The 124,876-nt window shown below is 38.8% G+C and overlaps 3 protein-coding genes and 1 pseudogene across 3 annotated transcripts; 2 read left to right on the plus strand and 2 right to left on the minus strand.

Moving 5' to 3' along the window:
* The first annotated feature begins 259 nt into the window (after window positions 1-259).
* On the plus strand, window positions 260-75,920 carry LOC117329493 (annotated as a pseudogene).
* Window positions 75,921-85,384: 9,464 nt separating this feature from the next.
* LOC117329494 (ER membrane protein complex subunit 7-like) lies at window positions 85,385-111,636 on the minus strand. Its single transcript, XM_033887455.1, has 4 exons — window positions 111,272-111,636; window positions 94,328-94,586; window positions 93,691-93,777; window positions 85,385-86,574 (listed from the first exon to the last, which is right to left on the minus strand). The coding sequence occupies exons 1-4, from the start codon at window positions 111,487-111,489 to the stop codon at window positions 86,251-86,253; spliced, it is 888 nt and encodes a 295-aa protein (XP_033743346.1). The 5' UTR covers window positions 111,490-111,636; the 3' UTR covers window positions 85,385-86,250.
* A 289-nt stretch (window positions 111,637-111,925) lies between these two features.
* LOC117330134 (glucosyltransferase-S-like) lies at window positions 111,926-113,566 on the plus strand. Its single transcript, XM_033888352.1, has 2 exons — window positions 111,926-112,020; window positions 112,483-113,566. The coding sequence occupies exons 1-2, from the start codon at window positions 111,926-111,928 to the stop codon at window positions 113,564-113,566; spliced, it is 1,179 nt and encodes a 392-aa protein (XP_033744243.1).
* A 5,814-nt stretch (window positions 113,567-119,380) lies between these two features.
* Window positions 119,381-123,444, minus strand: LOC117329495 (ER membrane protein complex subunit 7-like). The gene is made up of 4 exons (XM_033887456.1): window positions 123,217-123,444; window positions 120,479-120,737; window positions 120,209-120,289; window positions 119,381-119,713 (listed from the first exon to the last, which is right to left on the minus strand). Exons 1-4 carry the CDS (start codon window positions 123,432-123,434, stop codon window positions 119,579-119,581), a joined length of 693 nt encoding a protein of 230 aa, XP_033743347.1. The 5' UTR covers window positions 123,435-123,444; the 3' UTR covers window positions 119,381-119,578.
* Window positions 123,445-124,876: the final 1,432 nt, after the last annotated feature.

Consider the following 124,876-nt stretch of genomic DNA (forward strand, 5'->3'; position numbering starts at 1 on the left):
AAGTGTATCGATGTTCAAATTGTTATTTACACGTGTACATATGTATCCATGGTAATATTGTTTTAGTTATATTATTTACACGTGTACATATGTATCCATGGTAATATTGTTTTCAAATGATTACACAACGCAATATTAAGATAACCGACATATATATTATATGTAGTATACATATATAATTGTACAGTTGATATTAACGTACCGTTATTATCCTTGTCACAGCGACATATACGTACAGCGGAGTTGAATACAGCCAACACTTAATACCATTCGGAAGGTTCCTAACACTGTGGAGAGGAAGAAACGGGACTCAGTGTGGCTGGATACGGTGGCTGGATCACACGTGCGCGCTGTTTGTGTGACAGTGTCTGGCCTTCTCTGGTATAACATATGGTGTTTACCTCAGTTTGAACGGAAATACTGCCCATGTGTCAGTGAATTGTTTGAATTCTGGAAAACAGGTAGGTGCAACATTTAAAAACTCTTTTTTTCCCCGTTCTTTGAGAAGCGAATGTTTTAATGCCTTTAAAGATCTTTCCAATGTTTACTCTTTCAGCACAATTCATTTTAGTTGTTTTCTCAATCATTGATACTGTAGTTTTTAAAACTATTATACTTTTATCATTATGCATTCACGCTTTCCACCTGGTCCGACCATTATATTCTAAGTACCGTATATATTGTGAAGTTTTCTGCCATTGTCAGTAAATGACATTGAGCATCGACAATATTGTGAAAAAAAATATTAATCAAAAATCGTCTGCAATAAAGATGTTGCCCACATTCCAGCATGTGCGCTCACTATTTTTCATTTTGATGTATGAGAACAGGAAAAGATTATTTGCGGTTTATCGAAATTTAGTGTGGAATCCTCCTAAGGGTTTAATTAAAATCTCCAACTCCGTCATTAACAACAACTCCGACGACGGAATATTATGTAACACGTGGCCAAATGTCACTGTCTAGCTTCATGAGGACTACCCTCCATATCTGTATTTATAATGCCTGTGAACTTATCACGGGAAATGCCTCGCGCTATTTAATCATAATAATAATGTCACCTTCTTTAGCTCTAATGTTAGTTTGACATCTGAATTCCAGATCACGGAATCTTGCAGCGTAATGTTATGTCTGGATTCGGTTTCCTGTTTTACTTTCACCTACTGTGTACTTACTTTATAATTAGTTTCGTATTTAAAAAGTTACTAAGAATACAATGCATTGATTACGGTCAGTTTCGTACTCTAACCTTTAATAAGAATACAGTGCAATGATTACGATTATTTTCGTATTTTAAAGTTTACTAAAAAAATAAAATGCAGTACTTACGGTCAGTTTTGTACTCTAACCTTTAATAAGAATACAGTGCAATGGTTACGATTATTTTCGTATTTTAAAGTTTACTAAAAAAATAAAATGCAGTACTTACGGTCAGTTTCGTATTCTAACCTTTAATAAGAATACAGTGCAGAAATTACGATTAGTTTCGTATTTTAAAGTTTACTAAGGATAAAATGCAGTACTAACGGTCAGTTTCGTGTTTTTACGATTACTAAGAATACAACGAGGTACTAACGCTCAGTTTCGTAATTTTAAGTTTACTAAGAATACTAAGCAGTGCTTACGACCAGTTTCGTGTTTAACTTTACCAAGAATATTACAGTACTTACCATTAGTTTCATAGCTGAACCTTTACTAAGAATACAATGTTTTAACCTTTACATAGAATACAATGTTTTAACCTTTACTTAGAATACAATGCAGTACTCACGATAAGTGTCGTATTTGAACCTTTACTAAGCATATTACAGTACTTACCATTAGTTTCGTATTACAACGTTTACCATAGAATACATGTACTATGTAGACTTACGGTCAGTTTCTTTTTTTTACGTTTAATATAGATTAGAATGCACTGCTAACGGTCAGTTTCGTTGTCCAAATTATATATTTTTAGGTAGTTCAGATAAGTATTGTTTCGTATTTAACGGTTCATTTTTCTACCGTCAAATGCTGTGCCATCAACCGGTTTCGTGTTCTAACGGTTACCAAGAGTACAATGATGTCCTTTCCGTCAGCTTTCTATCATAACGTTTACATACTGCAAGAGAAATGATTGACATTATAAAATATTTACATAAATCGTTCGTAAGGCAATTTCATGAAATGAATACAATTTGTTAAATGAGAAGAGATTTTAATTCTGAGATTATGAGTTTTGTCAGTAGTAAAGGACCAGTATTCCATGTTTGTCATCTCTGACTTAGAAGGTCCACTTTAGTTGTAATGTAGACAGATGCGTCTTGCCCAGCTGTTAAATGTGTGTCTAAGATGCAGTAAGGTAATAGTAGTGCCTTATACATGCAAACATTATCGTATACTAAAATTGGTAAATTTAACGCAAAACACAATCCTCATAGGCTTGCAGAGACTTTGCACCAGACCATAAACACTCTACAAAAACTTGCTGGTATAACACTTTGTTTGGTATACAGTGGACCCGCGATAATCCGGACGCCGATAGTCCGGAAAACTCGCAGTCCGGACGGAATAGCACGGGAACGGATTTCCGTAACGTTATTTGTACTCACCAGTCCGGAAATTCGGTTTCCGATTCCGGAAGCCCATTTTGGGAACGGAAAGTACTTTTCATTAGTAAATTTCCCCCGATAATCCGGACGATTTTTTCACCACGAGGAGAGAAAAATGTCGGGCAAGTCACCCGTGTCGACAGCTGTACAGACTATCGCTTGACATCGTGCGTAGTCATAGCGACCGCTGCCAGGTCATAGCCCCGGGTGTTTACCTGTGTTACAATGTAGCTCTGTTTTTATAACGGTACATTGCTTTTCTTTACGATCGACCTAAATGCTTCAGTATTAAAGGGTTTTATAGTGTAGACTGGTCTTGCTTTTATCAACTTGACGTACAATATCTATTATAGTTATTTTACATAGTGCTATTTCGTAGTTAGCAATAATTAATTCACTAACATACAGTATGTGATACGATACTTAATCAATCACAAATGCATGTAATAAATTTATTATCGGTAATTAACATCACTAACAATTGTATTGGGTAAACAAGGGTATCGGCTTGTAACACCGTTACGTGTAATGACGACTCATTGAAAGATGCATGCTATTAATTACACACATGGTACATTTACCGGGTCTTTCATTTCAGGTTCATAATTTACGTAAAAAAACGTACATTGTACATAGTGGGTCTTTCATTTCAGGTATTTAACGTATGTAATTTCTACTCGTTTGTGAACCTCTGGGACGTAACCCATGTGTGTTGTTTGTAGGTCACATATGTCCGCTATAAATAAAACAACTTTCACTTCACATGTTCTTTTAAAAACATTGTTTATTTTTTAGTTTCTACAAAATAAAAGAAAACAAGAATCATATCAAGAATATAAGTATATTTGTTTTTTAAAAAGACTGACAATTAGACGTGTTTATGAAACGTCATTAAAACGTCCCGTATTGTATAGAGTCAAGGGAGATAACTCTTACACAACAATTTTTTTTGACCTGGTAGACGAAATTCGGTAGTCCGGAAAACTCGTAATCCGGACGGTTTGGGCTGGGAACGAAGGTGTTCGGATTATCGAGGGTCCACTGTACCGGAATGACTGTTATAACATTATATCTGGTCTTGTATACCACTATTCTTTACAGTATGAAAACATCAATTCACGTGCTAATTGTTTACAAAATACATCGGTTAAATATTAATACGCCAGAAAAATAGTCCCCGTTGCATTTCCGTAAATTGTGTTTTCTTTGTCATTTACTCACATAAATCAAATCCCATTTAACACGAAATATTTTATTTCATGTTATTTGACGTCCTTTTGTTTCTAATGAAAAATAAATAAATAAATAAAATAAAACGACTTGAAATTGCGGAAAGACACGGTAAACGATGGCATGGTGCATTGGCGAGATCACCGGCTGTTCCATAAATTTTGCGTCTTTACGTATAAAGCTATCAAAAGTTAAACATTTGAAAATGACTCTGTTCTTTATATTTCTATTCGAAATAACCCTAATGTAAACATATGAAATAATGGATTTTTTTTCATTTCATTGCGGTTATGAATAACAGTAACTATCTACAGATCCCATGGTGCACGTAAGCTACAGATAACAAGGGCGATTTACATATCCCGTGGTACGCGTTAGCACAACGGGATATGTAAATGGCTACTGTTATTCATAGCCGCAATGATAATAAAAATCCATCCACTCCCTATACGTCTGGTATACCACTATGTCTGGTATACCACTATATCTCGTATACCACTATATCTGGTATACCATTATGTATGGTATACCACTCTGTCTGGTATACCACTATGTCTGGTATACCACTATGTCTGGTATAACACTATGTCTTGTATAACACTATGTCTGGTATAACACTATGTCTGGTATACCACTATGTCTGGTATACCACCGTGTCTGGTATACCACCGTGTCTGGTATACCACTGTGTCTGGTATACCACTATGTCTGGTATACCACTATATCTGGTATACTTCTATGTCTGGTACAACACTATGTCTGGTATAACACTATTTCTGGTATACCACTATGTCTGGTATACCACTATGTCTGGTATAACACTATGTCTTGTATACCACTATGTCTGGTATACCACTATGTCTGGTATACCACTATGTCTGGTATATCACTCTATCTGGTATACCACTATATCTGGTATAACACTATGTCTGGTATACCACTTTGTCTGGTATACCACTATATCTGGTATACCACTATATCTGGTACAACACTATGTCTGGTATACCATTATGTATGGTATACCACTATATCTGGTATACCACTGTGTCTGGTATACCACTATATCTGGTATACCACTGTGTCTGGTATACCACTATATCTGGTATACCACCGTGTCTGGTATACCACTATATCTGGTATACCACTATATCTGGTATACCACTCTGTCTGGTATACCACTATGTCTGGTATACCACTCTGTCTGGTATAACACTATGTCTGGTATACCACTATGTCTGGTATAACACTATATCTGTATAACACTATGTCTGTTAAACAACTATGTCTGGTATACCACTATGTCTGGTATACCACTATATCTGGTATACCACTATATCTGGTACAACACTATGTCTGGTACAACACTATGTCTGGTACAACACTATGTCTGGTATAACACTCTGTCTGGTATACCACTATGTATGGTATAACACTATATCTGGTATACCACTATGTCTGGTAAACCACTATATCTGGTACAACACTATGTCTGGTATAACACTATGTCTGGTATACCACTATATCTGGTATACCACTGTGTCTGGTATACCACTATATCTGGTATAACACTATGTCTGGTATACCACTATGTCTGGTATACCACTATATCTGGTACAACACTATGTCTGGTATAACACTATGTCTGGTATACCACTATATCTGGTATACCACTGTGTCTGGTATACCACTATATCTGGTATAACACTATGTCTGGTATACCACTATGTCTGGTATACCACTCTCTCTGATATAACACTATATCTGGTATACCACTCTGTCTGGTATACCACTATGTCTGTTAAACCACTATGTCTGGTATAACACTATGTCTGTTAAACCACTATGTCTGGTATAACACTATATCTGGTATATCACTATGTCTGGTATACCACTCTGTCTGGTATACTACTATATCTGGTATAACACTATGTCTGGTATACCACTCTGTCTGGTATACTACTATGTCTGGTATACCACTATGTCTGGTATAACACTATTTTCTGGTATAACACTATATATGGTATACCACTATGTCTGGTATACCACTCTGTCTGGTATACCACTATATCTAGTATACCACTATGTCTGGTATACCACTCTGTCTGGTATACCACTATATCTGGTATAACACTATGTCTGGTATACCACTATGTCTGGTATACCACTATGTCTGGTATAACACTATATCTGGTATACCACTCTGTCTGGTATACTACTATTTTCTGGTATAACACTATATATGGTATACCACTATGTCTGGTATACCACTATGTCTGGTATACCACTATATATGGTATACCACTATATCTGGTATACCACTCTGTCTGGTATACCACTATTTTCTGGTATAACACTATATATGGTATACCACTATGTCTGGTATACCACTATGTCTGGTATACCACTATGTCTGGTATACCACTATGTCTGGTATACCACTCTGTCTGGTATACCACTATATCTGGTATAACACTATGTCTGGTATACCACTATGTCTGGTATACCACTATGTCTGGTATAACACTATATCTGGTATACCACTCTGTCTGGTATACTACTATGTCTGGTATAACACTATGTCTGGTATACCACTATGTCTGGTATACTTCTATGACTGGTATAACACTATGTCTGGTATACCACTATGTCTGGTATACTTCTATGACTGGTATAACACTATATCTGGTATACCACTATGTCTGGTAAACCACTATATCTGGTATACCACTATGTCTGGTATACCACTCTGTCTGATATAACACTATGTCTGGTATACCACTGTGTCTGATATACCACTCTGTCTGGTATACCACTGTGTCTGGTATAACACTTTGTCTGGTATACCACTCTGTCTGGTATACCACTGTGTCTGGTATAACACTCTGTCTAGTATACCACTGTGTCTGTAATACCAATATGTCTGGTATACCAAAAATGTCTGGTATAACACTCTGTCTAGTATACCACTCTGTCTGATATACCACTCTGTCTAGTATACCACTCTGTCTAGTATACCACTCTGTCTAGTATACCACTCTGTCTAGTATAACACTCTGTCTGATATACCACTCTATCTAGTATACCACTCTGTCTGGTATAACACTATGTCTGGTATAACACTATGTCTGATATACCACTCTGTCTAGTATAACACTATGTCTGGTATAACACTCTGTCTGATATACCACTCTGTCTAGTATACCACTTTGTCTGTCTGGTTTAGATACTTACATTGATGATTACCCTCCTAGTTGACGGTTTATTTCTATTGCCGTATTTTCGTATCAGATTTGATACTACATTCAGTTCTTTGTCATCGTGACTTTGTGTATTAACGTTGCAGTATATTTTGACCTTGGTTTTGTTTTGACGTTAAACGATACAAAACCAAACCCCGGTTTGACTAGACATCTCTATAACTATATAGGTCTCTGGTTTAGCATTTTAGTATATTTTGTTCCGGAGAAAAAGACGTTGTCGTGTATTTTGAATACTTTTATAGTTTGCCCTTGTGTGTTGGTGATGTGATACATTTTCTTTATGTTAGTGGTATGGTATATTTCGTCTCCGTGAAAAGAAACTGTGTTTTATTTCACCTTGTGTATTGACGTCATTATGCAATGCGGCAGTAAATGTATTGATATTGTGGTACATTTTCTCTGTGTGCAAGGAAGCTGTATGGGCGCTTTTTGTATAATTTGGCATTGCGATGACACTGTGACAAAGTGTTCGTATAATTTTGCTTTGTGATGACGCTATGACATGGATTTTGTATGATTTGACCTTGTGATGACGCTTTGACATTGTTTATATATGTTTTTGCCTTGCGATGAAGGTATGACATTTGTTGTATAATTTGACTTTCGCTATGACGTAATGCTTGTATAATTAACTATTTCGATAACGCTTTGACATCTTTTTTTTTTAATACTTTGGCCTTGCGATAACGCTATGACATAGTATTTTTGCATGATATGGCCTTTCGATGACGCTATGACACAGTTTTTTTTGTATGATTTGACCTTGCATAATTTGGCGAGCGATTGTGCTTTGAAATAGTGTTTATATGTTTTGGCCTTGCGATGACGCGTTGGCATTTGCTGTATAATTGGGCTTAATGATGACGTTTTGACATAGTGTTGGTAAAATTAAGAATTGCGATGACGCTATAACATCGTTTTTGTATTATTTGGCCTTGTGGTAACGCTATAACATAATGTTTGTATTATTTGGCTTTGCGATGACGCTTTGACATAGGTTGTATATTTTGGCCTTGCGGTGACGCTTTGACATATGTTGTATAATTTGACCTTACGGTGACACTTTGACATTGTTTGTGTGTAATTTGGCCTTGCGATGACGCTATGATATCGTATCTGTAAATTAAGTCTGACAATGACGCTATGACATAACGTTTGTACAATTTAGTATTACGATGACTCTATGGCATTCTTATTTTATAATTTGGCGCAATCACATAGTTTTTGTATGATTTGGCAGTGCGATTGCGCTTTGAATTTTTTTTATATAATTTGGGCTTGCGATGACACTTTTGCATTTGTTGTATATGTATAATTGGGCTTTCTGATGACGCTATGACGTAGTGTTTGTATAATTAAGAATTGTCGTATTGCTTTTGTATAATGTATCCTTGCGATGACGCCATGATATAATATTTGTATTATTTTTGACGCTATGACATAGTGTTTGTATTTTTTGACATTGCGATGACACTATAACAAAGTGTTTGTAAAATTTGGGTTTGCGATGACGCTTTGATATATTTTTTGTGTTATTTGGCCTTGCGATGTCGCTTTTCCATACGATGACGCTTTGACAGTTTTCGTATGATTCTGCTTTGCGATGACGTTATGACATTGTGTTTGTATATTTTAGCCTTGCGATGACCCTATGACATTGTATTTATATAATTTAGTATTGCGATGACACTATAAAATAGAGGTTGTTGTTGGTTTTTTTTTTTATAATTTGGCCTTGTGGTGACCCTATATAGCATAGCGCAACGTCATGTCGTAAATTATGACGTCATTAATCATGAATAGATTCCCCTGTCTCACTCCCAAGGGGATGAAAGATTCTATTTATAAAGTCTGGATTAGATAAATGAGAGATAGATGAAAAGCTGGCTTGAAGCTGATAGTCACGTTAAAAAGATTCCAAATGATATTTCAAAAATGTATATACGAATTTTCAGTTTTTCAAAATTGCTTCTGCAAACCGCTATAATGACAGTACATATATGTTTCGGTTCTCCCTTTTTCAATCTCAGTTGGAAGTTTTTTTTTCTAATTTGAACAATTCAGTTTTAAGATATGTAAGTGATATGTCTTATGCCGTGATTGATTAAATCATTCCGATATCCAAATGTTCCTGTAAATTAAATTACAAGCATTCACCCTTTTACTAATGGAGTTTGGTTAAGCTAACCCAAGGCGTATACAGGAATGAAATACAATAGTACCAAGCCATGGCGCCGAAGTGGGGATAGGTATCACAATGTTAATCAAACATCGTTTGTGGAAACCCTATTACCATCATCTGCCCTCGGAGTACCCGTAATTACAGACAAGAAGATTATCTGCCTCGTATACACATCCAGTGGAAGAATTCACTTTATCCATTTATTTATTCCATAAAAGGTATTTATCTTCGGATATAATCAGTTAAGTTTATATATTTTAGAAGATAACGAGTTTCATTTCACAAGTTCATAAATCAATTGTCAATTACGAAATGAGATTATCAGAACGAAAATGGGCAGATACAAATGCCTACAAGGACATAAGAGGTGAAATAAACTAGAACCCTGTCATAAAACGTAGGAGTATGTGAGACGTAAGGACACAATGTACCACTTATTGAAGATTCTTTATGTAGAATGAAGATACTCTGGTTGGAAACCTCTGTTTACTATTACTAATTTGTTGATGAATTATTCAACTTTGAACAAACATAAATATCTTGAGATTGTGTTTGATCATGATCTAGCAATGTAAGACATTGTTATGGTTAATCTGCTTCGGAATGTAGGGTTGATTCTGTAGGTTTATACTTAATATGAACACAGTTGACAACAGCGCCCCCTACCACATCACTCATAAAGTCAGCGAGAAGTACTCTGTCTGGGATGCAATCACTCAAAAAGGCAACAATCGATACAAAACATCGTTATTTGTTTGTATTTAACTACAAATCATCGCTTATAATGTAAGGCATTACCGATCATAAAGAAATACGTCTGGCCAGACTATAACGAGGCTATACCTTCTTGACCTCACTCACTCGCTCGCTCGCTCGCCCACCCGCCCGCTCACCCGCTCGCTCGCTCGCTCGCTCACTCACTCACTCACTCACTCACTCACTCACTCACTCACTCACTCACTCACTCACTCACTCACTCACTCACGCACTCACGACTCACGCAACCACCACTCACCACCACCAACAACCCACCCACCACAACACCACCACGCACGCACACACGCACGCACGCACGCACCACCCCACCACGCACCACCACCACCCACCCACCAACACCACCCACCACGCACGCACGCAATCACGCACTCACTCACTCACACTCGATCGCACGCACGCACTCACGCACGCAGCACGCACTCACGCACGCACGCACCACGCACTCACTCACGCACGCCGCACCACGCACGCACCACGCACGCACGCACGCTACTCACTCACTGCACTCACTCACTCACTCACTCACTCACTCACCAACTCACTCACTCACTGCACTCAACTCACTCACTCACTCACTCACTCACTCACTCACTCACTCACTCACCACTCACTCACTCACTCACTCACTCACTCACTCACTCACTCACGCACTCACTCACTCACTCACTCACTCACTCACTCACTCACTCACTCACTCACTCACTCACTCACTCACTCACTCACTCACTCACTCACTCACTCACTCACTCACTCACTCACTCACTCACTCACTCACTCACTCACTCACTCAATGTTTCAATGTTAACTGACAATTCAATATGTCCGTTTAAACTGACTATTCAATGTCTCCGTTTACATTAACATACACTGTACAATGCCTCTGTGTCAACTGACTATTCAATGTCTCCGTTTACATTAACATACAATGCCTCTGTGTCAACTGACTATTCAATGTCTCTATTTAAACTGACTATTCAATGTTTCCGTTTACATTAACATACAATGTCTCTATTTAAACTGACTATTCAGTGTAGGTCTCTGAATGAATGATAAATATCAGATAGGAAAGAGTAATGCAGAAATACAACCAGGATTATTACGTGGCCTGTGGCATCAGTTCAAAATACAAATCGAACTGAACATCTGAAAATGGACGTTGCGTCACTATTTTTAATAATTTTCTTCATGCTAAAATGATTTATGATGCAGTAAAACAAACAGACGATGGTAATAAATCTATGCGATTTGAGATCAATACGCTCGCCTGCTGGTCTTATATTCAAACTCAGCAGCTTTAATCCATAACCCCGCCAGCAGAAGCCAATGGAGCGGCAGAAACTCGTTTACAATCTGAGTTTAAACTGGAAAAGAATATGCAGCAACCACTGAAAAAGTAATGTCAGTACCCATAAAAAGTAATGTCAGTACCCATAAAAAGAAATTTCCGACAGTGAGTTATCGCATTTCATCATACACAGCATTCAAATATCCACTGTGAGGGGAAATCCTCTATGTTGAAATTTCATTTGTAATTATGAAGACTATTATTGAAGGAGATATAATCTAGGTGAGGGAGAGATTGGTGGCCACAGTCCTTATACTTCCACCTGCGTCAGGAAGCATCATTCGGGCCCGGTGTCGTTCTCGGGAGCTATTGATGGTAACGCACTATACATACAGAGACATGTCGAGTCTTTACGTCTCACTACGTTGATAACTTGTAGGTAAATGTTTCTCTCCTCATTCAGGGACTTGTCTCCCGTTTTACTTGTTCAGTATATCTCTGTCAACCCCTAGGGTGTGATTTCTCTGTCACTCCTGGGGTGTGATATATCTGTCACCCCCTAGGGTGTGATCTCTCTGTCAACCCCTGATTTCTCTGTCAACTCCTTGGGGTGTGATCTCTCTGTCAACCCCTGATTTCTCTGTCAACCCCTAGGTTGTGATTTATCTGTCACACCCTAGAGTGTGATTTCTATGTCAACCCCTAGGGTGTGATCTCTCTGTCAACCCCTGATTTCTCTGTCAACTCCTTGGGGTGTGATTTCTCTGTCACTCCTGGGGTGTGATATCTCTGTCATCCCCTAGGGTGTGATTTCTCTGTCAACCCCTAGGGTGTGATTTCTCTGTCACTCCTGATATCTCTGTCATCCCCTAGGTTGTGATTTCTCTGTCAACCCCTAGGGTGTGATTTCTCTGTCACCCCTAGGGTGTGATTTCTCTGTCACCCCTAGGGTGTGATTTCTATGTCACTCTCTAGGATGTGATTTCTCTGTCACCCCTAGGGTGGGACTTCTTTGTCAATTCACCGAGTGTGATATCTCTGCTATCCTTTGGGATGCAATTTCTCTGCCTATCCCTAGGGTATGACAGATAGCACGTGCTGGCAACAATACAATGCTGTCATAGGAACAATTAAGTGACGTCAATCCAACAATAATAATTAAGGATTGAATAATGTTATGTTGAGGTGTATGGGGGTATAAACCTCAATAGGTCTTGAGACAAATTTATTATGAACTGCTTCGCAGTTCATAAAATTCGCAGTTCATAAAATTTGTCTCAAGACCTATTGAGGTTTATACCCCCATACACCTCAACATAACTTTATTCAATCCTTATATTTATATATTTTTTATATTTTGTACATTATTTTGTCTTTGACAAATAGGGACTTGTGCAAGTCTACCACGGAACTTACCGAAATGTACATCATCACTCTTCGTCTACATATGGTTAATACTTTCAGGATTTCTTTCGTGAACAAACTTAATAGCGAATTAAAACAGATATCAGTTTTAAAAGAATTTATTTCATATAAATATGATCACTTTTGAAAAGGAATTAAAAAAATATAGTCCAAGCTCGACAAATGTATTCCTACGCCGGACTTGATATAGTTCATTGAAAAATGACTAGAGTTAACTGTGGTAGGTTCATTGAGTCTGAATTGAGTGGAAATATAAATATTAACGTCATGACGGCAATACAATGAGGTCACGTCAACCTGATACGGTATTACAGTATGTTCTCTATAAAATAGCATAGTATGACGACAGTAAAAATAATTGTCTTCCGCCTTGGGGACGCGACAAAAATCTCCATCCCTCGGAGAGAAAGTCTTGATTGTCCACCGTCTTGGGGACGTGACAAAAATCTCTATCCCTCGAGGTGATAGTCTTGATTGTCCACCGTCTTGGGGACGTGACAAAAATCTCCATCCCTCGGGGAGAAAGTCTTGATTGTCCACCGTCTTGAGGACGTGACAAAAATCTCCATCCCTCGGGGGTGATAATCTTCATTACCCAACCCTGGGGTAAGACAACCTAAAATATCAACCCGACACTGGCGGTTTCTCTGTCACACATTCAAGGTAGGGAAAGATTATGCTTATGCTTATCAAAGACAATACTCCAAAACATGCTCTATTTCTTATCGACATCAAGATGTACATATATATAATACAATGTCATCAGTAAATGATCAGATGGTCAGATGCTGGTTTCGTAATACGAGATTGTAATGTGGACACGACATCGGTAAAGATATATCAACAAACAACATCAATAAGAATTACATATTCACCACGACAATCCAGAAACGAATTTACCGCATGTTCACAATGTGGCTTAAATCCTGACTACATAACCAGAGACATCAAAGACTAGCAGAAAACCCCGGATGCAAATTCAAGGGTAACAACTTTATATAACCAAGGACAAACAACACATCTTTATAGCAGCTGAATATCATGACTGCAAAACAAAGGGCAACAACTCTATATACTAGTAGTCAAATTTAACTGGGCTAATATTTCGCGATTGTTCCAGTCGGATCTAGTTCGCAATATCACGCAACCACACCTTGTAAATATTCTGCAATTATCATTGCAGTGCATTTGTTTGTTTATATTAATATTCGCTGTTTTTAATTTTCGCGCTGTATTGAATGACCGCGAACAAAGCAAGTTAGATTCACATGTAACAGTAAATCAACGGAAAATTACGGATGCACAACCAAGGGACAGCAACTCTATAAAATATCAACAGAAAAACCTTGCTGTATAATCAAGGCCAACAACTTCTATATATAGAAACAGGAAATAATGACATCATTACTTTCGACGACAACATCTATATATAGAACCGGAAAACCTCGCTTACTGTATAGCTAATGGCAGCAGCCTCTATATAAAGAAAAAAACAGCATCTTGGTTGCATGACAGATGACAACGACGTCTGTTTATAATATAGAAACAGTAAATCACGGCTCCATGTTACAAGTATCAAGGTCAACAACGTCTACATAATACCCTAAAACCCTGACTACAATTGGAATCACAGGCAAATTGTCATTGATCTCAGCGTAGATTTTTATGTAATAAATATCGATACAATTAGTGCGCTGATTGGTCAAACAAACACCGGCGTCTTACTTAACGGAATGGCGTCTTAACAATGCGCCTTCGTTATAACTGTAACAAGGATGGAAAGGTCCATCAATCAATTACACTTCAGTCGATGATCGCGTGATTATTAATCCTAATCGTAATGGACAGTTTATATAAGCTGTGTATACCACCAGTTACAGTACACAACACACGTTTATGCTGTAGGCGTCAATGCTGCTTAACTCGACAATTGATTTTCAATTCAGAGGTGGACATTATCACATTGACCGAGTTCTATGGAACTGGTTTGAGGCCAGAACTTACGGTAGTATTTAATATGTAAATGAGACTAAATGTTGAATCCTCTGTTTTGAATATATGATATGATGTAGGACTCCGTTTCTGTAACTATGATGGGGCACGCAGTGATAGATGATCAAACAAAAACTGAACCTACTGAGTTCTCTGTCGCCATCACAAATAGACGAACAACACAATGCACCACAATGGCGCCAGACAGTGACATTTGATCAGTCACAGAAGACGGACTGGAAACACATGTTGTTCTTTTAGCACAGGCGTGTGAATTGAATGACTTGTCTAATAGGGGAATAAAAAGGCCTCAAACGGCACCTCATCGCGTAGCCAGAAATACCCGCAGCTTATACCACTGCGCTACTAACACGTTCTCAAATGAACGTTTCAATGGCACAGTGATAGTGGGCCCATTATCATATTGACAAGTCGTCTATTAGATGATACGAATACCTGGATCGCAATGTATGCATACATGGATGCGAACTGCACACATATCAACCGATCGAGCTAAAGAGAAGATCTCTCTAGCCGAGCGGTATATTGCGGCTAGTATTTACCAGGGTTACATACTCCCCCTCCAGGAAAGAACTCGTCCTCGAGTTTCCAGGGGTAACAGTGATGCTTTCGCAAGCAGCGATGAGTATCATTCCCGAGTCCCTACATGGGCGCCAATGTAACAGAGCGCATGATTAATTAAATCAAATCACTGCCTCCGCTAGGGATCGAACCCGGGACCTCTGGCTTACTAGTCTTACGCTCAACCGATCGAGCTAAAGAGAAGATCTCTCTAGCCGAGCGGTATATTGCGGCTAGTATTTACCAGGGTTACAATATACAGTATATTCAACATAATATTACTACGACAGGAAAGTAAAATCTTTACCGTAGGATCAACATCATATACAATGTATGTGTGTGTATATGCGCGTCTGTCCGGGATTCTAATCAAAGACATTTGTGTCTTTGTTTTTTATTAACAAAATCATCATGTAGTGGTTGTTGCCTTTGCTACATGCTGCATGGGGACGTGCTTTTCTGTTTCTATAAAGACATAGTTGTCCCCGTGAGTTCGAGGTCCGGTCAGGGCAGGAGTCATAACATTGTCGTCCTTCTTCGTTTATATTACTATGTTATATGTAATTAACACAATAATTTAATTTTGTATGAAACACGCATTTTCATTGGATGAAATAATTTTGTTATACCTCCATAACAAAAATTTTGACGTTGCGAAATGTAACATCATTTTTGATTGGCTGATGACGTTGCGTAATAATTTATCACAGAAAAGAGTTCGCCAAAGAAAGTGAAATATATTGGTGTGTATAAGACGAAATTAAATTATAAGAATTAACATTAATTATTTTTTTCTGTTATACAGTCATAACATAAAAAACTGGAGTGTACTCTCTTCATAAACCGTTTCGCGGTTTATTTAGAGTACACTCCAGTTTTTTCTGTTATGACTGTATAACAGAAAAAATAATTGATGTTAATCCTTAAATGTATCAAAAATGTGCTACGAATGATGCGAACAATTGCGTTACTATGACGTCATTTTGGCGCTATGTTGATCATCGTCATGGCAAGGCTTTGTACTCTGTGTCAGATTGGTTGCAATTCAACCACAGAACGGAAGATGATTTAAAAATGCTATTTTTTCAAAGGAAATTGATGAAAATGAAGAACCCATTTATTTAAGAAAGGCAGTGTTTAACCTAAGTAAATGTATGTATACTACACGCTTGTAAGCTTGTATTTTTGTCAATATAAATGCAATCTGGGTGACAGATAAATACAATGGCGCCCTTTGAGCTGACGGTATGATGTATTTGTCGGTGTGAGCTGACGGTATGATGTATTTGTCGGTGTGAGCTGGCGGTATGATGTATTTGTCGGTGTGAGCTGACGGTATGATCTATTTGTCGGTGTGAGCTGACGGTATGATGTATTTGTCTGTGTGAACTGACGGTATGGTGTATTTGTCGATGTGAGATGTCGGTATGATGTATTTGTCTGTGTGATCTGATGGTATGATGTATTTGTCTGTGTGAACTGACGGTATGATGTATTTGTCGATGTGAGATGTCGGTATGATGTATTTGTCTGTGTGAACTGACGGTATGATGTATTTGTCTGTGTGAACTGACGGTATGATGTATTTGTCGGTGTGAGCTGACGGTATGATGTATTTGTCGGTGTGAGCTGACGGTATGATGTATTTGTCGGTGTGAGCTGACGGTATGATGTATTTGTCGGTGTGAACTGACGGTATGATGTATTTGTCTGTGTGAACTTCCCTTAAGGCACACTCGTCCTTGTGTTCTGACAACATAATATATTTTTTCTTTGTATGTTTTATACATGTATGTCAATTTACTTAAAATATGATGTATTTGTCGGTGTGAGCTGACGGTATGATGTATTTGTCTGTGTGAACTGACGGTATGATGTATTTGTCGGTGTGAGCTGACGGTATGATGTATTTGTCGGTGTTAACTGACGGTATGATGTATTTGTCGGTGTGAACTGACGGTATGATGTATTTGTCGGTGTGAGCTGACGGTATGATGTATTTGTCTGTATGAACTGACGGTATGATGTATTTGTCGATGTGAGCTGACGGTATGATGTATTTGTCGGTGTGAGCTGTCGGTATGATGTATTTGTCGATGTGAGCTGACGGTATGATGTTTTTGTCTGTGTGAACTGATGGTATGATGTATTTGTCGGTGTGAGTTGACGGTATGATGTATTTGTCTGTGTGAACTGATGGTATGATGTATTTGTCGGTGTGAGCTGACGGCATGATGTATTTGTCGGTGTGAGCTGACGGCATGATGTATTTGTCGGTGTGAACTTCCCTTAAGGCACACTCGTCCTTGTGTTCTGACAACATAATATATTTCTTCTTCTTTGGCTGATGGTTTGGTTTGTTTCATACATGTATTTAAGTATACGTATTATATAGTGTATTTCGCCATTAAGTGTTGAAGGCACTGTATATAGCGCATTCCATATTGTATTGAATCGAATTAACGATATTTCGTACATTGTGATATATTTTCCTGATATTCTGATATATTTCATCCTTAAATAACTAGGGTATTGACGTAGAGAGCGTATTTTGTCCTTGTAAGTTTGCTGTTGATGCATGGGATTTTATTATATAGCAAACTCACAAGGGACAGTGATCGGAAACTGCTAGTGATGGTTATGCTCTAAATACAATGTATGTTATCATAGCGGACTTTAAGTAAAGTGGTAGAATATAGTACTAAACCGTACAATAACTAAAACTCCGCTCCATTCAGAATGTCATTGCCAAAAAAAAGTTCTTACTGAAAGCGTAAGCAGTCAAACTGGTTATCGCAGTTTTTAAATGCAAAACACGGCTGCGCGTGCTGATGGCCTGTCATGGCGGATGGTATGATACCAGAAGATTTGTTATTGTGAGGTTCCTTTGCTGTTTATGACAAATGATTGACGCAGGGATGTTCATTTGGCGATTTTAAAACTTTGATATAAATTATTGGTATTAAATTACTTTCCTTTTCCAATTGCCGATCACCAGTATTGCCTGCCTCGTGGGAGTTATTGCTGGGTGATTGGTGAGAGGGCTTGCGAATGACGTAAGCTTAGGCACACATAAAATATCAAATCGATTTAAAAAGTTAATAGTGGTGCATGAACAAAGACGTAATTCTATCTCAAAATAAAATAAAAAAGACACAAAACATGAACAAAAGAAAATATTTCCCTTGTAAAAGGACCAGGAGAACACAGCTATTCAAGACGGTAATGCGATTTCTTCTTAGATGACAAACGTCATATTTACCTATGTCAAATCCAAGTAATATCGGTTCGTTCGAGATTTCATACAGCGCAAGAAAAACGATATTTCCGTATAAGATCATGTCGACCATTACTATAATGTAAGTTAAATCAGTAGTCGTCATAAGGAAACGTGATGTTAGAAATAAGTTCTTGACTACTGAAGCACCTGGGGCATGATGATATGGAAGGTTTGGGAGGAAGAAGGGATGTTACAATCAATAAATGGAAATAAATTCACAATATGAAAATTGAAGTCATTTAATAAGGTAGTAATTAATAGCTGTCCTTGGTGGTAACATTGGAAGTAGAATCTGCTGTACAATACTAAATTATCGACATACATATCAGCAATTAAATTAATGAATTTCTTCCTCTTTTTTGTTTGTTTGTTAAAAACTTTATAAAGGTATGCGTTATTCACACAATACGTCTATCCAAGCCAACAAGAGTGATTAATAGTTGATATAACTTGCTCCACAATTGTTTTAGGATAAAGTTTACAGGGCATATATTCATAAGAAACTTACCATTTATATATATAGAGATAGATAGATTGATATGAGCCCACATCATTATAAAGCGATTTCCACTGTATTGAAACACAGGGACTTGAGAATTTGTTACAGTCTATGTATATTTGAACCTCCCCGAGTGTGAATAGCACACTTTGAGACCTGTTTGGGAGCCATATTTTTGATAGCCCCCCAAAACGTCTCAGAATACGCTATACACACTAGGGGAGGTCCAAATACATGTAGACGGTAACTAATTACCAGGTCCCTGTGAATTGAACGTCATGGAATAAAACGTATCGGATAATACCCCAAGTCATAACTTGGCGAAATTAACAAGAAAATGGCAGTGATTGTGATTTGAAAGAATGATTTATATTTTAATAATATCTGTATTTCACTTAAGCAATGACCATTGGTTTTAATGTTGTTATAGCCGATATGGCAGCAAGATGTATGGTGGGCAAATGGCATGGGAACCCGTTAGGGTTTCCATGCTACATTTACCCACCATACATCTTGCTGCCATATCGATTATAACAACATTAAAACCACTGTTCAATACTTATATTTACATTGTCTTACCATTTTCGTCAACTTTGAAAAAAACTAAACCAACACAAAAAAAATCCCGCCTTTTGTAATGTCACATGACTCACTGGGTGTTATAGCCTGAGGCACTGGGTGTTATAGGCGTATGGTGGCAACTGCCTCTTAGCATATTGTGTCAATGGGGAAATGTGGAGCAAATGTAAATATACTAAAATGATAAAATAGTAATCGTATGATAGCTACATGTACACGCTAAACACGATACCTGTACGATGATAATTAATATATTATAAGTTATATTTATAATTATGATAATGATTGTTGCATTGCCAGTGACACATGACTCAATAAAGGTATAATCACTTTATTACATCCTTTGACAGCTTGTTAAACTGTACGCAAACCATGTGCATATCGAAATCAACATTAATGCGAAATTGAATTCTGTTAACGGCTCACGTTTTCATTCAAATAATACGGTTGGGATTTTATAATCAAATCACTGTATTTAATTTTATGGTTCTTCATTCACAACTGAATCAACGAAACTGCGAAAATTAAAAAGATAAATGGTTAACTTCATTTGATGTTGGAACGGAAAAGTCGTGTTATCAATAGCAAATGTGATCAAGAAAATTCTAAGACGGTGAAGAGCGCTTCAGATCGAGAGTAAATAAAATTTGCTTGCATACAAGCTGACATGCATTTCCAGGGGATTCCGCACCCAGAGATACATTGTGAACCAGATAACTTGATTATATGTGAAAATGTAAAGTCGCGTGTTACAATGCGTCGTCTTGTAGAAGATAGTTGTGTTCGCGGAAATCATGTACAAGTGGTGACAAGCGGCCATTAAAACGGTAGATCCTGATAAATGTCAATTATGGAGACAATGGTCTAGTTCAGCTGCCGTCCTGTTGACTGTTACATCGATAACTACGTCTCTATAACCGGTGTTATTATGTACAAGTGTTGTTTATTCCTGGTGTCTGTAACAGACAGCGCCATGTAATACTTCAAGTTTGGTTTTCTTTAATTATCATTTGTTAATCGATATTGGTTTTCGAAGAGCTGCACAAAAGACACGCGCGATATTAGAACATTTGAATACAAATTGAGAGCGAGATAGAGTAGAGTCAAAAGATGATTTTAATTTTATAATCCAGCTTCCTCGTCCTTCTAGGACTCAGCAGTAATGCTGAAGGCTTAAATCGTTGATACTTCCGAAGCGACAGAGAAAACTCAAAAGAAACCCGAAAGAAATGTCAAAAATCATGATGAGGAGGTTTTATATTTTCAGTAATTTATCCCAAAAGAACGCCAAACACGTCTACAGCAAACCTCGGGGACTGACGGTAGTTATTTCAATTTCCACTTTTTAGATTGTTACATCCTTGTTTCCCTGTTTCTGTGTCCAGTCGAATCAATATTCAAGGGCTTGTCCAACTAAACTAACAACAGGGTTTTCGGGAGAAGAAGGATGACGAAGACCATTGGAAAGCTGTATGGTCGGCATCATGATTCTCTTGTGCGATATGAAGCCAGACTGTTCAAAGCTTGTTGATATGCTTGGTGGCTCTGTTGTCACCGCCCTGTTTCCCATTAAGAGAGCATCGTATAACCTTAACCTGACTTAACCAAGAGACGCTTAACCTTCTGGAACAGTATGGTTTAAAAAAAATTTTTTTGCCTACATTCTATCAATTTCTAACAACTTTGGGAATTGTGATTGAAACAAGAAAGGTGACGCAATCTCTCAATTTGGAGGACAATTTGAGATCAGTACGAGTATTGTAGATAATACCAATACAATAGATCGATAGTTCTCGTGTATCTGACGGCTAGAAAGGCACAGTTCCCATAACTACAATGATATTTCATCGTAATAGCTGTTGTCTACTAGTAACCCTGTCGTATCATTACTCAATTTACGTGATATCTATTGTATATTGTAAGAACATCTTTTTGAGGAATGAAAACAATCCCTGCGTATATGTCCCTGAATTAGCTGGGACCTATCTAATTGGTGTTAGGGGAGAAAGTCCAGACGTATACATCTTGTTCAGACGAGCAATTCCAACACAGGATAAGGTTAGGCGAGTTAGGTAAACACCAGAGGAAACACAACAAGTGAATTAAGTATACTTTGGGGCCGATAAACCTTTGCCAAATTCATCAATACATGTGTATGTCTAGATTGTTGATATTTTCATAATGCAGTATTTTAATCGCACTAAGAAAAAATAAGAAATACAGAAACAAGATTTCAATATTTTAATCGTAATACAACATGTATATAAACAATCAGTATCTTCTACCTTCTCAGACGCATGCTCTCCTGAAACGCCTGGTCGTATGACCTAGTGCTATTTCAAGGACCGCCATGTATTTTTTAAATTGTGTCCTCGTTTGATCGATTTTGAGTTTTGTGGTTTTGTCCAGATGTCGGTATTATCTTCTTTTATATTCTGTTCTTCAGAATTGATCAAATAAATAATTATGATGATTGATAAATTAAGTACAAAAATGTTCATTATGTTCTTTACCACATGAAAGAAAAAAAACATTTATGCTTTTAACATCATTGTGAAACAAAAGAAGCGTAATTATACCCATGCAATGAACTAACGGATAAAATAGAATCAGTTCGTTTGTCTGTCTGTCTGTCTGTCTGCCTGTCTGTCTGTCTGTCTGTCTGTCTGCCTGTCTGATCTGTCTGTAGAAATAATTTGTCCGCACAATTCACTCTAAATACTTGTATACCAACATCACTATTTGTTGTATGTTAACCAGGTCGCTATACACAGGTTTTGTGTAATGGTCCATAGGTAATCAGTCCTTAAATCAATTTTGGTCAAGCGGTGTAACTTATCTATGCCTATATTTAGACACATCAGGTATTTCCAGAGCCGTAACAAAGGAATCATAATGAAAGCTTAACCAAATTTAAGATAATATCTTATTAAACCGAAAGCTGCAATATAAGGATTTTGAAGGAAACAAATGCAATGTCACTATTTTCCAAAACAATGGATGGCATTTGGTAGCCATCGGTAAACAAAATAATCCAGTTTTGTCCGAACATCGCCTATTGACCTTGGTGACCAATTTCGATGACTGTAAGGACTGTTACAGACCATATGCAGATTTGCATGTAGGGTTTGATGTTGTTGAAATTCTGGTTGTCGTGGTTACTATGCACATTTTTTAAAATACAAAGGTCTATACATTAGCTCTTACGTCAGTTTTCTCCGGGCTTGATCTATGTGTGAATTTTAATAGAGGCTATAATTTTAAACGTTTCTAGAACTGTTACTATGTAAATATAATAAAGGAATCAGACGGGTAACATCCCTGCAGGTAGGGCGTAAGATCGTACGAGGCGACAAAATTTGGGATCTTATCTTTTCTCTTCTTTCTTAACAACGTACTTCTTCCTAATGTCTCCCTTGACACTGCCTCACTTTTGGTCTGAAGTTGAGCGTTCGCCCCTGTGAGGAAGGCTTTGGGTTCTGCCCCATGGCCGAGACATACAAGAGTCTTTAAAATTGGTAGTTGCTGCTCCTGCTTAGCGCTCAGCATACACGGAGTGGGATGACTGGTTCGCCCGTTGTCAGTATAATGTGACCGGGTGGAGTGTCCTGCTGGGTGTCTTCGGCAGTATGCTTCAGTGAGGTAGCACTAATCGGCAAAAGTTCCGGCCTATCACAAGGAGACTTAACACGAACATACCGCAGCCTCCCAAAACATCTTGGCTAGAATGCAAACACCTTTTGGCAACAATGTTTGCCTGTCAGAGTAGTCAAGGCCCATAGCTCATGCAGGCCATAGATCTATTGGGTTCAAAGGTCAAATGGTGTAACGTTAGCGAAGAAGAATCGGTGCTGCACATTCGCCTTGCTCAGTAGCTGATATGGTATGCGACAATTGTATATATGAATCTGTGAACGTGATGTACCTCGTCAGTGTCTTATACAAGTCTGTATTGCAAATGACGGGTAGGGGTGGTTTTACCCAGTCGTCATCTTACAGTTCTAGTTTCCATTAAGGAGTTGAGTGAATATATCAAAGATGTTTACGACCTGTATTCTTTATCGTCAGGAACATGTGTATGTCATTATCAAATACGGACTGGAGCGGCAATATCCACGAGGGCTTTGTAATATGTTTATGGACTCTTCAATATCTGTTTCAACGGACAATTTGTTTCACGTTTTCCATAATAAAAAAGACACATGAAGTATATAAAGTGTCAATAAATGGTGTTACTTCTGTAGATATATATTTAAACATTAAGGACAGACAAGGGGTTCCATTCGTGTCTATGTGTCTGACTTGTGTGAGAACGATATAAGTAGATCCTGTTGGCCTGATACTGCCATCCCAAGTGTACTCTAGGTTTTTACACGATTACATTTCTATCTGTCTGAGAAATCCGTCGAGTAATAATGCCAACATCGTCGCCAAATTGTCAGATCTTCTAACATAATTTGTCAAGACTGAAATCGAATAAGATATCTGTAGATGTAGGCTTGGGAGTTTGATATCAAATTTGATCCCGTCCTGTCAGTTGCTAATAATATCAAGTAAGTATGACTGACGTAAGGCGCCTTAATCAAGTATAGTTCCCCAGGTTTTTACAACTGATGGATATGTATATACAAGTGTATGACGTTATTGACCATTTTGAAGCTTTATTAAATGTTATTAAAATATATTGGAACTTCCGGTTTGGCATCGAAAGACGGTAGACGTGTGCATGGGTAGCTCCAGAAAAAAAGTGCAAAAATGTGGTAAAATGACACTGACAATTTGAAATATATACTTGTGGTGCATTGTGGTGTTTATGCTGACAACATTCAGTAAATATGGGCATTGAAGTGTCAATTTGGAGATTGAGAATAGGTTGCTTTGGCGGCGGTAAAATCAAACGGGGGCAATCCAACATGGCTACCGCGGTAAACATGATGCATGTTACAGTGAACGTTCTTGAAAAGGGCCCATCTCCGAGACTTGCATTAATTCTAGCAACACTCCTAGTGGTAAATGGTTGCATCGAAATAAACCCCGGCCCAATAACTGGGAATAAGGGTGAAATGAGACAGACAAGGTTACAATCTTACACCGCCGAGAAAACAGACAAGGGAGATAATGCAAACGAAGAGACCGACATTATTAGAACTCTCCTAGAATTGAAAACACAAATGGCCGAATTCATGGTGGATGTACGGTCGAGTCTCAGCGAGATACACCAGAAAGTAGATCGCGTGGAGAGGAAACTTGACGATAGAATCAATGAACTAGAGGCAGATACGACAGAAATAAAGGCAGACGTAAGGAAGATAACACTCAAAACTACTGACATAGAACGTGAAATCAAGAAAAAGAACATCATGATTCATGGGTTAGCGGACAGTAGAAATGAAACACACGAGGAAACCGAAACGAAAGTGAAAGTACTGTTTCAAAACGAACTTAACATTTCGGAGGAGGAAACATCAAATATTATATTTGATGATATACAAAGAATTGGCCGGCCCCAGAAAAATAACCGACCGATAAAGGTAACTTTTATGACATTCAAAGACAAAGTGCAGATAATGGCAAAAGCAAAATCAAATCTCCCCCGGGGAGGACAAGTTAGAATAACAGAAGACTTTCCAATACAAGTAAAAGATGCTCGTAAGAAACTCAGCCCCTTCTTCATGGAGGCAAGAGAAAAAGGTTCCAAGGTCTCCATGAGATATGATAAGTTGCTGATCGATGGTAAACTATACCAATATGACTATGACTCTGACAAGATTGTGCTAGTGCAACAAGAAAGGACCAAATGACGTTTTGGTCAAGGCCCACAGACAAACAATAACATTCAGTGTAATAAAGATGCAGATCATGATAGAAAAGTGCAAGGAACATTGACGTGTATTACTTGGAATATAGAGGGACTTCTATACAAACTGAAGCATTTCCCAAAGGAACTATATGATACTATAAATGAAATAGATATTGTGGGTTTCATAGAATCATTTCAAAAGCATACAAATGAATTTAAGAGCATGTTTAAAGATTATACACTATTTGAAAGTATAAGGAAAGTGAATGTTAACAAGTCATCTGGTGGAGTCCTTGTGTGTGTCAGATCAACCTTTAGTCAGTATGTAACACAAATATTGATTGACAAATATGAAGAAATGGTCTGGCTAAAGTTTGATCTGAGACATACTACAGGAGCCTTATATGATATTGTACTGGGTTATGTATATATACCCCCAGAAGGGTCTGTGTTTTATCATGATAAGAACACAAATAGTGGTATTGAAATACTTGAGAAAGCTGTTAATGAAATCAGAAGTAAATATGAACATTGTGAAATTATAATTATGGGTGACCTTAATGCTAGGTCAGGTGTACTTAGAGATTTCATAATTGATGATGATACTTCATTTATACCCGGTCTTGATCAGGTTTATACTGGTAATAGTAACATAGGAAAAAGAAACAATGTTGATAAAACCATTAATAACTTTGGTTATAATCTTGTGGAAATGTGTGTAGTTCATGACTTACTTATAGCAAATGGAAGAGTCCCAAGTGATAGTAAAGGTGAACTTACATATTTGTCTGGAAGCGGGGGTAGTCAGATAGACTATGTGCTTGTGGGTGGGTCTCTATTCAAGAGACTTACTAGTTTAAATATTCTATCGTGTGATATTTCCAAACATTTTCCAGTAAGATGTACATTACAATTATATGAACAGTCTATGAATGATGCCCCAACCTCAAGCACAAGTAGTAGTTCTGAACCCTGGAGTAAGATCAAATGGAAGCCAGATAAAGCGCACAAATTTGGTATGATAGTAAATAGTAATGAATTTAGAAATGAACTTGATAACATGTTGTATGATGATAATATTAGTGTTGATGAATTGTCAGAGAAACTTACTAGGTTATTGTGTGAGGTGGGCAACAAAGCAAGTATGAAGTGCAAAGGCATAGGAAATAGGGTATCTCCGAACGCAAAGTGGTTTGACGAGGAGTGTGACAACTTAAAACAACGTAAATGTATTCTATTAAATGACTTCCGTAGTACCAATAACATGGATATACTTCACCAATATCTTGATGTTAGGAAGTTATACAGATCAACTTGTCGTCAAAAAAGTCAGGACCATAAAAAAGAGCTAGCAGAGGCTCTCACAACATCAGCCGTTAATAAAAATGCTTGTGACTTCTGGAGCAAAGTTAAAGGTATACTCAAACGAGGAACCAGTATTAAGAACACCATAACATCAGATGAATGGAAAAACTATTTCGAGAAACTTTTAAATCCAGTATTGGAGGAAAGTGATGATAGTTTCAGTGAACATGTGAAATCAGCTCTAAGAGAACATAGTGAAAAATGTGAAGCATGTGAACAATCTAATGATGACTCTATACTTAATGCATACATAACAGTTGATGAAGTGAGAAATGCGATACATGATCTTAAAAGTAACAAATCGCCAGGTGAAGATACAATTCCTAGTGAATTCTTTAAACATACGGTCAACGTCGGAATGCCGAGTGTACTACAAAAACTGTTCAATCTAATTTTACAGAATGGAAAGTTTCCAGAAAACTGGACAACCAGTATCATTGTGCCGTTATATAAAAAGGGTGACATTAACGACACAGGAAATTACAGAGGTATTTCACTATTAGCTGTGATGAGCAAGATCTTCACAAAAATTTTGTGTACACGAGTAAGGGCATGGTCAGATCTAAACAATACGCTGTCGGAAGAACAGGCAGGATTCCGAAAAGGTTATTCAACAATAGACAATATATTTAGCTTGCAAGCAGTTATACAGAAATACCTGTCAAAAAAGGGAAATGTGTTTTATTGCGCTTTTGTAGACTTTTCTAAGGCGTTTGACTGTATTAATCATGAAAAGCTATTTTATTGCCTAATACAACAAAATCTTCATGGCCGAATAATAACTGTTCTACAGGACATGTACTCTTCTGTAAAAGCTAAAGTGAGACTAAATGATAATCTATCTTCAAGCTTTGAATGTAACTCTGGTGTAAAACAAGGATGTATACTCAGTCCGCTATTATTTGCCAGCTACGTCAATGAGCTATCAGAAATGTTAAATGAAGACAGTGAACTTCAGTCAGGAATTTATATAACAGAAATCATTCGGAGACTCACACATTTATTGTTTGCTGATGACCTGGTTCTGCTCAGTGACACGGTAGTAGGTTTACAAAAGAAGCTGAATACTCTTGCTCAATATTGTTACAAGTGGAATATGAAAGTCAATCTTGGGAAAACAAATGTAGTAGTGTTTAAGAACGGAGGACATTTATCTTCTACAGAATGTTGGACATACAATGGTGAACAAATAGTAACTGTGAACTACTATAAATATCTAGGAATTATTTTCTCCTGTCGCCTGAAATGGAGTGCAGCATGTAAAACACTAACACAACAAGCTACAAAGGCATTAAACATGATAAAGAACTGTCTGACAAGGATTGGTAAAAGAGATACAACCATTGCTTTTAAACTGTTTGATAGTATGATATCACCTATATTATGTTATGGTGCTGAGATATGGGGTACAAATTACCAGAAAGATATAGAAGCAGTCCAGACCAAGTTTTGTAAGTGGTTACTATGTACAGGAAGTAATACCAACAACTCCATAGCTCTAGGCGAATGCGGTCGTCATGAACTGAGTGTCAATTATTTTTGCAAACCCATTAAGTATCTTCTGCGCCTATTCAGAATGGAATACAGCCGTCTTCCAAAACAATGCTTCATTATGCTGCGCCATCTTGATGAGCATGACAAAGTAACCTGGTGTACACAAGTAAAAAACCTACTATTCTACAATGGTTTCGGTATAGTATGGGAACATCAAGGAGTTGGTGATGAAAAAAGGTTTATAGATGCATTTAAACAACGTTTACGAGATATTAATCTTCAGAAGTGGTCAGAATACTTAAGGGAATCTCCAAAATGTGAACTATACTCCCGTATAAAACCTGCTTTACAAACGGAGAAGTGCATAAATACCTTATCATTCACTCTTAGATTCGCATTATTAAACCTGAGATGCTCTACACATAACTTGGAGATAGAAACGGGTAGGAAAAATAATACTCCTCGGAATGAAAGAACTTGTAAGATATGTAATATGAAGGAGGTAGGGGATGAATTGCACTTTATGCTGAAATGTCCCATACTGAAAGACATTAGAGTTAACTTTTTGCCGTCGTGGTGTTATACAAGTCCAACAATGTCAAACCTCGTCAAAATACTGCGTTCGGAGAATGCCACTATGATAAAGAATATTGCTATCTATATCAAAAAAGCAAACGATGTAAGAATAGAGATGCTAAATAGCTAAGTGAACATTTTATTTAAATACAATATGTACTACATGTGTGATACTACTATTCAAATTACAAGTTATACATATGTATTATGTTATACATTATTATTATATAACTAATATGATATATGATATGAATGTTAATATACTTGAATACACAAGTGATACATAACATGTAAAATTATACTGCGCCCTGATGCTGGGTGTTTACTTATCTATATGTCTATCTATGACGATGCCAATTAACTAATTAATGTTGTAATGGTACTATGGGCTGGAGGCCTTTTTTGTACAATAAATATTATTATTATTATTATTATCATTATTATTATTATTAAAATATATTTCCAGCTTCTTTTTCTAGATTGACACTTTTTCAATTCTTTCAAAACAGCTGTAGAGCTTTTTGTTCATCATTCCACGTATGCTGAATCCCATCTTAAGCTATGTTTTGTTTACTTCTGTGGCACTTGTTTACGGGTAACCAGCTCCTAGTGTAGAAAAGTAGAAAACCCGACCTTTGCCATGGTCACTGATCAATAAATCTTAACTATTGTCCAATCTTTATCTTAGTACGTTGTAGTACCCGTTTCCGGTTTTAATACAATGACAGAGAGAGAGATTGGGGAGGGACTATTGTTGTGTGAATGCGTTCCTGAGGGACTCATGAACGCATTCACACACCAATAATCCCTCAGGAACGCATTCACACACCAATAGTCCATCAGGAACGCATTCACACACCAATAGTCCCTCAGGAACGCATTCACACACCAATAGTCCATCAGGAACGCATTTACACACCAATAGTCCCTCAGGAACGCATTCACACACCAATGGTCCCTTAGGAACGCATTCACATACCAATGGTCCCTCAGGGACGCATTCACACACCAATAGTCCCTCAGGAACGCATTCACACACCAATGGTCCCTCAGGAACGCATTCACACACCATTGGTCCCTCAGGAACACATTCACACACCAATAGTCCCTCAGGAACGCATTCACATACCAATGGTCCCTCAGGGACGCATTCACATACCAATAGTCCCTCAGGAACGCATTCACATACCAATGGTCCCTCAGGAACGCATTCACATACCAATGGTCCCTCAGGAACGCATTCACATACAAATGGTCCCTCAGGAACGCATTTACATACCAATGGTCCCTCAGGGACGCATTCACATACCAATAGTCCCTCAGGAACGCATTCACATACCAATGGTCCCTCAGGGACGTATTCACACACCAATAGTCACTCAGGAACGCATTCACACACCAATGGTCCCTCAGGAACGCATTCACATATCAATGGTCCCTCAGGGACGCATTCACATACCAATGGTCCCTCAGGGACGCATTCACACACCAATGGTCCCTCAGGAACGCATTCACACACCAATGGTCCCTCAGGAACACATTCACACACCAATGGTCCCTCAGGGACGCATTCACATACCAATAGTCCCTCAGGAACGCATTCACACACCAATAGTCCCTCAGGGACGCATTCACACACCAATGGTCCCTCAGGGACGCATTCACACACCAATGGTCCCTCAGGGACGCATTCACACACCAATGGTCCCTCAGGGACGCATTCACACACCAATGGTCCCTCAGGAACGCATTCACATACCAATGGTCCCTTAGGGACGCATTCACATACCAATGGACCCTCAGGGACGCATTCACACACCAATAGTCCCTCCTATTAGGATATAAAGCAGTGAAGTGTGTCTGACTGACAACATTCCACATGTACTAGGATTCGTGACAGTATCCCTATGACTCACTGCTTACATCTGATGTTTTATTATCTCTATTTTCAGGAGAAATCTATTTCACACTTTACGTCTTTTCAAAGATATGAAACATTTCATGTCCGCGTCATTTGATACTATTTCCAAAGCATATGGAACTTTTTCAAACCTATGGTACTCTTCTTGTTCTAGTCATTCGATACAATTCCAAACACCTGATGCTATTATTGTTGTGAAACATGAACTTAATGGTTCCTTGATTAAATCTATCAACTCGGGCATCGTCAATGAATCCTGTCAACGCCTCCTGATTGGTTTGATAATATCACATTATTATTCATGATGTTTTCTGTTGTTATAAAGAAACTATCTTTTGTTTTATCAATTGTTATGAATAGATTATTTTTTGTTTTATCTGTTGTTATAAAGAAACTATCTTTTGTTTTATCTGTTGTCATAAAGAAAGTATATGTTGTTAAAAAAAGGTATCTGTTGTTTTATCTGTACTGCTGTTTTGTATTTTTCACAAGTATGCTGATTTTGCCTTTACTGTGCCTGTTTTCAAAGATGATTCATTGTTTCGACCAGTATATGAAGTGGATCTCTTGTTTTTTTAATTTCGTTTTACATATCATCATCTTTGTTTCCTCCCGCTTGAAGCTCCAATGCAATAAGTTCGCGTCATTACCGCACTCCTGGAACTTTGATATTGTGTATGCATTCTTCTGCTTCTGAATATGCACTATAATGTTCCCTAAATTAATATTTTCCGAAAAGGAACCAAATTGTATACATGTATAAATAACGGTTACGTCAGGGTTTTGACGTTGGTGTCGTTAATTAAGGCTATATTGTATATAAATAACGGTTACGTCAGGGTTTTGACGTTGGTGTCTTTGATCAAGGCTATATTGTATATAAATAACGGTTACGTCAGGGTTATGACGTTGGTGTCTTTGATCAAGGCTATATTGTATATAAATAACGGTCACGTCAGGGTTATGACGTTGGTTTCGTTAATTAAGGCTATATTGTATATAAATAACGGTTACGTCAGGGTTTTGACGTTGGTGTCGTTAATTAAGGCTATATTGTATATAAATAACGGTTACGTCAGGGTTTTGACGTTGGTGTCTTTGATCAAGGCTATATTGTATATAAATAACGGTCACGTCAGGGTTATGATGTTGGTGTCTTTGATCAAGGCTATATTGTATGTAAATAACGGTTACGTCAGGGTTTTGACGTTGGTGTCGTTAATTAGGGCTATATTGTATATAAATAACGGTTACGTCAGGGTTTTGACGTTGGTGTCTTTGATCAAGGCTATATTGTATATAAATAACGGTCACGTCAGGGTTTTGACGTTGGTGTCTTTGATCAAGGCTATATTGTATATAAATCACGGTTACGTCAAACGGTTACGTCAAACGGTCACGTCAGGGTTTTGACGTTGGTGTCTTTGATCAAGGCTATATTGTATATAAAAAACGGTCACATCAGGGTTTTGACGCTGGTGTCTTTGATCAAGGCTATATTGTACATAAATAATGGTTACGTCAGGGTTATGACGTTGGTGTCTTTGATCAAGGCTATATTGTATATAAATAACGGTCACGTCAGGGTTTTGACGTTGGTGTCTTTGATCAAGGCTATATTGTATAAATAATGGTTACGTCAGGGTTATGACGTTGGTGTCTTTGGTCAAGGCTATATTGTATATAAATAACGGTCACGTCAGGGTTTTGACGTTGGTGTCTTTGATCAAGGCTATATTGTATATAAATAACGGTCACGTCAGGGTTTTGACGTTGGTGTCTTTGATCAAGGCTATATTGTATATAAATAATGGTTACGTCAGGGTTATGACGTTGGTGTCTTTGATCAAGGCTATATTGTATATAAATAACGGTTACGTCAAACGGTTACGTCAAACGGTCACGTCAGGGTTTTGACGTTGGTGTGTTTGATCAAGGCTATATTGTATATAAATAACGGTCACGTCAGGGTTTTGACGTTGGTGTCTTTGATCAAGGCTATATTGTACATAAATAATGGTTACGTCAGGGTTATGACGTTGGTGTCTTTGATCAAGGCTATATTGTATATAAATAACGGTCACGTCAGGGTTTTGACGTTGGTGTCTTTGATCAAGGCTATATTGAATATAAATAACGGTTACGTTAGGGTTATGACGTTGGTGTCTTTGATCAAGGCTATATTGTATATAAATAACGGTTACGTCAGGGTTATGACGTTGGTGTCTTTGATCAAGGCTATATTGTATATAAATAACGGTCACGTCAGGGTTATGACGTTGGTGTCGTTAATTAAGGCTATATTGTATATAAATAACGGTCACGTCAGGGTTTTGACGTTTGTGTCTTTGATCAAGGCTATATTGTATATAAATAACGGTCACGTCAGGGTTTTGACGTTGGTGTCTTTGATCAAGGCTATATTGTATATAATAACGGTTACGTCAGGGTTATGACGTTGGTGTCTTTGATCAAGGCTATATTGTATATAAATAACGGTTACGTCAGGGTTTTGACGTTGGTGTCTTTGATCAAGGCGATATTGTATATAAATAACGGTCACGTCAGGGTTTTGACGTTGGTGTTGTTGATCAAGGCTATATTGTATATAAATAACGTTCACGTCAGGGTTTTGACGTTGGTGTCGTTGATCAAGGCTATATTGTATATAAATAACGGTTACGTCATGGTTTTGACGTTGGTGTCTTTGATCAAGGCTATATTGTATATAAATAACGGTTACGTCAGGGTTATGGCGTTGGTGTTGTTGATCAAGGCGATATTGTATATAAATAACGGTCACGTCAGGGTTTTGACGTTGGTGTCATTGATCAAGGCTATATTGTATATAAATAACGGTCACGTCAGGGTTTTGACGTTGGTGTTGTTGATCAAGGCTATATTGTATATAAATAACGGTCACGTCAGGGTTATTGCGTTGGTGTTGTTGATCAAGGCTATATTGTATATAAATAACGGCCAAGTTAGGGTTATGGCGTTGGTGTTGTTGATCAAGGCTATATTGTATATAAATAACGGTTACGTCAGGGTTTTGACGTTGGTGTCTTTGATCAAGGCTATATTGTATATAAATAACGGTCACGTCAGGGTTATGGCGTTGGTGTTGTTGATCAAGGCTATATTGTATATAAATAACGGCCAAGTTAGGGTTTTGACGTTTGTGTTGTTGATCAAGGCTATATTGTATATAAATAACGGTCACGTCAGGGTTTTGACGTTGGTGTCTTTGATCAAGCCTATATTGTATATAAATAACGGTCACGTCAGGGTTTTGACGTTGGTGTCGTTGATCAAGACGATATTGTATATAAATAACGGTCACGTCAGGGTTATGACGTTGGTGTCTTTGATCAAGGCTATATTGTATATAAATAACGGTCACGTCAGGGTTTTGACGTTGGTGTCTTTGATCAAGGCTATATTGTATATAAATAACGGTCACGTCAGGGTTATGACGTTGGTGTCTTTGATCAAGGCTATATTGTATATAAATAACGGTCACGTCAGGGTTTTGACGTTGGTGTCTTTGATCAAGGCTATATTGTATATAAATAACGGTCACGTCAGGGTTATGACGTTGGTGTCTTTGATCAAGGCTATATTGTATATAAATAACGGTCACGTCAGGGTTTTGACGTTGGTGTCTTTGATCAAGGCTATATTGTATATAAATAACGGTTACGTCAGGGTTTTGACGTTGGTGTCGTTGATCAAGACGATATTGTATATAAATAACGGTTACGTCAGGGTTATGACGTTGGGGGCGTTAATTAAGGCTATACTTCATCACACCTTAACGTTCAAGGTCTCATTTTAAACGATTAGAACATGGCAACTTTCATACATCTTTTGCTAACAGGCAGGTATAATGATCAACTGTGACAATGGAACATGATATATGTTTTCACATAACTATTTACTGTAATTGTTTTGCGTAGGAGAGCCGCTTTTGTTCACTCCTTTGATAAATTTCAGACAGAAAATCAATATAGTCCATGCCTAGCGTATGAATATAGTTATATTGCATATATACATGTTGTATTGCTGATATTGCATATTCTCAATACGTTTGACCAAATGCCGCATGTTTCTGTGAGTGAGGCATTCTGTAAGACATTATTCTCTTAATGAAAGGAAACCACGCAGTTTTGCTCCAAACCAGACTAACCAAGGAATTCTATGACAGAGTGTTTTAAAAATATATTTTGACCAAATATCGCAAGTTTTCTCAAGAGATGCATTTCGTAAGACATTTTTCCTCTCTGCAAAGGCAAAAAACCAACAACACAAAAACAAAATCGAAAAAAACAAACAAAAAAAATCCCAAAAAAAACCCACTTTCTTGCCCAAAACCTGACCAGCCAATAAATGTTTTTTGGTATTTATCAGTGAGTATACGAAATAGCATATGCCTTCTCTGTTAAGTACGTCAAAGCAGGTCGTCTAGCCCGTACCCTTGGGATTCACTTCCATTTTCAATATTCACTTTGATTTAGACAATTGTGAAAGGGGCGTCTGACATGGAATCATTGAAAGTGGCATGCTATAATTATCCCGCGTATAGCCCATGCAATAAACCAGATTTATTAGAGGGAATGATATGGATCCCAGCATACATCGTCGTGTCAATGGCCGACCCTGTCTCAGATAGTTGATTATGCAGTGGCAATTCCCATCAATTTTCGGACTGTACATTTATATGCAGACAATCAGTATAGCGACAGACAAGGCATTCAGTATAACTAATGTCTATTGTCAGATAGACGGTTAGAGAGGAATACCGGACAACAGACAGACAAAGCGATAGACAGACAAAGCGACAGACAGACAGACAGACAGACAAACGGGATTACGTCATATATTGTAATTACTTGTGGAATATAGCCAATCAGACTGAAGAGACAGGATGACGTCATATATTTTTGTTTACCTGTAGAGTATATCCAATCAGACTGAAGAGACTGGTTGACGTCATATATTATAATCTCTTGTGGAGTATAACCAATCAGAATGAAGGGTTGGGATAACGTCATATATCATAATTATTGGTGGAGGTAACAGGCTTTGATAATGCTTTACTTTGATGACGTCGATGGTCTTGGCCACTAGATAGGTATTTCATGACACCAACGCATTATAGATATAACAGTGTATGTGAATCTTTAACATAAAATGTCAATAATCTAGCTTACTCAAGTAATTGATTCCCGCGACAACTCCACGGGGAACTGTTTTCATTACATTTCTCAGCTATTCTGGTGTAAGCTGTCCCATTATGCTCTCTTTCAGCATAGAATAATTATTTAGAGACTTTGCTATTCTGAGCGTTAGGTATGTGACGCACTATCGCTGCCTATATATTCCTAGCTTATCTGTAACGGACGATATATTGGAGTTTCATCCCCTTTCGTCATCTTACCACATTTCCATCTCCCTAGGGATTATAACGCTATTCCGTGTATATGGTTTTGATGAATGGGTATGGCGAGGACATCGTAAACAAGGTCGTTATTGATTGAAGTAGAATGTACACCATCGTATAAAGAAATAGGTACTTTTGGGTCAACCTTCCGGGTCAACCTTCCGGGTCAACCTTCCGGTAGATTTCGGACTGCCACCCTGGTGTTGACTTTTGTAGCGACATACGAATTTAACCTTATTGGGTGACTACTGATTACGATGACGTACTTTAATCAACAGGTTCTAAATTGCTACAAGATTGAAAGGGAAATTAACTATCTGATATGATTCCAAATCAGGATTGGCAACTTCATTTATGACGGTATGTCGTTATGACGGTATTTCGATATCAACTTGCAATGGAACATTAGTTCAGGCTTAACTGTAGAAACAACTTATATACCAATAAATTTACATTTGCTCCACATTTCCCCATTGACACAATGCTAAGAGGCAGTTGCCACCATACGCCTATAACACCCAGTGCCTCAGGCTATAACATCCAGTGGGTCATGTGACATTTAAAAAGGCGGGATTTTTTTTGTGGTTCAGTTTTTTTCAAAGTTGGCGAAAATGGTAAAATAATTTAACGGGTTCCCACGTCATTTGCCCACCAAACATCTTGTTGCCATATCGAAAATAACAACATTAAAACCGCTGTTCATTGCTTAAATGTTTTAAGTGAAGTGTCCTAGTCCTTGGTAGCAGAGCATGCAAATTGATGTATACTATATATATACTGGGACACGAAATTTGAAACAAATTTAAATCGGGCGGGATTCTGTGGATGCAGATAAAAGGAGACAATTAGATATTAGCGAATCTGATAGCTATACTCCTTCGGGAAGGCGGTGAGCCGCGATAGATTTACAAATGGTACGCGACTGTATATAGACTGTTACAATCTTCTGATCTACCTACAGTGAATATATCGTCTGTACGTCTCCCGTCCTAAATACAGTGAATATATCGTCTGTACGTCTCCCGTCCTAAATCATTGGATATACTGTTTGTACATCTCCTGTCCTAAATACAGTGAATACATCGTCTGTACGTCTCAAGTCCTAAATACAGTGAATACATCGTCTGTACGTCTCCCATCCTAAATACAGTAAATATATCGTCTGTACGTTTCACTTCCTAAATCATTGGATATATTGTTTCTACGTCTCCCGTCCTAAATAAAGTGAATACATCGTCTGTACGTCTCCCGTCCTAAATACAGTGAATATATCGTCTGTACGTCTCCCGTCCTAAATACAGTGTATATATCGTCTGTAGGTCTCCCGTCCTAAATACAGTAAATATATCGTCTGTACGTTTCCCTTCCTAAATCATTGGATATACTGTTTGTACATTTCCTGTCCTAAATACAGTGAATATATCGTCTGTACGTTCCCGGTCCTAAATCATTGTATATATATTGTATGTACATCTCTAGTCCTAAATACAGTGAATACATCGTCTGTACGTCTCCCGTCCTAAATACAGTGTATATATCGTCTGTAGGTATCCCGTCCTAAATACAGTAAATATATCGTCTGTACGTCTCCCGTCCTAAATCATTGGATATATTGATTGTACATCTCCTGTCCTAAATACAGTGAATATATCGTCTGTACATCTCCCGTCCTAAATACAGTGAATACATCGTCTGTACGTCTCCCGTCCTACATAAAGTGAATATATCGTCTGTACGTCTCCCATCCTAAATACAGTAAATTTATCGTCTGTACGTTTCCCTTCCTAAATCATTGGATATATTGTTTGTACATCTCCTGTCCTAAATACAGTGAAAATATCGTCTGTACGTTCCCGGTCCTAAATCATTGAATATATCGTATGTACGTCTCTAGTCCTAAATACAGTGAATACATCGTCTGTACATATCCGGTCCTAAATACAGTGAATATATCGTCTGTACGTCTCCCGTCCTAAATACAGTGTATATATCGTCTGTAGGTCTCCGATCCTAAATACAGTAAATATATCGTCTGTACGTCTCCCGTCCTAAATCAGTGAATATATCGTCTGTACGTCTCCCGTCCTAAATAAAGTGAATATATCGTCTGTACGTCTCCCGTCCTAAATAAAGTGAATACATCGTCTGTACGTCTCCCGTCCTAAATACAGTGAATATATCGTCTGTACGTCTCCCGTCCTAAATACAGTGTATATATCGTCTGTACGTCTCCCGTCCTAAATACAGTAAATATATCGTCTGTACGTTTCCCTTCCTAAATCATTGGATATACTGTTTGTACATCTCCTGTCCTAAATACAGTGAATATATCGTCTGTACGTCTCCCGTCCTAAATACAGTGTATATATCGTCTGTACGTCTCCCGTCCTAAATACAGTGAGTATATCGTCTGTACGTTCCCGGTCCTAAATCATGAAAATATCGTATGTACGTCTCTAGTCCTAAATACAGTAAATATATCGTCTGTACGTCTCACGTCCTAAATACAGTGAATGCATCGTCTGTACGTCTCCCGTCCTAAATACAGTGAATATATTGTCTGTACATCTCCCGTCCTAAATCATGGTGATATATTGTTTGTACGTCTCCCGTCCTAAATCATGGTGATATATTGTTTGTACGTCTCCCGTCCTAAATCACGGTGATATATCGTCTGTACGTCTTCCGTCCTAAATACAGTGAATATATAGTCTGTACGTCTCCCGTCCTAAATACAGTGTATATATTGTCTGTACGTTCTCGGTCCTAAATCATTGGATACATTGTTTCTACGTCTCCCGTCCTAAATAAAGTGAATATATCGTCTGTACGTCTCCCGTCCTAAATAAAGTGAATATATCGTCTGTACGTCTCCCGTCCTAAATATAGGGAATACATCGTCTGTACGTCTCCCGTCCTAAATACAGTGAATATATCGTCTGTACGTCTCCCGTCCTAAATACAGTGTATATATCGTCTGTACGTCTCCCGTCCTAAATACAGTGAGTATATCGTCTGTACGTTCCCGGTCCTAAATCATGAAAATATCGTATGTACGTCTCTAGTCCTAAATACAGTGTATATATCGTCTGTACGTCTCACGTCCTAAATACAGTGAATACATCGTCTGTACGTCTCCCGTCCTAAATACAGTGAATATATTGTCTGTACATCTCCCGTCCTAAATCATGGTGATATATTGTCTGTACGTCTCCCGTCCTAAATCATGGTGATATATTGTTTGTACGTCTCCCGTCCTAAATCATGGTGATATATCGTCTGTACGTCTTCCGTCCTAAATCATGGTGATATATTGTTTGTACGTCTCCCGTCCTAAATCATGGTGATATATTGTTTGTACGTCTCCCGTCCAAAATCATGGTGATATATCGTCTGTACGTCTCCTGTCCTAAATCATGGTGATATATTGTTTGCACGTCTCTCGTCCTAAATCATGGTGATATATTGTTTGTACGTATCCCGTCCTAAATCATGGTGATATATTGTCCGTACGTCTCCTGTTCTAAATCCAAGAAATATATTTTCTCTTACTCTGGACAGGGATATCCGCAGTTTTAACGGGGTGAGATTTTCTTATTTCATCCTAGGGAAAAGACAAGCTTACACGTGCTCTTTGAACGTGCTCTTGTTCTCAGGGTGACGTCACTATGACCTGACCCGGACCTTCTTTTACGGGATCGCACACATGCATCTGTTCGTCTGCTTGTTTACCTCCGTGCGCCGTCCGTAAACTTTTCACATTTCAAACTTCTTCTCAAGTTCCACCAGTGGGATTGAGCTGAAACTTGCCAGAAATGATCCTGAGATGGTCCTGACCAAGTGTTGTTATTTTTCGGGTTGGTCCGAAATCCAAGATGGCCGCCATAGTTCCAAAACACGAGGCTTGCCTCCCCTCGGGTTGAAATCCCCCTATCTCGCCCCAAAAGGGGTGAAATATTCTATGAGTCCGTACTCCTGCTCTACATACAAGAAATAAATTGTCCGTACGTCTCCCGTTTACAAACAAGGAATATAATGCCCGTACGTCTCCTGTTGAATTTCTTTCGATATAAAAATGGTATATATTAACGTTGAATATTTTGTATACATCCACACGTATATAGAAAATTCATTTTAACTCGGGCTTTCCACGTAGACATTCTGTCATACGTGTTATAGATATGTACAAGGTTTAAGGAACAGTCATTAAACATCCTCCTCTAAATATAGAATGATCTATACGTGTCTGGGTTACCTAATACACCCCCTAGAAAACGAGGAAACGGACTATCTTTATAGTTTCTCGTGGAAGGCGTCCTGTTCCGAATATCCCTTTACTGTTCTGTTACTCCCGCCTCCTGGAGGTGTCTTCTTTCATTACACATTTTCCTTTAATTATTTTCCTCGGCTTTATTTTATGACAACGTCTGATTAGCAACATATTGGTTGCATCGACTCAGTAAAGTGCAAAGTCTTAATTATACTCATAAACTTGAGAGAGAAATGTTTCAATTTACTTTCATCACAGACTGGTATACAAGTTTAAACACCCAGCCAATCTTCGCCGACACAAAGCCTATCTTCACCGATACCCAGTCTATCTTCACCGATACCCAGACTATCTTCACCGACTCCCAACCTATCTTCACCGACTCCCAACCTATCTTCACCGACACCCAGCCTATCTTCACCAACACCATGCCTATCTTCACCGACACCATGTCTCTCTTCACCGACACCCAGCCTATCTTCACCGACACCCAGCCTATCTTCATCGACACCCAGCCTATCTTCACCGACACCCAGCCTATCTTCACCGACACCCAGCCTATCTTCACCGACACCATGTCTCTCTTCACCGACACCCAGCCTATCTTCACCGACACCCAGCCTATCTTCATCGACACCCAGCCTATCTTCACCGACACCATGTCTATCTTCACCGACACCAAACCTATCTACACCGACACCATGTCTATCTTCACCGACACCAAACCTATCTTCACCGACATCATGTCTATCTTCACCGACACCATGTCTATCTTCACCGACACCAAACCTATCTACACCGACACCATGTCTATCTTCACCGACACCAAACCTATCTTCACCGACACCATGTCTATCTTCACCGACATCATGTCTATCTTCACCGACACCATGTCTATCTTCACCGACACCAAACCTATCTACACCGACACCATGTCTATCTTCACCGACACCAAACCTATCTACACCGACACCCAGCCTATCTTCGCCGACACCGTGTCTATCTTCACCGACACCCAGCCTATCTTCACCGACACCAAGCCTATCTTCACCGACACCCAGCCTATCTTCACCGACACCAAGCCTATCTTCACCGACACCAAACCTATCTTCACCGACACCAAGCCTATCTTCACCGACACCCAGTCTATCTTCACCGACACCAAGCCTATCTTCACCGACACCCAGCCTATCTTCACCGACACCCAGCCTATCTTCACCGACACCCAGCCTATCTTCACCGACACCCAGCCTATCTTCACCGACACCAAGCCTATCTTCGCCGACACCATGTCTCTCTTCACCGACACCCAGCCTATCTTCACCGACACCCAGCCTATCTTCACCGACACCAGCCTATCTTCACCGACACCCAGCCTATCTTCACCGACACCAAGCCTATCTTCACCGACACCATGTCTCTCTTCACCGACACCCAGCCTATCTTCACCGACACCATGTCTCTCTTCACCGACACCCAGCCTATCTTCACCGACACCATGTCTCTCTTCACCGACACCCAGCCTATCTTCACCGACACCCAGCCTATCTTCACCGACACCCAGCCTATCTTCAACGACACCCAGCCTATCTTCACCGACACCCAGCCTATCTTCACCGACACCAAGCCTATCTTCGCCGATACCATGTCTCTCTTCACCGACACCCAGCCTATCTTCACCGACACCCAGCCTATCTTCGCCGACACCATGTCTCTCTTCACCGACACCCAGCCTATCTTCACCGACACCCAGCCTATCTTCACCGACACCAGTCTATCTTCACCGACACCCAGCCTATCTTCACCGACACCCAGCCTATCTTCACCGACACCCAGCCTATCTTCACCGACACCCAGCCTATCTTCACCAACACCCAGCCTATCTTCACCGACACCTAGCCTATCTTCACCAACACCAAACCTATCTTCACCGACACCAAGCCTATCTTCACCGACACCCAGTCTATCTTCACCGACACCCAGCCTATCTTCACCGACACCATGTCTCTCTTCACCGACACCATGTCTATCTTCACCGACACCAAGCCTATCTTCACCGACACCAAGCCTATCTTCACCGACACCCAGCCAATCTTCACCGACACCCAGCCTATCTTCACCGACACCCAGCCTATCTTCACCGACACCCAGCCTATCTTCACCGACACCAAGCCTAACTTCACCGACACCATGTCTCTCTTCACCGACACCCAGCCTATCTTCACCGACACCATGTCTCTCTTCACCGACACCCAGCCTATCTTCACCAACAACCAGCCTATCTTCACCAACACCCAGCCTATCTTCACCGACACCCAGCCTATCTTCACCAACACCCAGCCTATCTTCACCGACACCATGTCTCTCTTCACCGACACCCAGTCTATCTTCGTCGACACCCAGCCTATCTTCGTCGACACAATGTCTCTCTTCACCGACACCCAGCCAATCTTCGCCGACACCCAGCCTATCTTCACCGACACCAAACCTATCTTCACCGACACCAAACCTATCTTCACCGACACCAAACCTATCTTCACCGACACCCAGTCTATCTTCGCCGACACAAAGCATATCTTCACCGACACCCAGCCTATCTTCACCGACACCAAGCCTATCTTCACCGACACCCAGCCTATCTTCACCGACACCCAGTCTATCTTCACCGACACCAAACCTATCTTCACCGACACCAAGCCTATCTTCACCGACACCCAGCCTATCATGGTCGACACCATGTCTATCTTCACCGACACCCAGCCTATCTTCGCGACACCATGTCTCTCTTCGCCGACACCAAGCCTATCTTCACCGACACCCAGCCTATCATGGTCGACACCATGTCTATCTTCACCGACACCAAATCTACCTTCACCGACACCATGTCTCTCTTCACCGACACCCAGTCTATCTTCGCTGTCAGTGTAAATATATTACGACGTTGACTCCGAACCTCCCGGACCTGGTAAAAATGGCCCATTGTTTGGTAATTGGCGGTTCAGAACTGTGGCAGCAGTTATAAGCTAGACAGTCTGAAGGATGTCAAATGTTCACAAGGAAAGCATCGTGTTTAACAGGCGCTGTCAGTGACTTTTTATCCAGACTGAATCCGATTAACTGTCTAAAGTCGTGGTCGCGATGATCAGTCTGCGATCCTTTCTGAAGACAGATGTTGGAATTATTTTGTCGTGTATCTAGCATATGTTCTGTTATATATCACTTGTAAACTCCATTCTCTATGTATAACTGGCATGGCGTAATCCATTTTGTAAGACGGCTATATTTTATCAAATCGGAGCTCCTCGGAGGAGCTTCAGACATAACCTCGGGTGTGATAGGCGTAGGGATATGTCAGAACACCATGCGTTTTGTTGGCCGGAAAACCATTCACTCTTGAACGGCGCGGAGGGAAAAACGCTGCCAGTGTAGTTTATGTGTTATAATGAATTTAAAAACAAAAACATTTCCAACATTAAGATTTATATATGAGAGGAATTATTCCCTATCCGTATTACCACTGGCTGGAGAAATATTTATGCTGTTTGGAAAAGTAATTCCCTCGTTATAAAATGGAAGCTTCGTCGCGTTCGAGGTCATGTGGCAGGGGTCATATTCGCGGAATTCTTCTTCTGTGCTTCTCGTACAATTCACATTGCTAGCTTTAGGGTATCACTGGTTATACGATGGCTGACGTAGATATCAGTGAAGTTATGACTATGAAAAGTTCGATAAGGATTAAAGAGAAGTTGTTTGTACCATAATAGAGCTGTTATGGTGGTATATTATAAAAGAATTGCAGAAACTGTTTTAAATCAAATAAAACTGAAAGAAGTTTCATGTAATGAAAACGTACGATGATTCTCAATTTACACTCTTATCAGCTTCCCTGTTGTACTCTACAAGGAACCAAAAACTAATGGTGTATCATATATATTTACAGAATGTATATCGTAAAAAATAAGCAGCGCGATCAATGAAACACAGCCACGTGAACATATTCTAAAATAAAAGTCGTCAATACAAGTTTTAAAAAAGATCCAAGTGACTTAAAGTAAAAATGCCAAGAAATGAATAAAAAGATAATTAAAAGTACATGCACATTTAAGTAAATCTGGTTTGAGTCCTGAAGAGATCCTCTATCATGCTTTAAGCATCCTTAACGTGTCAGAGAGTTATTAATAATTTAAAGATACAATATCAGCAATCTTATCCACGATTTTCTATCTTTCCAACAATTTTTAAACTGGTAAAAATGCCAAACAAGTGGCGGAAACAGAACTTAAGACGTGGCAGATGTGTTTTAAATGATGTTTCTGTCCCTTTTAGTTAAACAGAATCATCAAATTCTTCAAAGAACATTAAAATGTGCAGATGTCTTCAGATATTGAAATTATGCGTGTCAAATTTTAAAAACGAATTAGAGTTAGCATCAAGAGGTTTTAAAGAGTTTTGTTAAGGTTTCATAGTAAAAGATCGGTTGGTTTCTCTCCAAAGTCAACAACCTTTGATTTATCAGGAGTCCTCCTCGTGTTTTTCTGTAAACCAGAGCACGGAGCTCGAGCAGTCTTAACGACCAGATTTAAACCATGAGAATACTGTGTGATACTAGTAGATGTTTTTAGCTACTTCAATACGATCGCTATCTCTGTTGAATTAATTGAAAACCACGTCATATATACAAATTCCTCTTTATATAAGATACAAAGATGGTATGTAGGATATTATATATATATACTCAGATACATTCATAGTTTTCTTACCCAAGACCACTTTGTGTGATTGTTGTTGATTGCTGAGGTCGAAATTGTGGAAATCTGCGTGAGAATGTCTTTACCATGTGACGTTTATCTTGTTTAGGTAACCATACGCTATAATATACTTAGATACATAAAGTTTTTTTTTTCCTCACTTTCTTTATTTTTCCAAGTTCACATATATAAACACATTGCTACAAGAAACAAAGCATGGCTATTTGATTAATTCTTACTTCTGCTTACATATATACTTTTACTGTCTAGTACAAAATATATTTTCAATCTTACTTAATATTATTAGTTATTAACTAGATCCAGTGCTGTGCTGATAGAAATCCATCTTTCTCTTATTCGGTTTGCCTTTGTTCGGGGATAAAATATCACACTTTGTTTTTCAATTTGTTTATAGTACATAAAAATTGACCGGATCCCTTCAATAGATGGGATAATACTTTTACATCTGCAGGAATAAATATACTTTTTCACAAGTAAAATACAAAAATTAATAACATCAAATTGAGAGTCATTCTTGCAACCTAACAGGACTGAAGTACAATTCATATCAAACAATATATTTAAATTAGTTATAAATCTATTTTTTATGAATTCCCATAGAACACGAACATAAGGGCATTCCCAGAAAAGGTGTTCAATTGTTTCTCTATTAGCCATACAAAAAGTACATAGTTCACTTTCAACAATTTTCATTTTCATTAATCTAGAATTTGTATAAATAATTCTATGAAGCAACCTAAATTGAAAAGTCCTTATGTTTGTATCATCTGACAACAAAAAAACTGACTTAAATATCAGTTTCCAATCTTCCAAATTAAATACAGTTCCTAACTTTCTATTCCATTTTTCTATGACTTTGTTTGGAAATTCCTGCTGTTCACCGATAAGAAGATTACAAAAATGTTTAGCCACTTTTTCGTTAGACTTAAGCGAAGTAATTAAATTGCCTTCAATATTATTTAGTTTTCTACCATTATTGATAATATTTTGTTTCCAGTTCCTTGGAATAGCAGAGAGTAGCCCTTGAAAGGTTATGACATTAGTATTTATATTATACTTCCGCTGGAATTCTTCAAAAGATAGAAATTCACCAGTCTCATTTACTAAGTCATTAATGAAAAACACATTGTTCTTTATCCATTTATAGTATATAACATGTTTATTATTTACAAGAATTTTATTGTTTAACCACAATGGTTGAGATAATTGGTCATTCGGGGTTGTGGGAGGTACACGTGTCAAGGAAGCCCATATCTGAATTACATTTTGCCAAAATGTGTTAAATTTACATGAAATTTTCAGTAATCCATCACTATTCAGGTCCCAAAGTTTATCTCCTCCCATCTTTTCCACCTTACTTAATAGTAATACTTTCCAACTGGAATAGTTTTCTGGATTCAATAATTTCTTTATCCATGTTATTTTTTGAGCTTGACAATAAGATTTTACATGCGGCATTCCTAGTCCCCCATTTTCATAAGTATTTATCATTGTATTTCTTTTGATTTTATCTTTTTTTCCCGACCATAAAAAATTGAAAAAAACTTTTTGTAGATTTTGGAGAAATGTTTCTGATGGATCTGGGAGTGTAGAAAATAAATGCGTAAATATTGGTAGTACTAGAGTTTTTATAACTGTAATTTTTTTCCAAATAACTCAAGTTTCTAAAAGACCAGTCATTTAAGAGTTTTTTAACAGATACAAGTTTTTCTTCAAAATTATGCTTAGTGATGTCTTCCTTAGTCAGATCAAAAGAAATGCCAAGTAGTTTAAATTTTCCACTATGGTTCCAATGAAGACCTCTCTCTTGTAAATATTCCTCACCACAACCCCGTTTAACCCCAATCCATAATAAGTGGGTTTTGTCCAGGTTTGTTCGTAAACCAGAACAGTCTGTAAAAAGATCAAGTGTGCTTAGTGCGTTATCTAATGAAGTTTCATCATCATCAAGGCATATTGTTGAATCGTCTGCATATTGACTCAACATATATTCAGAGTTAGATACATAAAGTTGGAATATAAACATATATATATATTGATAAGATAAAATGATTTAATTTCCTCTTACTTCCCATTTGGCAATTGATATATTTTATAAATCATAAACAAGCTCCCGTCATAGTTCATATATCTGGGAACTTTGTCGAATGTTTGTACGAGCAGCAGTTATTTTTGAAAAACACAGATAAAGACTCACAATACAGCGACCTTTGGTTAACACGTGGGAGTCACATTTGATTCTGATAATGGATGTGAGTGGAAATGATACATAATTGTATAGGATCCCAGGTTTTGTTTAACTGTAGGATGTCCCCCGACGAATTTTCTATTTATCTGTATTTTATGTGAACTAAATCTTCCACCAGCAAATCTATTGATCATTCTATTATGGGAGCAACTCGAAAGGTGAACTTATTAAATCAACAAAAGCCATGAGCAACTCTATCACCTAATATATACAATATTTTACGTTCTACACAAAACCTTGTCACACTCGGGGTTTGGGTTCCTGTGGAGAGCCGACATAATTTATTTCAAAGTCTCGGTAACGATCACCTTTAAAGTCCTACAGTTGATGACACGCTAAACTCTGTTACATAGATTTATGAAATTTGTCAATAAATCTATTATATCCTTGAAATAATAGGTTGTTTTGTCCTTCAATCTCAATTTGTCTTGAAAACTACGACATTTACTGCTATAATTCCACGAATCCTGACAAATATAAGGACCGTCGCCCATTTAAGCTTTCTTAAGCTGAACCGTGTTCTACCGCCTCCCATAATGTATTAGTCTTAATATCGCGGCGAGTTCCGGGCAGAGATATGATAAATGTCGACAGAAAAATATATATAGCAACTAATGATATATTTACACGGCATATGAGGTTTCCAGGGTACAGCGGCTGTTAGGTCAAAGGTCACCAGACAAGATATTTATGAACATACCTATATTGGGATCGACTTGACGTTTACTGTAACACGATTAGGAGTATGATAAAGTACTTTGGAAATGTTGTTTTGACACGTTATATTTTCTGTATAATACGTTATTACAGGTTACGTGCAACGACATATCTATTATCTTAATGTAATTCTGGCTTATTATACTTTCTATATTTATCAATAATGGACCTTTAGCGAGGTTAATATGCTGTAATACCAACCTGGAGGAGTCAAGTATCACCCTAATCAAAGGCCCTTTACTTTTATATTAGATATGAAACTTGTTTGCACAAGTGTGGATTATATTTGATAACAAATTTCCTTGGGGCTTTGTAACGTCACAATAAGTATGACGTCATTCACGCAATTTTGATTCGGTGTTTCTAAAAATAGAAACATTAAGTTATCTCTCAAAATATTGACCTCCACGTGACCATATTTAAGCCAATGAGAACTGAGGAGAATTGGACTATATCTAGTATAAATCATTATTTCAGTTAAAGCTCAGCGACACGTCTATTATGTGAACTGTTATAAATATGGTATGGCAACTGAAAATGATATGCTGATAGTGTGTATATACCTCGTGATAACAAAACACCTCATAGAACAATATGTGCAATCATTAATCCACGTGATGAAAACTTTCTTGAGTTCCGAAAATGATGAAGATGGTTTCAATTAAGTTTCTACTATCAGTATTTAAGTATTTGAAATAGTAAGACCTTGCGGCTGAATTTTTACTGTTAACTAAATAATGACATTAGTCATGAATATCAAAAGACAGTGCGACATTTAGTGTGAGCCTGTCGTCAAACGAGCGTTGGAATACATTTTCTTCCATGCCATTAAGCGATCAGCGAATGAGACTTAATATACCACATGTTAATCGTTTCGTGTAAAAACAGGGATATTTTAGGTGAGTATCTCAGACTTTTATCTGATGTGGTATATCGCTGCTTTTGTTATTATAAAATTTTAAATGATGATATCAGCACATGAAAAATATATAAGTATAGATAATGATAAATTTATTTAAAACATGTATAGATAATGATAAAGGAATCGAAAACAGGTATAGATAATGATAAAGGAATTGAAAACAGGTCTAGATAATGATAAAGGAATTGAAAACAGGTCTAGATAATGATAAAGGAATTGAAAACAGGTAAAGCTAATGATAAATTATTGAAAACAGGTAAAGCTAATGATAAATGTATTGAAAACAGGTAAAGCTAATGATAAATGTATTGAAAACAGGTCTAGATAATGATAAAGGAATCGAAAACAGGTAAGTACAATGTAAAACAAGAAATTTTATTATGAAAAACAAATAGAAAGATAAATAAATTGAAAATAGATGATTATCTTTAAAAATAATATAATCGAACCGAAAGTCAACAGATTTCTCCCATGGGTTGGTAAGGTTTTAATTACTGTTGAACGAAGTCACAATATCCGTACGCGTTTACAACACTAGCTTAAAAAATCGTGTATACCATTTAACACACTAATTAATAGGGAATTCATAAGCATATAAATATGTGAACTAAAATCAAAGAACATAAAAAGGGAAACTATTCATTTCAGAAAAAAACGCCATGTAGCTAATTTAGCCAACAATTGTCAAGATAAGAGATTTAGCATTTCTTTCGTCAAGATAAGAGATTTAGCATTTCTTTCGTCAGGATAAGAGATTTAGCATTTCTTTCGTCAAGATAAGAGATTTAGCATTCGTTTCGTCAAGATAAGAGATCTAGCATTTATTTCGTCAAGATAAGAGATTTAGCTTTTTTTTCCCGTCAAGATAAGAGATTTAACATTTATTTCGTCAAGATAAGAGATCTAGCATTTATTTCGTCATGATAAGAGATTTAGCATTTATTTCGTCAAGATAAGAGATCTAACATTTCTTTCAAGATAAGAGATCTAGCATTTATTTCGTCATGATAAGAGATTTAGCATTTATTTCGTCAAGATAAGAGATCTAGCATTTATTTCGTCATGATAAGAGATTTAGCATTTATTTCGTCAAGATAAGAGATCTAGCATTTATTTAACAAGCATTGGGAATAGTAATTGTCGTGAATCCCTAGTTTTAATCAGAGAGACGTCTATCCTGTAGTAAATAACCACACCATCACCCGATTAGTCTGGTTAGGTAACCTGGGAGTTCACATTAAACTGGAATTTACAAGTGGTTCTACAGGACAGCACACACAAAGCTTTATGGCAGTAGAAAACGTAATCTCCTCCAGGCTACATCACGGAATTCCTAACCTGTTTCAATTATTTATGAATACTTAAAATCGTGTCCATTAAATGAAAACAATTCCTCCCGATATGTTATCTAGTTTGGTGTAGTTTTATTTTAAATGCATGCTTTTCTTACCTACTTAATGTCGGTCTAACTTTGGTAGTATCTCTGATATTGCTTATATTGGAGTGTTTCATGTTGTTATAGATTAACTCTTTTCCAGACACAACTGTGGTATTTCAGTTCGGCGAGATGTGGACAAATTATACTGACATTATCACATGCTGCCCTGGTACTAACTATGGCTGATTTCGTGTTGAGTTCAATACACCAGACATCTGCACTATTGATGTAATAGCCGTGTCTTTGAAATGCCTCGGGTGTACCAGAGAGTGCATTAAAGCATAACAAACTTAGATATGTATATACATGCATTATAAGGACTTTACCGCTATCTTACACGTCCTGGCGCGACTCGCCGTTCTCATTGTATTGTGTTAGTACATACAGCTTACACGTAGCACAACACCGCATCTTTAACTATTGTCAGGCGTAACGTGTGTAGAGAAGAAAAGTGCTAAATATTATCTATAATTTGCAATCTAAAAAAATATCCTAAAATGGTACTCGCTTTAGGTTTTCAGTTTTGGAATCAACCTATAGTTGTGCTGAAAACTCTTTGTTATTATTGATAGTCATTGAAGGTTAAAGCATGTCTTGGACTTTAAAGCACACGCAGCTCTATTGCGCAGCTCTATTGCGCAGCCCTATCAAGCAATCAGTGTACTGCTTTAGGTTATTCACGTCTTAATCTCAACTCCATCGAGAGAGGGCGTGATTATAATCTATAAAAAGGATTTGCGGAACCGGAAACAGCAATATAACAATAATGAAATTTGAAGGAACACTCTTTAAGCAATGAACTTGGATCTCAAAGGAATAGAGCTAGAATGCTTCTGGGAACAAGTGACCTTATCTGTGATTTTGAATTTGCATTTCCTAGATGTTTTGCAGTCAGAGATTGAAACCGGGAATTTCCATGACGACAAGTGTCCATTTCACTGTTCTACTGGATTGCAGCTGAAAATATGGTCGACTATTGAGAGTTCTATACAGGAACAGTTTAATATCAATAGTCCTTATGTTGTACACCGGAGTATAACAAAACGGGACAGCAATATATTTTCACTGGGTGTGATTCATTATTAAAAGTGATTTCCTTGAGAAGGTTGAAATGTCATTGTGAATATCAGAATTTGATTTCGACTAATAGCATGGAATTTGATGCTTTCACGCTTCGCAACAAAATGTTGATAGATAATTTAGACAACAAGTACTTTGGTTTTTGAAGTTACTTTGGAGTATGGTTGAAAGATGTTTAAAATCTAATTTCAGATTGACCGGAAATGTCTGATTCAAGTGAAGCGAGTAAGGACGTGATTAGAGCGAAATGGTACCACGTAAACCGGACTCTACTTCCGGTAAAGATGTTCTACTTCTTTACACTTGCAGGTAAGTTATAACCGGAAGTACCCTTTGTCAAGTACTGTCCTTGTCCTGGATTATTGAATGGACATATGCTCGAATAGTTAAAATGACTCAGAAAGGAAGACATTTATCGTTAGAATACTGTCGTTTAACTTTCCAAAGCAACATAAGTAATCTATAAATAGCCACGTTTAAAAAAAACGTCTAAAAGTTGAACAGCTGACAGGAAAGAAAGGGAATGGTGTATATTATTTATACTTTTTGACCAACGCGTACACCAGCATAAACGAAAGATAAATATATTTTGAGCCTGATCGATTAAACACGCGGAAAGTCTCACCCCAGTTTAACCATAGTTTGACATATAAACTATAAACATATAATTTCATATTACATATAATAAGCTTCGTGTTAATAACACAAATATCTTTCAAGCTGAAAAATTGAAATGTTAACGCACTCTGTTAACGTCAGGTTTTTTCTTCAACTAACATCGGATCAGTTCTGCGTTCGGTTCTATTTTAGCCACATTGATTGTAAGATGCTGCAAAACTGTACTTTATTGCATGCAGGTTTTTTTTTAAATTCTGGACAGCACAGACGAATTCCTTTTCCCGTAAGAGGCTAAGTTACTCTAAGTTAGTGTTTGCGTTTCCATAAGTGGAAACCTTACACGATAGGAATGAAATTTGTGCTTTGAATCAACAACGTTGGCTTGTTTTCGACAAGGAACCTTTGGATGCGAACGATATAGACAGTTTCCAGAAACTGAATGGTCGAACAGGATATTTTTGTCGCAGTCAATATTCCCAATAAATTTTCTATACGATCTGTTTTAATAAATGATTCACTTAAAGCGTTATGTTGGTGTTCCAGTCTTCGTTATCAATACTCGAGGGTCTGTGACTCTTTTTATATGAAAAAAAATGCTTTCAATCTTTGCTTTAATTGCTCCTATCATTAAACAGTAACCTCGCAATGCATTAGTAAAATCTCAATATTGAGCAGTAAGTCAGTATGTCAGTAAAATCTTACTATTGAGCAGTAAGTCAGTACGTCAGTAAAATCTCAATATTGAGCAGTAAGTCAGTACGTCAGTAAAATCTTACTGTTGAGCAGTAAGTCAGTAAGTCAGTAAAATCTTACTGTTGAGCAGTAAGTCAGTACGTCAGTAAAATCTTACTATTGAGCAGTAAGTCAGTACGTCAGTAAAATCTTACTATTGAGCAGTAAGTCAGTACGTCAGTAAAATCTTACTATTGAGCAGTAAGTCCGTTTGTCAGTAAAATCTTTCTATTGAGCAGTAAGTCAGTACGTCAGTAAAATCTTACTATTGAGCAGTAAGTCAGTACGTCAGTAAAATCTTACAATTGAGCAGTAAGTCCGTTTGTCAGTAAAATCTTTCTATTGAGCAGTAAGTCAGTACGTCAGTAAAATCTTACAATTGAGCAGTAAGTCCGTTTGTCAGTAAAATCTTTCTATTGAGCAGTAAGTCAGTACGTCAGTAAAATCTTACTATTGAGCAGTAAGTCAGTATGTCAGTAAAATCTTACTATTGAGCAGTAAGTCTGTACGTCAGTAAAATCTTACTATTGAGCAGTAAGTCTGTACGTCAGTAAAATCTTACTATTGAGCAGTAAGTCAGTAAAATCTTACTTTTGAGCAGTAAGTCAGTAAGTCAGTAAATCTAACTATTGAGCAGTAAGTCAGTACGTTAGTAAAATCTTTATATTGAGCAGTAAGTCAGTACGTCAGTAAAATCTTACTTTTGAGCAGTAAGTCACCACGTCAGTAAAATCTTACTATTGAGTAGTAAGTCACCACGTCAGTAAAATCTTACTATTGTGCAGTAAGTCAGTACGTCAGTTAAATCTTACTATTGAGCAGTAAGTCAGTACGTCAGTAAAATCTTACTATTGAGCAGTAAGTCACCACGTCAGTTAACTAACCACTCAGTGCTTCTATAACTACCGTTGTGTCCCGATATCATGAATCAAACAAACCCTGTTACGTCATCGGCTCAATAATCCCTGTAATCATAACATAAAGGTCACGTGGTTCAGCCGTACACGTTTAGATCACAGTCACTGCACTATATCAACATCATCTGCTACATGAGCGCTCGTGAATGATGTGTTTCCGCCGTTTGACGTGTAATCGTAAAATCACGTTTATGTCGGGTCTGAAATGTAAAAGGCTGCCATGAGAGTCCTTCATCACAATGGCTGCACGTGTATAATTATCCATCAGGACTCCGTTGAAATATTACGACTGATGATACGGCTACCTATATTATATAATGATGTATAGTTGCAGTGTGACTGCTGCTTGATCGATTAACTAGAAAGTCTTTATGACGTACTAAGTGTATGCCAATCTAATATTTTGTACATTAAATCGATTTTATTTGTGATGAGTAATATGTTGTGTTAGTAATAGTATATGGCTTTTGTACAATCCTGATGATTCAATGTGGCTGACGATTGAGTTTAATATGTGCCATTTAGAGTTGAGGGGAGAGGGGGTTGTACTATTGAAATAGTACCAGGAAGATAGGACCAAGGTCCGTATTCATGAAACCATCGTCATACCCAACCATGAAATCAGTGCTCAACAAAACTTCCTGTAAACTGGCTTTAATCAGGAAATAGCATTTAAAAGGAAAAAAACCTAAACATCCAAAATAATATCTCATTTACAGTCTTTCTAAAACTCCGTTGGATCATTTGAAAAAAAACCCAATTGATATATCAGATACATCGCCAAAATATGATTTTGAGTACGATTACAGTTTCATGAATATACGGGCCCTGGTGTTCCATTAGGCATATCAACAAGTATCGAAGGCGTCGAACTTCGTATTGAATACTATTGATATTTTCCTATAGGAAGATAGTAATACCGACCATGAAATTCACTTTGTCTTGATCAAACTGCATCTCTCGAATACAGGATCACAATTTTCGGCACATTTGCTTGAATAAAAAGTTGGCTTATGACGCTGTGCGGCGTCCGTCGTACGTCCGACCGGCGTCCCTTTTATGCCCGTATTCAAGGTCACATGGGTCAACTCTATTAAAACACCTAAGCGGCTTTTGAAAAACTAAAAGAGCCAGAATCAAAATATTTCAGTGGTATGTTTCTGGTATAAAGCCAGAGGAGGTTGTTGAAAAGATACAATCTTGTCTCATAGTCAAGGTCACAGAGGACAGAGTTGTTAAAACACTCCATTGCCTTCCTCTTATAGACCGTAAGGCCTAGAATCACGATATTTCTGCGGATGGTGTATGCTATAAATCCTCACAGAGCATCTGGCAAGACATGATCGACATTGGCGAGTGTTCAAGGTAAAATACTCAAACTACTATTTTGATTGGCTGAAAGATCGAGAGTCTACGAACAACTGTTTCGATTGGCTAATAGGCAGTGAGTCTACAAAGAATGGTTTCGATTGGCTGAAAGACCGAGAGTCTACAAACAAATGTTTCGATTGGTTAAAAGGCCAAGAGTCTACAAACAGCTGTTTTGATTGGCTAAAAGGCAGAGAGTCTGCAAAGCAGTGAATGCCAAGCGAGATATGCAGGTTCATTGGACCTCTTACACTGCAAGCAACCGACATCTACATGGAATCATATTTCACAGTGACACGTTTTCACCGGAGGTTGTTGAAGCAGGAAGGCTACATGAACTACTATAAAGAAATAGAAATCACCACATATTTCGTACACCTTAGCTGTACGCTGTCCCTTTTGTTAACGTTGGTTATTATTGAGGTAGGCGGTTGATGTTGATATTCCTCGGCGTTCTTTACGTATTGGGGTGCTTAAAGTCACCACAAGCCACTATCGCCCTGCTGACCTCATTTTGATTGCGCAGTCGCTGCAGAATTGGTAGTTTCCTGAAAAGATCTCGTTTTGCTCACTTTCTGATGTAGTCTTCGATGGAATCCATACGTTTCCTGAAATTATATTTGATGGAAAGAGTCTTTCGATACACGAAAAGCTCTGGAGGCTAACAATTTCATATAATGAGTAAATTGCCAGTGTCCAGGTGTCCGACTAGATGGACCCTCATTTGAATAACTAGAACTTGTTTGTAGGCCATCTCAAATCAGCTGTCCGCGATGCTTTCTAGATATTGAATAGCTTGAGATGATGATAGCTAAGAAATAACAGTGCTATATAGACGTGTTGTGTAGGATACCACTGATGTTGATATATTGGACTTTCATAAAATGCTGAGTTGCCGCAGAAATAATTTTATGAAGTCTACAAGCTAGTTTTCGAAGGTTATTACCAGGAACTATTTTTGCCGAACTCTCTTGTAATGTACGTAGAGTCTTTATTACAGACGAAGGAGGCGATAACATACTTTGTTTGGCCGTTGCGTCTGTATACTTAAGCAGTGTCGATATGTCTGATACAATGTTCCCGTCGTTGGCTACAGTACGACATACAAAGTTATTGGTATTATGAGGATATTTCCCTTCAGATTATGAACTGTGTAAACAATAAAAAAAACTTGTTTACTGTCAAAAACATTCCATACTGCTGATCTTTATTCAATTTGTCATCTCTTTTGGTTGTTCACGATGTAAACAACACTTAACCCAAGTAGAAACAATCAGCGATTGTCTCGGTTAATGTCTATTCGAATGTCTATACAGTCGCATATTATAATATTTAATATTTTTTTCGTTGTTCTTCATTCATTAGTGTTGTTGTAAATGTTGGTGATGTTATAATCGCAGACTCATTCGTTGGTTGGCCAGCCTTTTATTATAGTTTACATACAATCATAGTTTCATTCAACACAGTAGTGAAAGGACTTACCCTGGGCTGCCGCCCAGGACATTGTCTTGGAGTGGCCCGTTGACCGCCTCCCGACTACTGCCCCCGAACCTTACTATCTGGTTCTTAAATACAAAAGATACACATGTCCAGTAGTCCACGTGGCATGGTGATATAAACATTTACATAATAAAGTTAGATAATACATACTAACGCCAGGTAATTAATCTTAAGCCCTGGTCAACTGGTAAATGTTTGGCTGTCTGACTATACACATGTATAATTGACAATATTTTTGTCTAAAACATGTTTCGGTACATTATACACCGCATCAAACGTCCACAAAAGATGAATATTGAATTTATCTTTGTGACCCACTTCATTACAATTTTATATTGTCACTAATCTGATTATAATATGATATTGTCACTAACCTGTTTATAATATGATATAGTCACTAACCTGGTTATAATATGATATTGTCACTAACTTAGTTATAATATGATATTGTCACTAACCTGGTTATAATATGACACAGTCACTAACCTAGTTATAATATGATATTGTCACTAACCTGGTTATAATGTGATATTGTCACTAACCTGGTTATGATATGGTATTGTCAGTTATGATTTGAGAATGATACATTATGTGAATTTGACCCACATCTGAATGACGGCTTTCATCCTGCTTCAGAAGACCCATTCAGAACACCTAGCCTTACTGTCCTTATAATGTATATGGGTGTCATTGTAGTTGGGTTCCCTTATTGTCCACAACTTGCCCCCATTTTGACATTTAATCCGCGTCGATATAATATTGATAATACTTAATGATTCTATAATACCATTAATAGCACTTTGGTGATTTTATATTGATATGCTTTGCTTGAATTATACAGTTATTTTATTACATTAGATTGTGTTTGTGAATATGAACATGTACTAATATCTATATCTGATTTATTACAGGTATGGGTTGTCTTTACCCATTTGTAACTCTCTACATGAAGCACATTGGACTGACCTCGCGAGAAGTTGGTATAATATATGGGACGATGCCATTTATTGGTTACATAGTCCGACCAATCATTGGTAATCTTGCTGACAGAATTCAAAAGGCATAAAGTCATCTTAATCACGTGCTGTTTACTCAATGGTGTGTTCCATCTTCTACTTCTACTTGTACCGGAAAAGGGCATTTATAAACATTCTGTAAAAATGAAAACTATCATTCACTGTAATCAGTTTAATTCATACATCCATGATTGCATTCCGAAACATTTTGAAAATGGCGTCCATTGTCCAACGTTGTTCACGAATTATGTTCAGATTGATTTCAAGAAATACCGGTCAGCAAAATTGACGTCCATTAGTAATAAAAAGGATACGGGGAATTTTTGGCCTTCATTTTCATGGATGGAAAGTCACGGCCTCAAGTGTTCCTTAGATTGTAAAATCAGAAGTGGTAATTCGAAACCGGAAGTTGGTTTTTGTGGATCTCCTGGAAACAAGCAACAGCCACAACGATGTAAGGATTATATCCTGAATTTAGGCCATAACGAAAATCTAGGAATATCCTTATCTCAGATTTACCTATCGTTAAGAAAAGACACTTCCGGTGAAGTTATTATAGAAAAGGATACAAACTGCGCGAACTTCCTCCTGAGCAATATGACGTATAACAGTGACAGTTACTTCAACATGAACTGTCCTGTTGACATGGAACTATCGTGTAACGTCACGTGTACGGACGTGACCAATCAGCCATGCTTACATATGGAGAAAATTGACACAGGAGAAATGACGCTGACTTTCTGGCTTTTTCTCCTTCTTTATCTCCTTGGTAACGTATCTGAGGCGCCTATACTAGGCCTCGGGGACGCTATAACTCAAAATATTCTTGGAGGTGAAAAACGTAACTTATGGGGAAAACAGAAGCTATGGGGTACTCTAGGATTTGCTGTTTTTGCTGTAACGTCTGCCATTTTAGTTGACCTTTTGAGCACGGACACGAGTACCAACTATAATTTCTCGTTTTATATTTTCGTATTTTTGCTGACAGTGGCAGCGGCAGTATCATGTCTTCTCCCGATAGACAGGAATATTGTGTGTGGAAATTTCTCCCGGAATTTAAGTGTATTCCTGGATCATCCAAACATAGTTATGTTTCTCCTTGCACTGACTTGTCTCGGGTTTATGCTCGGCGCGTGCGAAACATTTCTTTTCTGGTATTTACAGGATCACCTTGGAAACACACTGCTTATTGTTCCCGGGAGCGACACTTCTCATCAGCTGTATGGTTGAAACCGTGTTTTTATTCGCATCTGGTCCTATCATCCTCAAGTTTGGACACTTGAACTGTATCTATCTCGGATTTGTGTCGTTCGGAATACGATTTATATGTTACTCTTTCCTTACCAACCCCTGGCAGATTCTGGCTGTGGAAGTACTTTATGGACTCAACATGGGCCTCGTTCTGGCTGCAGCCACCTCTTACAGTAGTATACTGGCACCCCCCGGGACAGCTCCTACCCTTCAGGCAGTCATTCGAGGCTGTCATTTTGGATGTGGTAATTATTTAACATTCCATTTCAAATTATATGCAGATGATTTGCAATACCTGTATTTAATGCATGTTAAACATTGAGATGCAAAGTAAGCATAGCATGAGCCTTGGTAACTTGGATATATAGGTCAATACTCAAACCTACGCGAATAGATATTTTTCATCTGTGTCTATCTGTCTGTTCGTCTGTCTGTCTGTTTGTTTGTTTGTCTGCCTTTTCTGTGTGTCACATACTCATTGTCATCATTCTATCAACTTACCATTTAAAAGTCGCCAAGTCCGCTCTGGCGTTATTACACCCGGAACAGCATTCCGACGGTCCCTCATTTTCATAATGAATTGGATAAAAACTCCGCAGGTTCATTTACCTTAAATCCATCTGGGACACGATTTGGTTTATGATTCTGACGTTTCGACAAATGTGTATTGAAAGACGTCCTTCCAGAAGTTCTAGCAGATAACAGTAGGCTTAGAAATATGTCAAACTTCCGGGTACTTCATCTCAGGAAGAAACCATTATAATGTATAAATCGAATTTAGATTAAGTATCATGATATCAAGAAAATAAGGTCTTATAAGAAGACTGCATAGATAGGCTGAGAATCCGGGTCGTTCTGTCTACGGCTCCGTGATCCTGGTGTTATTGTAGCTCTTTTAATGTACAGGACAAGTATTATAGCAAACCTTATGCCTTAAACCTTAAGACTTGTGCTGTCTAAAATGACATGTCATCTTTATCAAGACAAACCTACACATTTCCCGTCATTGTTATACCGGTATGTTTTCCCTTATTTAATCAATGCATTCCATAACATTTTGTCATCAGACTCGTTAGAGCAGCAGAATGACACCGGAAGTCTCTCCGGATGTTCTGGTCAAGTCTCATCTGTTTTCATTGGCATCTCCCCATCTGTAGATATTTGTGTATCTCTTGTTCCAAGGATAAAAAAGAATACACAATTTAGCTGATGAAACAAGAACACATCTGACGGAATTTACAAGAAGCGATATATACGGGATAAACCAATCTATAGCAACGTCAAACTATGTGGAAGTGTCCGTCCTGTAATTTGTGCATGCGCAGTTGCCACACCCTGACTTTCACTCTTTTTTTTTCTTTTTTTTTTAATTTTTAAAACTTTTGTTGTTGTTGTTGTTGTTTTTATTCTGCCTTGGATTAATCACACTGCATGGCGATCAAATTTATTCATTTTTTTTTCTTTTTCTTTCTTTCATTTTTATACATTGTAACTAATAAGGAAATTTGACAATTTCAAAGAAAGCTATATGGAAGGAAGTCACATGACGTACCTACGGACGGACGAACGGACGCACGGACCGGACTACGGACGGACGGACTGACACACGGACACATCACGTTTCCTCCCATGAGTCATTGATAAGGATAAAGTTCATTTTTTGCACACGCTATACGAGGCAATGACGTAAATGCTGGCTGTCACGGCAACTGATCAGACAAGTCCTATGGGGATCACGGCTTTGACAGCACATGGGGGTCATGTACATGAAATAGCATGTGTGTCCTCAGAATAGCCGATAATTTTCACCCTTGATAATTGTACAACTCGCGCTGTAATTGAAGTAAACAGACTTACATCAATCTTAAAGGTCACAGAATAAACCTTTGTGTTCAGCGGGAACGGAATATATCTAAACCCACGTTTTCCCTCCGAGTTGTTTAAGATGTAGTGTTATGTAAGATGTAAACTAAGCGAAACAAGTTATACATGTACCAACTTATATAAATCACCCTTGTTTACCCGGGCTTGATCGTGCGTTTAGAATGACTTATATATGGTGGTGATCTGTATCAGTCTACATGTAGTTAGGATTGGGTGTGTAGTCTTGGTTCCATCTGTATAATTAGGATTACGACTACATGTAGTTAGGATTGGGTGTGTAGTCTTGGTTCCATCTGTATAATTAGGATAACGACTACATGTATTTAGGATTGGGTGTGTAGTCTTGGTTCCATCTGTATATTTAGGATTACGACTACATGTAGTTAGGATTGGGTGTAGTCTTGGTTCCATCTGTATAATTAGGATTACGACTACATGTAGTTAGGATTGGGTGTAGTCTTGGTTCCATCTGTATAATTAGGATAACGACTACATGTATTTAGGATTGGGTGTGTAGTCTTGGTTCCATCTGTATAATTAGGATAACGACTACATGTATTTAGGATTTGGTGTGTAGTCTTGGTTCCATCTGTATAATTAGGATTACGACTACATGTAGTTAGGATTGGGTGTAGTCTTGGTTCCATCTGTATAATTAGGATTACGTCTACATGTAGTTAGGATTGGGTGTAGTCTTGGTTCCATCTGTATAATTAGGATTACGACTACATGTAGTTAGGATTGGGTGTAGTCTTGGTTCCATCTGTATAATTAGGATTACGACTACATGTAGTTAGGATTGGGTGTAGTCTTGGTTCCATCTGTATAATTAGGATTACGACTACATGTAGTTAGGATTGGGTGTGTAGTCTTGGTTCCATCTGTATAATTAGGATTACGACTGCATGTAGTTAGGATTGGGTGTAGTCTTGGTTCCATCTGTATAATTAGGATTACGACTACATGTAGTTAGGATTGGGTGTAGTATTGGTTCCATCTAATTAGGATTACGTCTACATGTAGTTAGGATTGGGTGTAGTCTTGGTTCCATCTGTATAATTAGGATTACGTCTACATGTAGTTAGGATTGGGTGTAGTCTTGGTTCCATCTAATTAGGATTACGTCTACATGTAGTTAGGATTGGGTGTAGTCTTGGTTCCATCTGTATAATTAGGATTACGACTACATGTAGTTAGGATTGGGTGTAGTCTTGGTTCCATCTGTATAATTAGGATTACGACTACATGTAGTTAGGATTGGGTGTAGTCTTGGTTCCATCTGTATAATTAGTATTACGACTACATGTAGTTAGGATTGGGTGTGTAGTCTTGGTTCCATCTGTATAATTAGGATTACGACTACATGTAGTTAGGATTGGGTGTAGTCTTGGTTCCATCTGTATAATTAGGATTACGACTACATGTAGTTAGGATTGGGTGTAGTCTTGGTTCCATCTAATTAGGATTACGTCTACATGTAGTTAGGATTGGGTGTAGTCTTGGTTCCATCTGTATAATTAGGATTACGTCTACATGTAGTTAGGATTGGGTGTAGTCTTGGTTCCATCTAATTAGGATTACGTCTACATGTAGTTAGGATTGGGTGTAGTCTTGGTTCCATCTAATTAGGATTACGACTACATGTAGTTAGGATTGGGTGTAATCTAGATTCCCTTTGTGTAATTATTCGGGATTACAACCCATTCATCCAATCCATTCCTCGTGAGTATAGGAAATATCGAGTAAAATATCCACTTCGTGGGATGTTTGCCACAATCGAAACATGTCTAAATCAGTTAGATAGATTTAAATTCATTTAATGATACTTCTATTTGCGGCCGATAAAGAAATATTGATTTCGTTTAAACATATTTATTTCATTTAACGTACGACTCGCTTCCCTGATACTAATACAGTATAGTGTGTAGCGAACGCCTGTCGATGTGGAGCACCAAGTCTGTAGGCCGGTAAATATGGCCATGCTTATTCCCAGCTCTCATCAGGTTTGTCCCATTGCACGTTTGTTAACACATACCCTTCAGCTAACATCAATGTCTTGTCCTGTAGATATGTAAATCACGAGGTCGGAAGATTTACAGAGGAAGGCCTCAGTGTACCATAGTAATAACATATACAATATCATCAGTAACATTTGGATACAGATATTTCTATCTCGAACATTTAAAGGAGAATGGTCCTGTTTTTATGTAATTTCCATATAGAACAGTTTTCTGTAAAATACATAATGTCGATATGTTGGATATTGACTCCATAGACTCATGGTATATATTACTGTCGGCTTTATCAACCAATCAAATCAGACCGCAATCTCATTTTGTTCTTCGTGCCTCAAATGGGTATGAGTCATACTGCTGCTTTTAAACATTTACTACAGTTTTGTACAAGATAAGCAGTTTCTGATTTTTATCCCACGATGCATTTTTTGTCAAATTGTATTTGAAAGCCGTTTCCCCCGATATATTAGATATATAGCTCGAGATACCATTCCAAGCCATGCCAATGTCGTTATGTTTGATCTTCAACTCCAGCAGCCATTGTAGGTCGTGTTGGTTCTATTGGTGGACTTGCATCTCGTGTAGCCATTGTGAATCGTGCTGTTTCTGTTGGCAAACTAACATCTCTTGTAGCTATTGAGATTATGATTCATTATGTTGGATCTACCATTGAAAATGGTAGTCATTCTGTCGGATATATAACTCGTCCAGTCATTCAAAATCGTAGTTATTCAACTGAACCTCGCCAATGTTCTGTTATACCCAAAATCGTAACAGTTATAAGTCGTGGTTGATCCATTAGACCTCACGCGAGGGTTCTGTTTGACCCACAGGTTGTGCGTCATTAAAAGTGATAGTTGCTCTATTGGACATCGCGAGGGTTTGTTGGCAAGTCGTGGTTGTTCCGTTGGACCTTCGAGACAGTTCTGTTGGACCCACGGCTCGGAAAGTTGTTGAAAATATGGTACAGGGCAGTTATAACGCCATACACCTAGGTATTCTTAGGCAAAACTCTGTTTATTTTTATATCAATGTCCCGGAATAGTTCCAAGGTTAGAATTGTATCGATTTGACCGATTTTAACGGCGGGACAACATGCCTCTAAATAGTTTACTACAATTTGAATGCCAGCTGAAGGCTCTATGTAGTATCGATCAGAGACAGTATACTGTATATCAAACTGCATGAGATAGATATTCTTGTTATACACATTTATAGAAATAATTTGGAAATTATATTCAATATAATCATATTGTTATATCGAGAATACAGTGTAACTCAGTGCTCTCTTTTGAATGTACGCGGAAGTCCGATTATATCTATATTTCCCCTAAAACCTAAGGCAGGATAGCTAATATACGATCGATTTGGAAGATGTTGACTTTTGAAACTGCCGAGGAAAATTACCTGTTTTTTTTCTATACTGTGCATATTTTCCTTCATCTTTTAACTGGAAAACATTGTCACCATGTAAATATGATCCGCACTCACCAAGGACGAATCAACTATGTACTAATTACTATAATACACTTTGTTTTACCCACAATTCCTCGTTTAACCTCACTGCGCATGTGTTTTTGAAGGGACGAAATGAAAGTAAATAAATACTTTTTGAAATTAAAAGAAGTTGAAATTTAAAATAAAAAGTTGACAAGCTATTTAAATTTGATCAATTTTTGCATTACCACCAGTAGTAAAAATGGGGAATATTAATATGGACCGTTCAAGTCGATCTCTTTTCCCCCGGCTATAAAAACATCATCACTCGATCACGAATACTACCACGTCGTTTTGTTACTTCAGCACCTACCCCAAAATGGCCATTGTAACCCTTTAGGGCGATTTTATATATTTTATATGACTTGAATTTGGTTTTCCATTCTTTATAATAACATGGATACGCTTTTATAGAATGGCTATTTGGGCACATATAAACGGAGGCATCAGTTGGTGGACGTTTACTCCTTAGATGGAATGGGTATTGCCTAGGTGACATCATACGCTGGGCCCGAGATCAATAATAGCATTTCCTGTTTTGGTGGAACTTTCCCAACAAACAAACCGTCTATGGTCGTGGAAGGTGCTGCGCTGCAGTTAAATGGCGGTAGAATGGCCCCGAGACTCTCGTCAGTTTGTCTGTTACGAGCACTGTTCTACAAAATGACCATTACTGATGCGGGCACGTAAAGTACATCTTAAAACAAAAGGTCGAATACGTCTTCTGTTTCGGCATTTTGGTTTGAATTTTGGAACTAAATGTTCGATTAGATTTGCGGCTTTCGCGTACCTGTTTACGCGTGCCATTTTAAACAATGTACTGATTTATAATGTTCTAACAGCGACGTCTACGCTCAAGTTGTTTTTCCTCAGGTGAATTTAAATGCCGATGGTTTGATTTGATCTAAACATAATTTATTTACAAATATACTAATTGGATCAGACACTATTTGAAAGACTTATAATCCGATGACCGTACAACAATAATGCCAATCTAATTAAAATCAGACTTGTAATTTCCACTCCTCTACGATACACTTCAATACTTGTATTGCAGTGTATCGTAGAGTATCGTAGAGGAGTAGAAATTACAAGTCTAATTTTAATTAGATTGACAATAATGCATAAGATGTGTCAGCTCGACTACTTACTAGATAGTCTGGACCAGCTTAGTGTTAGACTTTTTTTTTCAGCAAAGTACTTAAGATATCATTGATAAATCTTGTATTTAATATTTGAGCATAAGTCGTTAACTTGAACTTGATGTGTTAAAACATGTAAATAAGATATAGGTATACAGTAAGTACACTACAAAAAAGGCCCTTACCTTTAAAATAAGATAATCTTATTTTACAGGTAAAGACCTGGGTAGTTAACCGACTGTATACCTATATTTTATTTTACAGGTAAAGGCCTTGGTAGTGTACTGACTGTATACCTATATCTTATTTTACAGGTAAATACCTGGATAGTGTAGTGACTGTATACCTATATCTTATTGTAACGGTAAAGACATGGGTGGGTACTGACTGTATACCTCTATCTTATTGTACAGGTAAATACCTGGGAAGTGTACTGACTGTATACCTATATCTTATTTTACAGGTAAAGGCCTGGGTAGTGTACTGACCGGTCTATTGTACCCGCCTCACGTGCTGGGGATGGTGTGGACTTTCCGACTTTACGGTGTGATCTCATTCTCTTGTCTCTTCCTCTATCTTACATTTAACAAAGTGTGGCTGGAGAGGAAGAAGCGGCTCCAGAAAGGCAAGCATAGCATGCATACCATCGAGGAGGATCTCGGTACGGTATCCTACAGCTAGTCCATAGTCATACTGTCAGCATATGTCAGATACTTGGGATGGAGGGGTTATATAAGGTGGGAAGGATACACGTGGACACTGATGGGGGCTAAAGTGGGGAGGATACACGGGACACTGGTGTAGGGGCTAAGGTGGGAAGGATACACGTGGATACTGGTGGAGGGGCTAAGGTGGGGAGGATACACGTGGACACTGATGGGGGGCTAAAGTGGGAAGGATACACGGGGACACTGGTGTAGGGGCTTAGGTGGGGAGGATACACGTGGACACTGATGGGGGGCTAAATTGGGGAGGATACACGTGGATACTGGTGTAGGGGCTTAGGTGGGGAGGATACACGTGGACACTGATGGGGGGCTAAATTGGGGAGGATACACGTGGATACTGGTGTAGGGGCTAAAGTGGGGAGGATACACGGGGACACCGGTGTAGGGGCTAAGGTGGGAAGGATACGCGGGGACAGTGGTGTAGGGGCTAACTAAAGTGGGGAGGATACACGGGGACACTGGTGTAGGGGCTAACTAAGGCGGGAATGATACACGTAGATACTGGTGGAGGGGCTAACTAAGGTGGGAAAGATACACGTGGATACTGGGGGAGGGGCTAACTAAGGTGGGAAGGATACACGGTACACTGGTGTAGGGGCTAACTAAGGTGGCAAAGATACACGTGGATACTGGGGGAGGGGCTAACTAAGGTGGGAAATATACATGGTACACTGGTGGAGGGGTTAACTAAGGTGGGAAGGATACACAGGGACACTGGTGTAGGGGCTAACTAAGGTGGGAAGGATACACGGGACACTGGTGGAGGGGTTAACTAAGGTGGGAAGGATACAAGGGACACTGGTGGAAGGGCTAACTAAAGTTGGGAGGATACACGTGGATACTGATGGAGGGGCTAACTAAGGTGGGAATGATACACGGTACACTGGTGGAGGGGCTAACTAAGGTGGGAAGGATACAAGGGACACTGGTGGAGGGGCTAACTAAGGTGGGAAGGATACAAGAGACACTGGTGGAGGGGCTAACTAAGGTGGGAAGGATACACGGTACACTGGTGTAGGGGCTAACTAAGGTTGGAAGGATACACGGGACACTGGTGGAGGGGTTAACTAAGGTAGGAAGGATACACGTGGATACTGGTGGAGGGGCTAACTAAGGTGGGAAGGATACACGTGGATACTGGTGGAGGGGCTAACTAAGGTGGGAAGGATACACGTGGATACTGGTGGAGGGGCTAACTAAGGTGGGAAGGATACAAGAGACACTGGTGGAGGGGCTAACTAAGGCTGGAAGGATAAACGGGGACACTGGTGGAGGGGTTAACTAAGGTAGGAAGGATACACGGTACACTGGTGGAGGGGTTAACTAAGGTTGGAAGGATACACGGGGACACTGGTGGAGGGGCTAACTAAGGGGGAGGAGGATACTCGGGACACTGGGGGAGGGGCTAACTAAGGGGGAGGAGGATACTCGGGACACTGGGGGAGGGGCTAACTAAGGGGGAGGAGGATACTCGGGACACTGGTGGAGGGGCTAACTAAGGGGGAGGAGGATACTCGGGACACTGGTGGAGGGGCTAACTAAGGGGGAGGAGGATACTCGGGACACTGGGGGAGGGGCTAACTAAGGTGTGAAGGATACACTGGGACACTGGTGGAGGGGCTGAGGTGGGAAGGATACACGGGGACACTGGTGGAGGGGCTAACTAAGGTGTGAAAGATACACGGGACACTGGTGGAGGGGTTAACTAAGGTGTGAAAGATACACGGGACACTGGTGGAGGGGTTAACTAAGGTGGGAAGGATACACGGGGACACTGGTGGAGGGGCTAACTAAGGTGTGAAAGATACACGGGACACTGGTGGAGGGGTTAACTAAGGTGTGAAAGATACACTGGGACACTGGTGGAGGGGCTGAGGTGGGAGGATACACGGAGATACTGGTGGAGGGGCTAACTAAGGCGGGAAGGATACACGGGACACTGGTGGAGGGGCTAACTAAGGTGGGAAGGATACACGACACTGGTGGAGGGGGCTTAACTAAGGTGGGGAGGATACACGGGACACTGGTGTAGGGGCTAACTAAGGTGGGAAAGGATACACGGGACACTGGTGGAGGGGCTAACTAAGGTGGGAATGATACACGGGACACTGGTGTAGGGGCTAAAGTGGGGGGATACACGGGGACACTGGTGGAGGGGGCTAACTAAGGTGGGAAGGATACACGGGGACACTGGTGGAGGGGCTACTAAGGTGGGAAGGATACACGGGACACTGGTGGAGGGGCTAACTAAGGTGGGAAGGATACACGGGACACTGGTGGAGGGGGCTTACTTAGGTGGGAGGATACACGGGACACTGGTGGAGGGGTTAACTAAGGTGGGAAGGATACACGGGGACACTGGTGGAGGGGCTAACTAAGGTGGGAAGGATACACGGGGACACTGGTGGAGGGGCTAACTAAGGTGGGAAGGATACACGGGACACTGGTGGAGGGGCTAACTAAGGTGGGAAGGATACACGGGACACTGGTGGAGGGGTTAACTAAGGTGGGAATGATACACGGGACACTGGTGGAGGGGCTAAGGTGGGGGGGATACACAGGGACACTGGTGGAGGGGCTAACTAAGGTGGGAAGGATACACGGGACACTGGGGGAGGGGCTAACTAAGGTGGGAAGGATACACGGGACACTGGTGGAGGGGCTAACTAAGGTGGGAAGGATACACGGGACACTGGTGGAGGGGCTAACTAAGGTGGGAAGGATACACGGGACACTGGTGGAGGGGTTAACTAAGGTGGGAAGGATACACGGGACACTGGTGGAGGGGCTAACTAAGGTGGGAAGGATACACGGGGACACTGGTGGAGGGGCTAACTAAGGTGGGAAGGATACACGGGACACTGGTGGAGGGGCTAACTAAGGTGTGAAAGATACACGGGACACTGGTGGAGGGGTTAACTAAGGTGGGAATGATACACGGGACACTGGTGTAGGGGCTAAAGTGGGGGGGATACACAGGGACACTGGTGGAGGGGCTAACTAAGGTGGGAAGGATACACGGGACACTGGTGGAGGGGTTAACTAAGGTGGGAAGGATACATGGGACACTGGTGGAGGGGTTAACTAAGGTGGGAAGGATACACGGGACACTGGTGGAGGGGCTAACTAAGGTGGGAAGGATACACGGGACACTGGTGGAGGGGTTAACTAAGGTGGGAAGGATACACGGGACACTGGTGGAGGGGCTAACTAAGGTGGGGAGGATACACGGGACACTGGTGGAGGGGTTAACTAAGGTGGGAAGGACCGGGACACTGGTGGAGGGGTTAACTAAGGTGGGAAGGATACACGGGACACTGGTGGAGGGGTTAACTAAGGTGGGAAGGATACACGGGACACTGGTGGAGGGGTTAACTAAGGTGGGAAGGATACACGGGACACTGGTGGAGGGGGCTTACTAAGGTGGGAAGGATACACGGGACACTGGTGGAGGGGTTAACTAAGGTGGGGAGGATACACGGGACACTGGTGGAGGGGCTAATTAAGGTGGGAAGGATACACGGGACACTGGTGGAGGGGCTAACTAAGGTGGGAAGGATACACGGGACACTGGTGGAGGGGTTAACTAAGGTGGGAAGGATACACGGGACACTGGTGGAGGGGCTAACTAAGGTGGGGAGGATACACGGGACACTGGTGGAGGGGTTAACTAAGGTGGGAAGGATACACGGGACACTGTTGGAGGGGCTAACTAAGATGGGAAGGATACATGGGACACTGGTGGAGGGGTTAACTAAGGTGGGAAGGATACACGGAGATACTGGAGGAGGGGCTGAGGTGGGAAGGATACACGGGGACACTGGTGGAGGGGCTAACTAAGGTGGGAAGGATACACGGGGACACTGGTGGAGGGGCTAACTAAGGTGGGAAGGATACACGTACACTGGTGTAGGGGCTAACTAAGGTGGGGAGGATACACGGGACACTGGTGGAGGGGCTAACTAAGGTGGGAAGGATACACGGGACACTGGTGTAGGGGCTAACTAAGGTGGGAAGGATACACGGGACACTGGTGGAGGGGCTAACTAAGGTTGGAAGGATACATGGGACACTGGTGGAGGGGTTATCTAAGGTGGGGAGGATACACGGGGACACTGGTGGAGGGGTTAACTAAGGTGGGAAGGATACACGGGACACTGGTGTAGGGGCTAACTAAGGTGGGAAGGATACACGGGACACTGGTGTCGGGGCTAACTAAGGTGGGAAGGATACACGGGGACACTGGTGGAGGGCTTACTAAGGTGGGAAGGATACACGGGACAGTGGTGTAGGGGTTAACTAAGGTGGGAAGGATACACGGGACACTGGTGGAGGGGTTAACTAAGGTGGGAAGGATACACGGGGACACTGGTGGAGGGGCTAACTAAGGTGTGAAAGATACACGGGACACTGGTGGAGGGGCTAACTAAGGCGGGAAGGATACACGGGACACTGGTGGAGGGGCTAACTAAGGTGGGAAGGATACACGGGACACTGGTGGAGGGGCTAACTAAGGTGTGAAAGATACACGGGACACTGGTGGAGGGGTTAACTAAGGTGGGAAGGATACGCGGGGACACTGATGGAGGGGTTAACTAAGGTGGGAAGGATACACGGAACACTGATGGAGGGGCTAACTAAGGCGGGAAGGATACACGGGACACTGGTGGAGGGGCTAACTAAGGTGGGAAGGATACACGGGACACTGGTGGAGGGGCTAACTAAGGTGTGAAAGATACACGGGACACTGGTGGAGGGGTTAACTAAGGTGGGAATGATACACGGGACACTGGTGTAGGGGCTAAAGTGGGGGGGATACACAGGGACACTGGTGGAGGGGCTAACTAAGGTGGGAAGGATACACGGGACACTGGGGGAGGGGCTAACTAAGGTGGGAAGGATACACGGGACACTGGTGGAGGGGTTAACTAAGGTGGGAAGGATACACGGGACACTGGTGGAGGGGCTAACTAAGGTGGGGAGGATACACGGGACACTGGTGGAGGGGTTAACTAAGGTGGGAAGGATACACGGGACACTGTTGGAGGGGCTAACTAAGATGGGAAGGATACACGGGACACTGATGGAGGGGCTAACTAAGGTGGGAAGGATACATGGGACACTGGTGGAGGGGTTAACTAAGGTGGGAAGGATACACGGAGATACTGGAGGAGGGGCTGAGGTGGGAAGGATACACGGGGACACTGGTGGAGGGGCTAACTAAGGTGGGAAGGATACACGGGGACACTGGTGGAGGGGCTAACTAAGGTGGGAAGGATACACGTACACTGGTGTAGGGGCTAACTAAGGTGGGGAGGATACACGGGACACTGGTGGAGGGGCTAACTAAGGTGGGAAGGATACACGGTACACTGGTGTAGGGGCTAACTAAGGTGGGAAGGATACACGGGACACTGGTGTAGAGGCTAACTAAGGTGGGAAGGATACACGGGACACTGGTGGAGGGGCTAACTAAGGTTGGAAGGATACATGGGACACTGGTGGAGGGGTTATCTAAGGTGGGGAGGATACACGGGGACACTGGTGGAGGGGTTAACTAAGGTGGGAAGGATACACGGGACACTGGTGTAGGGGCTAACTAAGGTGGGAAGGATACACGGGACACTGGTGTCGGGGCTAACTAAGGTGGGAAGGATACACGGGGACACTGGTGGAGGGCTTACTAAGGTGGGAAGGATACACGGGACAGTGGTGTAGGGGTTAACTAAGGTGGGAAGGATACACGGGACACTGGTGGAGGGGTTAACTAAGGTGGGAAGGATACACGGGGACACTGGTGGAGGGGCTAACTAAGGTGTGAAAGATACACGGGACACTGGTGGAGGGGCTAACTAAGGCGGGAAGGATACACGGGACACTGGTGGAGGGGCTAACTAAGGTGGGAAGGATACACGGGACACTGGTGGAGGGGCTAACTAAGGTGTGAAAGATACACGGGACACTGGTGGAGGGGTTAACTAAGGTGGGAAGGATACGCGGGGACACTGATGGAGGGGTTAACTAAGGTGGGAAGGATACACGGAACACTGATGGAGGGGCTAACTAAGGCGGGAAGGATACACGGGACACTGGTGGAGGGGCTAACTAAGGTGGGAAGGATACACGGGACACTGGTGGAGGGGCTAACTAAGGTGTGAAAGATACACGGGACACTGGTGGAGGGGTTAACTAAGGTGGGAATGATACACGGGACACTGGTGTAGGGGCTAAAGTGGGGGGATACACAGGGACACTGGTGGAGGGGCTAACTAAGGTGGGAAGGATACACGGGACACTGGGGGAGGGGCTAACTAAGGTGGGAAGGATACACGGGACACTGGTGGAGGGGCTAACTAAGGTGGGAAGGATACACGGGACACTGGTGGAGGGGCTAACTAAGGTGGGAAGGATACACGGGACACTGGTGGAGGGGTTAACTAAGGTGGGAAGGATATACGGGACACTGGTGGAGGGGCTAACTAAGGTGGGAAGGATACACGGGGACACTGGTGGAGGGGCTAACTAAGGTGGGAAGGATACACGGGACACTGGTGGAGGGGCTAACTAAGGTGTGAAAGATACACGGGACACTGGTGGAGGGGTTAACTAAGGTGGGAATGATACACGGGACACTGGTGTAGGGGCTAAAGTGGGGGGATACACAGGGACACTGGTGGAGGGGCTAACTAAGGTGGGAAGGATACACGGGACACTGGTGGAGGGGTTAACTAAGGTGGGAAGGATACATGGGACACTGGTGGAGGGGCTAACTAAGGTGGGAAGGATACACGGGACACTGGTGGAGGGGTTAACTAAGGTGGGAAGGATACACGGGACACTGGTGGAGGGGCTAACTAAGGTGGGGAGGATACACGGGACACTGGTGGAGGGGTTAACTAAGGTGGGAAGGATACACGGGACACTGGTGGAGGGGTTAACTAAGGTGGGAAGGATACACGGGACACTGGTGGAGGGGTTAACTAAGGTGGGAAGGATACACGGGACACTGGTGGAGGGGTTAACTAAGGTGGGAAGGATACACGGGACACTGGTGGAGGGGTTAACTAAGGTGGGGAGGATACACGGGATACTGGTGGAGGGGCTAATTAAGGTGGGAAGGATACACGGGACACTGGTGGAGGGGCTAACTAAGGTGGGAAGGATACACGGGACACTGGTGGAGGGGTTAACTAAGGTGGGAAGGATACACGGGACACTGGTGGAGGGGCTAACTAAGGTGGGGAGGATACACGGGACACTGGTGGAGGGGTTAACTAAGGTGGGAAGGATACACGGGACACTGTTGGAGGGGCTAACTAAGATGGGAAGGATACACGGGACACTGATGGAGGGGCTAACTAAGGTGGGAAGGATACATGGGACACTGGTGGAGGGGTTAACTAAGGTGGGAAGGATACACGGAGATACTGGAGGAGGGGCTGAGGTGGGAAGGATACACGGGGACACTGGTGGAGGGGCTAACTAAGGTGGGAAGGATACACGGGGACACTGGTGGAGGGGCTAACTAAGGTGGGAAGGATACACGTACACTGGTGTAGGGGCTAACTAAGGTGGGGAGGATACACGGGACACTGGTGGAGGGGCTAACTAAGGTGGGAAGGATACACGGTACACTGGTGTAGGGGCTAACTAAGGTGGGAAGGATACACGGGACACTGGTGTAGGGGCTAACTAAGGTGGGAAGGATACACGGGACACTGGTGGAGGGGCTAACTAAGGTTGGAAGGATACATGGGACACTGGTGGAGGGGTTATCTAAGGTGGGGAGGATACACGGGGACACTGGTGGAGGGGTTAACTAAGGTGGGAAGGATACACGGGACACTGGTGTAGGGGCTAACTAAGGTGGGAAGGATACACGGGACACTGGTGTCGGGGCTAACTAAGGTGGGAAGGATACACGGGGACACTGGTGGAGGGCTTACTAAGGTGGGAAGGATACACGGGACAGTGGTGTAGGGGTTAACTAAGGTGGGAAGGATACACGGGACACTGGTGGAGGGGTTAACTAAGGTGGGAAGGATACACGGGGACACTGGTGGAGGGCTTACTAAGGTGGGAAGGATACACGGGACAGTGGTGTAGGGGTTAACTAAGGTGGGAAGGATACACGGGACACTGGTGGAGGGGTTATCTAAGGTAGAAGGTCAACTCAGTGTAACATTAACCTACCCCTACCTACAACGTTACACATTAGTGTTACCGCCCTACTCTCTACATACAAGGCTGTCCTGGTTAGGGGGCCATTATATTGACAAACGTTTTGTCTTTACACAGTGGTGTAGTATAGTATTACATCCTCCATCACCACCACCGCTGACGTCACAGCCAAATTCCTTTCATGAATGATATAATTACAAAGGAATGGATTCTTGAACCATTCGATGAATCTGTTGTTCTCTGAGTTTCTGAGGAGCGTAATCGAAATTCTGAGACATTTGATAACTCGTCCCAGCTAGTGATTTCTCTGACGTAATTTGTGTGCCATTTCCAGATTCTGTAATATCTATATGTATGTCTAGAATCTGCAATAGCTCGCCAACCCATGTTATTATATAACTGATAACCTATTGATTTATTTAGTCTGTAGTTGATAACCTTATACATCATTTCCCTATCTAGGTCATGTGTACGGCGCATACTTTACGAGTTACATAAATATATTACAATATCTAACAATTCTGTTTTCTCTTTTTCAGATGAAAATGTTACGTCACCTACAAATGTTAATAAGAGTTTATTAGAAAATTCTGTGAATAGCCAATCAGAGGAAGGAATTAAAAGTTTAATGTTAACCTCTGTCACGAACCAATCAGAAGAAAGCAGACGAGCACGTGATTTCGCTTGGCAATCTGATGACGAAAATTTTGCAAATATCACACTGGAGAACGATCATTCTCAGAGATCATAGCACACCACAGCAATCTTTACTGTGAAATATTTCAGAATTATTGTGCACATTACGTAAATGTCCTCAGCATTTGTATATACACCGTCTACACGTAGTTTCTTACAATTTTCTTTTTGATGAAATTTTGTCATGAATCGTTAACTGAGTAGGAAATCTCACGTTTACTTTGATATCATCACTGTTTTATACGAGATCAATATTTTCAATGCATGAATACAAGTCACATGGTCTTTATATGTGTTTGTTTATTTTTGACATTAAGGATCACAAGACTTGGTCGTGTGTTAATTGATTAGCGGTATGGGATTCATATAATCTTTCCCTATCTTGGGGATGTGACAAATAAATCTCCACCCGAGGGAGAATTCACGAATACCCTACTCGAGGCTTGCCGAGGGTTAGACATTCATGAATTCCCCAAGGGTTGAGATTTCTTTGTAACATTCCCTAGATAGGGAATGATTTATTTTTCTCCGAAACTTGCATAGCCGATTGGTGATCGAGGTGTGTGAACCTCCACATATAAAGAAGTATCCGGCACAGCTTGTATCAGAACAAAAACATAGTTAGCACCATAAAGTCTTGTTGTAAATTATAATTGTTTCGTCATAATTCTATGTGGTTTAACGAGATCATCATGCCCTGTAAAATAACCCAACAAGATTGGTTAAGTGGGCGGAACAGTATGCGGACTCCTTGCCGGAGGACTTATTTACGTTATAGTGCAGAGCTGCATGCGGAAGAATTGGAAAACTTCCAGCTTTGCATTGATTGAGAGTTGTAAATTTCAATGACAAATCAACTAATGGGAAAGATACAAACACAATATTTTTTTCTCGATATTTCACGAGTACGACGTATATATGTCCGGGGATTCATTGTCTTGATATTCTCTGGGGCGTACAGTTTGGAGGCTGCTTTCGGCCATGTCGCACTGTAGCATTGGCGCCCCAACCCAGCGAAGAGCAACAATGCGCCATGCGAAGCGAGACAATGCGAAGAGAGACAATGCGAAGAGAGACAATGCGAAGAGCAACAATGCGCCATGCAAAATAGCAACAACGTGCTATGCGAATGGTGACAATGCACCATGCGACAAAATTACTCGACAGTGCGACATAAAAATCCTGTCGCCCTGTCGCACTGGCGAGGTACTTTTGTCGCATGACACACTGTTGCTCTTCGCATGAGGCACTCTTTTTCTTTGCTTGGCGGGGGCGCCAATACGACAGTGCGAAATGGCCGAAATCCGCCATCATGGTACTGATCAACTCATTTTTGCGACATATTGTGTAATGAAATTACATCGGCCAAACCCGATGGGATACCAGGACAATCAGTATCCCGTGTTGACACGACATAATAGGAAAGTTTAATACAATAAGACAATCTAAGAATATTAACAGACAAATAAAACAGTCTCTATCAAGACAACCGGAGTACGGAGTTTTTGAAGCTAATGAATCTCCACAACACGAGAAAAATCTACCTAAACAATGATGTAGTAATGGTATGTTGGTGTGTCTTCTTGCAGAATGCAAAAGATACACAAACACGATTAGTGTGGCAGTCCTGAAAGAAATATGATGGATCGCCTCGTTTCCACTTCTCCCAGGGGACAGTCACGTGGTACTCGGTGTGATTGGTTGAGTGTCATTTTAACTTTCTCAATAAATAATATTTCCTTAGCTTTAATTGATGTAGTAAAGTAATGAATGGATCTCGTATAATTACACGACTGCCACAGATTAGTCACACCACGTATCAACACTGCATCCCTCCGAGACGATTATATCGACACACTGTGACACCAGTGACAATTAGATTGACGTCACAATTTGTCATCAGTGGCTGTTTACAGGAATTTGATGGAAAGTGGAATAAAATGACGGCTATTTTCATATTGTGCCATTGTTCGTAACAAAAAGTAAAGCATTTGTCTCCAATTACTCAAAAGGAAAAAACATTAAAATGTTGCTTTCCGCTCACAAAGGAGGCTGCAAATTAAATCATAGAGTGAACGTAACAGAAACAAGAAATCATACCGTTAACAAATCAGGATACAAATTAACCAATACCCGGATAACAAATCAGGATACAAATTAACCCATACACGGATAACAAATAAGGATACAAATTAACCCATGCCCGGATAACAAATCAGGATACAAATTAACCCATACGCGGATTACAAATCACGATACAAATTAACCCATACCCGGATAACAAATCACGATACAAATTAACCCATACCCTGATAACAAATCACGATACAAATTAACCAATACCGCTAACAAATCAGGATACAAATTATCCCCTACCCGGATAACAAATCAGGATACAAACTAACCCATACCCGGATAACAAATCACGATACAAATTAACCCATACCCGGATAACAAATCACGATACAAATTAACTCATACCTGGATAACAAATCACGATACAAATTAACCAATACCCGGATAACAAATCACGATACAAATTAACCAATACCCGGATAACAAATCAGGATACAAATTAACCCATACCCGGATAACAAATCACGATACAAATTAACCAATACCGCTAACAAATCAGGATACAAATTAACCCATACCCGGCCAACAAATCACGATACAAATTAACTCATACCCGGATAACAAATCACGATACAAATTAACCAATACCCGGCTAACAAATCACGATACAAATTAACCCATAAACGGCCAACAAATCAGGATACAAATTAACCCATACCCGGATAACAAATCACGATACAAATTAACCCATACACGGCCAACAAATCACGATACAAATTAACCAATACCCGGATAACAAATCACGATACAAATTAACTCATACCCGGATAACAAATCAGGATACAAATTAACTCATACCCGGATAACAAATCACGATACAAATTAACCTATACCGCTAACAAATCAGGATACAAATTAACCCATACCCGGATAACAAATCACGATACAAATTAACCAATACTGCTAACAAATCAGGATACAAATTAACCCATACCCGGATAACAAATCACGATACAAATTAACCAATACCCGGCTAACAAATCACGATACAAATTCACCCATACCCGGATAACAAATCACGATACAAATTAACCCATACCCGGATAACAAATCAGGATACAAATTAACTCATACCCGGATAACAAATCAGGATACAAATTAACTCATACCCGGATAACAAATCAGGATATAAATTAACCCATACCCGGATAACAAATCAGGATATAAATTAACTCATACCCGGATAACAAATCAGGATATAAATTAACCCATACCCGGATAACAAATCACGATACAAATTAACCAATACTGCTAACAAATCAGGATACAAATTAACCCATACCCGGATAACAAATCACGATACAAATTAACCAATACCCGGCTAACAAATCACGATACAAATTCACCCATACCCGGATAACAAATCACGATACAAATTAACCCATACCCGGATAACAAATCAGGATACAAATTAACTCATACCCGGATAACAAATCAGGATATAAATTAACCCATACCCGGATAACAAATCAGGATACAAATCAACCAATACCCGGATAACAAACCAGGATACAAATTAACTCATACCCGGATAACAAATCAGGATATAAATTAACCCATACCCGGATAACAAATCAGGATACAAATCAACCAATACCCGGATAACAAACCAGGATACAAATTAACCAATACCCGGATAACAAATAAGGATACAAATTAACTCATACCCGGATAACAAATCAGGATATAAATTAACCCATACCCGGATAACAAATCAGGATACAAATCAACCAATACCCGGATAACAAACCAGGATACAAATTAACCAATACCCGGCTAACAAATCAGGATACAAATTAACTCATACCCGGATAACAAATAACGATACAAATTAACCAATACCCGGATAACAAATCAGGATATAAATTAACCCATACCCGACTAACAAATCACGATACAAATTAACCAATACCCGGTTAACAAATCAGGATACAAATTAACTCATACCCGGTTAACAAATCAGGATACAAATTAACCAATACACGGCTAACAAATCACGATACAAATTAACCCATACCCGGTTAACAAATCAGGATATAAATTAACCCATACCCGGATAACAAATCAGGATACAAATCAACCAATACCCGGATAACAAACCAGGATACAAATTAACCAAAACCCGGATAACAAATCACGATACAAATTAACCAATACCCGGATAACAAATCAGGATACAAATCAACCAATACCCGGATAACAAATCAGGATACAAATTAACCAAAACCCGGATAACAAATCACGATACAAATTAACCAATACCCGGATAACAAATCAGGATACAAATTAATCAATACACGGCTAACAAATCAGGATACAAATTAACCCATACCCGGATAACAAATCACGATACAAATTAACCAATACCCGGAAAACAAATCACGATACAAATTAACCAATACCCGGATAACAAATCAGGATACAAATTAACCAATACCCGGATAACAAATCAGGATACAAATTAACCCATACCCGGATAATAAATCAGGATACAAATTAACTCATACCTGGATAATAAATCAGGATACAAATTAACCAATACCCGGCTAACAAATCAGGATACAAATTAACCAATACCCGGCTAACAAATCAGGATACAAATTAACTCATACCCGGATAACAAATCAGGATACAAATTAACCCCTACCCGGATAAGAAATCAGGATACAAATTAACCAATACCCGGATAACAAATCACGATACAAATTAACCCATACCCGGATAACAAATCACGATACAAATTAACCCATACCTTGATAACAAATCACGATACAAATTAACCCATAACCTGATAACAAATCAGGATACAAACTAACTCAAACCTGGATAACAAATCACGATACAAATTAACCCATACCTGGATAACAAATCACGATACAAATTAACTCATACCCGGATAACAAATCAGGATACAAATTAACCAATACCCGGCTAACAAATCACGATACAAATTAACTCATACCCGGATAACAAATCAGGATACAAATTAACCCATACCCGGATAACAAATCACGATACAAATTAACTCATACCCGGATAACAAATCACGATACAAATTAACCAATACCCGGCTAACAAATCACGATACAAATTACCTCATACCCGGATAACAAATCAGGATACAAATTAACCCATACCCGGATAAGAAATCAGGATACAAATTAACCAATACCCGGCTACCAAATCACGATACAAATTAACTCATACCCGGATTACAAATCAGGATACAAATTAACCCATACCTTGATAACAAATCACAATACAAATTAACCAATACCCGACTAACAAATCAGGATACAAATTAACCAATACCGGAATAACAAATCACGATACAAATTAACCCATACTCGGATAACAAATCACGATACAAATTAACCCATACCCGGATAACAAATCAGGATATAAATTAACCCATACCCGGCTAACAAATCACGATACAAATTAACCCATACCGCTAACCAATCACGATACAAATTAACCAATACCCGGCTAAAAAAATCAGGATACAAATTAACCCATACCGCTAAAAAAATTAGGATATAAATTAACCCAAACCCGGATAACAAATCAGGATACAAATTAAACACCGCCATACAAATTTAAGTCACGATGACACCTACCATGCAAATATAGATCACGATGATACCCGACGTACAAATCTGGGTCAAATCTTAGTTATGTCACATCCTCTAAGGGTATCAACTAGCGTCGAACGTGTCCGACTTCATATCGCACAAGTAAATAGATCACTTATCAATGGTTGATGTTGTCTACCATAAAACTGCCCCGTCGTCTTCATCAACCCGCTGTAGTCGACACCATTCCGTCACTAGTCGACAACTGTCATGAAAAACCATAGACAATGGGAACAAGCCCTTGAGTATCGAATATACTGGAACATGTAAACACTGCAGGTGGGGGAAGCAGGAAAGTTACTGTCTAGAAATGGCTAGTTATTACAGTAAATATCATACACAACATACAACTTAATAAGTCAAACATTGGGATATTACTGAAGTTGGTAGTATATATTATACATAGCCTTAGACTATCAAGCATATATTTTCAATAAGTACGTGTATATCAGAACTATGAAAAGTTTATATGAAATGCATAATTGCGTATGCTGCAACATCTACAATTTAAATTTTACATCAAAATACTACATGTAAATAAGTTTGATGAATACGGAATAGTTATTACAGTAGATATTATACACAATATATCGTTAGAATTACTAAAAACGATTAGTATCTTTTTTTCAGTTGGGTTCACATGAAATTGCCACAAATCCCCAAATCACCGTCCATATTATAATCATGGACCGTGGGCTGGGAAGTTTTGTCAAAGCTATGTGGTATATCTCCTCTTATTAAATCTACAGTAGTGACACAATGGACACTCTGTTCTTATAAACCGTTCGTGACGTATGAACGAGTGACCGACAAATCAGACGAGAGTCTACCTCCAGCTCTCTATGTATTTATCAGCGTCCGTCCCATCATCACGGAAGAATGAAGAATTATCCGGAATTAATCTATCACCTACTAGTGTAATCACTCCACTGTGGAATGATCCGTGATTATAGGATCATTTATCATGGGATCCGACTACTTCCACTCTGTATTTCTCCTCCCGGAATTCCATGTCTGTCCGGGTATTTTCGGAGTCAGTCCAGATAATGCATACGTATTTAATAGTGTATAAACGGAATTTTATCTTTAGGATGAACTAAGATATTATCGGAACGGCTTTGAAGCCTCATGACTGTTTATAATCTCTAATTGTCAAAATTATTCATTACAGCTGATTAAACCTGTTTATGTTGGTATATGTAGATGATTAAACCTCTTTATGTTGGTATATGTAGATGACTAAACCTCTTTATGTTGGTATATGTAGATGATTAAACCTCTTTATGTTGGTATATGTAGATGATTAAACCTCTTTATGTTGGTATATGTAGATGATTAAACCTCTTTATGTTGGCATATGTAGATGATTAAACCTCTTTATGTTGGTATATGTAGATGACTAAACCTCTTTATGTTGGTATATGTAGATGATTAAACCTCTTTATGTTGGTATATGTAGATGATTAAACCTCTTTATGTTGGTATATGTAGATGATTAAACCTCTTTATGTTGGCATATGTAGATGATTAAACCTCTTTATGTTGGTATATGTAGATGATTAAACCTCTTTATGTTGGTATATGTAGATGACTAAACCTCTTTATGTTGGTATATGTAGATGATTAAACCTCTTTATGTTGGTATATGTAGATGAAACTGTCTTGTTCTCGGAGGAAGTTACCGACCTCCAACATACGCCAGATTGCTTATAGACTTATATTGAAAAAAAAAATTTAAACGTAAATACAGATAAAACAAAAATTGTTTTTAGTAAAAGGAAAATATTCTGCCTTTTGAAAGTTGGAATTTCAATGGTAAATAAATTGAAATTGTTGAAAAGTTTTGTTACCTTTGTTTTTAACTTTAACGGTAGATTCACTATAACACTAGATACATGAGCTTCTCAAGGACGAAAAACATATTATCACTTTAAAAGAAAAATGAAAGATTTTAACCTTCATACTGAAATAAAATTGTCACTATTCAAAACATATGTTGCATTTATATTGAATTACGGATGGTCCGGGGACAAGATGTATCACCACAAATTGAAAAAAAAAATATCTCTCTTTTCTCAATGACTTACTGAATGTTAAGAAAACGGTATTTAAACTCTTCGATTTAGAGGAATTACGCAGTGCGTTTGATTTTATCTTCAAAATAAAAATGTATTTTTTGTACAAACATATTGTTGATACCTTCTGTATACAGTACTATCTAACTAAGCCAATTGATTATAAATTCAAAAAAGTTATTGAGTCAATTTTGTATGTTATGCGATAGTCTTACTCTTGAATTTGAGTGTTAAAATAACGTTCCTTGAAGTCAAAGACCATGCACAGTTTGCGACAAAAATAACGTCAAGAACGAAGCACATTCTTTGTCCTGCATATTCTGAATTAAGAAAAACATACATAAAAAAATATTATTGTCGTCCAAGTGTATAAAGATTAACAGAATTGTTTTCCAGCCCATGTGTTAAAACTTTGAATAGATAGGGTAAATAACTGTTACATGCCAGTAATAAAAGAAAAACTCTCATTGTTAGTAATTAATTGATGATGTTTTGGAATGATAGTTAAAACTATACTTCTATATAGTGTTCTTGTATATTTAGACAATTAGTAATTTGTACTCAGTTTAAACTGTTTCAGTTTCGGCAGTGTTTGAATTATAATGTCACCATTTAATGACGTCACCAGTAATAAATACCATATCTTTGTACCTGTATCTCAATACATCATTGAACGGAATTGTCCTCCGCCGTCTAGTACATGAATCATGAACTATTAATATTTATGTATATGTGTTACCTCTATGCATGTATTGCATTTGGAAGAATACAAATTTGAAAACTTGAGATACACCATACCCGCCATATGGCTTCTGGGCGATTTCGTAATTACCACCTAATTAAGGATGTGCCTTATTAAATTCCCATTTTGGATGCCCCAGTGACTATTGCTATAAAGTGACTTGGCTTATATTTGGGTTAACAATATATTTCATTTCGACGATCTTCTATTATAAAGACCAACAAGTTGAATCATTCGTCCTAACGAATATATTTCCTTATGAATATACATGTATACTACATACGGGGTCATGTATGTATATATGGTGCCGGGGTTCTTTCTCACGTATCCGTCTGATACTGTCAAGGGAGTAACGATCACGGTTGTCTATTTCAAAATGTTATCATCATAATGCATGTCTTGAAAGTCTTTGTCGCGGCTCGTCAGAAAGTAAAACAAGATCACTAGGTCTGTCCTTGTCGGACGTTGTTCTGAAAATTTTGAGTATTTCATGATTAGTGAACAATACACCTAAGACACTGGGTGACACTGGAAGTCAAGCATTGCCTGGACATCCAAACACAATATTATTTACGAACTGTTAATATATAGATCAGTTCCAAAGACATCTCTTCGATATGTCTGTAACACAGTACATGTACATGATAAAGAGACTATCAACTAACTGTCCCCGTGTGTGTTTCCCTTGAGATTCCTATATGCTCTGCTGGTGTACTTTAAGTCCGCGAGGTTTACCACTATCCTGCATGCCACTTTAAAATGCTGATGAATAGTGACACCTGTTCAGTATAAACAAGAGTTTTCTTTAGTTATACAAATAGGAATGATGAATAGTTGGAATGCCTCAATGATACATTGTTCTCACTACTTATATCAGATTATTCATATCCTCGTTTAGGTCAGATTTGAAGTCTCCCCACCTACATATTTTAGGGTCGGCGATCGTAAGATTGATATATATTTTGCATTCAAGGCTCAGACACCAGTATGATATATTTAGGGGAACTTTGTAAATAATGCAGCATACCTGTGGTAATCCTTGTGACAATGTTTCATATATAAACGGGATATCCTTATCCAAATTTCAACATTTAATATGTTGATTTCAACTTAGAAACGATCTTGTTTGGAAATCTGCATCTTACCGTAAACCTTGATTCAAATGTATTTAGATATGTGCAAACGTTTGATTAAATCCGCCAAAAGATTTTGATGATAACCTTTTCTATCATTGCAGAAATATGCATTTTTTATTGTGTCATTAATGTCTGCTATATGTAAACGTACATTGGGAGAAGGCGTGGATAGGTTGTAATTAATTCTGCCTAATTCTCTGTTAGAAGTTAAACAATAATCATGTTTAAAAGTCAAATCTAGTTGCACATCCGATGTCCACAGTCCTAAAAGGCGATGTTCAAAGGGAGGCAACTCTCATATATTCACTAAACTGCCATGAAAAGCATGTCACAAAGCAGGACACGTGTAGCATATGGTCATTTACATGTCAGTAAAAAACAAATTCTTGGTTTCTCTTTAATTATTTTATAACATACAATGTTTAAAGATAGTTTCATCTACATCATTTTCAATGATAACAAAATACAACATGATGATAAAAATATTACAGATTATATAATTAATAATATCATTTCTAGCATCAACAGAAGTTTGTGTACACGTGACATCTGTGATTTTTGACAAACTGTCGCTCGTACAAACACCAACAGAACATTCAAACCATCTGCATGTATATCACAATTAAAATAATCAATGTTCATTTTTATGTTTAAATAATATATGACAATATTCAACAGAAATCTAAGAGGTTCGAGGTTATTTTTAAATTGTCGATTTTTCTTCGAAATACCGAACCATTTTCAAAACAGTGCAATTGCGACAGAAAATTCATTCAAACCTTTAACCATCGGACCACAAAAGATAGTACATATGTTACGTTGTGTAACCTCTATATATACGATATAAATATATAAACATAACAGCACAAATGACAATTAAAGGAAGACATTTTTTAGACTCGTGCTCTGACCGGGATTCGAACTCACGATCTACAACATCTAATCACCAAGTCAGAAAACCTCCACATTCAGGTGGCGTAATGGTATAAGCTGCCAGTATTCCTGTTCCGTAGATCGTGAGTTCTAGGCCCGGAAATTCTACTACTGTGACATTGACCATTTGTTTTGCAAAATTTAATGCCCCTTTCGATGTACGATATTTTCAAAAAAAAAAAAAAAAAAGTTTCTTTTTGTTCCCTTCTTGTCCCTTTTTGTCCCCCCCGCCCCTTTTTTTTTGTTCTCTTTATGTCCCAATTTTGCCCCCTTTTTGCTCCCTTTCGTGTGTCATCTCCCTGTTTTTTTGGTGTTGCATTGACTCACTTTCTCTTTAGTCGATGTCTCATTTTTCTTTCACGCGTTTTCTCTGTTATACTTTTAGGCGGTGGTCGATTTTCGGAATGTTTGGGTGTCTTTTCCTCGTAGAAATATTCTGCAAGCCACTCAGCAAGGTCAAAGTTGAAAATTGATTTTCCCTGCATCTCATTTTTCTTTTTCTTTCTCTCTCTGTGTTCCTCGGCTGCATCCCCTTCCACAGACCCCTCCCCTGCCTGCTCCTCCCTCGCCTGCTCCTCCTCCTCCAGTCCCATACCTATAACATCCCCACGTCCGCCAGTCATAGTACTTAATTGTCGTCTGAATTGCTGAAAATAAAAATACTGCGATTAAAAATTTAAAATGAGGTATCGCCAACAGTATATACACTTCTCACAAAAAATAGCAGAAAATGGCACCCACGGTATATGCTATAACTCCTACGTAACCACTCCCGGGCCCGTGTTGACGGAGGAGGGGGCGGGGACACTCCGCCATCCGAGTAATGTATCAACTCTCAACTGTGAATAATGGCTGTAACCTAAATCAAGACTTTAAACCCGTACTTACCTCAAACGAAGCAAATAGTAACAACCTCCAAGGCAAATATCGAAGGCGGAAAGTTACACGCCACGGAATGGCTGAGAACTATAGATCGAATGTTTACTGTGAGTAATTGATAAGTTAGTTACTTTAAATCTAAAAGATAAAAAGAGAATTTCAATGTTTCGGAGGTTGTTAGTAGGGCGAAGCAGCGATATGACTTCTGATATGGTATGGAAATAAAGGTTGTCCTTTATCTAAAATGATCGTAATTTACTCTTTGTAACCATTTTAACGAGCACACATTTCCGAAATAAATGAAATTGTCTTCATTGAGTTCAAAGGTTTCGCCTAATAAGGGTATTCCGTTTGACGAGAAATTATGGCGATCGTAGATTTAACTAGATTGAATTTTTTTTTTACTTGAGTGCCACACGTACATGTAATTTAAAGAGGCTTACCCGCAGACGGACCGGTAAACGGCACATCTCCGATCACTAAATAAACTTCAGTACACGTTTCTATGTGACAAAATTAGAGGCTTTCCGACTTTATTTCTTGAAAACAATTACAGAATATGTATTTAAAAGACGTTTTAAAACTCAACCTGAGAGGGAAATGTATGGAATATAACGGCAAATCTTCTTTGTAAATCGCCGCTGCCTTTGAAGTTATCACTGTGCGGCACTGTGCACGTGGTTGTTTCTTTGATGTGTCAATCAAATTAGACTTATTGCGGGTTGCGATTAAATAAATAATATTTAAAAATGAGGTTTTAATATCACTTTTCAGCGTTTTATAAGGAAAATAAAATGAAAAACTCAACAATTCCAACAATCTGTCATGTGTAAAAAATCTTTTTCTATTAGCCAATTTTTCTGATCTCTCTGCGGGCAAGCCTCTTTAAAGAATATTTGGCATACGAGACTATAAAAGATGATAATAGATAAAAAAAAAATACGTGATGAATGTTTAACCGATCCCTAAGGTACAGTATAGGGGTCACCTGCCTGACCTTATGGGTACAGTATAGGGTTACTTGCCTGACCATGTGGGTACAGTATAGGTTACCTGTCTGACCATGTGGATACAGTATAGGGTTACCTGTCTGACCATGTGGGTCTGCCTGACCATGTAGGTACAGTATAGGGTTACCTGTTTGACCATGTGGGTACAGTATAGGATTACCTGTTTGACCATGTGGGTACAGTATAGGGTTACCTGTCTGACCATGTGGGTACAGAATAGGGTTACCTGCCTGACCATGTAGGTACAGTATAAGGTTACCTGTCTGACCATGTGGGTACAGTATAGGGTAACCTGCCTGACCATGTGGGTACAGTATAGGGTTACCTGTCTGACCATGTGGGTACAGTATAGGGTTACCTGTCTGACCATGTGGGTACAGTATAGGGTTACCTGCCTGACCATGTGGGTACAGTATAGGGTTACCTATCTGACCATGTGGGTACAGTATAGGGTTACCTGCCTGACCATGTGGGTACAGTATAGGGTTACCTGTCTGACCATGTGGGTACAGTATAGGGTTACCTGCCTGACCATGTGGGTACAGTATAGGGTTACCTGCCTGACCATGTGGGTACAGTATAGAGTTACCTGCCTGACCATGTTGGTACAGTTTAGGGTTACCTGTCTGACCATGTGGGTACAGTATAGGGTTACCTGTCTGACAATGTGGGTACAGTATAGGGGTCACCTGTCTGACCATGTGGGTACAGTATAGGGTAACCTGCCTGGCCATGTGGGTACAGTATAGGGTTACCAGCCTGACCATATGGGTACAGTATAGGGTTACCTATCTGACCATGTGGGTACAGTGTAGGGTTACCTGTCTGACCATGTGGGTACAGTATAGGGTAACCTGTCTGACCATGTGGGTACAGTATAGGGTTACCTGCCTGACCATGTGGGTACAGTATAGGGTTACCAGCCTGACCATATGGGTACAGTATAGGGTTACCAGCCTGACCATGTGGGTACAGTGTAGGGTTACCTGTCTGACCATGTGGGTACAGTATAGGGTAACCTGTCTGACCATGTCGGTACAGTATAGGGTTACCTGTCTGACCATGTTGGTACAGTATAGGGTTACCTGTCTGACCATGTGGGTACAGTATAGGGTTACCTGTCTGACCATGTGGGTACAGTGTAGGGTTACCTGTCTGACCATGTGGGTACAGTATAGGGTTACCTGTCTGACTATGTGGGTACAGTGTAGGGTTACCTGTCTGACAATGTGGGTACATTATAGGGTTACCTGCCTGACCATGTGGGTACAGTATAGGGTTACCTGCCTGACCATGTGGGTACAGTATAGGGTAACCTGCCTGACCATGTGGGTACAGTATAGGGTTACCTGCCTGACCATGTGGGTACAGTATAGAGTTACCTGTCTGACCATGTCGGTACAGTATAGGGTTGCCTGTCTGACCATGTGGGTACAGTATAGGGTTACCAGCCTGACCATGTGGGTACAGTATAGGGTTGCCTGTCTGACCATGTGGGTACAGTATAGGGTTACCTGCCTGACCCTGTGGGTACAGTATAGGGTTACCTGTCTGACCATGTGGGTACAGTATAGGGTTACCTGTCTGACCATGTGGGTACAGTATAGGGTTACCTGTCTGACCATGTGGGTACAGTGTAGGGTTACCTGCCTGACCATGTGGGTACAGTATAGGGTTACCTGTCTGACCATGTGGGTACAGTATAGGGTTACCTGTCTGACCATGTGGGTACAGTATAGGGTTACCTGTCTGACCATGTGGGTACAGTATAGGGTTACCTGTCTGACCATGTGGGTACAGTATACGGTTACCTGCTTGACTATGTGGGTACAGTATAGGGTTACCTGTCTGACCATGTTGGTACAGTATAGAGTTACCTGCCTGACCATGTAGGTATAGTATAGGGTTACCTGCTTGACTATGTGGGTACAGTATAGGGTTACCAGCTTGACCATGTGGGTACAGTATAGGGTTACCTGTCTGACCATGTGGGTACAGTGTAGGGTTACCTGTTTGACCATGTGAGTATCCGTTTACCTCCCGGCGTAAAATCTCTTGCGCGCTTCTTCCATCCAGGCCAAAAAGATGATAAATATATACTGAAGGGAAAAAGAAACGCGATTAGAAATTGCCCGATTTATGAGAAATAAAAAGATGTTATAGAATGTAATAAAGGGATAATTAAAAGATAGGGAACCCTCTGTCGTATGTACACGTTTAGTATTCTCGTCAAAGTGCTTACACGATGTTGATTAGCCCGAGATTTCTCTGGCTCTGACACCATGACTGACACCATGACTGGTGTCAGACATGGTGTCAGGGCCTGAAGAAACTCGGGCTAGATGCTGATGGGCCCAGAAAGCTATTCACTTTGAGAGGGCTACTCTTGGATCAACTCGAAATTGGACGATGATACTAAACGTACATATGACGGACAGAGTGGTTCCTTACCCTCAATTACACCTTTAATACATGCTATAACATCTTTTTTATTTCCCGTAGTAAACCGGTCAATTTCTAATTACATTTCTTTTTTCCTTCAGTGAAAGTTGATATAACCAGTTCTCCACTTGATGTAAGGGAAGGCAGGTTTAGAGAAAAACGATAATGGCTCATCCTCCCCTCCCCACCTCACAATCGTCAAAATCTTAATAAATTGACTTAATAACTAGTAATGTCAGATACATTGTAAAATACATGTATTTACTAATAAAATCATAAAAGAGGATATATTCAAGCTAAGTTTTGACATTTCGCTAGTGCTACTATAGAAACGAGAAGAAAATCATTGAGATTTCATTTCTGATACCAACCGTACAGTCAAATCGTATAGGACAACAAGTGGAAATGGCTGGTTTAAGTCCGTTCGACCCTTTTAAAAAATATAAAGTCCTTAGTCACTGCCTCTAACCCATAGTTTTGACGACAGACACAGGGCCTTGTGAGCCCTTTATCATTACCTCTAGACCGTAGTTTTGACGACAGACACAGGATCTTATGAACTCTTTGTCATTGCCTCTAGACCGTAGTTTTGACGACAGACACAGGGTCTTATGAGCCCTTTGTCATTGCCTCTAGACCGTAGTTGTGACGACAGACACAGGATCTTATGAGCCCTTTGTCATTGCCTCTAGACTGTATTTGTGACGACAGACACAGGGTCTTGTGCGCCCTTTGTCACTACCTCTAACCCATAGTTTTGACGACAGACAATGGGTCTTGTGAGCCCTTTGTCATTGCCTCTAGACCGTAGTTGTGACGACAAACACAGGATCTTATGAGCCCTTTGTCATTGCCTCTAGACCGTTGTTGTGACGACAGACATAGGATCTTGTGAGTCCTTTGTCATTGCCTCAAGACCGTAGTTGTGACGACAGACAGAGAATCTTATGAACCATTTGTAATTGCCTCTAGACCGTAGTTGTGACGACAGACATAAGATCTGATGAGCCCTTTGTCCCTGCCTCTTGACCGAAGTTTTGCAACAGACACAAGATCTTATGAGTCTTTTGTCATTACCTCTAACCCGTAGTTTTGACGACAGCCACAGGATCTGATGAGCCCTTTGTCATTGCCTCTAGACCGAAGTTTTGACGACAGACACAGGATCTTAGAGCCCTTTGTCATTGCCTCTAGACCGTAGTTGTGACGACAGACAAAGGGAATTGTGAGCCCTTTGTCATTGCCTCTAGACCGTAGTTGTGACGACAGACACAGGGTCTTCTGAGCCCTTTGTCACTGCATCTAGACCGTAGTTGTGACGATAGACACAGGGTCTTGTGAGCCCTTTGTCATTGCCTCTAGACCGTAGTTGTGACGACAGACAAAGGGAATTGTGAGCCCTTTGTCATTGCCTCTAGACCGTAGTTGTGACGACAGACACGGGGTCTTGTGAGCCCTTTGTCACTGCATCTAGACCGTAGTTGTGACGACAGACACAAGATCTTATGATCCCTTTGTCATTTCCTCTAGACCGTAGTTTTGACGACAGACACAGGTTCTTATGAACTCTTTGTCATTGCCTCTAGACCGTAGTTTTGACGACAGACACAGGGTCTTATGAGCCCTTTGTCATTGCCTCTAGACCATAGTTTTGACGACAGACAGAGGATCTTATGAGCCCTTTGTCATTGCCTCTAGACCGTAGTTGTGACGACAGACACAGGATCTTATGAGCCCTTTGTCATTGCCTCTAGACTGTATTTGTGACGACAGACACAGGGTCTTGTGCGCCCTTTGTCACTACCTCTAACCCATAGTTTTGACGACAGACAATGGGTCTTGTGAGCCCTTTGTCATTGCCTCTAGACCGTAGTTGTGACGACAAACACAGGATCTTATGAGCCCTTTGTCATTGCCTCTAGACCGTTGTTGTGACGACAGACATAGGATCTTGTGAGTCCTTTGTCATTGCCTCAAGACCGTAGTTGTGACGACAGACAGAGAATCTTATGAGTCCTTTGTCATTGCCTCAAGACCGTAGTTTTGACGACAGACATAAGATCTGATGAGCCCTTTGTCACTGCCTCTTGACCGAAGTTTTGACGACAGACACAAGATCTTATGAGTCTTTTGTCATTGCCTCTAGACCGTAGTTGTGACGACAGACACAGGATCTTATGAGCCCTTTGTCATTACCTCTAACCCGTAGTTTTGACGACAGACACAGGATCTTATGAGCCCTTTGTCATTGCCTCTAGACCGTAGTTGTGACGACAGACAGAGGATCTTGAAAGCCCTTTGTCATTGCCTCTAGACCGAAGTTTTGACGACAGACACAGGATCTTAGAGCCCTTTGTCATTGCCTCTAGACCGTAGTTGTGACGACAGACAAAGGGAATTGTGAGCCCTTTGTCATTGCCTCAAGACCGTAGTTGTGACGACAGACACAGGGTCTTGTGAGCCCTTTGTCACTGCATCTAGACCGTAGTTGTGACGACAGACACAGGGTCTTGTGAGCCCTTTGTCATTGCCTCTAGACCGTAGTTGTGACGACAGACAAAGGGAATTGTGAGCCCTTTGTCATTGCCTCTAGACCGTAGTTGTGACGACAGACACGGGGTCTTGTGAGCCCTTTGTCACTGCATCTAGACCGTAGTTGTGACGACAGACACAAGATCTTATGATCCCTTTGTCATTTCCTCTAGACCGTAGTTGTGACGACAGACACAGGGTCTTGTGAGCCTTTGTCATTGCCTCTAGACCGAAGTTTTGACGACAGACACAGGATCTTATGAGCCCTTTGTCATTGCCTCTAGACCGTAGTTGTGACGACAGACATAGGATCTTGAAAGCCCTTTGTCATTGCCTCCAGACTGTAGTTGTGACGACAGACATAGGATCTTATGAGCCCTTTGTCACTGCCTCTAGACCGAAGTTTTGACGACAGACACAGGATCTTATGAGCCCTTTGTCATTGCCTCTAGACCGTAGTTGTGACGACAGACACAGGGTCTAGTGAGCCCTTTGTCATTGCCTCTAGACCGTAGTTGTGACGACAGACACAGGATCTTATGAACCATTTGTCATTACCTCTAACCCGTAGTTTTGACGACAGACATAGGATCTTGAAAGCCCTTTGTCATTGCCTCTAGACCGAAGTTTTGACGACAGACAAAGGATCTTAGAGCCCTTTGTCACTGCCTCTAGACCGTAGTTGTGACGACAGACACAGGGTCTTGTGAGCCCTTTGTCACTGCCTCTAGACCGTAGTTGTGACGACAGACACAGGGTCTTGTGAGCCCTTTGTCACTGCCTCTAGACCGTAGTTGTGACGACAGACACAGGGTCTTGTGAACCCTTTGTCACTGCCTCTAGACAGTAGTTGTGACAAGATACACGGGGACTTGTGAATTCAGATTGCACGGTACTTACGTTTTGAACTTTAGGATTCCTTAACGACTGGTTCAACAAATTTGGGAACATAAACAAAGCCACCAACGGCAGTAATACGGTCACCACCTGGAACAATGACATCAGCGTTTTACAAACAATGTTTATATAATTAAACATTAAAATGATAAGAGACATTTACTTATTCTCCTTGTTCAATGTGATTCTGTTACTGCGGGAATTTTGACGGATAAATCAGCATCCCAAACGTCAGGGATGGGTGTTAGACCTTGAAGACCAAGTCTACATTTATTAGCAAGTGTTCACGTTGTATTTCCATTATGAATACAAATTTCATGATCAATTTATTGCAATGAAAATAAAAATATTTCGTGAAGAAATCAACCTATCTATGGTGGCTGATTACGGCCATCTCGTGTTGTCGTGTGGTCGTTTTGTCGCGTTCAGAAACTGCGACAAACCGAGATTTAGTAGATAACATGTCGTCTTGTTGCGTTTTCAAACTGCGACAAGGCGGCATAGCGACATAGCGTCAAGTCGACAACACGACAACACGAGATGGCCGTTATCAGCCACCATACCTTACACATTTCGCTATGGCGTTAAATAAGGACTCGGTAACCAAAACATGGCACTGACTCTCAGCCAGGCAACATACCATTGGGTTATGAATTATGTCTTCCAGTTTTAACGAACTCCTCTCCTCGAAGAAGCGTGACTTTTTAATCTCCCTGAACTGTAAGGGATACTTGATCTGACGGATCTGGTTGGGTTGGATAAGGTCCAGCTTGCTTGCTCGCTTTCTACCATCACGGAAGATGTGAACACGGGCCGGGGAAAACTCGTACAGGGGATGCGTAACCTCAACGACGTAGACTCCGTTTGGAAGTCCATGGATTGTGAACTGTCCGTCCGTTCTGCAACAGGACATATACAAAAAATGATGCTGTGCTTTATTTTCAGCTTGACCCTTGTAGTCACGTGTTTTACTTTAAATCGTACAAATAGTTAAAAACTTGCGAGAGGATACTTTACATGGTTTGCTTATTCAGCTACTGCTGAAATATCAAATGTAATCATTTTTTTTTTTTACCAGTAAGAAAAAAGCTGTAATGAACAAAATAGTTTTGTAATATTTGATCATTATACACAACTGTATACCTAACTCAGTATATATACCGTACTGTATACCTAACTCAGTATATATACCGTACTGTATACCTAACTCAGTATATATATCGTACTGTATACCTAACTCAGTATATATATCGTACTGTATACCTAACTCAGTATATATACCGTACTGTATACCTAACTCAGTATATATATACCGTACTGTATACCTAACTCAGTATATATACCGTACTGTATACCTAACTCAGTATATATACCGTACTGTATACCTAACTTATATATATACCGTACTGTATACCTAACTCAGTATATATACCGTACTGTATACCTAACTAGTATATATACCGTACTGTATACCTAACTCAGTATATATACCGTACTGTATACCTAACTAGTATATATACCGTACTGTATACCTAACTCAGTATATATACCGTACTGTATACCTAACTCAGTATATATACCGTACTGTATACCTAACTCAGTATATATATACCGTACTGTATACCTAACTCAGTATATATACCGTACTATATACCTAACTCAGTATATATATACCGTACTGTATACCTAACTCAGTATATATACGTACTGTATACCTAACTCAGTATATATACGGTACTGTATACCTAACTCAGTATATATATCGTACTGTATACCTAACTAGTATATATACCGTACTGTATACCTAACTCAGTATATATACCGTACTGTATACCTAACTAGTATATATACCGTACTGTATACCTAACTAGTATATATACCGTACTGTATACCTAACTAGTATATATACCGTACTGTATACCTAACTCAGTATATATACCGTACTGTATACCTAACTCAGTATATATACCGTACTGTATACCTAACTAGTATATATACCGTACTGTATACCTAACTCAGTATATATACGTACTGTATACCTAAGTCAGTATATATATACCGTACTGTATACCTAACTCAGTATATATACCGTACTGTATACCTAACTCAGTATATATACCGTACTGTATACCTAACTCAGTATATATACGGTACTGTATACCTAACTCAGTATATATACCGTACTGTATACCTAACTCAGTATATATACCGTACTGTATACCTAACTCAGTATATATACCGTACTGTATACCTAACTCAGTATATATACCGTACTGTATACCTAACTCAGTATATATACCGTACTGTATACCTAACTCAGTATATATACCGTACTGTATACCTAACTCAGTATATATACGGTACTGTATACCTAACTCAGTATATATACCGTACTGTATACCTAACTCAGTATATATACCGTACTGTATACCTAACTCAGTATATATACCGTACTGTATACCTAACTCAGTATATATACCGTACTGTATACCTAACTCAGTATATATACCGTACTGTATACCTAACTCAGTATATATACCGTACTGTATACCTAACTCAGTATATATACCGTACTGTATACCTAACTCAGTATATATACCGTACTGTATACCTAACTCAGTATATATACCGTACTGTATACCTAACTCAGTATATATACCGTACTGTATACCTAACTCAGTATATATACCGTACTGTATACCTAACTAGTATATATACCGTACTGTATACCTAACTCAGTATATATACCGTACTGTATACCTAACTCAGTATATATACCGTACTGTATACCTAACTCAGTATATATACCGTACTGTATACCTAACTAGTATATATACCGTACTGTATACCTAACTCAGTATATATACCGTACTGTATACCTAACTCAGTATATATACCGTACTGTATACCTAACTCAGTATATATACCGTACTGTATACCTAACTCAGTATATATACCGTACTGTATACCTAACTCAGTATATATACCGTACTGTATACCTAACTAGTATATATACCGTACTGTATACCTAACTAGTATATATACCGTACTGTATACCTAACTCAGTATATATACCGTACTGTATACCTAACTAGTATATATACCGTACTGTATACCTAACTAGTATATATACCGTACTGTATACCTAACTCAGTATATATACCGTACTGTATACCTAACTAGTATATATACCGTACTGTATACCTAACTAGTATATATACCGTACTGTATACCTAACTCAGTATATATACCGTACTGTATACCTAACTAGTATATATACCGTACTGTATACCTAACTAGTATATATACCGTACTGTATACCTAACTAGTATATATACCGTACTGTATACCTAACTCAGTATATATACCGTACTGTATACCTAACTAGTATATATACCGTACTGTATACCTAACTCAGTATATATACCGTACTGTATACCTAACTCAGTATATATACCGTACTGTATACCTAACTAGTATATATACCGTACTGTATACCTAACTCAGTATATATACCGTACTGTATACCTAACTAGTATATATACGGTACTGTATACCTAACTCAGTATATATACCGTACTGTATACCTAACTCAGTATATATACCGTACTGTATACCTAACTAGTATATATACCGTACTGTATACCTAACTAGTATATATACCGTACTGTATACCTAACTCAGTATATATACCGTACTGTATACCTAACTAGTATATATACCGTACTGTATACCTAACTCAGTATATATACCGTACTGTATACCTAACTAGTATATATACCGTACTGTATACCTAACTCAGTATATATACCGTACTGTATACCTAACTCAGTATATATACGGTACTGTATACCTAACTCAGTATATATACCGTACTGTATACCTAACTCAGTATATATACCGTACTGTATACCTAACTCAGTATATATACCGTACTGTATACCTAACTAGTATATATACCGTACTGTATACCTAACTCAGTATATATACCGTACTGTATACCTAACTAGTATATATACCGTACTGTATACCTAACTCAGTATATATACCGTACTGTATACCTAACTAGTATATATACCGTACTGTATACCTAACTCAGTATATATACCGTACTGTATACCTAACTAGTATATATACCGTACTGTATACCTAACTCAGTATATATACCGTACTGTATACCTAACTAGTATATATACCGTACTGTATACCTAACTCAGTATATATACCGTACTGTATACCTAACTCAGTATATATACCGTACTGTATACCTAACTAGTATATATACCGTACTGTATACCTAACTCAGTATATACCGTACTGTATACCTAACTAGTATATATACCGTACTGTATACCTATATCAGTATATATACCGTACTGTATACCTAACTAGTATATATACCGTACTGTATACCTAACTCAGTATATATACCGTACTGTATACCTAACTCAGTATATATACCGTACTGTATACCTAACTCAGTATATATACCGTACTGTATACCTAACTAGTATATATACGGTACTGTATACCTAACTCAGTATATATACCGTACTGTATACCTAACTCAGTATATATACCGTACTGTATACCTAACTAGTATATATACCGTACTGTATACCTAACTCAGTATATATACCGTACTGTATACCTAACTCAGTATATATACCGTACTGTATACCTAACTAGTATATATACCGTACGGTATACCTATATCAGTATATATACCGTACTGTATACCTAACTAGTATATATACCGTACTGTATAGTATATATACCGTACTGTATACCTAACTCAGTATATATACCGTACTGTATACCTAACTCAGTATATATACCGTACTGTATACCTAACTCAGTATATATACCGTACTGTATACCTAACTAGTATATATACCGTACTGTATACCTAACTCAGTATATATACCGTACTGTATACCTAACTCAGTATATATACCGTACTGTATACCTAACTCAGTATATATACCGTACTGTATACCTAACTCAGTATATATACCGTACTGTATACCTAACTCAGTATATATACCGTACTGTATACCTAACTCAGTATATATACCGTACTGTATACCTAACTAGTATATATACGGTACTGTATACCTAACTCAGTATATATACCGTACTGTATACCTAACTCAGTATATATACCGTACTGTATACCTAACTCAGTATATATACCGTACTGTATACCTAACTCAGTATATATACGGTACTGTATACCTAACTCAGTATATATACCGTACTGTATACCTAACTCAGTATATATACCGTACTGTATACCTAACTCAGTATATATACCGTACTGTATACCTAACTAGTATATATACGGTACTGTATACCTAACTCAGTATATATATACGGTACTGTATACCTAACTAGTACATATACGGTACTGTATACCTAACTAGTATATATACCGTACTGTATACCTAACTCAGTATATATACCGTACTGTATACCTAACTCAGTATATATACCGTACTGTATACCTAACTCAGTATATATACCGTACTGTATACCTAACTAGTATATATACCGTACTGTATACCTAACTCAGTATATATACCGTACTGTATACCTAACTCAGTATATATACCGTACTGTATACCTAACTCAGTATATATACCGTACTGTATACCTAACTCAGTATATATACCGTACTGTATACCTAACTCAGTATATATACCGTACTGTATACCTAACTCAGTATATATACCGTACTGTATACCTAACTCAGTATATATACCGTACTGTATACCTAACTAGTATATATACCGTACTGTATACCTAACTAGTATATATACCGTACTGTATACCTAACTCAGTATATATACCGTACTGTATACCTAACTTAGTATATATACCGTACTGTATACCTAACTAGTATATATACCGTACTGTATACCTAACTAGTATATATACGTTACTGTATACCTAACTAGTATATATACCGTACTGTATACCTAACTCAGTATATATACCGTACTGTATACCTAACTCAGTATATACCGTACTGTATACCTAACTCAGTATATATACCGTACTGTATACCTAACTCAGTATATATACCGTACTGTATACCTAACTCAGTATATATACCGTACTGTATACCTAACTCAGTATATATACCGTACTGTATACCTAACTCAGTATATATACCGTACTGTATACCTAACTCAGTATATATACCGTACTGTATACCTAACTCAGTATATATACCGTACTGTATACCTAACTAGTATATATACGGTACTGTATACCTAACTAGTATATATACCGTACTCAGTATATACGTACTGTATACCTAACTCAGTATATATACCGTACTGTATACCTAACTCAGTATATATACCGTACTGTATACCTAACTCAGTATATATACCGTACTGTATACCTAACTAGTATATATACCGTACTGTATACCTAACTAGTATATATACCGTACTGTATACCTAACTCAGTATATATACCGTACTGTATACCTAACTCAGTATATATACCGTACTGTATACCTAACTCAGTATATATACCGTACTGTATACCTAACTCAGTATATATACCGTACTGTATACCTAACTCAGTATATATACCGTACTGTATACCTAACTAGTATATATACCGTACTGTATACCTAACTCAGTATATATACCGTACTGTATACCTAACTCAGTATATATACCGTACTGTATACCTAACTCAGTATATATACCGTACTGTATACCTAACTAGTATATATACCGTACTGTATACCTAACTAGTATATATACCGTACTGTATACCTAACTAGTATATATATACCGTACTGTATACCTAACTCAGTATATATACCGTACTGTATACCTAACTCAGTATATATACCGTACTGTATACCTAACTAGTATATATACCGTACTGTATACCTAACTAGTATATATACCGTACTGTATACCTAACTCAGTATATATACCGTACTGTATACCTAACTCAGTATATATACCGTACTGTATACCTAACTCAGTATATATACCGTACTGTATACCTAACTCAGTATATATACCGTACTGTATACCTAACTCAGTATATATACCGTACTGTATACCTAACTCAGTATATATACCGTACTGTATACCTAACTAGTATATATACCGTACTGTATACCTAACTCAGTATATATACCGTACTGTATACCTAACTCAGTATATATACCGTACTGTATACCTAACTCAGTATATATACCGTACTGTATACCTAACTCAGTATATATACCGTACTGTATACCTAACTAGTATATATACCGTACTGTATACCTAACTCAGTATATATACCGTACTGTATACCTAACTCAGTATATATACCGTACTGTATACCTAACTAGTATATATACCGTACTGTATACCTAACTCAGTATATATACCGTACTGTATACCTAACTAGTATATATACCGTACTGTATACCTAACTAGTATATATACCGTACTGTATACCTAACTCAGTATATATACCGTACTGTATACCTAACTAGTATATATACCGTACTGTATACCTAACTCAGTATATATACCGTACTGTATACCTAACTAGTATATATACCGTACTGTATACCTAACTCAGTATATATACCGTACTGTATACCTAACTCAGTATATATACCGTACTGTATACCTAACTCAGTATATATACCGTACTGTATACCTAACTCAGTATATATACCGTACTGTATACCTAACTCAGTATATATACCGTACTGTATACCTAACTAGTATATATACCGTACTGTATACCTAACTCAGTATATATACCGTACTGTATACCTAACTCAGTATATATACCGTACTGTATACCTAACTAGTATATACCGTACTGTATACCTAACTAGTATATATACCGTACTGTATACCTAACTCAGTATATATACCGTACTGTATACCTAACTCAGTATATATACCGTACTGTATACCTAACTCAGTATATATACCGTACTGTATACCTAACTAGTATATATACCGTACTGTATACCTAACTAGTATATATACCGTACTGTATACCTAACTCAGTATATATACCGTACTGTATACCTAACTCAGTATATATACCGTACTGTATACCTAACTCAGTATATATACCGTACTGTATACCTAACTCAGTATATATACCGTACTGTATACCTAACTAGTATATATACCGTACTGTATACCTAACTCAGTATATATACCGTACTGTATACCTAACTCAGTATATATACCGTACTGTATACCTAACTCAGTATATATACCGTACTGTATACCTAACTCAGTATATATACCGTACTGTATACCTAACTCAGTATATATACCGTACTGTATACCTAACTCAGTATATATACCGTACTGTATACCTAACTAGTATATATACCGTACTGTATACCTAACTAGTATATATATACGATACTGTATACCTAACTCAGTATATATACCGTACTGTATACCTAACTCAGTATATATACCGTACTGTATACCTAACTCAGTATATATACCGTACTGTATACCTAACTAGTATATATACCGTACTGTATACCTAACTCAGTATATATACCGTACTGTATACCTAACTCAGTATATATACCGTACTGTATACCTAACTAGTATATATACCGTACTGTATACCTAACTAGTATATATACCGTACTGTATACCTAACTCAGTATATATACCGTACTGTATACCTAACTCAGTATATATACCGTACTGTATACCTAACTCAGTATATATACCGTACTGTATACCTAACTAGTATATATACCGTACTGTATACCTAACTAGTATATATACCGTACTGTATACCTAACTCAGTATATATACCGTACTGTATACCTAACTCAGTATATATACCGTACTGTATACCTAACTCAGTATATATACCGTACTGTATACCTAACTCAGTATATATACCGTACTGTATACCTAACTCAGTATATATACCGTACTGTATACCTAACTCAGTATATATACCGTACTGTATACCTAACTCAGTATATATACCGTACTGTATACCTAACTCAGTATATATACCGTACTGTATACCTAACTCAGTATATATACCGTACTGTATACCTAACTCAGTATATATACCGTACTGTATACCTAACTAGTATATATACCGTACTGTATACCTAACTCAGTATATATACCGTACTGTATACCTAACTCAGTATATATACCGTACTGTATACCTAACTCAGTATATATACCGTACTGTATACCTAACTCAGTATATATACCGTACTGTATACCTAACTCAGTATATATACCGTACTGTATACCTAACTCAGTATATATACCGTACTGTATACCTAACTCAGTATATATACCGTACTGTATACCTAACTAGTATATATACCGTACTGTATACCTAACTAGTATATATACCGTACTGTATACCTAACTAGTATATATACCGTACTGTATACCTAACTAGTATATATACCGTACTGTATACCTAACTCAGTATATATACCGTACTGTATACCTAACTCAGTATATATACCGTACTGTATACCTAACTAGTATATATACCGTACTGTATACCTAACTCAGTATATATACCGTACTGTATACCTAACTAGTATATATACCGTACTGTATACCTAACTCAGTATATATACCGTACTGTATACCTAACTCAGTATATATACCGTACTGTATACCTAACTCAGTATATATACCGTACTGTATACCTAACTCAGTATATATACCGTACTGTATACCTAACTAGTATATATACCGTACTGTATACCTAACTCAGTATATATACCGTACTGTATACCTAACTAGTATATATACCGTACTGTATACCTAACTAGTATATATACCGTACTGTATACCTAACTAGTATATATACCGTACTGTATACCTAACTCAGTATATAGTATAACTAGTATATATACCGTACTGTATACCTAACTCAGTATATATACCGTACTGTATACCTAACTCAGTATATATACCGTACTGTATACCTAACTAGTATATATACCGTACTGTATACCTAACTAGTATATATACCGTACTGTATACCTAACTCAGTATATATACCGTACTGTATACCTAACTCAGTATATATACCGTACTGTATACCTAACTCAGTATATATACCGTACTGTATACCTAACTAGTATATATACCGTACTGTATACCTAACTCAGTATATATACCGTACTGTATACCTAACTAGTATATATACCGTACTGTATACCTAACTAGTATATATACCGTACTGTATACCTAACTCAGTATATATACCGTACTGTATACCTAACTCAGTATATATACCGTACTGTATACCTAACTCAGTATATATACCGTACTGTATACCTAACTCAGTATATATACCGTACTGTATACCTAACTAGTATATATACCGTACTGTATACCTAACTCAGTATATATACCGTACTGTATACCTAACTCAGTATATATACCGTACTGTATACCTAACTCAGTATATATACCGTACTGTATACCTAACTCAGTATATATACCGTACTGTATACCTAACTCAGTATATATACCGTACTGTATACCTAACTCAGTATATATACCGTACTGTATACCTAACTCAGTATATATACCGTACTGTATACCTAACTCAGTATATATACGGTACTGTATACCTAACTCAGTATATATACCGTACTGTATACCTAACTAGTATATATACCGTACTGTATACCTAACTCAGTATATATACCGTACTGTATACCTAACTCAGTATATATACCGTACTGTATACCTAACTCAGTATATATACCGTACTGTATACCTAACTCAGTATATATACCGTACTGTATACCTAACTAGTATATATACCGTACTGTATACCTAACTCAGTATATATACCGTACTGTATACCTAACTCAGTATATATACCGTACTGTATACCTAACTAGTATATATACCGTACTGTATACCTAACTCAGTATATATACCGTACTGTATACCTAACTAGTATATATACCGTACTGTATACCTAACTCAGTATATATACCGTACTGTATACCTAACTCAGTATATATACCGTACTGTATACCTAACTCAGTATATATACCGTACTGTATACCTAACTCAGTATATATACCGTACTGTATACCTAACTCAGTATATATACCGTACTGTATACCTAACTAGTATATATACCGTACTGTATACCTAACTAGTATATATACGGTACTGTATACCTAACTCAGTATATATACCGTACTGTATACCTAACTCAGTATATATACCGTACTGTATACCTAACTCAGTATATATACCGTACTGTATACCTAACTCAGTATATATACCGTACTGTATACCTAACTCAGTATATATACCGTACTGTATACCTAACTCAGTATATATACCGTACTGTATACCTATATCAGTATATATACCGTACTGTATACCTAACTAGTATATATACCGTACTGTATACCTAACTAGTATATATACCGTACTGTATACCTAACTAGTATATATACCGTACTGTATACCTAACTCAGTATATATACCGTACTGTATACCTAACTAGTATATATACCGTACTGTATACCTAACTCAGTATATATACCGTACTGTATACCTAACTCAGTATATATACCGTACTGTATACCTAACTAGTATATATACCGTACTGTATACCTAACTCAGTATATATACCGTACTGTATACCTAACTCAGTATATATACCGTACTGTATACCTAACTCAGTATATATACCGTACTGTATACCTAACTCAGTATATATACCGTACTGTATACCTAACTCAGTATATATACCGTACTGTATACCTAACTCAGTATATATACGGTACTGTATACCTAACTCAGTATATATACCGTACTGTATACCTAACTCAGTATATATACCGTACTGTATACCTAACTCAGTATATATACCGTACTGTATACCTAACTCAGTATATATACCGTACTGTATACCTAACTCAGTATATATACCGTACTGTATACCTAACTAGTATATATACCTTACTGTATACCTAACTAGTATATATACCGTACTGTATACCTAACTCAGTATATATACCGTACTGTATACCTAACTCAGTATATATACCGTACTGTATACCTAACTCAGTATATATACCGTACTGTATACCTAACTCAGTATATATACCGTACTGTATACCTAACTCAGTATATATACCGTACTGTATACCTAACTAGTATATATACCGTACTGTATACCTAACTCAGTATATATACCGTACTGTATACCTAACTCAGTATATATAAGGTACTGTATACCTAACTCAGTATATATATACCGTACTGTATACCTAACTAGTATATATACCTTACTGTATACCTAACTAGTATATATACCGTACTGTATACCTAACTCAGTATATATACCGTACTGTATACCTAACTCAGTATATATACCGTACTGTATACCTAACTCAGTATATATACCGTACTGTATACCTAACTCAGTATATATACCGTACTGTATACCTAACTAGTATATATACCGTACTGTATACCTAACTCAGTATATATACCGTACTGTATACCTAACTAGTATATATACCTTACTGTATACCTAACTCAGTATATATACCGTACTGTATACCTTACTCAGTATATATACCGTACTGTATACCTAACTCAGTATATATACGGTACTGTATACCTAACTCAGTATATATACCGTACTGTATACCTAACTCAGTATATATACGGTACTGTATACCTAACTCAGTATATATACGGTACTGTATACCTAACTCAGTATATATACCGTACTGTATACCTAACTCAGTATATATACCGTACTGTATACCTAACTCAGTATATATACGGTACTGTATACCTAACTCAGTATATATACGGTACTGTATACCTAACTCAGTATATATACGGTACTGTATACCTAACTCAGTATATATACCGTACTGTATACCTAACTTAGTGTACACATTTCGGATGTGTATCATGTATCTATATCAACTTGTATATGGTTTAGGATACGATACATATATGTACCCTGTATGTATGTAGGTGCTAGGGTAGTAATTACTACACACTCCTATATTGATCCTTTAACCTTATTAAACAATTACTGTTTACAGTGATTTACGAGAGAATGATCACAGGTAAATAGGTAATTGTATACTTTACTGCGGTGTGAAGAAAACACGTCCTGGTTTAAGTCTGAATTATGTATATTGATTTTCAAATGAATTTAAATTTTTCAACGCTAGAAGTCGGAGATAGTTCATGTGTGTGTGTATAGATATGAAGAAAACACGTCCTGGTTAAAGTCTAAATTATGTATAATGGTTTTCAAAAGAATTTTAATTTTTCAACGCCAGAAGTTTGACATAGTATATAAATATACACACATCAGTAAATATATTACACGGACCTTTCGATGATTTTGCTATCTAGTTTCTTTGATTTCAAAATGATCGAACACGTATATCTGTGTAATACGGCATATGTGTACAGCTGTGTAATACTACATACACGTTCACCTCTGTAATACGACATACACGTACACCTGTGTAACACGACATACACGTACACATGTGCAACACGGCATACACGTACACCTGTGTAACACGACATACACGTACACCTGTGTTATACGACATACACGTACACCTGTGTAACACGACATACACGTACATCTGTGTAACACGACATACACGTACACCTGTGTAACACGACATACACGTACACCTGTGTTATATGACATACACGTACATCTGTGTAACACGACATACACGTACACCTGTGCAATACGACATACACGTACACGTGTGTAACACGACATACACTTACACCTGTGTTATACGACATACACGTACACGTGTGTAACACGACATACACGTACACCTATGTTATACGACATACACGTACACCTGTGTAACACGACATACACGTACACCTGTGTAACACGACATTCACGTACACCTGTGTAACACGACATACACGTACACCTGTATTATACGACATACACGTACACCTGTGTTATACGACATACACGTACACCTGTGTTATACGACATACACGTACACCTATGTTATACGACATACACGTACACCTGTGTAACACGACATACACGTACACCTGTGTAACACGACATACACGTACACCTGTGTAACACGACATACACGTACACGTGTGTAACACAACATACACGTACACGTGTGTAACACGACATACACGTACACCTGTGTAACACAACATACAGGTACACCTGTGTTATACGACATACAGGTACACCTGTGTTATACGACATACAGGTACACCTGTGTTATACGACATACAGGTACACCTGTGTTATACGACATACACGTACACATGTGTTATATGACATACACGTACACCTGTGTTATACGACATACACGTACACATGTGTAACACGACATACACGTACACATGTGTTATACGACATACACGTACACATGTGTAACACGACATACTCGTACACCTGTGTAACACGACATACACGTACATCTGTACAACACGACATACACGTACACATGTGTAACACGACATACACGTACACCTGTGTAACACGACATACACGTACACCTGTGTAACACGACATACACGTACACCTGTGTAACACGACATACACGTACATCTGTACAACACGACATACACGTACACATGTGTTATACAACATACACGTACACCTGTTTGAACACGACATACACGTACACCTGTACAACACGACATACACGTACACCTGTGTAACACGACATACACGTACACCTGTGTTATACGACATACACGTACACCTGTGTAACACGACATACACGTACACCTGTGTAACACGACATACACGTACACCTGTGTTATACGACATACACGTACACCTGTATTATACGACATACACGTACACCTGTGTAATACGACATACTCGTACACCTGTGTAACACGACAACCACGCACACCTGTGTAACACGACAAACACGTACACCTGTGTAACACGACAAACACGTACATCTGTGTAATACGACATACACGTACACCTGTGTTATACGACATACACGTACACCTGTGTAACACGACATACACGTACAGCTATGTTATACGACATACACGTACACCTGTGTAACACGACATACACGTACATCTGTGTAATACGACATACACGTACATCTGTATTATACGACATACACGTACATCTGTGTAATACGACATATACGTACACCTGTGTAACACGACATACACGTACATCTGTGTAACACGACATACACGTACACCTGTATTATACGACATACACGTACACCTGTGTAATACGACATACATGTACACCTGTGTAACACGACATACTCGTACACCTGTGTAACACGACAACCACGTACACCTGTGTAACACGACATACACGTACACCTATGTAATACGACATACACGTACACCTGTATTATACGACATTTACATTACGACAAGGATATATGAGAGGGTATTGTGTAACCTGTCTTACCGCGAGTTTTTTGGGTTTTTTTCGGTCCTCCGAAAAGGGAATGCCTTCAGAACACAACAGGGACCTGATAATTTGTTACAGTCTATGTGTATTTTGACTTATTCTAGACACACTAGGATAGGTTAAGTTATAAATTGTTTCATATATGTTTATATATATACATAGTCTCTTTGAAATAGTTATTTTTTTAGATAATTTGTTATTGTATGTACCATACCAAGTGTACAAGTATTAAGTGCTCGTGACAGTTTTCACAGCAATTGGCTTTTCTAAACTCCTTAAAACTCTCCCAAGTCTCTGTTGTACTACACAAATTCATACTTTGAATCAGAGGTAAATTCGTACTCGGTTAACTAAACTCATTTACGTATATACTACCTCTGAACGATGACTTAAGTATAAGTTTCGAATGACGTTGATGTTTAAAGTCGTTTTGGAATTTCCGCTCTATGAAATACGGATTTCTTTAACCTTAAATTGGTTAATTTTCGCTTTGTAAACATTATATATAGTTTCTTTAAAGTACGACTAAATGAACCAAAGAGCTATCTGTGTTCTAGTTTCAAACAAATAAGATGGAAACAAATTTTCGTAACAACAATAATACGGAATATAAATGGGTATGGGGCAATAAGCTAGTGACACGGGTATGGGGCAATAGACTAATGAAACGGGTATGTGGCAATAGACTAATGACACGGGTATAGGGCAATAGACTAATGACACGGGTATGGGGCAATAGACTAATGACATGGGTATGGGGCTATAGGCTAATGACACGGGTATGGGGCAATAGGCTAATGACTAGGGTATGGGGCAATAAGCTAATGACACGGGTATGGGGCAATAGGCTAATGACATGGGTATGGGGCAATAGGCTAATGACATGGGTATGGGGCTATAGACTAATGAAACGGGTATGGGGCAATAGACTAATGACATGGGTATGGGGCTATAGGCTAATGACACGGGTATGGGGCAATAGGCTAATGACATGGGTATGGGGCTATAGGCTAATGACACGGGTATGGGGCAATAGGCTAATGACTAGGGTATGGGGCAATAGGCTAATGACGTCACGGGTATGGGGCTATAGGCTAATGACACGGGTATGGGGCAATAGGCTAATGACATGGGTATGGGGCAATATGCTAATGACACGGGTATGGGGCAGTAGGCTAATGACGTCATGGGTATGGGGCAATAGGCTAATGACACGGGTATGGGGCAATGTGCTAATGATACGGGTATTCGGCAATAGGTTAATGACACGGGTATGGGGCAATAGGCTAATGACACGGGTATGGGGCAATGTGCTAATGATACGGGTATTCGGCAATAGGCTAATGACACGGGTATGGGGCAATAAGCTAATGACACGGGTATGGGGCAATAGACTAATGACACGGGTATTGGGCAATATGCTAATGACACGGGTATGGGGCAATAAGCTAATGACACGGGTATGGGGCAATAGACTAATGACACGGGTATTGGACAATAGACTAATGACACGGGTATGTGGCAATAGACTAATGACACGGGTATGGGGCAATAAGCTAATGACACGGGTATGGGGCAATAGACTAATGACACGGGTATGTGGCAATAGACTAATGACACGGGTATGGGGCAATAAGCTAATGACACGGGTATGGGGCAATAGACTAATGACACGGGTATGTGGCAATAGGCTAATGACTCGGGTATGGGGCAATAGGCTAATGACACGGGTATGGGGCAATAGGCTAATGACTCGGGTATGGGGCAATAGGCTAATGAAGTACTACCATCGTCAATTTTGCCCAAGATGAATCGCCTGATTCTGTAACTGTTAATAATAAAATGTTCCGAAATATAAATTGGTTTCTAAAGCTCCCACTCATATGTTGTTAGTGATTGCATGAAAACATGACTGTTATTACAAATGGAAAAGTTCGTCCTCGATAGTGTTATTTTGGTAAGAATTATTAATAATGCTGCGTATTCATTAAAGATGCCAATATATTAGCCATACTTGTAAAAACGCCATTTCTGACTACTTAAGATAACTTATCTGGATTTTTCACACGATTTTACGCCTCGAGACGACAAAATTTGAGCTTACCTGATAAACCCCCGATATTTGCCTCCATCAACTAGAACTTGAGTCTGACATATCCAGGCAGTGTTATTTGCAGACAAAAGTTCGACCTTCCCTTCCAATGTGTAGAGCTCCCTGTCCCCCTCGCCATGACTGCCCCCGACTCCACGGGCTTCAGCAGTGGGCGTGTACACTACGTATATCCAAAGCAGGAACAACACCCACCGTACATGGCCGTCCATTGTGGTGACGGCACACAATGAATGCGCAGTCCAAGTATGGAAGCTTTTTTTCCCGACTTCCAAACAATGAGAAACCAATGGAGCGACAAGAATTCTGGATAAAGGTTATGGTTAATTGATATATACGTACGTACAAAGGTATATCAATGCGATACGCAGGTCTTTAATTGAGGGTCGTTGATAAAACAAAACTTTGCGCATGTTGGACGGTTCAAAGGTCAAACATATACCTGATATACTATTCGTTATTAAAAATAGGAACATATGTCACTGGTAAAACCTTTATATATTTGGATATGTCGTAATTACGTAAATATGTATCTAATTGCAGTAACTCGTCAAGGTTTTCATGCATCGCGTGATTTGTATATTATTTTGAACTTGATAACTACGGTTAAAAGTTAAAATCCCGAGAGGTAAGTGTGTTAAGAGAACTATGACTATGTTGACTAGACTAGAGGAAAATATACCCAACCCAGCCGTGGAGCCGCACCGACTCAACGAAAAAGAAAGAAGAAGGAGACACATAAAGTGGGAACTTCGTGTACATATACCTACGATGAGGAAGCCTCTAGTAGTATTGAATTGGCAAAATACTACCTTGAAAAAGACTTTACAGTGACTTATTACAACAGTGACGGGATTTAATACAACAGTGACGGGATTTAATACAACAGTGACGGGATTTACTATAACAGTGACGGGATTTACTACAACAGTGACGGGATTTACTATAACAGTGACAGGATTGACTATAACAGTGACGGGATTTACTACAACAGTGACGGGATTTACTATAACAGTGACGGGATTGACTATAACAGTGACGGGATTTACTATAACAGTGACGGGATTGACTATAACAGTGACGGGATTTACTACAACAGTGACGGGATTTACTACAACAGTGACGGGATTTACTACCACAGTGACGGGATTTACTACAACAGTGACGGGATTTACTATAACAGTGACGGGATTTACTACAAACAGTGACGGGATTTACTACAACAGTGACGGGATTTACTACCACAGTGACGGGATTTACTACAACAGTGACGGGATTTACTACCACAGTGACGGGATTTACTACAACAGTGACGGGATTTACTTCAACAGTGACGGGATTTACTACATCAGTGACGGGATTTACTACATCAGTGACGGGATTTACTACCACAGTGACGGGATTTACTACAACAGTGACGGGATTTACTATAACAGTGACGGGATTTACTACAACAGTGACGGGATTTACTACAACAGTGACGGGATTTACTACAACTGTGATGGGATTTACTACAACAGTTACGGGATTTACTACAATAGTGACGGGATTTACTATAACAGTGACGGGATTTACTATAACACTGACGGGATTTACTATAACAGTGAGGGGATTTACTACAACAATGACGGGATTTACTACAACAGTGACGGGATTTACTACAACAGTGACGGGATTTACTACAACAGTGACGGGATTTACTATAACATTGACGGGATTTACTACAACAGTGACGGGATTTACTACAACAGTGACGGGATTTACTATAACATTGACGGGATTTACTATAACAGTGACGGGATATACTATAACACTGACGTGATTTACTACAACAGTGACGGGATTTACTACAACAATGACGGGATTTACTACAACACTGACGGGATTTACTACAACAGTGACGGGATTTACTATAACAGTGACAGGATTTACTACAACATTGACGGGATTTATTATAACAGTGACGGGATTTACTACAACAGTGACGGGATTTACTACCACAGTGACGGGATTCACTACAACAGTGACGGGATTTACTATAACAGTGACGGGATTTATTACAACAGTGACGGGATTTACTACAACAGTGACGGGATTTACTACAACAGTGACGGGATTTACTATAACATTGACGGGATTTACTATAACAGTGACGGGATATACTATAACAGTGACGGGATTTACTACAACAGTGACGGGATTTACTACATCAGTGACGGGATTTACTACAACAGTGACGGGATTTACTATAACAGTGACGGGATTTACTATAACAGTGACGGAATTTAATACAACACTGACGGGATTTACTATAACAGTGACGGGTTTTACTACAACAGTGACGGGATTTACTATATAAGTGACGGGATTTTCTACAACAATGACGGGATTTACTACCACAGTGACAGGATTTACTACAACTGTGACGGGATCTACTACAACAGTGACGGGTTTACTTGATGTGACTTTTCTTGTTAGGTAAGTATACCCGATATAGTGTTAAAATGTACACGTACGAGTGTAGTTGATATGGTTGCATTATTGTCACTGACCATTGATCAGGCTAATAAGATATTAGGCTTTATATATTTAAATGTTTGTGTATGTAGGGTGTTTCAGGTTCTCTACATAGCTATAGTGTTGATAACTGCACAGTAAAATAGGTTTAAAGGTCAGCCTGTGACACAATAAGTAATATGATACTGGAACCTGTGTTTTACCATGATCAATTGTGCTGACTCAGTGTTTATAATAGCTGAACCAATCATATAAGTGCTTAAAAGATTTACTCCAACCAGGATACATCTAATGCCGAGACACAAACTTCATACTTGTATTAAAACTCATTGTCTTCATATTGTCTGTATTTAAATCAAAAATTAAAAATGTGGACTTACGGACCTCCATACGAAAACACTTAACGATCACATGTACACTAACGGCAGAGTTAAGTTCGAATATATTTGCATTGTCATGGATGAGGATAAGTCCCTTGGTATTTTTAACACTTACCTTTTTACATCACCACACTGGCGTTAGTTTCTTAGGTAATTATCGAACCGCGAACAGTCAGGTTTGGGATAAATTTGAAGCTGGACTCAGTCCACGAGGTTGACAGTAACTTTGTAGTTGGTGGACTACGAGTCCCGGAGGTTGGTAGTTATTTCCCAGGACTATGAGTCTGGGAGGTTGGTAGTATTTTTCTGGACTACGAGTCCCGGAGGTTGGTAGTTATTTTCCAGGACTATGAGTCTGGGAGGTTGGTAGTATTTTTCTGGACTATGAATCTGGGATGTTGGTAGTTATTTTCCAGGACTATTAGTCCCAGGGTTGGTAGTATTTTTCTGGACTATGAATCTGGGATGTTGGTAGTTATTTTCCAGGACTATTAGTCCCGGGGTTGGTAGTTTTTTTCTAGACTATATCATATTCTAGTCTATATACTAGTCTGTGAGGTTGGTAGTAAGTTTCCAGGATCATTAGTCCCGGGGTTGGTTTTATGTGACGACAGATCAAGACCTAAGTAAGGTTGTATAGAAGTCGTGTAAGTATAAGGTGATGGCCGTAAATACCCATCATTACAGTGACAAATTACAGAAAGAGGACACGAATTGGAGTAGACCGACCTTTGTCAGTCTTTCTTTTATTGACATTAAAAACAAATATAATCATTGCGAACACGTTCTGGAGATCAATAAAAACAAAAGGTTCAACCTTTCAATTCCCTAGGTCTTACCAGATTTGGAAATAAACTAATCTTGGTAATGAAACTTTCTGACACGAAAGTGATAGTCTTTGTGTTGTCAATTAGGCATTTCCTTATTCATTGTTTTGATATTTTGATGACGACACATACCACAATTAATTTGTCTAATTGAAAACTTTAGATAGAGATAATCTATAGTATCATACCTTTACATTAGGGAGGTAAGTATGGTTTATTTACTTATCAAATGATACAAAAATACGGCAAAACATTAAAAAAGTAAATATGTTTAAAACAGATATCTAGTATAATTCCAAACGCCATGAGAACACCAACTTGCCACCCCTGAATAAGATTTAGTAGTCTCCACAGAGACTGTCCGTTACTACACCATCATTACAATAACAACACTCCATCTACAAAATGAGTCAGTCTGGGAAGTTATATAAGACCAAAATTCTCTGCTTCAATACTTGTCTATATAAAAACAATTTAATCTGATCACCCTTTTAATAGAAATTCTTGATTTTTTTATTTGATTCTATACATTGATAAATCTCCCCCTATTTCTCCCTATACAAACAAACAAGAGGCCCATGGGCCTTAACGGTCACCTGATTTTTGAAATATTTCAGTAAATTTGAATGAAAGAATGAATTTCAAAACAAATAAAACAAATGATAGTCAAAAATGTGATTTCCATATAACTATAGTAAAGTTTATCCCCTCCCATGGGGCAAACGCGAGACCCCAGGGATAGGAAATTCACAATTATGGTAAAGCACCTTAAGACCCTTCGATCTGTGAAGAGTATTTAATTCTACCTTATTTGGGTTGTAAGAAGAAGATTTTTGAAATTTCAGTTAATTTGACCCTTTTTGGCCCCGCCCATCAGCCCCTGGGGGTCAGTCAGGGCCAACATGTACATCAAACTGTCATCCCAAGCTGATAACGTTAACGAAGTTAGAATGAATTCCAATAAAAATCCAACAAATAATAGTCAAAAATGTGATTTCCCTATATAAACTATAGTAAAGTTTACCCCCTACCCAGGGGCAAACGTGAGACCCCAGGGTCATGAAATTCACAATTTTGGTAAAGCATCATAAGACCCCTTCATCTATGAAGAGTATTTGATTCTAACATATCTGAGAGTAGAGAAGAAGATTTTTGAAATTTTAGTCAATTTGACCCTTTTTGGCCCCGCCCACCAGCCCCTGGGGGTCAACCAGGGCCAACATGTACATACCATCAAACTGTCATCCCATGCTGATAATTTGAACCAAGTTAGAATGAATTCCAATAGATATCCAACAAATAATAGTAAAAAATGTGATTTCCCTATATAAACTATAGTAAAGTTTACCCCCTCCCCAGGGGCAAATGTGAGACCCCAGGGTCATGAAATTCACAATTTTGGTAAAGCACCTTAAGACCCTTCCATCTATGAAAAATATTTGATTCTACCATATCTGAGAGTGGAGAAGAAGATTTTTGAAATTTTAGTCAATTTGACCCTTTTTGGCCCCGCCCCTCAGGCCCCTGGGGGGTGGGGACCATATAATTCACAATTTTGGTTCATCCTCAGCCATGGAAGCTTCCTGTAAAATTTCATTGAATTTAGTTCAGCAGTTTTTAAGAAGAAGTTGAAAATGTAAATTGTTTACGACGCACGCCGGACGACGCCGGACAAAAGGCGATTGCAATAGGTCAACTGAGACTTCGTCTCAGGTGACCTAAAAATGTTGCTTTGTACTGAATAATCTCTCTCAAAATCCATCATTTAGGCAACCCTCAGCCTTAACTATAACAAAAACATATAGAGAAAAACATACTTTAAATGTCCCTGGGGTCAAATGTCAAGTCTGATTAGATTGTTTGAAATTAAGATGCATGTCCTTCACAAATTTGATAAAGGCTGCAGTAATTTCATATACCTATATATTTTCCAATAATCATCATTTTTTTAAACAAAATGTAGTCATTAGTAATAAATATGAAAGTCAAAATGGACCTAAAAGTACCGGTATGTCACACTTTCTGGAGGCATTTGAACCTATGACCTGCTAGGAAAGGATGTAAAGGAATGCATGCATATTTTATTTTCAAAACCAAAAAAAAAAAAAAAAAAATCAGGAGAGGTACTAAATATTAATAATGTAGCTTGATGTCATATTTTAATTCTGAGTTTAATTCTTATATCACTGTTATAATTTTTACTGTTAACCGATACCTGCTAAATTATCAGCTCACAAGAGCTGAACAATAGTTGGCCTTCAGGCCTTTTAAACAATGCAACAATAAGCAATCACATCAATATGATGTAAAAACATGTTGAAGGATGACTTCATTACTCTGCTTAATATCATCCTCCTAAAATATATCTACGTGGTGTCTTAGATGAAACAATATCCTACGTGACATCTCTTATATACATACAAAACAATGAGTGATGTCACCCACAGAAATACATATGTTCACCTAATATCTACAGATGTTTTGGAATTAATAAACATAATACCACATTATGATAAGCTGATATTTTGAAATCACTCCCCATCTCTCTTTATTATAACTAAATAGTTGTTAAGTGCCGCTTCAGATCCTAAAGCTCTCTCTACAAAACAGTGCGAAAATTGTCAATGATTGACGAGTACCCCTCCCAATTAAACCCTTTACTACTGACAGGTACCCCTCCCAACCAATCCTTCTCTACTGACAGGTACCCCCTCCCAACCTAACCCTTCTCTACTGACAGGTACCCCCTCCCAACCTAACCCTTCTCTACTGACAGTTACCCCCTCCCAACCAATCCTTCTCTACTGACAGGTACCCTTCCTAACCTACCTTTCTCTACTGACAGGTACCCCCTCCCAACCTAACCCTTCTCTACTGACAGGTACCCCCTCCTAACCCACCCTTCTCTATTGACAGGTACCCCCTCCCAACCTACCCTTCTCTACTGACAGGTACCCCCTCCCAACCCACCCTTCTCTACTGACAGGTACCCCCTCCCAACCTACCCTTCTCTACTGACAGGTACCCCCTCCCAACCTACCCTTCTCTACTGAAAGGTACCCCCTCCCAACCTAACCCTTCTCTATTGACAGGTACCCCCTCCTAACCCACCCTTCTCTACCGACAGGTACCCCCTCCCAACCCAACCTTCTCTACTGACAGGTACCCCCTCCTAACCTACCCTTCTCTATTGACAGGTACCCCCTCCCAACCCAACCTTCTCTACTGACAGGTACCCCCTCCCAACCCAACCTTCTCTATTGACTAGTAACACCTTCCACAACCCTATTTCTATTGACAAGTTGTTACACCCATTCCCCACTGGGACTTGGCACAAATTCATAACTCACGGTTATATGACACATACGATACATAGATGTATATATATGCAGGGTTAAAAATGTGTGTCAAGTCCCTGTGCTGTGCCTTATCCTTTTTCTCTTTGGAAAGTTCTATGTCATACATATGTTGCAATCCACACACTTTCAAAAATTTGAAAAAAGAGATGAGTATCTGTTGGGTAAAAAACACAGTTTTGTACAAAACATAAATGACCTAGTCAATGGAACACTTCAGTGTTTTATGTACAAAGAATAAATTATGAAATTCACAAATGCTGTACAAATATGTTATGATGAACACGGGCTACGTCACGTGAAGACACAATACTCATAAATCAAGAAATAAGTCCATTCCTGAATGTACTCTACACCACTCTAGCCCCATTTTCCCCAATGCTTAGAGTATAAAACATATTTTGATCATGTATTAACATTAAGCCAGTCTAGTCTCCACTATGAAAAAGGTCCAAGACATCAATATTTTTTTTATTACATATCAATTTTTCGTCACTCTAAACTAGATTGATGTAATCATATGAAACAAACAAATAAATAAGTTGTGCTTATTTTTAACCCTATTTGTTCGTAAAATATTCTGATTATACTGTGGTAAGCTTCCTGCTTTGCTTACAAGTCAGGCTGAATTATAAAAGCCCTCACACTGTCTTCAACACAACAAAATAATTACATATATTTGTTGAAATTTTGTACACAGACATTTTAAGGTCTTTATTCAAGACAAATATGTGGGATGAGTTTTGGATAGTAGGGTCATAAATACTCAAGTGTGAAGAAAATGGGGAGACAACTCTGGGTAATAAGGCTTTATAAACTACTCCCCACCCCCTCCTGGCTATGCATTTGATATCTGGATATGACAAAGACATCACAGAATAATCTAAAAATGATAATCAAACAAAGAGTTCATTCAACAGATGGTTCATCCCAGTACAAAATCATTTAGTGCAATATGTATACAAATTCCTGAAGTAAACATTAATCTTAGTTCAATTAAAAAAAAAAAAAAAAAAAGGGGGGGGGGGGGGGAGGGAGAGAGCTCTATTACATAGTAGTAAAAGAAGGAAACACATTCTAATTATTACTATTAATTTTAAAGGAAAATTCCAAGGTAAATTTCAATAAATTTCTAAAAACTTATTGATAAACAGTTTTGATGCACAAATAAGACTTAAAAGTTCTGGAATCCTGTTAATGAGTAATGTAACCCTTTGATTGTTAAGATCTTCGTTTTGTTGCTTTTGTTTTGGATGTTTTCTTGTTGTCGGCGCCACCAAGCCATCCAGCTAACATTTCCGAAATATCAGGCATACTGGACTTGTCATTTAAGGCTTTCATCTGGTTCTGCATTTCCTGTAAAGAAACAAGATTAATAGAAATTTTGAAATAGAAAACCTTAAATTATTCATAACTTAGGTAATGCACACAAAATCATACATGTACTTTTTATTGCTGAAAACTAAACAAAAATGTTGATAATATATTCACAACTATTCATTTATAACTCACTGGAGATTATATCCTTTAGATTTTAAAATATATAACACATATATCTGTATAAAGTATATTAGGATAACACACATGTGCATGTTTATTTGAATTGTATTCACTGTAGGTATATATACATTTAGTGGTTTGTTTAACAAAAGGTCTACAATAACCAGGGTTATATGCGGATGTTTACCTATGTGACATACATGTATGACATCGGTGCTGAATTCAGTCAGTCAGCCATGGGCTCAATTAAGAAAATTACTAAAGCATGTACATTTATACTGTAAGCATGATGAAACTCTGTGTAGACTTTTAAATACCTGGTACACCAATCCATGTATAGCATATATTTACCTTTTGTGCACCTGGGTCAGCTGCATTCATCATCTTTGGTAAAACCATAATTAAAAACAGTGGTAACACCATGGTTAGTACCTACAAAGGAAAACAAGATTGTACTCTTTCTGTCTTTTACATTAATATCACTGTTAAAAAAAGGAAATTTATCTTTATTTTACAAAAAACTACAGCAGCTAACATATGTGTATTGTTTGGTATTAACATTTTAATCTTGAGGAATTTCAATAGGAGAGATATGTGAGGACTGTATTTTAAGCACCATACCATTGGGTTCATCAAAAAGTCTTGAAATCTCCACTGTTCTCTTGTTTGGAAATAATTTGCTTTCATTCTTTCCTTAATTTCCAATGGGTATTGTATATTCTTCACAAGAGATGGCTGCAGATAGTTAACTCTTCTTGCTCTCATTTTGCCTTTAGATGTAATATCAACTCTTGCTGCATCAAATATGAAATTTGGATGTGAAACTTCAACAACATAGGATCCTGATGGAACTCCGTTGATAGTAAAGGAACCATCCGACCTGTAAATACAACACATGTAAAATTAACCAAGAATTCCTATTTGTCATTGAAGGCATCCAGTAGACTATAGAAAGTATATTTTGGACTCCTTGTAATCAGATTTGACTCTTGGTATTGAAGGAACAGGTCTGTTTGACATGTTTTAATTTGACCCTTCAGATTTCCAAGAACTTTCTTTTTTTACTTCTGAAACTTCAAGGTCAACTGGATCCCCCTTTTGTGGTATAGGCTGTCAAATTTACTTCTGCTGCATGGGCATTACAGATATGGAAATATATATTAACCTAGCTTTATAATATGAAACATTATCATATTGCCAGGATTAATTCTATCCTGAATATGGTATCAAAATAATGCTTCATTATATAGTATATAATTGAAAATTAAGGATTATTTCTTAAATCCAACAAATGATGAATAGCTTATATAGGTGTTTCAAATATTTAGTGTCTCACAAATTGAGTATTCAACTCTTGCTGCATTTGTCTTTGATGATTACATAATTATAAAATGACATTTATGGATTGTTCAGGACTCAAATAACTATTTCTATATCATATGAAAAACTTCATCTTTCTTCTATAAACAGAATGTAACATAAGTTATAAATTCACTCCAATGACAGTGTTTTTTTTAGGGTCGATTTGGGGCCGAATTTCGGCCCCTTCCCCTAGAGAAATTTTGTTGTATTTTCCCAATTTCTTGCTCATATTTTCCCATTCAGAAAATATCCCTTCATATTAATTGGTATAAAGAAATGCCGATCAAAATGTGTTTCACAAGATATTTTCAACGCCGATGTTCTCGTTCTATGTTGGTCGCGTTCGATATCGCAAATTCCCGTGCTTTCTGTTTCCGTGTCTGAATCGATGTCATTTTCCTCAATGTTTCAAATCGAGCGCACCGCGAAAGTCTGTGTCAATCGAGTGTTTTAATTGCACACTTGTCTCGCATATGCTATGACAAGCGCTTGAAAGTTTAAGATCATGTAAACAAGAGTCGCACAGCTCGAAGTATTATGTCAAAAGACTGACAAAAAAAGATAGGAAAGGCCTTACGAAAGTGAGTGACTTCTTCAAAAACACTTCCGGCGGCGATATACCAAACAACCCGTCAACTAATAAATCATCATCCAACATTGAATCTGTTTTATCAACTGTCCAGACGGAATGTTTACCCGTAGCAAACGTCAATGTACATGTAACCCGCGTCGATAGACGAACATTTAATGCTGCCAACTATGGATCTGCCTTCTCTTGGCTTTATCACAGTAGTGTGACATGTGGCTACATGTGCAAGTACTGTGAATTGTTTGAGAATTGTTTATTTTTTGGTGCACATTCGAGTTGTTAGCCATTTGTTACAAAGGGTGTAAAACTTTCTTCAAGAAAATTGAAAAAACATGACCACTGGCCTAGACTCTTTGGTGGACATGTTCAAAGGGCAAAAAACAAGGAAAATGGCCCTTTAGATAGCTAGTAAGAATCATTAGGCCAGATGAATGTTGAAAGTTTAACAGATAAATAAATATTTGGATGTGTTATTGACTTTTTTTTTTCATTTAAAACCAACAGCAGATTTTCCCAATTGGGGAAAAATGTCGCTGTATTTTCCCAATTGAAAAGGTACAGGCCCCTGTAAAAAAAGGGATGAAAAAATCACTGAATGAATATATCAAAGAATATCTGATACTTTTTGCTTAGCATTATGTTGATTGAGGTATTATATCACACATAATATATAGTAGCTAGTAAAAATGGTTAGCAACATCAGCTACATGCATGTTTGTTTTATGCACCACTCATTGAGACGAGTTACTGTAGTTGGTGACCCTTGATAACCCTATTTCAATAGGAGTTTCTGTCCCTTAGGTCTATGACATAGACATATTGATGGTACTACATGTATGTTGTTATTGATCTTTACAATGAACAAGGTAATTAATATAAGTAATTCTGTTAAAATCATCACCAGTATCATAATCCACAGCTACTCACTTCCACTACATATTGGATTTTTACTAGAGTTGTTAATTACCAGATACAAGCACCTCGGCATAACAAACGGAAAATCCATTTGCCAACTATTCAGGTTTTGAATTAAGAACTGAATTATTTATATTACATTACAGTGAACATTAAATTTTGTAAAATTCTATTACTCTGTCCGTTATTTTTTCAGATCTGACAGATGGAGGCTGTAACGAGTACAACTGGTGACGCGAAAGACAATCTACTAGAACAAAATGCATGACCTAACAATCGCTGATGTAGGGCTATTTGATGTCAATGCGGGTCGGGGGGGGGGGGGGGGGGGGGGGGTTGTAGGAGTCAGGTGATTATATGGACCGGCGGTCAATGATCAGGGTCGCGGACGCGAGGAGGATTTGCTGCATTGAACATTTTCTCTTAATCTCTCTTTACATTTTAATACTGTCTAGAACACTATCTTCTTCGCATGCCTAGTCCAACACGTTACCTCAACAATCCAACGTAATTTCCACCGTCAACCATCACCCGGGTTTGCATCATCCAGTCCTTGTCTCTGTATGAAACTAAATCTACTTTCCCGTCGATTCTAAACAGTCCAATTGTTTCAGAATCAATCGATTCATCACATAAAACGGAACAAATCAAATTTATAGCAACAATTAGTCCATACAACGCGATATAATTAAACTGAAAATTCATCTTCATCGTGTGAACACAGGAAGTTGACGCGAAATGCGAAAAGGTGAAACCGGAAGTTGACGCGATAGGCGATACCAATCAACTTCTCGACAAAACCGAATAGTCCGGTACCAACTTCACTGCATATATGTATATGTTTTCTTTGAGTAGTTTGTGATGTGGTTTTCGTTTGGTACATTTCATATACATATATCACAGAATCTGGGTGATGATGTTTTCTAAATCCCGACAGAGATTACCGCTGTAACTGTTTTATCAAAGCCAAAGATCATGACATCGACTCGTTTCATTATATTTATAGGCAAGTTTCTAGGCACTGATTCTGATTCCTCTTTCCCATCAAAGGATTTTTTTCACCAAACAAATTAATCATCACTTTAGTGTAAATTGGGGTTCTAACCTTAGTCTTTGCTAAACAAAATCACTATATTTTTGAAAGCAAATAACGTTTTCGTAAATAAAATACAAGACAAAACATGTGGGTAAAGGTCAAAATATAATGGTCAGAGTTACCTACCTGCTTTTGATACACGACACACCGCCTCACCTTGGGCCGTTTTCGTTTTAAGCGGTCCAAACGTACGGACCAGTTGGACCGGTGTTGTTCGTTTATTAATTAAAGACGGACCTGATGCTTTTATATTGTTTTCAGACGAGCCTTGACAAAGACTTCCAAGGCCTGTATTAACATTTGCAGGTCCGTCAAGTTATATGTTTGAAATATTACATTTAAAAACTGACGAACCGGTTTGTCCGCATAAACGAACAGGCCCCTGGTTATGAAGCGCTTGTGTCAAGAAGTGTATTCCATACATATCGAACTGGGACAAGAATTTAGATAATGTGTGGAAGGACGGAAGGACTCAACATATAAGGTATAGTCCCTTCGGTTTCCGATGGGAGGCTAATTTAAAGTTAAAGAAACGTTTTCTTGAAATCGACTTCAAAATCAACAAATTTGGCGACTTCATTACACCATAACACACTAACGTGACTGATTGGTATAGACATCTAATCCGACTTATATAGTTTGACAATCACCGAAATGGAGGCTATCAGAACTCTTACGTGGAGCGCCGCGCTCTTCAAGTTCGCGTAATAGCCTCTGTCAAGATATCCCCATCACCCGAAACTTATAGGTTAAGTGATTCATGTCACAACATGTAATATAGTTTCTACCACAATACCCTGTGTTATTCAACTCTCAGACCATCAGTTAATCATTACAGCCGTTGATTAACAATCTGTTTATACCACACGTGGTATAAACTCTGTACGCACTTTCGATTGGCTAACACGGTGAACTTTGACCCAAGCTGCAATTGTTATTGACGTCATCAATAATCTAATGACGTCACATCACCGGGTCCCGGACGTCACTGGTACACTTTATTTGCATACGCGAAATTATACTTGGCCACGTTTCCCTTTGATTCAAGCCGATATTA

The sequence above is a fragment of the Pecten maximus genome, chromosome 6 (assembly GCF_902652985.1).
Source record: "Pecten maximus chromosome 6, xPecMax1.1, whole genome shotgun sequence".
NCBI lineage: Eukaryota > Metazoa > Mollusca > Bivalvia > Pectinida > Pectinidae > Pecten > Pecten maximus.

Coding starts and splice junctions, on each gene's coding strand:
- LOC117329494 (XM_033887455.1), bottom strand. CDS start 111,489: ATGGACGGCCATGTACGGTGGGTGTTGTTCCTGCTTTGGATATACGTA. Junction 94,587..111,271: donor AAATATCGGGGGTTTATCAG/GTAAGCTCAAAT, acceptor GTCCTGTTGCAG/AACGGACGGACAGTTCACAA. Junction 86,575..93,690: donor GGAATCCTAAAGTTCAAAAC/GTAAGTACCGTG, acceptor TTTTATTTTCAG/CAATTCAGACGACAATTAAG.
- LOC117330134 (XM_033888352.1), top strand. CDS start 111,926: ATGACTATGTTGACTAGACTAGAGGAAAATATACCCAACCCAGCCGTG. Junction 112,021..112,482: donor AGAAGAAGGAGACACATAAA/GTGGGAACTTCG, acceptor TACTACAAACAG/TGACGGGATTTACTACAACA.
- LOC117329495 (XM_033887456.1), bottom strand. CDS start 123,434: ATGAAGATGAATTTTCAGTTTAATTATATCGCGTTGTATGGACTAATT. Junction 120,738..123,216: donor AATTACGTTGGATTGTTGAG/GTAACGTGTTGG, acceptor TTGTATTTACAG/GTCGGATGGTTCCTTTACTA. Junction 119,714..120,208: donor CTGACCCAGGTGCACAAAAG/GTAAATATATGC, acceptor GTTTCTTTACAG/GAAATGCAGAACCAGATGAA.